The sequence below is a fragment of the Tubulanus polymorphus genome, chromosome 9 (genome assembly GCF_964204645.1).
Source record: "Tubulanus polymorphus chromosome 9, tnTubPoly1.2, whole genome shotgun sequence".
Lineage (NCBI taxonomy): Eukaryota > Metazoa > Nemertea > Palaeonemertea > Tubulaniformes > Tubulanidae > Tubulanus > Tubulanus polymorphus.
The window spans coordinates 5,657,550-5,801,728 of NC_134033.1; the positions used below are offsets into that span (position 1 = coordinate 5,657,550).

Consider the following 144,179-nt stretch of genomic DNA (forward strand, 5'->3'; position numbering starts at 1 on the left):
AAACCAAAATAATGAATTGTCGCGGGCGACAAAATCAAAATCATTGTTTTCTCGCGTTATTTTAGTTTTGTCGTAATGTCGCCCTCATTTGCATATTCGTGTTTTTTTATTTTATCAGCCACCATACTAAAGCCTTAAGGTCGCGTAAAACGCGATAAACACTTCAAGCGACACAGCGAACGATCTTCTTTCCCCCTCAGCGAACACTTACTCCGATTGTCAAGTGTGAGTCCAGCATACGGATAGGAGTGTGTTATATACTTGTATTTAGTAAATACCTTGTGGATTTGACAATGATAGGTATGTACGGTAGGAAATATAGAGTATTGATGGTATTGATACAGAGGTTGAAGCCCGCGGCCGAATAAAGTAATATATTTCTTTATTTTGATACCTCGTCGACATAACAGCTTTTCTCCGCTATATCTCTTCGGCGTGTTTAGTTTAGGCCTACGACTCCCCGGTACACTTATGATTTATCTTAGTAAAAACACGGTAAATTTGGTAAAGAAAAATAGGTATCGCTAAATTAACTGCTTGACGCCCGCAGCCAAATCACTGGTAGTAATAAATTGATTTGTACTCAATTTGATTCTCAGAATGAGGAGAAACTCGCAGCTGATTCCCGGAACGACGATGTAGTGACACACGTCGATTTGTCGATGTTTACGGCTCGACAGTGCTTTTAAAATCTAAAGTATTAAATTTCCTGTGTATCAGTAATATAATTTGATGAGGAAAATGGGTTACTGTTAAAATTAGTTTTTAAAAACCGCGACAGAATGTGCAATCTTTCGGTAATAAATTTGTTAATTTATGCTTGAATTGATAATCGATGTGTCAAGAAACGTGCGGTAGATTTCGGAAAGACGACTTAGAAAAACATGTCGGCTCTTTGAATGGGGCTCAATTTTCGATGTTTACGGCCCGACAGTGCTTTTGTAACGTTGATTCTTCAAAATTCGCACGGAGTATTTGTAGATCGAACTGAGCTGAATGATATCAGACGGATTGTATCGGCAACAGCGGTAATGTAAAAAAGCCTACGTACTTTTGACAAAAAATGTGTGGAAAAAAATAATAATAATAATAATAATAATAAGAAACACGCAAATCTCAATAGGGTTTTCTGTGATGTAACAGAAAACCCTAATAAATATAGCTGCAAGCAGCGATAACGGGTTTCTGCCTTTCTGGATAGAATGTCGTTCAGGGATGCGAGCAAAGATTTCACCCGAAATCAGTTCGTTACATTCCGTTTTTTGAAAGAGTGCCACCTAGGGGTCAACTCACAACATGGATATGTTGACCCACATGTGCTACTACGCGCACGTGCTACTACGCGCAAAGTACTAATGCGCCAGGTTTTGGGGGAAATAACAACGAGAAGAACGAAGGTATGGTGTTTTTACCATTCCCTAGTTTAAGCGCATATTCGGTTATCATTAGTTCCGAAAAAAGTCGACTAGATAAGAAAACCGAATTTGGCCCAAAGCACAAATTTGGTCTATAGGGTAAACTATGCAGGAGGGAAGGCCTTATAGTGTTACTATTAGTAGAGGAGTGGCAAGTCAGTCTGACGAGTCAAGCGATCAGATGGGGACCACAATTCATATATGAAATTGACGTCCAATAAACATTATAAAAACATAATTACTACCAATTACTGACAGTCACTGGTCTCTGGCTAGCAATCATTCTTTATCGGTGCAGTGGGTAGGTATTTTCAACTGACTTTGTCCTTCTATGACATTACCATCGCCGCTGCGTCACGATGTGATGTACATGTACAAGGTTATGTATGTGATGTATAAACTGACTTTAGACCGTTTAATATCGACGATAACAAGGTATGTTTTTGGACCGGACCAATTCAATTCAATTAAGAAAACGCGTACCGTACAATAAATAAATAAATAAACCGCTGTTGATTTTTCGAAGTATTGATATCCACGAACAGAACAATACTATTATAAGATGTTTAAAAGGAACTGCTTTTAATAACAGTATGAATAAACTTACTTCACAAACAAGGAAGTACATTTTTAACTTGTGAATGGTCGAACCCGAGTTATTCACAGTAACCTGTGATTTGGATATTCTCGGAGCCTTCCTTCTTTATTTATCTATGAAATGACGTCACAAACTTTCAGATTCGCGCCAGTATGGCGCCATGATTGATGATTGCTATTTCCATCGGTGCTATCTTTAAGTAACTTCAAGTTTAAAATAGGAAGCACAGTACATCCATAGAAACTACGCGCAGAAAGAGACTGTTTTATTATTATCAGAGTTTAAGATTTCGTTTCAAAGTTGTTAGTAGTCAAATCTAATAGAAGATGAATTTTATGTGACGAAACTCAGTGGAAAATATGTTAAAATAATAATCTGCAAGAATCCAATAGGGTTTCTGCCGAGGCAGCAGAAACCCTAAATATAGCTGCAAAGCAGCGATAAAGGGTTTCCGCTGGATAGAATGGCGTACACGGATGCGTGCAAAAATTTCAACGAAATCAGTTCGTAACCTTTTTTAACGGAGCGCCTCCTAGGGGTCAGCTCATACCTTGGATATTTTGTCCCATATAGTACCAGTTAGTCAAGTTTAGGGGAAAAACATCGAGAATAACAAAGATACGGTGTTTTTGCAGAATGAACAAAAATTGATGCTAGAATCAGTTTTCAAAATTAATGCCCCTAGTGGTTACAATGGGAACTAATGATGTAAGGGGTTCGCTCTATTTGTCATCCTAATATAAGTCACATATTGCATAATCATACATACATCTACAATTTCATAAGCAACGGTTCATAACGCTTCATATCTCTGACTACATGGAAATGCTTAATAATAACAATAATATCAATAATGTAATATAACTTATGAATATAGTTAATCAATATGTGCTTTAATGACGTTATCAACATGTCACATTACTCAATATTTCATTTCACTCAATTAGTTTTCATTGTAATTAGCTCTAGTCAGTGCTCATCAATAATTAATTTGTGTCTCTCAAACATGTCATCAGCCGGTTACATATTTCATATCAAGGTAAATGTGCATCAATTTTCATAGAAATCCCTTCATTCGCTTAGTAGATAACACTCAAAATGCCTTTCCAGCAACTTGTTGGTGGCGCTCCCGGAGAACCATGTGAGTTACCTACTTAAACCCGCACATCAATACAAGTGTAAAGGGCTACTAACCACACATCGCAATTCTATTCGATTCTATCGCCAACGGTCACTAGGAGCAAAATAATTGTTTTTACAGTCCCCGCGTGGCAGTTGTATGAACTAATCATGCAGGTTGGCATAATTACATGCTTCGATTCAACAATGCACTTGTTCGAACAAAAAACTTATAAATGTTCCAACAAGTAAATTTTGCTCTAATGAAAACAATTCTTTTTGATCGAAGAATATAGTTTTTGTTGGAATAAAAAGCTTTTTATTCGCGTCAAAATATTTGTTGTACGTGCGCTGATATGTCATCTGTAAACTACGGGTCCAGGGACACCTTGCCCACTTGGGAAGTGGTTTCAAATGCTCAATAATCAAACAATTTCAATAATCAACGCCCCTGGTGACCATATACAAAAACCAATGGCCTTGAAACTCACCACAATAATAGAACATGTCATGAACTACATATTAGCAACTACCATTTTGTTATTGATTGTGATAACAAAATATTCCTCGTTACCAATTTAATATGGAAATACAAAGTTATTCTACTATTCAGTGCCCCCTGGTGACCATAATCAAAACCCAATGACCTTGAAACTCACAGATAGAACATGTCATAATAGAACATGTCATGAACTACATGTTAGCAATTGATCATCGCCATCATCAAATACGGTTGCATAGGCTGTTGCCTATCATGGTAACAAGATGCCTAGGTACCAATATAACAAGGAAATACTAAGTTATTATACTATTCAGTGCCACCTGGTGACCATATAGAATAACTAATATCCTTAACACTCATAGACGATGTCATGAGCTACAACTCTTCAATTGATTGTGGTAACAAATTATGCATTGGTACAAATATAATATAAAAATACTAAGATATTGCATTATTCAATGCCCCCTGGTGGCCATATACAAAAACTAATGACCTTGAAACTCTTCACAACCATAAACCATGTCATGAGCTACAACTTTCCAATTGTACACGTTATTAGCTACACTTTTCTAATTCATTGTGGTAACAAAATATGCTTAGGTATGAATATAATGTTGAAAACATTTTTCCCACCTACGAATGAGTACTGATGACACCAAGATGACCGCCAATTGCGTCATAATTGGCCGATCAACAATACCTATCTGAGTTATCAAACATCCCTTTCCAAAAGATACGCATCAGCAATTGCAATGAGAAATGGCAAACCAGTAGGAAGCTAAAAAAATTGACATTTTTGGGCACTAATAAGGTCATAGGACGGCCATCTTGAGTCCGATCGACCCAATTTTTGTTATGCTGATGAACTCTGGAGAGATTCAAATAAATACGAAAGATCAAGGTAATTAATTGATCAAAGCGTCTTCAAAATGTCCCTCCAAAAGTTCAAAAACGTGTTTAAAGTGCTGATTTCGGAGAACAACAATGGCTGCCAGTCAACCATCTTCTGACAGGGCCACTTTTTGGGCCGAAGATGTGTCTAGGATGGATACATGTGTAACCATAATATAAAGACATTACATTGAAGCGTCTTCAAAACTTCCCAAAATAACTGGATCCCGTCTACGGACAAACGGGCGAATGGACGGATGACGGACGAAAAATGAACGCAAAAGCCCACTGGGACTAAAGTCCCAAGTGGGCTAAAAATCGGAATTTTAGGCGTACATAAAAAATAAATGGTCCCTCTGACAAAAAAATTGTTGTGCAAAAAACAATTTCGTCAAACTAAAGTAAAACAGAAAACGATTCTGTTCGATCGAACAAAATAACTTCTCCTCATGAAACGAAAAACTGTTTACAATGTACGAGTTCAAACGAAAAACTTAATGGTCCAACAAAAAAATTTTGTTCGAATGAAAACGATTCTGTTCGATTGAAGAATATACGATCGGACTAAAAAATGTTTTCGAACGGAAACAATTGTGTTCAAATGATTTTTTCAAATTGGTTCGATCAAACAAAGTACTTTTGGTTCAAACGAAATCAATGTTTGTTAAGACGAAAAAAATGTTCTTGGTCGATTTAAAAATTCGATCGAAAATCGTGTTCATAAAAAACGCCGATCGTGAAATCGATCGCAAATGCTCGAAAAATACGTTTCTACGGTCGATCGCAAAAATCAGGTGCTCGTAAAAATGCCTCAAAGATCTTTTTATTCGGGCTCCCTAGTTACTAAGTCATCAGGACTTAACAAAATACCAGTTTCATTAATGATGAAAAACTCTGAAAGCCGTCTGCTCAGTCGAAATTTTCAAAAAAGAATCTTCATTTTTGCCAATAGAATATCGTTGGTGATTGTGATTGATCATTGCAAGTCACAGCCAGTGAATCACTAATGCCATTCTTATAAATCTGATTCCTCCTTTACAGGGAACTTAGCTTAACCTAGTAGGCCTATGGATATGCGTAGGCCTAGCGTCCGGACAGAATTTAGGCCTGTTGAATTTCAACCTCCTAAACATCGAATGAAAACAATTGTGTTCGAATGATTTTTTCAAAGTTCAATCAAACAAAGTACTTTTGGTTCGAACAAAAACATTTTTGTTGCGAGAAGATTTTGTTCGAGAGAAGGTGTTCGAACGAGCGAAGGCGTTTTTATGAGCATCCGATTTTGCAATCGATTTCGTGAACGATTTGCTCCAATCGTGCGATCGAATTAACGCTCGTAAATATGACGACGGTTTAGGCTAATCGAGAGACTTAAATAGCGACGATGAGAAAAAGATTGTATCTTTATCAACTAACCAGTGCCGCCATCTTGGAGATAAAATCATCAAATCGATTACCGAGCGAGTTGGTCGATTTCAATAATCGATCGAAAATCGTGTTCGTAAAAACCGCCGATCGTGAAATCGATCGCAAAAATCAACGTTCAAACGTTTTTATGAGCATCCAATTTTTGCGATTGATTTCGTGAACGATTTGCTACGATTGTGCGATGGAATCAAACGTTCGTAAAAATTACGATGGTGACCTAACATGGCGACGATGAGAAAAAGATTTTATCTTCATCAACCACCCGGTGCAGCCATCTTGGAAAGTCACCAAATCGCTTGCCGAGCGAGTAAGTCGATTTAAAAATTCGATCGGAAAATCGTGTTCGTAAAAACGCGCATCGTGAAATCGATCTAAAAAATCGGTGCTCGTAAATGCGTTTCTACGATCGATCGCAAAAATCAAATGCTCATTAAAACGCCTCAAAGATCATTTCATTCGGGGCTCCGTCATCAGGAATTAATAAAATACCAGTTTCATTAATGAAGAAAAACTCAAATGAAAAGTCTGAAAGCCGTCTGCGCAAACGAAATTTAAAAAAAAATCTGCTAATAAAATATCGTTGATAATTGTGATTGATCATTGCAAGTCAGAACCAGTGAATCACTAATACCATTCTTATAAATCTGATTCCTTCTCCACAGGGAACTTAGCTTAACCTAGTAGGCATATGTATATGCGTAGGCCTAGCATCCGGACAGGGGCTTAGGCCTATTGGATTTCAACCTCCTAAACATCAAACGAAAACAACTGTGTTCGAATGATTGTATTTTTTGAAATTGGTTCGATCAAACAAAGTACTTTTGGTTCGAACGAAATCAATTTTTGTTGCGACGAAAAAAGCGAAGGTATTTGAACGAACAAAGGCGTATAGTACGTTTCGTCTGTATAGTTCGGATTTTATACCATCAACAAATGAACATGAACTTTAATTTTATTGATCCATATGATATACAAATGGAAGATCTCATTGGATTCGAGTCCCACTTACCACAGTGTACTCTGGATTGATTTTATAGGTCCGATTTTTAAAGGGCTTTCCCTGGAGGGAAGGGAGGCGACTCACAAATCCCAAAATTCCACACAAGCCTTTGTAAAATTAGATAAAGAAAAAACAAGAGACAACAGAAAAGAAAAACTATATTGGCATATATCTATTTATATATTTATGTTTTGCTTCAGTGAAATAGATTTGCACAACAAACAAACAACAGTCACTGGGTAGGCCCTACCGTAGCAAAAAGTTTAAATAAAAATACTACTTAGAATCATAATTACTACAGTCTGGATGTGAGTTAGAATATACTGTTTACCGGTATCGATAATAAACAGAAATCAATAGTCACATTACTAATACAGAGGGTACATGTACTTTCAAGCATCAATACCAGAGACAATTAGGCCTACATGTTAAGAAACATTCAGTCCTCAAAACATTTTGTTAGAGATAAGCGCGGCGCTAGTATGTACCACCACATATTGCAGGTAACAAATTATTGCAACACCTAATGCTATACTCTTTAATTGCATTCTGGGCGGCCTTAAAATCACTACAGTCAGTAGATGACAGCGCAGACAATGTCGAATTGTCCGCCATACATATGTCATTCAACATGCTAATGTAAAACGCTAATCCGTTATACTATCTGTAGTCGGAACGGTCTGGTTTTGAGTCATCTGAAATAGTCAGTTCCCTGCCGAGGGGCGTCCCCGATGGTGTCCGATTCTCGTACCCGAAGGTATAGATACCGGTAACCAGTCTAACTCTACGCGACTCCAATGACAACTAATCGTTCCGCATAACACCCTTAATTGACTATAGCGTATGAATTATTTTATCTTAAACCGTCAGACACCGTCATGAACTCACGGGTTATACTAAACACCGTCAGGAAATAAAAAACAATGATTGTGAATTCTAAAATTGAATATCAACACTAAATGAGTCCTACTGTGCAAATTGAATTTGGAAATACATTTTTTTATATAACACGAGTTTTCCTCGGCCCGTTTTCCTTGGTAAACTCAACAATACGCTGTGCAAATTGTGCAAATTTTGTGAAATAAATCTTTTCGTAATATATCGTAGTTTTTAGTTTCTTAGTTTGAGTTAAACTTTTTTCCGAAATCTAACAATCACTTTATTTTTGCCAAATTGTTATTACTTCGAAATGACAACAAAGTGATTAATAAATTGCAAACTGGGTCTGTTCCATGTTCCCTAACCCCTTAATTTAAGTTAATTTTTCATTTGTTTATTTTGTTTAAAATCTTATATTTGTATCAATGTATAATTATTCTAAAATAAGATTGATTACTTTGCCTTGATTTCAATGTACATTACAGTTCGAAAAAAGTTGAATAAATTGCGTTTCCTATTCATGTAAATATCAATTTTGTCAGTCATTTACCTTGTATACATTTTTCAAAGTTTCCTTTTTTCATTAGATTATTTTGCCTTTTAAAAGTTGAATAAATGGGCCGGAATAAATTGTTTACCAGGGATTGCGTTTCCTATTCATGTAAATATCAATTTTATCAGTCATTTACCCTGTGTAGTGTATTTGTATATTGTTATTTTCAATTTTGCCTTTATTTTAATTTCGGCGTACTCTTAATGTATAAGCTTGAGTTGATTTCTCAAATTGTGAATAAACAACATTTTAGTATTTTCAAGAGTCGTTTCAAATTTGCTTTCCTTTTCTGCCTTCAAGATTCACTCTTCATGACGGTGTCTGACGGTCTTCCTGACGGTGTCTGACGGCTCCTGACGGTGTTTAGTATGACCGATAAAGTACACAGTTTGAATTTGGTTGTACGGGATTATTACTGCCGGCAACATACTCCTAGGCAACATATTCCACTTTCGAGAATAACATGAAACTCCACTAAAATGGCGAACTATTCAATACGGGGCTAATTTTCGCTGTTTAGAGGCTTGAAGTGAATGAACTGTGAGGATCAGATGAAAAAAGCCCATGCAGTATTTGCGAATACAACGTAGTACTTGTGATAAAATATGGTTGCATTGAGCATGGAAGCGAGTGACAGTAGTAGGCAGCAGAAACCCTAATAAGAAACACGCGAATCTCAATAGGGTTTTCTGTGAAGTATCAGAAAACCCTAAATATCGCCATCTATCACGGTTTGGACATTTCAACGACACTATAACAGCTCTAAAGCATTTTTCAGAGTGGTTTGAACAACAACCTTCGACTAGTTCGCCATCTAGCGGACAATTAGGTCAGTAGGCCAGTCACCTGTTAAGTTACTACGCCGATACCTCAAGGTTTTCAATGTCACTCCCCACCTGAAAGGTTGAAGCAATTGTTAGCTTTTACAAGAAAGCAGTTTTCGAAAACTCTGGAACTTAATGGAACAAAAAAAACCTTAAATTATGACAATCCCTCGCGTCCTTTGGAAATACTGTAAAGATATTTTATTTCTCAATACGTTTAGATAAGATTATGTATTTCTGATTGATACAATTTAATGTACCAAATGTCATGGAACTATTACATTTTCACTGGTAAATGTTTTGTCATGTTACTCGTAGCTATGAATGGGGTATGAATGTGAGTGTGTGGGCGACTGGGCCATTCAGGTGAAAAGTCAATTTTAAACTTCTCCAGTCGTCCAACGTATTATTATGCCTTATTTTGTTCCTATTCCCGCTACTTCATATTGTAATTTAAATCGCGAATGAAGCATTACAACAAAAGAAAAAAAAACATAAAGAGAAGAATTGAAAGGCAAAAAACGACATTTAATGCAGATTATGATACGACTTAAATAACTTGATAATGATATAAATTGATATTTGCCACTAGTGCCATTATCCTTTTAAATTATTAATTATCAGATTTTCGGTAAGAAATAATTCCGTTTGTCTTGATTCTTTTCGTCTCAGACGATTTCGATTCAAAAGTCACCGTAATGCCGTGTATAAATCGGTGATGGACTTTGCTCATACACCGCACAGCAAGATCAGTAGTTATCAATTCGTTTTAACAGGCCCGGCCGAGATACTTTGAGGGCAGTTATGTTTCATGAAAAAGGGCGTTTTTTCACCGCTGTCACTTTCTGATGAGTGTTTCTGATGAGTATTAGCCGTCTCATCATCTATCTGCTTTCAAGAGGCCGTTTTGAACATAATCGAAACATATAGAGAAATATTGCCACAAACGCCAGCTTGTGTCGATCAGGATTAAAATGAGCTGGTAGGCCTAAAATTAGGAATTTGGGACTGTTCAATTGGCTTTCTGGATTGGTTTTCTTTATTTTGCAAAAACAGTAGTAAAAGTAGTAAAATAATTGTTTGAACAGATTCTTCATAAGTTCTTTTTTAAGATTACCAAGTAACGCATATTGCTGCAGGCTGGCCGTATAGTGCCCCTGAGGCTCTGGTTAGATATTCTTGCGAATCGTACGCAATTACGTAGCTGATATATAAACGGTTTTTATACAGCGGCGTGAAATCGCTGATAATTGTAATATTTGTACCGAGAGGTATTTGAAATTGATAAGAAAAATTGCGCAGGTAAATCGCTGGTTTGAAATCGATTCAGCCGCTTCCGATCGATAGAGATCAGACGTCATTAACCGGAGACAGGATAACGATTTCTAGCGAACAGTTTTTAAGTCTAGCATTTTGCGTTGAATAGGAGAAATCTCAATGATATACGCACTCGGCGTCCGTGTTCAATTGATAATACGGTACAATCTCACAATACAGACGAAAATAACTAGTCCAAAGGTTTCGAGTCGATGGTGTTTGCCCCAATGAATTGTTAATACTGCGAGGAAACAAAGACCCCATTTTGAAGTTTTGAAGTGTTCCCAGCGCAACAGGAGCCGTCAGGACTCGAACCCGCTTGTCACTCGGTATATCGATAGTGATAGCAACAGCATGCACGGCTTATGTGGCCGGGAGGTTTGCTGTAAGGTGTTGCCATCTACAGCGCGGTAGTGTATATAGTGATTTTTGGCGGCAACAGACTCAGTTTGAGATTGGTCGTCGATCAGGTGATGTCTCCGGACATGTAATACCGTAATTAAAAGTGATTACTTAATACCGATATTTCCGTGGTCGCAGGTCTTTCTTTGTTTCTGCGTTAATAGGAGGCCGCCGAGCTGTTGGTCGCCACTCGCATCTCCAGGACCCCAATTTAATTGTGACTCAAGGAGTAAAACCTCAAGCGTGAAACAACGACCCGTTGCACTAAGACCGCCGTGGCTATCTTAGTAGCGCCATATGATTGTAAAGCTAATGCCCCGTTACTCCATTGATTAGAAGAAAGCTGATTCGATTTCTAGACGAGATATAGAAACAAATTTAGGTGATTCATATTTCTTTCGATGTATCGTCACTTGCCATGAGTTGAATCCCCGATTGCCACAGTAAACAACACCGGACTCGCATCGATATGCTACTGTTTGCAGACTAACGCTCTGATCGCCGAACGAATGTGTTTACCGGAAATCAGGTAAATGTAGAAATTTGCCGAATAGTTTAAACTCAAAATTCGATGGGTTATCTGATAGGGGATGAACAGAACTCTCTCCCACGACGGGTCCATGATGATAATAGCCAGGACGGCGTTGGGGACGGTAGTAATGAGAAAAAACGCGCAAATCGTTGTCGACATTTTTGTTACCTGGGCGTTCGATTTCTTGAAAGCCATGCGGTTGCGGTATATGGAAAATAACAACAGCCCGTTTAGCGCGATCAAAGACGTGAAAGGAAAGTAACTGACCATTACGGGTACGCTTAGTTGGTAGATCGACTCGCCCAGAGGCGTTAAAACGCAATGCATCAACGTCGGCTCGAACTTGATCGTGAAAAAGATGAACAAGTGGCTAGCCATTACTAGGAACAGGGTCAAGAAACAGAATTTCGTCGCCTTGCGCGGCGTCCAAAATCGCGGCCCGCGAAACGGGAACCAGACGACACAGAATCGCTCGACCGATATCAAAACCAGTATACTCGGGCCGAGAATCGCCGCGCAGACGATGACGTAATCCTGGAACACGCAGGCGACGGTAGATGTCGCTTTGAACGTGTCGCGTAGCGTGATCATGTTGATGATGATGACAACGTCGTTGAAGCAGCAGGCCAGGTCGGACACGGCCAGGAACGTGAAGAACCGGCTGTACGACATGGGCCACAGGCGCGACGAAGTCATCACGGCGACGATGGCCACGTTGCCGAAAATGCCGAATATCTTCACGACGATGAACGTCGTTATGTCGACCAGACGAAACGTCGGGTAGGCGGCGTTCGCGCGCGGGAGGACCGAGATCAATAACTCTAGGTGCGGCATCGAATACTGATAGGTCGCCGCCAGCTGCGTCCCGTTCGTCGTGCTCGCCATCGATGAAATCCGTAAATACTCGAGATTATTGAAATACTGGAATTGCCGATTTGAATCGAATGGGGGTAATAATAGATACTAACTTCAGTTCACGTTTGAATTCGTTATTCGATCGATGGACCAATCAGATGATTTCAAATTACGTATAACTGCGATGTATATCGATTAACGATATTTTTATGTAGTCCGCGTGAAATTTGCAGCGAATCTACCAAGGTAAAATATGTAATATGTATTAGAGATTTATGTTGTATGACATCAGACATCGTGAATGTTTTAGACATTTTTGATTGTTAATGAACGAACTACAAACACCAGACAGACATCTTATCAGCAGACTTTTAAAAACCAATCGTCCACACTTCACGTGTGTTCAGGACTTCATCTGAGGCATCATCAATTGAAATTGAACTACAAACACCAAATATTAGTCATTTTATCAGCAAACTAAAAAACTGATCATCCACACTTCGTGTTCAGAACTTCACCAGAGACATTTTTAATTGCAAAATGATCTACGACATCAGTCGACACTTTCAGACACTCTCAGCACACTTTCAAAAACTGATCGTCCACACTTCACATGTGTTCAGGACTTTAACTGGGGCATCATTAATTGAAAATGAACTACAAACACCAGATATTAGTCATTTTGTCAGCACACTTTAAAAAACTGATCATCCGCACTTCGTGTTCAGAACTTCACCAGAGACATTTTTAATTGAAAATGATCTACGAACACCAGTAGACACTTTCAGCACGCTTTCAGACACTCTCAGCACACTTTCAAAAACTGATCGTCCACACTTCACATGTGTTCAGAACGAAACCTGAGACATTATCGAACAACAAAAACCAGACATTAGACATTTTATCAGCACACTTTCATTACTGATCGTCTACACTTTGCGTGTTTAGAACTTACACATTTTGTTCGAAAATGAACTACAAACACCAGACATTAGAAGTTTTATTAGGACCTTCGGAAACTGATCGTAGACACTTCACCACATGCGTTTGAGGTCGCCATCAATCGAAAATGGCCCACAAACATCATCATTCATCCGTTCAAAAATAGGGGTCATCAAAGCTTCACAATGAAATCCATGAATATCTGAAGACTCGCATTAGGACCAACTGTCTTTCTTGTGTTATTGACGTCGAATCCGAAGTGGACATTTTATAAAGCAAAGGGCAAATCAGTGCTAATCCCAACTTCAGCGCGATACTCAGTGTTAATATGCAGTTGGCCTGCAACGACAACACAATAGAAAACTTACCTAAACATCCAGATACTCAATGCGTACACAAGTACAGAATCGATCAATAATTCAGCGATAAGTGCTTCAACATCGTTCGGAGTTGACGCATTGTTCTTATTGTCTTTGATTCCCAGTACAAATCAATTCGTATTGTCCGGCGTAAGACACCTGTACAATGTGTTTTCCCTCGAGTATGTTTTTCCTCTACTTACGATTTCCTCGGTGACTATTTTTCTGCATTCGATTCGATCGCGCCGTTTCAGATTTGCGCAGTTCTGTTCGTCGGAAAACGTTACATCAACGAAGAAATCCGCAATGTTAAAGGTAAGTCAGACACACAACACTAAAGTTGTTTGGTTTACGTATATCTCAAAATGGGTCTTTTGTTTTTCTGAGCAAACTCAGTAATACGCGTAAAGCCGATGCAAGGAAACCCGGCTGATAAATGCGTGAGAAACATGTTTCCGAGCGTTTCCCTACGGCGTACGCGTTAACTATAAGTTAAAATGAAAAGGTTTTTTCAAGAGAAAATATTAAAACGTACTGTTGGTTTTATGGTAGTGTTGAAGTTTAAAGTTGATATAACCGTGGCTTTTAGGATCCTTTTAATGTAGAATGGTCGTTTCTGTTAGCTCTTGGTGGCACAAATTGTAGGCTGTTCGAATATCACGGATACCGGACACCTAAATACCGGATACCCGATACTCGAGATTGCGGAGTATATAGCGCATCGGGTCTAACGGTCAGCGGTAAACAGCAGTTCGTGGGAGATCAAGTGGAAGAATAAAAGGCCTAGATTATTTTCATAATACATCGGTATATCCTTTTCAAGTACAGTAGCATACAAATGTTACCGGTATAGACAATTCAATACAGATTTATTGCTTCCGAGTAATAACACGATTACATACGACGGACACGGTAACAAACAGTGGACAGAAAATATTTTCTATCATTCTGCCAATTTGAACGGATTACCGAATAGACCGTTACCGTTTTGGGCAGAGCTACTGTACAATACAAAATATCTTTATCATTCAGTTTCACGAAGAAGGCCATTTTAATAAAGTTAAGCGTTATTGACGATCTATATTTTCATGAATCAAATTTAACATCAGGGTAAATAGTCACTTAGAGGTATGGTAGGTACCGGTATTCGACGAACTGGTTTTTGAAGGTTATACCAAAACAATTGGTGTCCAGGGGAGTTGATTTTCGACGATCGCCATGGACTCAATTTCATTTTTAGGGACATCGTGATTGAGAATGAAATGTTGACATATCGTCCAATAAATAGAATATACCGAATATTCTCCTCCATGAAATAAGAAAACGAATTTTAAGGCCACACCAAAAGAAAACCCTGTTTCTCGGGCCCGACCGACCCGATATTTCGTCATTTCAAATAATTATTTTCGAAATAAAATAAAATTGCCTACCGACCCTATTTCAAAATTGTGGATGAAATAACTATTTTCAAAAATATATATGTGGCCGACCGACTACAAAGCTCTCCATTCTCGTAAATATTTTTTCTTTTTCGTGAAATCGTGATGTCGGCACCGAGACGTAAGTATATTATTCTGCCATGCGCTAGTGAGTCATAGGGAAACCCATGAAGTAAACATGTATATCATCAAAGTTTAAAACGTGCTTACTACACAGTACACCATGATTTCATCTGTATCAGCTGTTTATACGTTATAACAAATGTATGCCCAAAAGTAAAATGTACTGAGTTGACGCTACCGCACAAATGGTCGTTTATTTTATCATGTCAAGCAGAACAACGATGGCGATTGAGAAAAATATCTATACTTTTAATTCAGCTCAACTTTTGCCACCATGATTTACCTAAATTTGTTTTTGCACTGTTTTTTTTACTATGTAGTCCTTACACTCAGTCTATCGCTACAGGAACTCATATTCGTTTTGGTGAATGCAGTCGGTGTACATGGTGCTGACTTTAACACTGCTATTCTGAACAGACACAATGAAAAACGAAGTGAAACCTACCTCGTGGTCAACGGAGTTGGGCCTCTGGTACGTATCCCGCCAAAAATAACGATAATATACATTAGATTTCATTTCGTTAACCATACTTTAAGATTAAATAACCCTTGCTAACCATAAAATAACCTCAAGCCTCCCTAACCAGTTCCAGAACCCAGCAGATGGCGCTAGTAGCAAAACGCCGGACGGCTATTCGAATAAAGCCTACAAAGCAAACGACTCTGAGAAACACGGAAGCACAGACACGCGAAAAGAAATGTGTAATTGATCTCGTAACTATATTTTCGTTTCTAGAAAACGCACATGGCACAGAGAAACGCTCGCAAACATGTTTCGATCTCCTGTTGCCGTGTTTCCTTTATCACGCGTGTTTGGCTTTTTAGGTAGCAAAACATGGAAGTTAATGCTTTCAATCGATTTTAAAGCTTTACGGTTAGGCTTAATCCTCGTTTTGACGATTTCTTTCTCATTAAACGACTTTATCCTCGTTTGGACGAGTTCATCTTAGAACACCGTTAAACGGGTTTTTTCTTGTTAAAACGACTTTAATTTTTAATCTTGTTTTGTCGACTTACATTGACGAAAAACTAATGTCATGTCATCTTGAACGCGCTTTCTTATTAAAGCAGCGTCTTTCGTGAATAAATATGTGCTCGTTTTTAATTGTCGAAGGTATGGGACGCTGGTTTGGCCGAGGCGGCGCAATCGCTGGCTGAGGAATGTAACTTTAGACACAGCACCGGCAATTACGGCGAGAACATCTACGCGACGTATTCCACGAATGACATAGCGGATGATGTTGCTGCTGAATCGGCAGTGGACAACTGGTACGCCGAAATAAAGTATTATAATAAGCAAACCGGGGCTTGTTCAGGCGGCGTTTGTGGACATTATACTCAGGTGAGCCTTTGATCGTGTACTACTGATAAACAGTGTATGCGGGTCGTATTTGGGAGGGGGATTCTGGCGGTTTGGACACGAGACTCATCGAAGAGTATTCACCCTGTCAATATGAATATTTCAGCGTCGATATAAAGAATTCGTTCATAGGCGATCCTTACCGTTTGCTCTCGCTCGAAATACTTCTAAGACTTCGAAATACTTCACTATTGACTTTTAAGACTTACTCAGGACCACATTGCAGGGAAATTTATGGAAAACTTCTCCTCTACCTCTTCTACCTCTGCAATTTGGCAACTATTTAAATTATCCTATTTGTTTCTTATTATGAAAAAAGGTTTAGGTTTGAGCATTTATAGAACCAACCACTGAACTACGAGTCTGAAGGCATCTTACCAAAGGTCAACTCGTCAAAATCAAACCCGCCAAACCCAAATGAAACACGTAAACAGGAAACACAAACTATTGATCTGAACATTTCCCTCAGTCGTGGGCGTTAGCGAGAAACGTAATTTCGGGAATCAATGTTTCCGAGATCAAGCCGGTTTGATTAATATATGTTTCTGTTTCCCTGCATCGTGTTAGTTTGGTTTTAATGAAATTTGTATCATTCAAAATTCTTTTTTAATTGCATTTGAATTACATACGTTCAATCCAAATCATAGGGCGGAATTTCAAGAAAATCGACCGTCAGGTACACTTCTCTACTATCAGATTTTTCTATATGTAGGTTTTTAACTGGCAAGATTTTGGGCGTATATGAGCCCCTAGGCTGGGAGGGGCGCCACCCAAATTATTGATAATGATGGGGTCACGTTTCCTGGCCCAGGATTTTACCCGTGAAGCCTGATTAAAAGCCACGTATGCTCGATAATGGACGCGCTTGTAAATTTATCTTCATCAAGGTCGTTTGGAATAGTACTACTAATGTCGGTTGCGGAATAGGAACATTTCCTAAAACAATGAACGGACTAGACTTGAAGGGAGTGATGATATTCTGTCAATATACACCGCGGTAAGTGAACAACTAAGCGCGAGCTGTCTCAAAGCTATGGTCGGAGTAAGAGACTCAAACAGGTATATACTTGCCACCCGAAACTAGTGTTTACGGTGGAAGTCATTTGTTTGACGATTTAAACAGCGAGATAGCGCAAGTTTTAAAAGATGAAAATTATCTCTTCATTAGTGGAGATTTTAATTCATATACAAAAACCTTCCCAGAATTTATAACCCATGATGAATTCATAGCAAATGAATTGGGCCTGGACTTCATTTTTAATGACGCAGTGGTAGGTTTGGCTGAACTTGATGGGCTTGGAATCCGTAATAGATGTAATGAAGATAGCGGGATAAATAACTATGGGTACAGGTTGATTGAACTTTGTAAATTGTGTAATATTTTTATTGTGAATGGCCGAGTTGGAGTTGACAGAAATATCGGGAAGTGCACGTGCTTCAAGGGAAACACAAAACACCTTGTGGACTATTTTATCAGTTCATCGAGCATTTTTAAAAACATTACAGATTTCCAAGTACTCGAATTCGAAAAGCTTTTTTCTGACGTTCACTCAGCGATATCTTGCCAAATTAGAAGGGGAAATTTACCAAAACCAGAACAACGGGACCACCCGACAGTTGTAGATCAAAATGCTAGGATTAAGTGGAATAAACAAAGAGTTGAAACCTATAAAATTGAGCTCAAACGACGTAATGAGGACCAATTAATTGAACTCAATAGAGAACTATTAGATAATAATATCAATGCTGGTGATGCGAGCAATATTTTAACTGACATAATGATCAGTACTGCAGTTTCAATAATGGGGTTACAAAATGTAAAAAGTAAGAAAACGGTCAGTAATAATAAGGGGTTTAGCCCAAGATTAAAAGAGCCGAGGAGAAACTATCGTCAGATGAAACGGAGAATAGGAGGTATAAATCAAACCTAAATAGAACAGAAATGAACAAAGCTTTTAGGCGATATAAAAAAGCTATCCGAACTCAGAGAAATATAAAAGTGAAAAATATGAATAACACCTTGCGGCAAATGAAACGCCTAAACCCAAGGGACTATTGGAAATTCTTCAAAAAGGATAACAATCCACAACGTGAAACCACACTTGAAGACCTCTTTAAATTTTATGTTGACTTAAATAAACCCCCTACAGATGAGGGGAATTACTCCGGTTTTTTTAATGCCCTTGACTTTTCGTTTGACGGCGATGAGGTATTAAATAGGTTTTTCACTACAAATGAAGTTGTTAAATGTATGAAAAGACTTAAGACTAACAAAGCTGCAGGAATAGATCGCATAACTAACGAAATTTTAAAAGCCTCACAAGAGTTCATATTACCAACACTTGTTTTACTTTTTAACACTGTCTTAGATACCGGTGTTATCCCCGACAGTTGGACTATTGGTACTATCAAGCCAATCTATAAGGGAAAAGGCGATGCCAAAGACCCACACAACTATCGAGGGATCACCCTCCTTAGATGTCTGGGGAAACTTTTTACTAGCCTGATAAATGATCGTCTGACGGAATACCTAGAAATCAATGATCTTCTACTGAAAAACCAGGCAGGCTTCAGGAAGGAGCATTCTATATTAGACCATATCTTCACTTTGAATTCACTGATTGAATTATTTATAGCAAACAATAAGAAGTTATTTTGTATCTTCATCGATTATCGAAAGGCATTCGATTCAATATGGCGTAAAGCACTCTGGCATAAAATGATAAATACTGGTATAACTGGAAAAATATTACGAGTAATTTACAATATTTATCAAGATGCAAAGTCATGTATTCAAGTAAACGGCGTCAATTCGGAGTACTTTGAGAGTTTTAAAGGATTGAGGCAAGGTGAGAACCTCTCCCCTATTCTGTTTTCAATATATCTGAATGATATGGAACCGTTTCTGATTGAAAGTCAGTGTGATGGTATTAGGTTCTTTCGTGACCAAGAAAGCTTAGATGTTTATTTCCAACTCCTATTATTGTTATATGCAGATGATGCCGTTATACTAGCAGAATCTGCCCAAAGCCTACAATATACAATCGATAAAGTCTTTGAGTATTGTCAGATGTGGAAACTCGACATCAACTTGGATAAAACGAAGGCAATAATCTTTCAAAAGAGGAAATGTCGAAATCCTCCAGAATTTTTCATATATGGGAGTAAAATAGAATTAGTCTCCAGTTTCAGATACTTAGGTATCATTTTCTATTATAATGGAAACCTATCGACATGTATTAAGTCTATAGCTTCACATGCTAATAAAGCTATGTTTTTTGTTTTGAAAAAGGTAACAGAATACTCCTTGAGTGTTGACATAGCTTTACAACTCTTCGACAGTATGGTAACCCCAGTTTTAACATTCGGTTGCGAAATTTGGGGATTTCTAAATTTGAACTTGCTTGAGAAAGTTCAACTGACCTTTTTCAAATATCTATTAAAACTAAAAAGGTCGACACCGACCTTCTTTGTTTATGGAGAACTAGGACGTTTCCCCTTGGAAGTAACGGTAAAAACCAGAATGCTTAAATTTTGGAGCAAATTGTTGAATAATCATAGTAAGCTTTCTTCTTTTATGTACAAGGTTTTGTACCAACAGTCCTTATTTAATAATAATACCAGTAGATGGTTAAAATGTATCAAGAATACATTGGAATCTAACGGACTTGGTGATTTATGGTACAACCAAAACACACCGGACCTGGAGCTCTTCTCTTTAATAGTGCGGACACGATTAACTGATCAATTCACCCAAACTTGGCACAGCATAGTAAATGAATCAAGCATCGCCACGTACTATAAATTTTTTAAAAACCAATGGGGTATCGAAAATTACCTTGTCAAACTGCCAACGGATCTTAGAATAATTCTTTGCCGATTTCGCTGCTCTAACCATAAACTACCAGTCGAAATAGGAAGATATAACCGTACCCCCAGGGAAGAGCGAATATGTAATCTATGTAATATGAGAGTCATTGGGGATGAGTACCACTTTGTTCTAGAATGCCCTTTCCTTCAGAATCTTCGCACCCGGTTCATTAAACCATATTTTAGAATAAGACCAAGTGCCTTCAAACTGATACAATTATTAAATTCTAAAGGCAAACAGCTCTGTAACCTATCTCGCTTTATACAGCAAGGATCAAAGTTTCTCTAACTCATATTAAATATGTACTGTTCAATGCCCGCCTTAAGCTATTGTTGATTGATAAGTATTCATGTATTTCTTTTCATTTAAACCGTGTTTGTATGAATTCTGTAAACTGCATGGATACGTGTACAATGTATGAACCTGTTTTTTGTGCTCTGTGCAAATGTAAATTTTGTGGAGCAATAAACTAATTGTAATTGTAATTGTAAATTGTAAACAGAAACACGGGTACTTGGTGAACTCCTCTCACAGCTGTGGTGGGAGTGAACGAATAAAACAGACTCATTGAATTTCTTTCAGAGGAAATACGAAAGGCAAAAAGGCGTTCTAGATCGGTCATGCTGCATCGATATTTCGGCCCTAGCAATGAATAGTTCGAAAATGTTTTTATATTCAAGCCATTAAACCAGCTATTGATTCTAAAATTTCGAATTCAAATAAAATCAAATGCATTAATTGAATTTGTCTTAATATTTTCTGTTATCGGTGAAAACGATATCGTTTTTGACGGGAGTCACGAATTACTGTAGCTATGTATGTAGGTTTATAACCACGATCTGTGCGAACTGATTTTGAGCATAAATATACATTAGCTGCAATACTTTAAAGGGTTTTCTGCCTAACAAAGCATCATTTATATGCAAATCTTTTAGTAGGCCTACTACAAATAGAAATGAAAAAGTTGTTGTTTTTGTCGCGATTCGAACCTGATATGAACGGTACAACTACGTCAAATGTATTGTATTACAGCAAGACCTTTACACATTACTTTCGATATGACAGAGTTCGAACAAGCACTGTGACACATAATAAATAAAACTCATCTTGAATTGACGTGTTTCGGATTCAAACCAAAAACGGTTGTTTCGAATTCGTTACATTCCAAAATAAGTTCTATTCCATTGGAAACCACTGATGACGAGCACCGTCCAGCATAAAAGCTAGTTGACATAATCTCATACCGGCAATAAAATCTGTGTTGACGTTCTAAATCTTTTGGCTAAATTCGCTGTGTTTTACGAGTGTGAACTTTCAAGAGTTAATTGATACATTGAATGAATTAAATTAGATCCAATAGATACGGGACTCAGGAACCGGCAATCCGTCACTTCCTGGTCAAATGCAGATCACATTATCGTACCTACATAGTGGCGGCTTTTTGATATGCATTTCCTGTATCTAGAGGGTACAGATGGATAAGGTTGCGGTTGGGAAAGGCAGTGAATAGTGAAAAAATGTCGTCATCAGGGCCCAGTTTCACAAAAAAGTTTAACCCAATTTGTTGGGTAATTGTTATCGGTTACTTCATGTTTTGAATTAGGACAACAACTCAAACTTAACCGTTTTAGGCTTAAACTGTTTCGTGAAACTGGGCCCTGGAGTGGTTAGAGCGATGCACTGGCACTCACGACCTTTTGTGTTCGAATCCAAACTTTCGCAATATTTGTCCGGAATGTCTTAAGTACACGCAAGGGCAAAGAGGAAATCGACGATCTTGAAGTAATCAGACTGAATTTTTTGAGTACACACTTTGAAAGCACATCATTCTTTTTTCAACAATTATAATCGGTGTATTTCAGTGCACGCGTGGGCATATGTGGTTGCCTTCTTGATAATAAACGTGCATTTTGGGAAGTGACAAGTTCTTGAAAACCAGGTCAGTACCTGAGAGGAGAAGATGTACACACACCAGACATTAGATGTTTTATCACCTCACTTTCAAAAACTGAACGTCCACACTTCGCATGTGTTCATAACTTCACCTGATACATTTTCCTTATTGGATATGAACTACAAACACCAGCCAACGAACATTCTATCAGCGCACTTTTAGAAACTGATCGTCAACACTTCACATGTTGTCAGGACTTCACCTGATACATTTTAAATTGAAATAAACGACAAACACCAGATATTAATTTTAATAGCACATTCAAAACCCGATCGTCCGCACTTCACCCTTCATCTCAATTGCAACCATCTATCACTCAACATACGTTTTGTCACCCTACTTCAAGAACACGATCGTCAAGACTTTGCATTCTACAAGAGTATTATGAGGAAAGATGACCAGACCCACGTATCGATACTGGCATCGACAAATGATCGAAATGATCACACACTTTGATTAGAAATTAAAGAATCAAAATCAAGAATAATTACCATAGCAAGAAAAAGGGAGATGTGTGTGAACATCTAAATCTAAAATTGTGTTCATTCCAATAAATTTCTCGTTCGCTGCTGCAATCGGTATCTCAATAGGCAGCCGGTTGGTCTGGAACAAAGCACGCCACAACATCCAGATCATGGGGACTCGACAAAGACAGAATCGAACGATTTCAGCAAGTGCTACAACTTCATTTTGCAGTTTCCGTTAATTATTCTCATTGTGTCTTGTTGGCGCTACAACCAATTCGTATTCGTCCAGAGAAAAGTAGCTGTTTGATACACATTTTTATTTAAGATCGTATCGTTGACTGCTTTTTCCCATTCAAATCGCGACGATTCAGGTAAGCAGAATTTTTTTCGAAGAAATGCACGATGCTGAAGGTCAGTTGATCTTCACCGAACTGGTAGCGTTTTATCATCTCAATTTCAAATGAACACCTATCAATTTGTGACGTCTTTGGAACCCGTAGGTTGAAAAATTGTTATCGAAAGTGGCCACCTGCCAGTTTCATCATATTATTATGATGAAGTTGGCCTATTATTATTTTCCAACTATTTAAGGCCACGCAAAGAAATACCCTAGTTTCGCACGAAAGTCAAATCCCGTTTAACACAAATTAGAACCCGCTCGCCCACATAGCTGTATATAGTGCACGGGCGTTTATATGCTCATCCTCGACAAACTGGTAATCCACATTTTACATTAACAACAACAGCGGCACGGTTCGTTCCCATTTACTTCATTTCGAGGAAGCGTGGAAATGAAAATCGGTCGGTTCAAGTTTCCAGTAAGCATTTTCTCAAAAACTATACACACTCACCCTTTCCAAGATTTCCCAATTTTTTGAGAAAATGCTTACTGGAAACTCGAACTGACCGATTTTCATTGAAATGTAGTTGGCTGACGCGAAAACTGAAACCTACTTCCGGTAACGAACGTTAGGCCTATAACACGTATTCATCCAGGAGCCAATTCTACATTATTTTCGTCTTGTCGCTGTTCGCCGTAATGGCTTTAATGAGAAGATGCTATTTCTTAAAACCGTTAAACTTCTACCGGTATCCAAGAATTCCAGATTAATTTGTTGTTTTTGCGACCTGTCTAAGTCATTATCAACGACGGACAAGCACCATGTTCACAACGCTGTTTCTGGAAGCTCGTATGATGAAAGTATTTGTACATCATAGTACCGTAGAACAATGGTCTACTAGTCCACTGAGCCAGAGGTTACACAGTTTGTCGCATACGCGTATTAAACAGTCGTTTCTTTCGTTTGTGATTTGTCGGCGTTGATCGACGGAATTCGTCTCTACGAGATGCTCGGTTTTTTATTTTAACAAATTCAAGAATTGTCTACACGCACGGGCAACCGACTGTTTGTCATGCCATCTGGCGAGTTGCCGATGCCCTTCTGACAAACGCGGCTTCTAGTGACATGCTAATGAAAAGCTTTGAAGATCTGAAGTTTAGGTTGCTGTAAATAAGCTGTAAATTGCTGTATCGTTGTTTCTCGAATAAATCGGTTCATTTTCAATGAAATTTGAACTTGAATTTTATTCTTCCAAAAACGAAACTCATCATGCAAGTCCGCACATTGGATATATTGAACAATCACTTTCTTCCTCAGTGTATGGTTCTGTTTTCGTCGAAAATGTATTCACTAATGAGAACAATAAGGAAATTGAAGCGCGGTAACCCTGTGTCGCTAGCGATTGTGGCGGATTATCACTGAATCCTCGCTTCCCTCGGTATCATTGCCAGTATCCCATTAGAATCGATCTTAGAATTATTCAAATGCAACAAAGGACGAATACTATCTGATAGAGGATGAACATAACTCTCTCCTACGATGGGTCCATCATGATAATAGCCAGAACGGCGTTAAGCCTGGCGCACACGAGGCAATTTGCAGTCGCCGGTTGCTGCGACTGATTTTTGAGCAACCGTTGAGCAATCGATCGCTAGGTGTCGCCCGTATGCGACCACTGGCGACGGAGAGGCGATTATTTTTCGCGCCAAACATTTTTATCATGTGACTTGTCAAGATGCCCACGCACCTATCCCGGGTGATGCCGTATTTGGAAGTATCACATGATAATTATTCGTTTAGTCATTGGCTAGGTTGATGAGGTGCTCGTTGCTTGGCGTCTCCAGCTACCGCACACGGGCAACTCCCGAGCGATCGCCGAGCAATTTCTCGGCGACAAGCAATTTTCCGTCGCCCAATATCAAACATGTTTGATATTGGGCGACACGGAGCAATTCCTTTCGACAACGAGCAATCGCAGTCGCCCCTTGCCGCAGACGAGCGATTTCTTCGTTCGACGCCGAGCAATTCGGGTGGTTGCTCGAGAATTGCTCGAAACTGTCGGCCGTGTGCGCCAGGCTTTAAGGCTGGCTTATGTCGACAAGCAGCGCGACGCCTACCGACTCCTACCGACGCAACTGAGAGCAACCGCGATCGCAGCCCAGCTTATTTCGACTGCGCTCCGATTCGCAGCAACTGAGGCCGACTAGCGGGATATGAGATCTTCCCAGTTGCTTCCCTGCTTATGTCGGTTGCGACTGCAACGGCTCAAATGGTCACGTGATAAGCATTTTGAGAATAAATTTGAACAACGTGCTAGCGACATCTATAAAGATGGCCGCTCACACCATAATTCTACCAATTTCGTTTCTAGATCTTTGGTCCAGTCCTCTGCCGTGCTGAAGGTTTGGTTTACGTTTTGAACTACTTGAATTTGAAAGTTTATGACTAATTACGATTGACGCTAACTAGCGGTGATAATTTGTACTATGTATATGCGGTCTCTCATTGGCTGGAACCCCTGCGCTCAGTTCCGTCGCGTCGCAAATGAGCTTATGTCGGCTGCGACCGAAAGCAACTGCCCGCCTACCGTAGGCCGGAGTAGAACATGGGCAACTAGCCGGATACGGCTTGCGACGAATCGGTAGGCGTCGGTAGGCGTCGCGTTGCCATCACAAGCCGGCTTATGTCGAACCGATAGAGCAGCAACTGGCGGCCTCTCGTAGGCCGCTAGTTGCCGCTAATCGGCGATAAACCCAGTTGCGTCGGTAGGCGTCACGTTGCTTGTCGACATAAGCCAGCCTTTAGGCACGGTGGTAATGAGAACAAAATGTGTTAATCGTTGACAATGTTTTAGTGACCTCGCATCAGATTTCGATTTCTCGTAAGCCCTTACGGGCGCGCTTAGTTGGTAGATCGTTTCGCCTTAAGGCAATGCGTCAAGAAACGGCTCGAGCCTAATCGCGATGAAAATAAACAAGTGGCTAACGAGTGTGAACATTAAATATTGTGTTTGTACCAGTGTTGTGGATATCATGTCAAAAGGCAGCCGGTTGATGTGGGATATAAACTCGTGCTACAACATTCTGGTTAAGTGGACCGAATAAACACAAAATCGAACGTTTTCAACAGAACTAGAACTTCGTTCGCAATTTCCGCATTGTTCTCATGAATAAATTATAAATATGTTGATACACGGCAAATGCAAACACCAGACTTTTAGACATACAACCGTATGCTTACCGGTTTTGTTGATGTGTTGATGGTAATGTTGTGGAGATAGTTTAGTAGTTTAGATAAATGTACGGAAGCTGGAGTTCATGGCCAGTGTTGTTATTGCCAGACAACCTGCGTTGATGCGTACGTCATACATAAACATAAATAGAAGTTATATAAATAAACAAGTCTGGAACTGACGTATGTATCTACGTAGGTAAACCTAATATGGCGCTGCCATGAGCTCTGATGAGTGCAAAGGGATATTAGATAATTGTGACGTGTGCAGATACGTCATCACCCATACATGGATGGGAGGAATCCATGAATTCCAAGCCATGTGTGGAAGAGGGCCTGTACACGTTACTAAACATAAACTAATATAAAAGGGTTTAAGAAAGCTTTATAGGGAGGCTGGAGAGGTTTTAGGGAGAGCTCCGGGGAATGATCTTGTATACACCTGGTAAGAGGAAATAAACGAAAAGATAACTTAAGATATTGTTAAGTTATATCCGGGAGCCGTGTAAGAAAGTCAAGACCAAGGACTGAGATCTGACCTAAGAGAGTTTTCCTCGCAACATCATTGAGAGAATCATTACCACAACGCTAGTTGGAGAACCCAACCCGGATCCACAACACTGGTAGATATACGCGACTGAAACATTGGTGGCGAATCCATACCCACAACAGTAAAAAACTTACCATCAACACTAGTCTTAAAATGTGTTAAGAGAATCACTCGAAACGTTTTAAATTGGGAATGAACTATACAAACACCGGACATCAGACATTATATCAGCTCACTTTCAAAACGAATCGTCCACACGTCACCTGTGCTCAGAACTTCACCTGGGACATTTTCAATTGAAATTGAACTACAAAAACCAGGCATCAGACATTTATCAGCACGCTTTTAAAAACCAGATCGCCTGCGTTTTCACGCCACATGTGATCAAGAATTCACCTGAGACATTTTGATCTAAAGGGGGTACTAAAAACAAACATCGCTTTTGAATGTTTACCTGTTTGCACGAAATCTATCCTTTGTTTGGTCATGGATCTTGGAATAGTTTCTCATTGTATAGGCACCAGTTTATTGGGTGTCTAAAAACAAAAAAACTAAGGTATGAAAAACAAAGGTGAATAGATAGTGAGTAGACAATTTGAGCAAAACCAAGCCATAACCAAAACAGTGAGGAAATATGACTAATTACTTTACAAACACGACTGACAATACATTTCTACACAAAACAATAAGTTGCTATATATACTGTGGTCTTCTCTCTATGTAAGGCTGTAAAAAAATCCAAAACACATTTCGCAGCTGCATAAGAAAGGCTGCGCTACAATAATTCACTCGTGAATGTGTGTTTGAATGATTGAAGCCTGTGATATATATAATTCCAAGTAACGTTATTTTCAAATCGGGGATTCTGTGAGAATACGCCGTGAGGATCTGCCGTCGGCTTTTGACTAAATCGATTATCGTATATAGACGCAAAGCAGCGATAACTGTTTTTCTACATCTAATCGAATTGAAGGATATTCTAGAAAATGACAAAGAAAAATCGAAGCTGGTGTTGAAATTGGAGGAATGGAGGTCGTTACTGAAATGGGTGTATTCGTGTATTCACGAAGCCACGCTCTGTCTTTGGCGCCTAAATGAAGTCATGAAGAAACGATCCGCGCGATGTCCTACAACAATTGTATACGTATCCAAAACAGGATTTGATTTACGGGGCGTTTTTTAGTAAATCGTGACTTAGGATGGACAGAAAATACATATTAACTACCGATTCAGGGTCTATTGTTATATTTCTGTCAGAATCTAACATTGGGCTTGTTAGCTGTTAGTAGTCAGAACTGATAGGATATATATTTTATGAACGGTTGCTGGCTGGAAAGGGGAAGAAAAACAATAATCACGAGAAAAACATTAGGGTTTTCTGCATAATGGGCATTTTGTCGAATGGATAAAAAAGCCCACACGCGACGTTATAGCTATTTTGGTGCTCTTGGACTGGCAATTGCATTTCAGGGCCTACACGTCATAAGTCGATATTAAGAGCGGTATGTCAGTACCTCATTGGTTAACAAAGTTCTTTAACAATTTCTTCATTTCATAAGTATTTCTTAGGATATTTTTCTCGATAGCCAGAAACTGGTTACCTTTACAAAATAATCTTATATCTCCATTCAAAAAAATTTTCACCTGATACGTTTTTATCACATTTTTTGATAAAAATGAACTACAAACACATTTTAAGCACAATGTCGAAAACTGATCGTCCACACTTTGTGTTCAGGATTTCACCTGACACATTCTTAATTGAAAATGAACTACAAACAACAGATACCGGGTATTAGACATTCTATCAGCACACTTTCAATAACTGATCATCCACACTTCACATGTGTTCAGTATTTCGTCCGAACCTTTTTCGATTTTCGATGTTCTCTCTGATCATAGATAAAATCAAATTAAAACCTTATCATTGTATTGCGAAAGGCTAATGAGTGTGAACAGCTAAAATGTGTTTATTCCAAAATATTTTTTTTTCGGCGAAAATTATGTCGGTTGGTTGGTCTGGGCACGCCACGACATCCAGATCAAGGGGACTCGACAAACACAGAATCGAACGATTGTTGCAACTTCATTCGCAGTTTCCGTATTGTTCTGATTGTGCCTGGCCGGTGCTGCAAACAATTCGTATTGTCCACAGAAAAAGCACCTGTTCGTACAACATTTCTATTTATGATCGCACCGTTGACTGTTTTTCCTCATTCATTCGAGACATTTCGGATTTGCAGAATTCTATTCGAAGATATTCGCTATGATAAAGGTGAGCTGACGACGGGGAACCTGGAGCGTTTTTTTTAATCTCCGATTTCTCAGTGAAACCGGCCTTGATTCCGGATTGACGCTCCTTATATTCAAAACTTACAAGCTGTCTGTACGTAGGCCTTCTGTGATGGTATATCATCATACGATATGATTTGAAAGAAAACTTTTAAAACTTCTCGAATATCTTATGTGCCGCGTGTACCTTTGCTGATCTCATATAATTTGAAAATTGATATTCTTCGCAACATTGATTTAATACTCGACTTATGTAACGCGAAAGGTTTTTGCTAACATTCGGAAATATTGACTTCGCAGCTTTAGACGATATGATTTTTCGTACAAAGAAACGTATTGCCAAATTATCTAGCAATGGTGAAATCTGTAATTTTCTGATGTTAGGCCTCGACGAAGAAACCACAGTGGAAACTATTTCAACATTATGCAAAAAATACTTAATTCTTGAAAGTTTCCAATTTGGCAAACGCAGTGCTTCTCTTTTGGGCGAAATTCCGCCAGGTTTACAGAGACCTACCACGTCGACGCTCGAGTTATTCTTTGACCACGAACTATACATAAATAGAATGATGGTATCTGAGCATTTCTTCCTTTTTTTCACAGGAACTTTTACTGGTTCTGGTGATAGGCCAATACGTGCTAGCTGACTCGATATCTGATTTTGAGACTGAAATGCTGGAAGGACACAACGTTATAAGAAAAGAAATAGGCTTGTCTTATTTGGTAAGTATCCAACCGTCTATCCTGCCTTGATTCAAATTAGTCAGTCTTTCGAGTATGGGGTCTCTCACCAGTCGGTCGGTCGGTCGGTCGGTCGGTCGGTCGGTCGGTCGGTCGGTCGGTCGGTCGGTCGGTCGGTCGGTCGGTCGGTCGGTCGGTCGGTCGGTCGGTCGGTCGGTCGGTCGGTCGGTCGGTCGGTCGGTCGGTCGGTCGGTCGGTCGGTCGGTCGGTCGGTCGGTCGGTCGGTCGGTCGGTCGGTCGGTCGGTCGGTCGGTCGGTCGGTCGGTCGGTCGGTCGGTCGGTCGGTCGGTCGGTCGGTCGGTCGGCTGGTGGAACATAGCAGTCAATCAGTCCGTTTTTCACTGGTCTCTCATTAATCCGGGGTTCGTGTGGTTGTACCACATTATCACGATATTTGGAGCAAAAGAGTGTTTAGCATAATTACAGAGGCAAGAAATAAATACATTCTAAAACGTAACATTCTTCATTCACTAGATTTTGAGTATCGGGTTAACTAAGGTAAGGTTGCGCCCCAAACAAGTCGAAACGAATTTTGCCAATTTTGCTGAAATAGATCATCCATTTTAGAAATGGGATGATAAATTGAAAAAGGCGTCGCTACGTTTAGCCAAGAAGTGCGAATTCAAACATTCCGACACTAAAGGCAAATACGGAGAGAACATCGCCTTGCACTCGGCAATGAAGGATGGCACCGATGCTGCTGCATTCGCAGTGAGCGGTTGGAACGACGAAGAAAAATATTACGACAAAAAAACCGGCGAATGCAAAGGCGGCGTATGTCAGCATTACACACAGGTAGGCTTCCGAATTACGTGTAGGGCCTTACCTCGATTACGTAAATCACGGATTGCTTCAGGTAAGATGAAAGGGCCGCAGGACAAGGTTATACAAGAAAACTAAATTGAAGCTTTATCGATTACTTGAAGAAAAATATAACACATATTTAAATCATATTATTATTGCCAACGAATTGCGTATAAATCATACTAAAGTAGGCCTGAGGATGAATTTGAGTATGTATTTGAGTATATATTCAATATTTTTATTGAATTGACAGGCAACCAGTCCAAATTGACTCGCAACTAGTCCAGCGTCGATATGTGCATGGCGTAGTGCGCATTCTCTTGAAAATTGGTCATCAAATAGAAAATAAGAGTCATGCAAGAGATAAAACGGCAAGATTAAGACTTTTTCCGTTGAAAAAGGGTGTCTCCTGCAAATTATGATTTTATTTTCGATTTCGGGCACCGACCAGTGCTCAAAAGTAGTCATTCAAAAAATTCCGCGGAGAAGTGGATCCGAGTTGATGCATTTTATTTGTTAAAGCAGTGTTAGCAGGAAGACAACTAAAAGCCCTTTCAGTGCGTCTACACTGCAGAGTACTTAAGCGGTGCAACGAGAGAAATCCCACAATAAATTCAGCCAAAAATGAAAAGTCCAATGTTAAAAATGATTATATTTCGAGCAACGTCGAGTACGCCTGATGATGGCTTATATTATTTAGCCGAAACGTTGCTCGAAATATTAACATTCTAATATCAAATTTTTCATTTTCGGCTGAATTCATTGTGGGATTTCTCTCTCGTTATTCATCATACACGGATATTGTGTATCTTCTCATCTCATTTAGCGTTGTGCGTTTCGAGTACTAATCGATCTGTACCGAAAGGGTAAAGCCTATAGAAGCGTGCATTACAGTTTCGGTAATGATACGCAGCACAACCGTTTTACCTTTCACGCTTTGTGAATTCCTTATTAATCTATAAATGCGTTACCAAGCGGTCTCGATAGCTCAGTGAGATAAGGCGTGATGCTGTTCGCATCCGCTATCAGTGCTGAGTGACAAGCGGGTTCGGGTCCCAGTGTGCGGACAACATTTCAAAGGCTGTCCCGTCGTGAAACTAAATGAACGATCCAATAGGGTTAGCCTTGGTCAACCAGATCTAAACGATGTTAACATAATGGACACTGGAAGTTCAGTTTTTTGTATAGATAAACTGAAAAGGTGAATAAGAGGCCTCGATCGAGGTCACGAGCTGGTTTATTCAATAATCTGAACTTATTTCAGGTCGTCTGGAAGAACACAACTAAAGTCGGCTGCGCATACAAAAAATGTACGAAACAAGCGGAAGGAACACTGGTATTCTGCCAATATACACCGGCGTAAGTATATACCATAGATATCATCTTCAGATATGGGTTCTTAGGGAATAGTTGTGGTGGACGTGGGAGACTAGGACAGACACGTGGGTCCTTGGTGAACTCCTATCATAGCTGTGGTGGGAGTGGTGACTAGAACATACACAGGTTCTTTGTGAACTGCCCCCACAGCTGTGGTGGAAATGAATGACTAGAAACACTTAGGTTTTTGGTGAACCCCCTGGCTACTGTGATGGGTGTGAGAGACTAGAACGAATCCATGGGTTCTCCTACATACACATACATTTCTCATTTTATTTTTTTTCCAGTGGAAATTGTTATGGCGAAAAGGCGTACTAGATCGATGCAGGCTTACTAGTAACGATCCATCGGCCATTCGAAATCATCACATTCATAGCAATCGATATTCTATCAATTCAAAAATCTATTTCAATCTGAATAAAATTGTATCCGAAATATCCGTCTGTTAATCTTTTCTATACTACGAGTCGAGTGAAACTTGATATCATCCAGAAGCCAGTTCCACATGTGGGTATGTCGCATTTCGCTGCAGTCCCTCAAAGGGAAGAGGCTAGTTTTCAAAATCGGTTAAGCTCATACGAGAGAAGGGCTTGTACGATTTCTATGCAGTTTTCCGAAAGTCGAAAACATCGAGTTTCGTTCCGCGATGAACTGGTTTAGTAAGTTTAGTTTAGTTTTCAATACAGCAATAACGTCCCTCGGATAACCTCATTGGCTATGGTATGGCGCAAAGCTAGGATTCGAATAGGATTTTGATTAGGATTTAATTTACACTTCATTTCAATGGTACATGGAGGGAGTTTTATATAACGTATACAATATTTATAATCAACAGAAAATATTAACTTGTCTTAATAAAAGATTACAAAGTTATCAACAATATATACATTCACTATTTACAGCATACTAATTATTGGAGGGATCTGTGTACCGGATTTATGTACATCTAAGTTCGCAAGTTTGTTACACCATCTGGCGGGTATCCGTTTTCTATCGACTTAAATGTTAAGCCTTTAGTGAGCTATGTAATATTCCGATATGCTAAAACTATGGAAGAACTAAAATTTAGGTTTCTGTTACTATTTTTATTGCTCTAATATTCAAAATTGATTTCGAATGTATATATTTCAGAGTAGAAACGTATGTTTTTCAGTCGTCGTACGGAGGTCGTACGTATTCACCGGTGTTTACTACTTCTTTGCATAAATGATTCTACTGCTAAACGGGTCGTTTTCGGCCTCGGTGCTGTAACCGTAATAATCCAAAATGTCTCTCGCTGCAACGACGAATAACAAGAAAATTGAATGAATATGTATGGGTCATCCACGTGACGTCATAGTGCGACATATCGACCGTCGTTTTGTCCTGTCAAGCGCAAGCGACAAAAGGAAAAGGACAGCCATTCGACGGTCGAAATGACTTATAATGTATAAACATTACGCATGACGTCGGCATGGCCGCAATAGCAAGCAATTCAATCTACATCAAAATGAAGCTAAATTTACAATTCACAATTCGTATTGTAGATTTCCAAGTTGTTCTGGACTGACACGTTTTTTCAAGTCGGGTTAACAGTTTACCATAGTTACAAATGATGAGTTTGTAGCACTGTGGCAAGTGATCAACCACCAGAAAACACTTGCGACACACGTTCACGAATTCGTTCAAATTACCAACAGAAAACGTAAAATTGGAATTTTGCCAGGTTTTTGATGTGACAGTAAAAAAATTAAATGGTAAATAATCAAAAATTCAACTGAATTTGGATCGAATTGTCATCCCCTATCCCTACACTAGCACAACCTCTACGGCAAGATGTGCCCACGTCATCTGGTGATAGATTCAATCGATTTTCTGGTACTTACGTCTCGTCTGTCGCGGCGTGAAATGGCGACATGTAGGGAAATCGTGCGGTATGTTGTTTAGATTCCAGAATGGTTTCGCTGCTTCGAGCAATACCATCATCCCGGCGCCCAGATGATCTTCGATGTGACAGTGCACTGGCCACACACCCGAATTCTTAGTTTTCATTCGAACCACGACGTATCCACCCTCGGGAACGTTAATCGTGTCCTGAAAAAAAACAGAAACGCTATTTGCAGTTACGGAGAATCCAAAAACGTGCGACCATCAATTGGCCTCTGAATTCAGTTCCAGAAACTGCAAACATCCACAAACTCGCGGAACTGGGTCTGAAAAGTATAATAGATCCCTTAGTATAATGTTACATTAAACCTAGTTCTCCAAGTTTAGGGTTACATTTGACAATGGTTTGTACGTTTTATTTTGGCCCTAAGATTATGTGCCTCCCAAATCAGTTAAACAGTTGTGCGGGTTAAATTTGAACCCAGTTTTATATTTGTGTGGGTTTAATCTACCCCTGGATCCAGTTCCACAGGTTGTGTGGGTTTAATTTGACTCTGGATCCAGTTCCAACAGTTGTGTGGGTTATTTTCTTCAAAGCTACAAAAAGCGATTATCACATTTTCAGCTATTCAATTTTCCGATTAATAATTATTTACCTTAAACGGCGGATCATGCAGGTTCAAACCGGGAATATTGTTACCGCCCCAAGTCGTATTTCTCCATCTCGGTTGGTTACAGAATACGTCTTCGTCGCAGACGATATCGTCGTTGTCGCCGATGATTTCACCTGTTGTGTCGTTCCTTTTTGGTTGCGCCACTTTCAACACGTGAAAATGCATTCCGTGGGTGTGTATCGGATGGTGACCGCGACCCGCGCCGTAACTGACGAAGACCATCTGCACGACCTGGTACAGTTTCAGCTGCATGCTGTACGTGCACAGGCACGCCCTGCCCGACTTGCACGGTTTCGTGCAGCGATGCTCTTGCGGTTCGGTCGACTGTGTCAGAATCGGCGAAACCGGGCGTCGGAATTTGTTACCGTTGACGCGGGCGCCTTTCTGCATGCTCCAATTGAAAAACTCTTCCCTCATTCTTGACTTACGTGTCCCGGGAACGTGACCCGATGTCGGAGATTTCATCGGAATGCAGTTGAAGTGCTGGTCGGGCGCGAAATGGGGCGCGTCGCAGTTGACGATGTTACAAGGGGAAGAGCTGGTGCATTCAATCGCTTGACTCGACGGATCGACGTCAGGTGTCGATCCGTTGTAGCGTAAAATGGCGAGCGCCTGGTAACCGCCGTTGTCGGCTCTGATCCAGTAGTTATCGATTGGCTGGTCAGCGAGCACTAATACGTCAAACCTCTCGCCGGGAGTAACTACCACGTGCGTGACGAGGGTGTGTTTCAAATCTTGGCCGTCTGACGTTACAACCGTCATGTTGTGCCCGTCAATGGATACGATAAAGTACGAATCGGCCTGCGAACCAAACAATCGGAACCGGTAATAATTACCTTGGCGCACGCAGTATTCGGTCAACGGGCCGTTCGTCAGAAAAGTGCCGTTTTCGTCCATGAAACGCCCTCTACCGTTGATAAGGCCGGAATGGAATTCCGTCGACGCGTGGTCGTCGTATCTCTCCTTGATCTGGTCGAAGATTCCCAGGACGACCATCAGGAACCAGCCCGTACTGGCGTGTCTGTGGTTGACGTCGGCTAACATGACGTTGAAGTCGTCTGCTACCAGTGGATCGTTGTGTTTCTTGATGATCAAAGGCCCGTACAAGCCATCCGAAATCTGTACGCCCACGTGAGAATGGTACCACATCGTACCGCCAGGGTACGCCAGTAGACGGTGCGTGTAGATCTGTTCGGGGTGTATCGGACACATGTTCACCCAGGCCACGCCATCGTACCACGGCCAGATTTTAGCGTGAAGCCCGTGCCAATGTATACTCGTGGCCTGGGCGACTAGCTGGTTGTGTACGTTGATGATGATCTCTTGGTTTTCCCAGGCGACGATAGGTGGCCCCGGGATCGTTCCGTTGGCGGTGATGACTAAGTGAGGCTCTCTGTAACCGTCCTGCATTACCACGCAATTGGGATCGATGGCCGTTGCGTTGGCGTCGTCTGGGTTGACGTTGTAGGGTAAGAGCGTGCCGTTGTTGGTGTACACGAGAACGCCGTTACAAACCATCGTCAGAACCGGTTTCACTTCAATGGTGAACACGCAAACTTTATCGGATTTCTTACACGGCCTCGCGTACACAGGCTCTGAAAAAAACGCATTAAGTTCGAGCCTAAGTTTCTTTATGTTCGTTTATCGGATTTCAAAATATGCCGGGATCGGGCCCATAGTCGAGACTTTGAGAAAAATATTGAGTTATTAGATTTAGCTTTATTAAAGAAAATGAGCTTAGACTAGCCTTAATTTATTAGATTGGCAAAACTATAAAACGAACATCGTCTAAGACTGTTGCTAAGTCAGTACTATAGATCCGTTATGCCAAAGTACACTAATTGTAAAGTCTCATGCAAAAAAGATAAATCGATTTTGATCTTAAAGAATTGGCCTACGGCGTAATGTTAGATTGTCAAAAGAATTAAGATGGTCATAGTATGGGCTTAAGTCTAAGCCATCTGCGCACCAACGGATTTTTTGTCTAAGTAATTTGATAGAATATATATAATCATTTTCCCCATAAAACAATGCCAGCCGTAATTCAAAATCTCATCTTACCGTATGGTTCCCGCATATATCGATGATACGGGTTGTAATACCGTCCCGCGTTCGCAGTTGAACCGAGAACGCAAAGTAACATCAACACTTTCATCATTTTCTCCATATTCGTATCTGGAATAAACTAAAAGCTCACAGAATCCGACACAACATCACCTCTCCATCCAGATTTTCCCATCGTTTCCAGATTTCTCCATCAGAAGATTTACCACATAGCTACATAACAATCAAACTTAAGGAAATGATGGAAATTCTATTAACGGGTATCCCATTGGAGTACATAAAGTAATATACTCAGACGGATGCAGCCTTGATTCGGATATTCTCGGAGCCATCCTCTTACTTTGACTAACTTTTCGAAAAAAACCATTTGAGGTCGTCTGGTAACCATAACCGGAATAACGCATCGCGATACACGATACACGATAATACATTCAAGACGATGTTTTTTTTCGCCAAGATTATTTCAATTTCAACATTTTGATAATCTTCTTAGTCAGATTGCCTTATCTCTGTCAACGTTTTCGATGTGGTCACGTTTAGGAGAAGGTTATGAGCGAAAACGGGTGGGAGAAGTATAATTAATAATAATAATCATCATCAAATGAATAACAATAGGGTTTTATGCCGAACGGAGAGTAAACCCCAAACTAAGTCACTAAGTTACTTACCCCTCAAACAGAAGTGGAAACTGAAATATTTCTCGTCTAAGGCTTGTAGAAGTTAAATTGCTATAGACCTACGCGCTAACATCTAGGAATATAGCACAGAATACTTCGATCGACTGATATTTATACAATTAATGAACAATTTACCGCCAGACTCGAGACAATTAGGCGAATAGAATTTGATGAGCTACATAGAAAGATAACTGATGCATTTAGTTTTGTAAGATGATTGATCAACCTGTAAGAACCAAGGTGAAGCAAGGTGACTTAAAACGATATTGCGAAACACTTGACTCGAACATTTTAGATTAAGTTTAGCTGCACTTAAACATCAATTGAACGTAGATTAGTTGAAAGTGAGATATATTTCTCAGGATTCCTTTGTCAGCTCGACAACATCTTCCCAATCGGTGACACAGATTTCAATTTGCTTTTCATGGGCAGCATATGTTTTGTTAATTAATTTTCGCGGGCAGGGTGACACGGATTGTAAGTGCTTTTGTTACACGAAAAGCCAATAAAAGTGATTCACGATCGGTTTCACGTTTGCGCGCCTAATTGAAAACGTGAATATTGACGCTTTTGTTTACGTGATGACTGATTATTATCTTCACATCTACGACGATTGAGTTTTAACAATTACACGGAGACGTGAAACAAATCTGTGAAACGCGACGCGTCTCGGCGCAGTTGTTCACACGATAGCAACAGCTGTAATGTGACTCTATTCGCGGTGCGAAGCTTTCAACCGAATTATGATTTCCTACTCTCCCTACTGTGGCAATCGAGGATTCGGTTAGTGGCTAGTAAGGATCCAACAGGTGACACTATTGTACTTTATGAGATCGACTACTGCGGCAATAGAGGATTTCGGTCGTGGTGAGTGAGGATGGATCCACCAGGTATCACGTGTACAGTTGGAGATCGACTACTCTGGCAATAGAGGATTCTACTTGTGGCAAGCGTGGATCCACCAAGACACTTGTGGAAACTGTGGAGTTCCTTTCTATAAAATGAGGATGGAGTCGCTATATGTCGGGTTGCCAGGTTTTGCGTGTTGCCATTATGAAATTAAGCTCGTTTCTGAAGATGTAGACTTGACATTTATACTCTCAAGACGAAATCAGTTCATCGAAACTTATCGAAGTCATTGGTTATTCAAATCCCTGTTCTAATTAAGCCGTTATCACGCGCGCCTTTTCATAAGATCGTTTTGGACTCTCCGGAGCATTCCACCTCATCACTTTGAGGGTTTAGGTTCACAAAAAAAACCGGGGCCAGTTGCACAGACGTCACTTCCGTTAATAGCTGATCTCAAATCCTTAGACTCTGGTCATGGAACTAAGCTGGTCTTAGACCGGTCATAAATTTTAGCCAAGACTATGCAACTGATCCATTGTGCTTGGTTCCATAGTCGCTAGTGCAAGAGGTATCTTAAATTTCAAGTCCAGTCTCATCTGTGTTTCTATAAGCTATGGAACATCGATTGTTTGAGACTGGTTTTAAATCTTAGCCGTAACTTTATGCAACTGGCCCCGGTGTAGTATGGATGAGTTTAGAAGCTGGCGTCGTGATCTCGTAAACTCATTCAATGAAAAGTCATGATTCATATACATAGACAAAACGAGAATATTTATTTCGATTTTAATTAGGACGTATGTAAAGTTAGATTACACGTGATCTACATACGCCACGGAAGGTTGAAAATCCCGCCGTGAGCGAATGGGACCGTATTCAAATCTATCAACTGAAACGTAAACAAATATTATTTTCAAAACGAGTTCGATGCGTTGATTGTGTACACAGCCCGGAACGCACCAACCCCGCCGATCCCCGATAAACTGCAACCCCTGTTTAAATTGACTCCAGTTCCTCATTTTCGAGGGTTTAATTTGAATGAACCCAGTTCCACAGAGAGGTGTGTAAATTTGATTTGATTCAGGACCCAGATCAACAACAGTTTTGCGAATTTGATTCGACTCTGGGTCATGCTCCGCAATTTTATCGGGATTCTTTTGACTCTCGATCCAGTTCCACAGTTTTGTTGGTTTTTTTTTTTGTCTCGTGGGTGTGGTTTTAAACTAATCCGGGTCAATTTTTACATTCGTGAAAGTTTCATTCCAATCAGATCTGGAATCTTCATTTGGTTGAATTGAGTGAAGTAGATCGAAGAGCACTGTTTATGTATTTAGTTTAGAAATTGAGAAGAGATTTACGTCTCAAATGCAAGCAAAAGTGCGTAGCCCTAGTGGGTCTTAAGAGACGGCCAGGGCCTTTTTACATTGGTTGTTATGGCTCACAGCCTAGCTAGGTTAGCAGAGCTTAGCCCACGTATGTGTCTCGACAGCCAACGCCAGGAGGTGGTTTCGAACTAGGAACCTCTCGGTTCCCAGTCCTCCAACCAACCTTCTGAGCTAACTGGACAATCATTTGTCGATTGAACTTAAGGAATCGACTACTTACCACACTCTGCAAGTTCTCGGACAGTTCCTCTTCATGTATCCCATCCACGTGTACATCGTACAGTATTTCTTCCAAGTGGGACATTTAGTGAAGTAATCTGCACACGAAGCCCGTTTCACTGAAACACCTGCATCGTCTGAAAAGCGAAAAAAATTTTCAAAAGCGTCGATCGTACAAGAAATGTTACACTATAAAAGTTACACTATAACGTGGTAAAACTACGCAATGAATTGCGAAAGACGATTAAGATATATGTATATGTATAATTGTAATGATAATGATTCCTTGATAATAGATTCTATTGAAAAATCGATTTTTGACGTTTTGATATTTTGAAAAGACTTTTCGATTTCGTAATTACAGGACACATATCTCAAATGTTACATGAGAGTAAATTTAAAAAGGAAAACGAATCTGCGAACCGTAAACTTATCGAATTACCTATATTGTTTCTGGCAAGTTCAATCTGAAAATAAGATTAAGAAGTGGCAGTAAATCGACGCGCTCACCGGGGTTCGAGTCCATCTCGTACACAGAAATTAGGAGCTACCAACTCGGGCCCAATTCCACAGTTCCGAGTTAAGATGAATTAACTCAATGTCAGAACGTGGAACTGGGTGCAGGAAATCAATTAACGACCCCGGCTTGGTACTTGCGTAATAATCGAAACAAAAAGCAAATAAAATTTGATATTGGGAATTGTACGTGCAACTTTTTAGGCTTTCGAATCACTGTTCAACGCAATTTAAAAAAAATAACGAACTTATATTCGATGCCGAAGGCTACATTTGGTGTATATGTATAATTATATCTTACATGACGACAGCTTGCTAATGTTACCAACACGACCAAACAAAGGAAAAAAACGATCTTCGAAGCCATCACGAATGTTAGAATTCTGTCAAATGTGTATCTGGCCGGTGTATCGGTCGGTATTTATCTAAAATTCTGTTTACAGTCGGGTCGGAAGAAGAACAGATGCCATTTGATAAATCTATGCGGCTATCTGCTTCGTGATAATCCGATGTCAAACGGCCAGGTGCCAGTCAGGCAATCCTAACGTCGCGTGGCCCTATACGTTATTAAATCGTGATTAAAACCGATAAAATATCTAAATGTATTGTCACAATATTTCGCCTCGTAGATTGTGGAATATTCGAACGTGGACTCATTAACGAAAATACGAGTGATTTGACAAATGCAATTCTCTTTGATAAATTTACTACCAAAGCCCTCAAACTAGAATATATATCTTAATTGCTCACAAAAGTACATTTGCTTAGAGCAATTCCGAGGGCGTGCTCATGGACTTTATTCAGGACACAAAACGTTTGCGTGCTCTGCGATAGAATTATTCAGAGGGTGAAGTTACCATTGTAATTAAAAATAAAGCCTAAATACCAAAAATTATCAACTACTTCGATACGATGGCCGTTTAAGATTTCATTTATGGTCGGCGGCGACCTTTCCTTTTGTCAAAAATCATGACCTTCGTTTTATCATAATTAATGTTTATAAGCCATTTCTGGCAGTATTCAGCCATATTATTTGCTGAGAGCTAAAGGTTGCCTGGGTTCTCGGCCGAGAACTCGGTATCATCAGCATACATTAGCACGAATAGTTTAAGCATATATAATTGTCATTTCTAAGAAAATTGATACTAGGGCAACCTTCGTTTAATAGATATTGTTCCATGCCATAAAAAATATAGAAAATAATATCGGAGAAAGGTTTTCTCCCTGTCTGAAGCCCATAAAGGATTCAAAGAAGTCAGATGTCTCCCCATTAACTTTAACACAATACTATGCATTTTCGTATATTTTAAAGATTACGTTGAGAATTTAACCAGTGGTTCCTGAGGTTATTAGTTTGTGCCAAAGAGCTTTTCGGTTCATAGTGTCAAAACATTTTTGAAAATCTATAAACATAATTTCAACAATAGACCTTCGTTTGCAACACTAGCGTTAAACGTTCCTAAATTGTACCTCCCTTTACCGAGTGGTTTCTTCCCGTAACGCTTAACATAACAACCTGAAGAAAATGCGGAAAGCGTGGACGTGTTTTGAAAGTCACGCACACACGTGTTGATGACAGAAGACGTTTGTTACGCGGTACTGCAAAAAATGACGCAACTTCACATTTCGTACGGTTCAATTTTTACGACTCGAATTCAATTAACGGCGACACATTTTTTGAGTAAACACAAAGCAACTCGATTTGTTAGCGTCAAATGAAGTTGATGATCTCATATCTATAAAAGTGCCAGTCGCCACAAGGAACGTCGCCATCTTTTCCTCGAATGGCACAGGAGGTAAGTGGGGTATTCATAATCTCGATTCACTATCGGTGATCTCCTGCGGAGAGGTAACATCCGAAAAGCTACTAGCCGCTCGGGGTTCAATTTCACGAAAGAAGTTTAACTAAAATTGTCGGTGTAATTACCATTGGTTACCTTATTGAGTACAACAATTCAACTTAACTGCAGATTTAAGCTTACACTTTTCATGAGACCGACCACAGGAGTCATCGGTCGGGCAATGTATCAATTTACTACTCGAGGAGAGGAGATCGGGGTGAGTTTGCAACCCCTTTGAGACTACGGTAATGTACGGCATTCGAACCCACGACATGGATTTGCTGAGTCGAACGGTCTAGCCACTCTCTAGCTCACACAGCTCCTCTTATCAACCAACTCCTTACTGCTGTTGTCAGGGTCATTGGGATCAGTTATTTCAGTTGGACATTATTGAAACGAATGTATCTTTTTTTCAGAAATAAACACCATGTATTTCTACTGTTTAATTCTGCACGCTTTAGTGCTGGCTAGCGCCGCCATGCGCTCGTACGTGAGTGATGTATACGGTAAGATATTTTTTTTGGTGGAAATATTTGAATCTCGAATTTTTGAACGGTCGAGAAGTGAGAATAGTAACGCATAGTGGGTTTTGTATTGAATCGTTTGTAAAGCTGTTAAAAACGAGAAGGAACATGAAATAAAAATCACGTTATTGAATTTTTAGAGTTTTGGTCCTTGATCACATTTGACCATGTTTTAAATATTACAGAGCCTATTTACGCGAGACCATGCAGAAGGTCGGATACGGAATGCGTCTTTACGCTCGAGGTAGTGGAGTCGCTGACGATGGTTTATCGGCGAAGCCTGCTCTTCTCTTACCAAGGCAAACTCTACCCATGGAACGTGAATCCTACTGCCCCGGGTGCTCAGCCAGTCGATCCGGCGAACGTGGTCGTATCGGACGCCTACTACGTCCCGATCCGAATGCTGACGTTCAACGGTACGGTCCCGGGACCCATACTCGAAGCGTGGGGAGACCAGACGATAATCATCAACGTCATTAACAGAGATATATCCGAAGCGATATCCGTCCATTGGCACGGGCTGCATCAAAGGAATTCGGGATGGTACGACGGTATCCCGTGGTTGACTCAGTGTCCCCAACTGCCGGGAGAGATATTCACGCAACGTTTCAAGGCATTCCCGTACGGTACATTTTGGTATCACTCGCACGTCGGCATACAGCTTTCCGATTCTCTTTACGGAGCTTTGATTATCCATCACAAAGATGAGGCACCAAAAGTAGCCGGGGATTTCAACGTGATGTTCGCCGATGTGAATCACCACGTCATAGGCAACGCCTGGTTCTTGTATCTGGCCAACCGAGTATGGGATCACCTGGCTGCGAAGTACAACGAACCGGAAATGGCTCAACGCTACCAATCGCTTATAATCAACGGTAGGGGGCGTTTCTTTTCGAATGCCGGCGTCGCACTGACGCATGGTCCGCTATCGGAGTTCGAGGTCGTTCAAGGAAATCTGTACAGATTCCGCGTACACGGCTCGCAAGCGTCGACGTTCGTGAAATTCTCAATCGACGGCCACCGACTGCAGGTAGTAGCGACAGACGGCCGCGACCTGAAACCTCAGTGGGTAACTCACGTTGTGGTGGCGCCTGGTGAGAGGTACGATGTACTAGTCGTAGCCGACCAGCCAGTCGGTAATTACTGGGTTCGTGGTTTCAACGGAAAACACGGTTTGGCTATCCTACGTTATCACGGAGCTAATCCTCACGTCGAACCGACTACGACAGGTCACCCGTGCAACGCGGCCAGCAAGTGCGTCGTATACAATTGTGAAGTAACGGACCACGGCGTTCCGTTCCAAGAGTGCATCACGTTCGATCGTATGAGGTCTATGAACGTACCGCCGGTTCCCGGACGTCACAACGAACGAATCAAAGAGAGCTTCTTCAATTTCGGCTTCAAGCAGGGACCGCGCGTCAACGGAAATAAATACCAGATACCCGTGTCGCCGATTCTTACGCAACCCGGCGAAGCCCAGGAAAACCCGTGCTACCAACCGTGCGCGTCCGGCAGCGTATGCGAGTGTACCTACAACCACCATTTGAAGTTAGGCGAAATACAGCAATTCGTCTTACTCAGTATGGGTACCGGGCGTAGCAGTCATCCGATTCATTACCACGGACATCATGCCGCCGTCGTGAAAGTTGGCCTTCCTTCAAAAGACGCCCAAGGAAATATAATCGATAATACGGACATCATCTGCGACGAGACGAGGTACTGTAACTGGCCCAAATGGAGAAATCCCGAATGGGGCGGTAACAACATTCCCGGTTTGAATTTGCATGATCCAGCATCAAAGGTATGTGAAAATATTTTTCTGACCGATAAATTCGAGCGGGTTTGAGTTTTGAATAAACGTATTGATTCCAAAACTTCTTCAACCACTTCTAATGTGAGTTTATCTCAAAACGATTTAGGTAATCTAAGTAATCTTTGAGCGGAACGAGTATTAAGTTAAGTTGCTTTGGTATATTTCAGGATACCGTGCTCGTACCGGCCGGTGGTTACGTCATCATCCGTTTCGTGGCTGATAATCCGGGCGCGTGGGGAATGCACTGTCACATCGAACCGCATCTGGTCGCCGGAATGTTCGTCGCTCTGATCGAGGGCTTCGAAACGTTCGATTCGTTCGACCTTCCGCCTCATTTCCCAACTTGTCGACATTACACACCAAGGCACTACAGACGTAAGTACGACGATCATTTTGTTTTGTTTTCTATTTTCTAATTCTAAATCGTTTCCGATAAAGGAAAAATTTAAAACGAAGTGACGGATCCTTATTCGGATAACCCATTCTTTAATTGTTTAGAATATAGTATTTGAACGTCGCTTCAGCATATTTGAATATTTGTTAATCATATTTATATAAACGTTTTTCGAATAAACTGTTTCAGCGCGTGAGGATAGGAACTACTATGGATTCAACACCGAACACGCCAACGACATGTTCGGAAACAGGAATATGTTTCTCGGACCACACATGGGAGGAGGAGGGGGTGGAAGAGGAGGTGGAAATGCAGGAGGCGGAGGCGGAGGCGGAGGCGCAGGTGGCTATTAGAGTTATGTTCGACCGATGTACCACAGCACAGTACAGCGCAGCATAGCTGCAAATACACAACCGTTTCATTTAAACAAATTATATTTATTGAAGTTTAATTTCTAAAGAAATTCTGTAAAGAGTTCCGTCATAACGTACTAAATATTGCATTAAAACATCGTTGTTTATTGATAGTCTCAAAATCTATAACTCATCTGTCGTGACTATTGATGGCGAATTCTGCTTATCGGTAAACTTTAGTTGCTTTATTTCCCTTCTCGTGATCTTGGATCTCGTTTTTTTCTGTTTATTTTTTTAATTTATTCGCGTGCTGTGTGGCTAATAAACGCTTATGAAGCATAAACCAGACAGGTTCCTCTTAATTTCTTTTGTTCTCAGCAAATTCGGAATTCGAATCGTATTCTTGTTTTTCTCCGGAAGCATCGCCTAATCATTTCAGTGGGATTTCTTTCTTATTGATAATGAATTCTACGTGGAAAGTTGATTTTCCTTTAACAATCAAAATCGCTTTCATTGTCTCGTAGGCGGGACTATCATTTTGTTGACGACATACGTACACTTAGAATAACTTAGAATTATTTGGAAATATCTATTGGGACTGAATATAATTATAAGACGACTTCAGCAACATGACGTCTTTTCTGATGATGTCTTGAACAAGTACTCACCGTATAGTCTCGACTGGGAGAACGATCAAGATTTTCGCTTTGTCCCATAAAAAAACTGTTTAAGAATCGTTGCCATTACCAGAGATGCGTGAATTAGCCGAATCATACATTCGAGATTCTGTAGATTAATCATTGGCAACACAATAAATCTCTTCTATAACCTGTTTTTGGTGATCTGGGGTTTTTCCCAGTTCTCAATGATGTACTTTTATCAGCAATTAAATTCTGGATGTCCATAATGACGGGTAATCCTAATAGTTTAGTTTATCAGAGTCTCCTCGATATGTATAGGGGTGCCAGCAATAATAACTGTAATTTTATAACGGGCATTAAGACTTAACTCGCGCATCTGAATTATAATAACCTGTTGGAAAATCTAGGTGCCTGTAGCAATCCTGATTATATTCTAAGTAACATCAAATCCAAATTACAAGACAATTTCTGATTGACGTATCGAAATATTCACTCTACTTGGCGTTTCGTTCACTACTTATTTGTTCATTATCATCCATATATGTCTTACACCAATCTACTCAATTGTCTAAAAAGGCTTTCCGTTTCCTTCCGTATCATTCTCTACTTTCTTCTTTCGACCCGTTTTATTGGGTGCTTGCTTTAGTGACCTTTGAGGCTTTGCCAGGCACACACTCAAGAGAACTTCGGGCATCGCTTGACTGACAGCTTGTGTCATATATCAAAGAAGATCTAACTTACGTTGAATCGACTAATCAATCATTCTACGATAACTAGTTCATTCCCTGAAAAGTTTTTTTGCGGATCTATCTGACTCAACTTGTCGAGTAGACGCCGCCTATACCGGTACGTTTGACATTTATGTACTGAATTAAGCGGTTACTGGTTTTCAGAACTGCTAAATCATAAATGGATGGAAAACATGGATTTACTGAACCTAACGGCAGTCTAAATTCAAATGGTATATAACACTTATAGCTCCTTTCATTTCTTATGATCGTCATATAGCGAATCACTGAGGGTTTCTTGCTACACAAGACTAACTCATTCACTGGGTTACCCACCGCGGTACTGTGGCGATAGAGGATTCCACTTATGGCAGGCAAGGATTCACCAGGTGTCCTTAGTAGATAGTTGGTCTTCCGCCTTATATATCTTCTAGATTTCATTTTAAATAGAACGAATCTTTCTCTAAAATGAATTATGAAAATTTAACCGATATCTGAGTAGAAATCTAAATTCGTCATATATTTGGTGGGTGCTGTGGTGGGTACATGGATCCGGATGTCTAAAAATTCAGTTCAAAGTTCACTGAAAATGAACTAATTTTGACACCTACATCTCGTCACGCCATCTGGTGGGACAGTTAGTGTTTCGGGTTCCCCATTTGAGGGAACAAGAGTGAGTAGGGTATTTCAAATACATGATATGGTGACATAATAATCGATTAGTAAGTGAGTGAGCGGATATGTAATTACAGAAAAACAAAATAAAATCAACTTAATTGGCCTACCAAAGTAACATTAATCAAAGCATAACATATTATGAGTGAGTTGATTATTCATGAGAGCAATTACAGATAATAATATTGAACGACAGATGATAAGAATGACAAATCCGAGGAAACAAGTCCACATATAATTGTGTAGATAGTTAGGTAGTACGTTCTGAAGCGAGACATAAACGTGGCAGAAAACCCGTTATCGCAACTCTGGCATTACACCTTTTATCTCGTTGCAATGGAGGGTATATGTGTCATTACTCGTTTATTTCGGTAAAGGGACGAAGGGAAAGGCTTTCAAATAGCCTGGTAGTGGGATAGCCACACTTAGAAGTTGGGAGCAAATATTAAGTTCAAAACCCGCTGTTTGCAGAATTTGAAAGGTTAGAATCGTATTTAATTTGAGAATTATAAACAAAAAATCTGCTTTTGACCCACGTTTCTGACTACCTCTAGAGACGATTGTCATGTGTGTAACAGCTAACAATCGTGTCTCTAAAGCGAGCGCGAAACGTCGTGTATTTTGTATTTAAGAACTGATAAATAATTTTCGATTTTAACCTTTAAAATTCTCTAATGGGTTATAAACGTAAACAGCATTATATATACCGAATGCAATTCTGGATCGTTCGAAGTAAGTAGCGTAGCTCGCTAGCGTATTTCTCCGGATGATCATTTGTATTCACGCTGAAGTTTCTTTTAGTGATTCTTTCGTCGTAATGACATCGCATGACACGATGAAAAGATCTTAAAAAAATGTGAAAGCGAGTTTTTGAACGCAGGTGCGGCAGACGCGGTATTCGAGATGATACGTCACTTCCCATAGCACCTAAACTCGGTAGTTCTCTTTGTGAGGTACGAATCCAATTAAAAACGACACGTGCTTTTGATGTGTTTTTTATGATAACAAAAGACGCTCAATTAGTACACGTCGATCGGGTCGACGATCTCGGAGTAATAAAAACCGCGGTTTCCACATCGGACATCACCATCTTCACTCGGATGGCATTGAAGGTAAGTGAGAGATATCGATACACAGTAGTGGACTCAGCTTTTGTCTCGGTATAGCTTTAGACCCGAAAGCGGACAATTCCGACTAAAAATTTCTTTGATTCTATGAAAGAATCATTTTGTTCAATTTTCAACTGGATATGTTGACAATGTAAAATTTGAAATAGTTACTGTGGGTTGAAGACTCACCAATACTGAAAGGTCTACTGAAGTTCCTTGGTTCTTTGAAAGCTTCCAATTCGCGTCTACGAAGTGTATGTAAAACTCCTATCCTGGAGATTGAAAGCATTTATCTATCCATTGCATCGGGTTGACAGAATTCCGATGTTAAAAACATCATATTGAGTAACTTTTTCATATAGTTATGACGATCGATCCCAACCTAACAGGCGCTGATTTAGGTTTTTTTGTGGATTTTCTTGAAGATAATCTTCCCTATTGGATGTTCCTGTTCAGAAAATATAAAAATTCTTTTCTTTTAAACGAATGCATCTTTCTTTTCAGAAATGAACGCCATGTATTTCTACTGTTTGGTATTGTACGCTTTTGTGCTCACCAGCGCCGCCTTTCGGCACTCGTACGTGGGTGACGTATACGGTAAGAATTGTTACGACATCTACCAGTCAAATAGATACCAGAGGGTCAATCCCTACTCTAAATTGAAAGAGAGATGTTATGTAGAACCAGCTTTTATATTGAAGTCATCTAGAATAAGAATGTAACTCAATAGTAACTCGTTGTAATTATGACTAAATCGTTCGCACCACAGGACACGACGATTCCAATTTTAGCTTAACAATAATAATGATATTAATGATTTATTTTCTGATATATATATATATATATTGCCGTATTAATTGAATGTATTAATTGAATTAAAACATAAGAATCATTTGGACTCGGTAAAAAATTGAAAAATTAAGTAGATATAAAATGTAACCACACTTCAAATGTTCTTCTAAAAGAGTACGCTTAAGAGCATCAATGGACGGGCTTTTCCGACATTTTAGTTATAGAATTCCATGTAGAATTCCAGGTAAATTTTCGTGAGTTTTAAAAGCTCTATTTCTATCAACCTTAGACTTTATTTTTGTCTATTACAGAACCTATTCATTCTAGACCATGTAGAAAGACGGATAAGCAATGCGTCTTTACCCTCGAGGTAGTGGAAACGCTGACGATGGTTTATCGGCGAACCCTGCTGTTTGCTTATCAAGGTAACCTCTACCCATGGAACGTGAATCCTACTGCCCCGGGAGCTCAACCAGTCGATCCCGCAAGTGTTGTCGTATCGGACGGCTACTTCGCGCCTGTACGAATGTTGACGTTCAACGGCACGGTTCCGGGACCGGTGCTCGAAGCGTGGGAGGACCAAGAACTCATCATCAACGTACACAACAAGGATATCTCCGAAGCGATATCCGTTCATTGGCACGGCTTGCATCAGAGGAATTCGGGATGGTATGACGGTATCCCGTGGTTGACTCAGTGTCCCCAACTGCCGGGAGAGATCTTCACGCAACGGATGAAAGCCTACCCGGGAGGTTCGTTTTGGTATCACTCGCACGTCGGCATACAGCTTTCCGATTCTCTTTACGGAGCTTTGATCATCCATCCGAAGAAAGGCGAACATCCAGTAGCCGGAGATTTCAACGTGATGTTCGGCGACGTAAACCACGACGTCATAGGCAACGCTTGGTATTTGTATCTGACCAACCGAGTCTGGAATCACCTGGCGGCGAAATACAACGACCCGGAAATGGCACAACGCTACCATTCTCTTACGATAAACGGCAGAGGGCGCTACTTTTCACTGTCCGATGTAGCGATAACGCAAAGTCCGCTGTCGGAGTTCGATGTCGTTCGAGGTAAATTGTACAGGTTCCGCGTGCACGGTTCGCAAGCGTCGACGTTCGTGAAATTCTCGATCGACGGCCACCGACTGAAAGTAGTAGCGACGGACGGCCGCGATGTGAAACCTTGTTGGGTATCGCACGTGATAGTGACACCTGGTGAGAGATACGATGTACTAGTCTTAGCCGACCAGCCAGTCGGTAACTACTGGGTTCGCGGTTTCAACGGAAAACACGGTTTGGCCATTTTACGATACCAAGGCGCGAATCCTAACGCCGATCCGATTACGGTACCGCACCAATGTGCACCGGCCAGCAAATGCGTTGTATACAACTGCGACGTACCGGATTACGCCGTGCCGTTCCAAGAGTGCATCACATTCGATCGTATGAGATCCACGAACGTGCCGCCGGTTCCCGGACGTCACCACGGACGAATCAGAGAAAGCTTCTTCAATTTCGGCTTCAAGCAGGGACCGCGCGTCAACGGGGTTCGCTACCAAATGCCGGTATCGCCGATTTTGACGCAACCCGGCGAAGCGCAGGAAAACCCGTGCTACACGCCGTGCAGGTCGTACAACGTTTGCGAGTGTACATACAATCACCATATGAAGCTAGGAGAGATCCAACAGTTCATCTTACTCAGCAAAGGTACCGGATTGAGCAGCCATCCGATACATATGCACGGACATCATTTCTCCGTGGTGAAGGTCGGGTTACCGAAGTTGAACAGCACCGGTCAATTCGCAGGCGAAAATGATGATATCGTCTGCGACGAGGATAACTACTGCAACAGACCGAGGTGGAGAAATCCTAAATGGGGCGGCAACAACATCCCTGGTTTAAATCTGAATGATCCACCATCGAAGGTTCGTATTTAATTAGGCACCTAAGTTAATTTTTGATAAATCTTGACGACTTAGGAAAAGTTACCTAGGTTTTCTAGATATAAAACGTAAACCTGAAGAAAGTTACATCGAGTATAAGATTCTTGCAGCACTTCTCCTTAGCTAGTATTTCACGAGAACTACAGATAAATCCCGTTGCATTACAAGCTATGTAACCACCGACCAAGTGGACTTGTCCTAGTAGTCTACTAGCTTCCCCACCTTTTTTCATGTTCGAAACTCGGGTTCAATTTCCGGTCAGTGCGAATAAGTGACTGTCAATTTGTAATCAATACAGTGGGAACATGGAAAATGTGACGTCATAACGTATTTGTCATCGCAAAAAACTGTATTTCATTCAATTCGAATGAGATTTGGCCTATCAACTCTCAGAGAAATGTTTGCGCTAAGTAAGCATTGAAATAACGAACTCCTCAACTGCACTTCGTATCAAATGTTGAACACACCTTCCATTTCAGGATACGGTTCTAATTCCGAGGGGCGGCTATGTCATCATCCGTTTCAAGTCCGATAATCCGGGCGCGTGGGGAATGCACTGTCACATCGAACCGCACGTGAACGCCGGTATGTTCGTCGCCCTGATCGAGGGCTTCGAACGATTCCATTCATTCGATATTCCTCCGAAATTCCCAACTTGTCGGCATTACACACCAAGGCATTACAGACGTGAGTATGAAAATCCTTCTTGTTTCTTAAATCGTAAGTTGCCAATTGTAGGTAAATGTAAGATCAACAATTCTGGCCATTGTTTCAGTAACTGTTCAACATGTCATTTGTATTGTTAGACATATCATTTAGATATTTGGAACATTCTTGCTCAGAGCTGCATCTATCAAAGGCTTCGTACATGTTTTGAACTAATTTTTCGAATCTTGTTCGCCGGAAGTTTTCACGCGAGCCCTTTAAATGCATCGTCTAACCGATACTCTTCCACTGATTTGCATATCATTTACATATTCAAATGATCGATTAATTTCAGCGTACGAAGATATGGATTATTACGGGTTCAGCAGCGACCATTTCAACGACCGCTACGGAAGCACGGATACGTACGACGGTTCAAACGCAGGAGGAAGAGGAGGTGCTGGTGGTTATTAGGAAAACATACTCAACTGACCTGACCGCAATACCGCAATACCTCATATCAAACCGCTTCATTAAAACGAAAAGAAATTTTCCGATGGCCGATCAAGTACGCAGAGAATTGCGTCATATATATTTCAATAGCAAACATCTATAATCGTAAATAATTTCTAGTTCTATCTCTTATCATTTTGCTGTTAGGGAAGATTTCGCTTTTAACTTGGCTATTAAGAAGTTTTCTTTGATCTTATTTTCTTCGTGTTAATAATGATTTCGATATTGTGTGGCAAATAAACATAAAGTGTGAAGCGTTAATAGACGATTTCTGATTTTGTTTCTGTTTACAGTCTCTGTCTGTTTTTCATTTTCCGTGCGTGATATACGAATTGAAATCATCTAAGGAGATTTCGGGGACACGTTGAAATCTCAGGAAAACAATGACCCATTCGAGTGTAACGGGGCGCAATCCCGTCCGCAATTCGACACCAGATGTCTGATCGTCCATATTTTACATGCGTTCAATATTTTACCGAAGGCATTCTTCATTGAATCGTAACGTGCAAACGCATGAAACACAAATAATTGAAATATCAAGAAACTCGAAACATCAGACATTAGACACTTTATCATCAGCGAACTTTTAAGAATTGATCATTATAATTGAAAATGAATGAACTACAAATACCAGACATTAGACATTTTATCAGCACTTCATATTGTCATTATTATACGTTATTAATGTATATATGTAATGCAATAATTTGACTAATAGGAAAATATCAATATCGACTAAAACATTGTCCCACAATAATCTCCATGTTTGGCAACCATATTTCCCTATGATTTCTAAAGAACACCGGTGATTTTCATGATTTCATGCTACAAATAGATTTGCGAAGTTTTTAAAAAGGAACACTAGTATACAGATCGTATTCTAATACTAGGAGATCAGAATCTTGTACGCGCGAACTCTATTAATCAGAAGCGAAGATCCGGTCCAACGTGGTTTATCAGTTCAAACGTGACCTTCGCTATCGCATCAACCCTGAATCTCAGAGAATAAATACTGACCGTTGGTCATCGGATCTCTAGGATATGGTAAACGAGTAACGTACCATGAAACATCCAGTATTATCAGCGTCGTTGGTGGTTCTGGCGCTAGTCGGTAGTTGCGTCGCAGATAACGAAGGTAAGGCGTGTTTAGTATTTGGAATAAACGAACCCTTACATCGATAATATATCGTTCGCAAACGTTTTAACAAGATTTGAATTAAATCTAAACCCACCGTAGCCCCGGGGCCATTCTACAGTCGAGATTTAAGTCTAAAAGTCGTCTTACATCTTACGACGGGCCTTGAATTTTCAGATTTGCTATAGAACTAAGATTAGTGTATCAAATATAGACTGGCCTAATATCTAAGCCACGTCACAGTGAGGTGGTTATATTGAGGGAGCTATTATGTAAACACTCTTTATGAAGGTTTTAAAGGTTGAATTAGTAACTTTGGTTTTCTCGATTTCAGTTTGTGATGCAACCGGTGGTGAGTGCAAGGCATTTGCTTGTGGATCATCCGCAAATAAATATGACTGCGGTTTTTTTTCGAAATGTTGTCCGTCAGATAGCGACTCACCGGGTAAGTGTTGCTCGGGGCCAGTAAGCGTTGATTGTCATATTAAAGTTATGGGTATATAGGAAACAAACTTACTTTTACTTTCTTGGGTGTCGAAAATCTTAAGACAGGCTGGGGATGACAATACCAACAAAATTAGAAACAATGACAGCATTCCATGCGCGAACTTGGTCCTATTTTCAATTCACTCTAATATCGATGATCAAGATAAGGTGAATTAGAACCTGCAACACCAGATGGCGTAACGTGTACTTGGCTCACGTTTTCATTCTCTAAATTTTAATCACTTCAGTGTTGTTCTAAATTTTAATCACTTCAGTGTTGTTTTGTAAATATTTGCATATACATGTGTAATAGTTTTCCTCCATATACCATGGAAATGGTTGGAGTGTAAATAAATCGTAATCGTAATCGTAATCACGTTGTCAAGATTAGTTCATTTTCAATAAACTTGAAATAAAATTGAAATGAATTTTTAGACTCCCATATATTATCACTGTACCCAACAAATATACTTTAAATCCATTTTCTACTCGGTATAGTTTTCATAGTATTTGATATATTTAAGAGAAATGTTCATTAAATTTTAAATGATATGTAGAAGAAATCGAACGCAGACGACCGAATAGCTACTAGCGACACCTGGTGGATCCTCGCCTGTTATTAGTGAAATACTCGATTGCCACAGGAGGTGGCGCGTTCCTCATTGATGAAGGAATTTTATAATCGTTAAAATTTTTTTATTTGAGCCCTTTATTGTATCCGATTCTAGCACCAAATTATCGCTATCGTCATAATTTTCAAAATAATCATTTATTGGATTATCGTTTTTATGATTATTTCCCTCATAAATATCGTAACCATTATTTTTAAAATTGACAAAATCTACGCTTGACGTGTCCGCTGCTGTTTAACAAAGAATCTTCTATTTCTGTAGACCACGCGACGTGTGGTGTTAGCGCTACCACCAAGAATTTTAAGCCGCTGAAAATTGTCGGCGGTGTTGATGCGCTCAGAGGAGAGTTCCCCTGGCAGGTGAGCAACGTGTACCGATATTAACGGTTTACCCACATCCAAATTTGAAAGTGCATCTCCCGCGACGACCCACTAAATCGGACGTCTAAAAACACGCCTCGAAATCTTTCAACGATCAAAATGTTTTTATGGATTGGCTGCAAAATTTTCAATATTGCTAAAAATCAGAATCAGTCTTAATAGCATCTGAGATATGCATTTTATCTGCCCGCACTGATTGTAGGTTCTTCTATGAAATGAATATCTCATATTATTAACTTCTTTCTCTTATAGTGGCTACTTGCATAGTTGTTGCTTAGATTTTAAGACTCAATAGCATCATATTTCGTCTTAGTTAATCTAGCAACCAAATACAAGCCTTGATATCAAAGACCCTTTATGGACTTGAGTAACGACTCTGCTACTGGGTCCAGAACAAAAGGAATTTTTTTCTCATCCCTGAAACGATGTCTTGCATTTCCGAATGGTCGATACTTTTTTAGATGGACCAATTACAAAAAGCAGCTTGAATAATAGAGTATTGAAAGAAATTTAGTATTTTATCATTTTGGTCAATTATCAAAATTGAATTCCAATCGCCCCAAAGCAAATCGACAAGTGGTTCATCAATATTATGTCGTCATAAATTAATCGAATTTTGAATATAAGTCGAAGTCCTTTATAATGCCACTGTTTTGACCATTGGGAAACATGGCGTTATAACGATGGAATTTTCAATGAAAATTGAACAAAATCGGGCGAAATCTGATCGCTGAAAAATGTTGGCGTTTAGCTAGAAAGTGAGCGTTTTACAAATAATGCCATTTTTATCAAGGACTGACTGTAACTGATGATTACACATTTTTATCTAAACAGGTCGGTATGCGGAATCCCAGCGGTCACAACTTTTGCGGCGGTTCGTTGCTGAACAAAAACTGGGTAGTGACGGCAGCGCATTGCGTTAAAGGGTAAATCTATAAAACCAGTAGATGACTGAGACCCAGTTCCACAGTCGCGGAATCAAAATTCCCGAAAAATTCATTAAGTTGTCAGACCGACTTTTTTCGTGAAATTGGACCCTGAGTTAAACTTTTAACTTGGAGTTAACTCAATGCTAATGGACTGGGCCCAGTTTCAGAAAAAGGTTTAAATCTTAAATCGATTTAATTACTTCATTAATTCAGATTATCATAAAATCGATTTAGGCCCAATTCTTTTTGTGAAACTGGGCCCAGACATTAACTCATCAGAGTTAACTCTTAATCACGACTGTGGAACTGGATCCTGGTTGGGAATTTACATCCCAAGCGGTAACTAGATACTAAGACAACCGACCCTGGTAATCTTTGGTGTGGTTGTTTATCTGGGGCGGTTATATCGGGGTTCCTGTAGCTAACCACTGACTGTTGCAATGGGTCATGATTTAATCTAATAACAAAACCTTGTCGTATTCTAAGTTGATTTAATGCGTGTTTGATTTTCAAATTTACTTACTTATTTACTTATTTATTTCAGAAATAAATTGCAACTATGTGTACAATGTTATTGTTAATACATAATGTTGTAATATAAAACTGGGGTTTCAGAAAAAGCAAGGCTTGTATAAACTGAAACCCTGAAAAGGAATGTTAAATATATAAAATGTAGTAGTTGGCTAATAAACTGCTGTTTTAAATTAACTGCGATAAATACAGAGATTTACGAGAAAATACACTAGTATGCTAAATAAATATAAAGCAGCTTAAGAAGGATCAGCAAAAGAGGACAATCAATTAATAAGTGGATATATAATGGCGTTTCATATTTGATTTGAAAATATTCAAACTATAAAAATATTCAAAATTCAAATTCAATTTCCAGTAAAACGACAAGCGATTTCACCGTGACGTTGGGCGATCACCACAAAACGGAAAACGATCACACGGAGCAGTCGAGATCGGTTTCACGGATCGTGATGCACCCTGATTATGTCAGCGCCGGTCAGGGAAACGATATAGCTTTATTGCTGCTGGAGACACCAGCGCGTTATACGCATTTCGTCCGGCCAGTATGCCGACCCGAAGCCGGGGAGAATTTCCTGAACATGGACTGCGCCGTCACTGGCTGGGGTAAACTAGAATTTCGTAAGTTTTTTTTTTCAATTCATATCATTATCAGTTCCACAGTTGTTCGGCATTAGACTTTATTATTTTGACCCCGGATCCAGTGTGGGTTTAATCTGACTGTGAATCCAGTTCCACAGCTGTGTGGGTTCAATTTGACTCTGAATCCAGTTACACAGTTATGTGGGTTTAATTTGACTGTGAATCCAGTTCCACAGTTGTGTGGGTTCAATTGACTCTGAATCCAGTTACACAGTTATGTGGGTTTAATTTGACTGTGAATCCAGTTCCACGGTTGTGTGGGTTCAATTTGACTCTGAATCCATTTCTACAGTTGTGTGGGTTTAATTTGACTGTGAATCCAGTTCTACAGTTATATGGGTTTTAATTTTACTCTGGATCCAGTTCCACAGTTGTGTGGGTTCAATTTGACTGCGAAACCAGTTCCACAGTTGTGAGGGTTTAATTTGACTAACCCAGTTCCACAGTTGCGTGGATTTAACATGACCGCGCATCCAGTCCAAGCGCTTATAACGTTTGTTTCTTTTTTTTCATCGCCAGAGGGCCGTAGTCCGAACATTTTACAAAAAGTCTTCGTGCCGATTGTACCGCGGCGAACTTGTAACTTGTACATGGGACATGGAAGTATAAAAGAATGCAATATTTGCGCCGGTGATCTGCAACACGGCGGAATAGACTCGTGCCAGGTAAAATCCATCAATAATTGAATTTATAATGAATTATACATCGCATTTCCGATGGGATACCGATAACACCAGCGATGGCGCTTCAAAACCCCGGGGATTATTTGCAGTAAAAATCAGTCATTTTCGATATAATTTGAACTCGGCACGTTTAGGCTTCAAAATCCGAAAATCATGAAACGAGTCATCGAATAGATACCAGAACCCAGTTCCACAGTTCTGAGTTAGACTTGACTCTAGAGTTAAAACATTGATTAGAAAATGAACTAACGTTAATTTAGTCGGAGTAAACTCTAACTCACAACTGTGGAAACGGGCCCAGGTTTTCTTTCTCAGACAGTGTACGGTATCGATTCCACTGAAAAAATTGATTGAATTATCAGAAAAGTTGTCTCAAATTTAATCGAAATGCAAAAGGAAATTGAAGTGCGGTAACCCAGTGCCACTAGGCGTTTGTTTGACGATTCCTTGCTTCCCGCGGAAGCCTTGCCGGTATTGAATTGATGAAAAATTCGCCCCTCCCCCCTCCATGACATCCTCTTCTAAGATAGATTTCACTGATTCTTGATTCGACAGGGCGATAGCGGTGGACCTTTAGTTTGTCGTAAACGCGGTCGGGGTCAGAGCTGGAAGCTAGCTGGTATAGTTAGTTGGGGTCAAGACTGCGCTAAGCCCGGATTACCCGGTATATACACAGACGTCGGCTACTTCGACAGCTGGATCGACCAGACGATGGCCAAATACCGGCGAAAAACGCGAGTTGTGATCGGTCCCAATAATTTAGCCTTTATCGGCTAATAAACGAAATATCGGTTTTGAATTGAATGTTGAATAAAAACGAAATGTGGCAGATGATATCTTGTGTTCGTGTTGATATACTTCGATCGGTTGTAAAAAATATATTTGTGACCGGTCGAATTTGCGGTCCAGATTAATAAACTAGTTATCGGTTTCGTGGTTCAGATTCATGATCTGACTCCGGAACCAATTCCGAGGTCTATGCTGAAACCGGTCTAAGCTCATTTTGGTTCTATCATGTGTCTACAATATAAATCCGGTGAAAGCTCATTCAGGCTAAGTCAATCTAACAACAACCAGTCTAGGCTCATTTTGATTCTATTGCCAATCTTAAAACGACCAATCTAACAACGACCAGTCTATGCTCATTTTGGTTCTAACATGTGGCTAAAACATAAATCCAGGAAGAAAGACACTCTAAATATTTGGATGGATATATGAAAGCTGTGGGTACTGGAGTGTGTAATGGGTAGTGTAGTGTGATCTGTGTGCATTTGTGGCCAGCACACAGATCACATTGTTCAATGGGGTTTGGTCCAGGACTCGCAAGATTTTCAACAACACGGAAGTAACGTGTAATAAATGATGACTTGAATTGCATGACTACCTACCACCCCTCATTATTGTTGGAAAACTAAACGTTCGACGCTGACTAAAAATTAGTAATAACATTTTAGAAATGGCCAGAATTTTAACTTAGGTTCTATCTCATTTTTATTTTACAATTGCGATTGGTATAAATTTTTTTAAACGGCCGTTAAGGCTTCATGTTTCGTCTGCAATTCACTGCAAATAGTTACGCAACCACGCACATTTCAGTATTTTTGGTAGCTGTACACTCAATCGGCACCGTTCGTGACTAGCTTCACTGCGGAATTATCATTAATTAACATCGCCATATCACATCATCAACTTATATTGTGCCTTAAAGCCCTAACAGCCGAAATAATTGAAATGCACACACGATTTCTATCATTGAAAATTGAGAGAGTGGCCATGTTTGTGTTTGCTGCTTCGCGTAAATCCCGCGCGGTGGCGCCACCGCGCGGAGTGGGGCCGATACGTCCAGTCAAAGCTCATTTAGGTTCTATAGTCAACCTAACAACGACCAGTCTAAGCTCATTTGATTCTATAACCAATCAAACAACTTTAGACCAAAGCTCATCATTTTGGTTCTATAACCAACTGAACAGTTTTATTCCAAACAAAAAAAATATACATGTGGATATAGACCTATCTACCGAGAGCAGTTGGTAGGAAGGACGTTGGTGGTATTTTAGAAATGTCAAAGACTTAATCGATATTTTGCGACTTGTCGTGGAACACGGCCTTAATCCGCGCCGTTGCTGCAGTCGAGGGCCTAGGGTCGCCCTCGCTGACTAGTGACTCGTCGGACGACATGCGCATGATTTCGTCGTAGAGCCGTTCTTGTTCTTGTAGATACTTGGCGCGCCAGCGACGGTACTGGCCGAGCGCGATGAAACTGAGATAGACGACGACGACGCAGATCAGCGACACGACCCCCGTGATGGCCAACTCGGGAATGTCCTGTTTCAACGAGGCGCCGTACACCTCCACCGAAAACCGGGTGCGCAGGTCGCAAAAACTGTAAATAGAAAATACCGCGTACAACAACACTATATTGAAACCGCGACATCTGCAATGTCCGTGAGATGGCGTGACAATAACTCAGTCGTAGTCTCACTCCGTATAGCATGGAAATGTTTGGTCGTAAAATGAATTCCTAATTCTAATTCCTTACGTTCTCAAGTTCGTTGTCAATGAACTGGATTTTTAAGCTCCCGAATTACGTACTTTATCACGGGACCAACCAAATACGCATTACATACATGTTCCTACTCATTGATTGGTACGGTTAGGTTCAATCAAAATGTAACTGTAATGGAGAAGAAATCGAACGCAGAAGACCGTGTAACTACAAGCGACACCTGGTGGATCCTCAATTGCCATAAGTGGAGTTGACGATTTCCGCAGTAGCGTTGAATGTTGCTGACTTGTGAAACACTCTTGAAACGATGATATGAAATATAAATACAGCTCCAAAGCCACAACCTTTCAATTGTGGTGACCGGCTGACCAATGGGGATTTAATTTGATAGATTCAGCCGAGGTGCGCTATTAGCTCTATGCTATTATAACTTTATTGCCACTAGATGGCGAAGTAGTCATTCCCGTCTGATTGGATTTGATCAGCACGGTCTTATACTGTCTTACAGTCGTTTAAATGCACTACAACTCGTAGAACTAATGGAAAAAATGATAGAATTTCATAAAATTCGTTTTTCCACGATAAGTGAATTATGGTCTGGTGGGATTTCTGCATTTATGAAAGGATTTCGATGCTCGAACAGTTATCGAGGAAAATAATAAAAGGGGTTTTTTAGAACACTTTAAGTAATAATGTGATATAAGATAGTCAATATTGCTGTATATGGCTATTAGGATAAAGTCAAAACTGGTGGTTCTTGGACCATAAGCAACTATTGATTAGTTAATTAAGCCCAACGTTTTTTAAACGAAGTCAATGAATCTTACCTGTAATCGGGATCGACTACGATAGCCTCGAATATGAAAATACCGTTCAGATCTGTGAATTCGACTCTGTTCGGGCAGTCCGCGCACAACACCTCGAACTGGTCGTCGAAACTCTGATTGCGCTGATTCGGAAAGTTGTTCGCTTTCGTACAATTCACGTAATTCTGTCGATAAACAATCAAAACCGAGAACATCATTCACAAAACGTGGGGCGTATCATTTTGGATGTAGAACGGTGCGAATGATTGAGGCTTTTTCTTCCTAGTTCATGCCCGGTACATGTGTACAAGTAAACGTTGCCCAACTCGGACAATTGAAGATGATTTATGACTAACCATGTAAGACAAAAAAGAAATCATCATCTGATTTCTAACTCGGAACTGACTAACATCGGACTTATTTTGTCGGGAGCATTCACAGTCATTTACGACCTAGACGAGGTTTACTGTGAAATATGCATCGTCCCTCGAAATGGTTCAAACGCTGAGGTTTGCAATTAAAATTGCACATGGAAGATTTCGCCGAGGTCACCTCGGAAAACCTGATCAAGGTAACTTAACTGCGCCTTGTCGTTTGAGTATCGGGAGCTCTTCTGGCGTGAGGGTACTTACGAAGGATCTTTTTGAATCGTCAGGTCTTTCATCGAAACGTATCTCTGCCCAAAACAGGGCGAGGATGGTAAAACCATTTGGGAATTCAGGGTTATAGGCCATAGGATTAGGACGAATGTTATTTTTCTGGTTCAGGCAGTACGAGGTTTAGGGCACTATGCACCTGTCCGGTCCGGGCAATGTAATCGAGTGCTCATGAGAATAAGTAGACTAAATGGTTGAGGGGATATGTACCTGTCTGGTCTCAGGCAGTGTAAGGATTAGGGCACTATTTACCTGTCTAGTCCAGGCGGTGCGGGGATCTGGGTTCGTCTGTTGTTGTAACATGGTTTTCCACGACTGTGTCGTTTGCTTACAGCGAGCCTCGCTGAACGTTTGCCCGTACTTGTACGCGTGGATTCCGTTGATTTCGTACAGCACGAAATCGGCCTTGATTTGCTCGATGAATTTATCGCCATCGTACCTACATATAATGTAATGCATATAAAGCAAAAACTGTGGACTTCGCCACTCATACCCTATGCTCGCTCTGTAGGTGCCTAGCGTCATAAGGCTTTTCCCCGTTCCTCCCTTAGTAGATATTGAAATCTTTAGGTATCATGGGACTCAGTGACGGTACAACCCTAGTAGACACATCCTCAAATCAGCAGGGATCTAATGTCACAGCACAAACCCCTAACCTATTAGACACATCCTCCCTCAGCTGGGATTCAAACTTGATGACATCATGAGACTCTGTCAAGAACTTTTGTCGTTCCAGGACTCAAAACTAAGTTACGAACAAGGACAGATCATTCTGAATCGACGACCAATCAGGGGTCGATCTTAGACTGGGACCATGCTTTATCAATTCCAACTTACAAATCGAAAGTCGGCAGGAACGGCTCGAAAACGTAAGCTTTGATCGGACAGCCGTATTTCAAGTTGTTATAGTGAAGTGACAGCGATTCACTCGGTTTTCCGTTGATGCCTCGAAGAAACGTCAGGTCGTAGTCGGCAGGCGTTACCGTGTAGTCATAGTTCTTCAGTTTAGCGCAGGTTGTCGCGTTACTCCGAATCTTGATGTGCTTACTGGGAGGGCATCCAACCACTACATTACCAATCTATAGACACAAAGTGAATGATGCGTATTGTAAAATGTTTCACGAATTTGAGTGGTTTAGTAAGAAAGAATCTATGAGCTTCTACCAAACTCTCAATCCCTTCAGAGTTTAAAGGAGAGTTCACCAAGAACTTCCACCGAAGCTGCGAGGGGAATTTCCCAAAAACCCATTGTAGCTGTTCTCGGCTGTTCCATCATCCCGCCACTGCTGTAATGGGTTCATCAATGACCCATCATCAATAACCCAGGTGTCTGTTCTAGACTTTCACACCCACCACGGCTGTGAGAGTTCATTAAGAACCCACGTGTTTGGTCTAGTCATTCACACCCACCACACCTTTGCAGGCACCAAGCTTGGAGAGAGGGGGTGACTCACCGCTTGTGAAGCCCCCGAGTCGCATTCTAGACTCGGATGAACGAGTGATGATCTGAGCCCGAGCAGCCCGTCCTCGCGAACACCAGCGTCGTGTTTATTCTCCTGGGTAAGCGACGTCAGCAACACCTGCGTGTGCGTGCCTTCCATAGTGATCTCATTCTTCGCGTACTCGGATCGCACTTTAACCAGGTGCTGATTAGATACGCTCATCTTGAAAAAAAATACTACATTTTTCATTACATTCATAACAAATTTGGATGGGGGGAATAACGGCATGTCCATCAGAAGGGTCGTGGTTATGACTGGAATCAACTGGAATTGGTATAGTATTAAAAGTACCGGTATCTGGGTCTAAACTGTGGATAAGTTCCATGGTTGCGTGTAAGAGTTTGGCACTCAATACTGCAGTCGACAACCAATATATCACCCACATCGGTGATTTAGTATTGTGACGGTATCGCTTTACCATATACTCTTTCTAGTTTTTACTAGAGTTCCGACTATAAAATGTGTTCAGTTCTGGCGTTAAGGTGGCGTTTGGGACCCTGTCACAATTGTGTGTAAAAATGTCCTGGAAATTTTCGAAATTGCTACTTAACGTACGGTTAGAATGTTATCCTCCCAGGTTTTAGCGGTCAACGTCGTCTCCAACAGAAACAGTTCGCCCTTATCTATGTACAGCAACTCGCGCGTGTAATTCGTGTCCAGGCTTTGGTACCGACAACGCTCCAAAGGTGGCGTTACGGCGAGCATTTTGTCGTGGACGAGCATTAGATGTCGCTTGAATCGCGCAGGGCGGTCCGACTCCAGCTGGATCGGCTGCAGGACTTCGATGTTGCCGTTTTCGGTGAACGACAGCAGAGATCTGTTGTTTACCAGGTAGTCAGAATCGATGATCTAAATCAGAGAAATAAAATAACATTGATATGGAATATAATCAATTACAAGATCCCCATAGATGGCTGGTTACGTGAATCCCCCTATGGCATCATCAAAATGCTGCTAGAGGCATCTATGGTGCCAGAGATCTTTGTTAGAAAGTTCGCTTTCAAGAGATCATATTGTCGTAGTTAAGGTGGCTGCCCGCAGGAATCCCCGTATGACATCATCAAAATACCGATGCACGCCAAGCATACATTTCAAGCAAGAACGTTTTTGCGATGATTGAACTCGATTCGTACTGATGGCAATTTGATGACCGTCGAAGAGGTTTATCACCTGCATAGCCTTGATAAATCAAATCAAACGTCTTCGATAGTAAATTCACTCTCACGATCAGGAGGGTTAGAACATTGCAAATGGTAGCTACAAAAAAAGAAAGTAGCGTTGCCTACCTCGGTAGCTAGCGTTCTGAATCCCTCGCGTCCGAACAGAATCCGATCATCCGTCGTCAAGGCGGCAAATTCACCGGATTCAGCTGAAAGAAAAACAATTAATCGGAAATTGTGAAATCATTACGAATCTACCGAACATGCGTCTTGAAATGATGTAGGGCCTACTGGTGTATTTGACGTTTGGCCCCGAGTATAAATATCATCATACCAGACTCCAAAACGATATGAAATCGACTTTACTATCATCGTAAGAGGAGATGATAGACAATTTCTGTATGAGATGAATCGCGTAAGCAATCCAAACTAAGTCAAGAAAGATACGTCAGACGGTTCTTGAAGCATATGAATATTACGTCATTACGATATTCTACAACAAGAGCTTTTTTTATGTTTTCTTTCTCTGAATTTATCGAGTGATTTCTCACGGACTTCTCTCCGTGTTTGGCAAATAGAGTTTTCATTCATCGAATTGCTTTATTCAAAAAGAGTAAAGTTGCATCGACTTTTCTGACGTGTAGCCACTTTTATTTGACGATGTTTTTGCTAACTTGGTCTGCTAAGAATCCAATCAATTAACGCATTATAATGTAGGAGACATATGGTCGGAAACTGTTTGATTTTATGCGCGATCTCACAATCACTTCGAATTTCCCTGATTTCAGCCATTTTACATCATTCCCTGAATATTTCAAAGAAAAGAAAACTCCCAGACTTCTGCCTGATTTCCAGGTATTATATTTAAGTGTTTGAAATTTACTTGGAAGAAAACAGATGCACCGAAGATCACTTGCGCAATATCGGCCAGCTAGATTGAATCAGCTTATAGTGTATGCCGCCAGATTTCCGCTATAAATCATGGTATATTCATTATTAAATCAATGTCAACCACGTGTGGTCGTTATGAACGATGTTCTGACAGCTGGTCGACGTCGCAAATAACGACACAACTTAAAAGCGCCCTCAACCGGCATGAAGCCTCCATAGCTCAGGGGTTAGAGCACTGGTCTTGTAAACCAGGGGTCGAGAGTTCAAATCTCTCTGGGGGCAGAGCATTTTTTATAATTTTGTAAGAAGGGGACTAACTTACACGTTATTACTTGTCGTAGTTTCTCCGAAGGAAGGAATATATTCGCACCGGCGACGCTTCGACTGTCCGCGTGAAACTCAATGGGTAACACCGTCTGACCTGCCATGTAAAATGATATTAATTATGATAATCAAAATGATACAAAATTGCAATTCTAAGATGTTAGCCTCTCCCTTAAAACAGGGACTCGTATTTTCTTAGTGATATTAAATAAACAAGTGTTTTTGTATGTCTTCAGAAAGAATTGTGTGGAATCAAGGCGATCATCAACAAATCCGCAAGATATCATTGGTCGCAAATTCTGCGATCGTCCTCAAATATAAAACAACATCTCAAAATATTCGATATCAAAGCTTTATGTTTTATAATGATATACATGTATATCGCTTCTATGTAGGGAAGGCCCCATCCCCCTTGCCAAGATAACATTAACGCATGGAAACACGTGTGCAAAAAATGTAAAATTCAGTATCCTGCAGATAACTATTAGGATATAGTCGAAATGTTTAATAAAATACTAGCTCAAGGAAACATTTTCGGACTTCATATTAATTTATAATCGTTATTATTTTCTAATCATTGTCAAAGCACGGATAAAATATCTTATTGATAGTGCTAATGCGTAAAAATAATTTGTCCTGATTTTTTTTTTCAGGCCCTCAAATCCGCCCTAAAATGCTTCAGCGCACGCTGTTCATTGTGCCAGTGCCAAACTTCGACTAGGATATTTTGACCCCCGATGTTCCCGGGGCCATTTCCTGAAAGGTTGGGTAAAGATAATCGGCGAAACAATACGAATGTTGTATGAATGAACTTTTAATTGTCACATTTCAACTATCCACTGGTTAACTATAACAAACTTTTTAAGCAACTGCAGCCTCACTGCATCAGCCACTGCTATGTAATCTCGACACAAGAGTCAAGTGCGGCTATAACACAGCCGTGGGTTCTTCTTGAATCGATCCCCGAACCGCTACGCTATGGGTGATTGTTCTAGAGTATCATTATTCAAAACTTACCGGCATTGGGAGAATAGTAGAGTTTGTTATCGTCCCACAGCAGCAGAGATCCGAATTCGCTGACGAATTTCACAAATCTCAAATCGACGGTTGCATTACTGATCGTAAACGGCAGCGTGGTCGGAATGCTGTAATTATCAGCCCTGTAACTCTGCCTCGAAAATATACCCTGTAAATAAACAGTCACACACTGTTAACTCATCTCCAGTTCAGATGCACAGTCTTCCGCCTAAGTCTAGATTCACACGCGATTCGACTAGTTGCGATATTTATCTTTTATCTGACCTTAGATCTAGTTCCGCACCTATGTGGTTTACATTTCACTCTGAATCCAGTTCCACAGTTGTGTGGGTTTGATTTGACTGTGGTCTCTTTTCCACAATTGTGTGGATTTCATTTGCCGGTGGATCAGTTACACAGTTGTGTGGGTTTGATTTGACTCTGGACCCAGTTACACAGTTCTGCGGGTTTGAGTGGACTCTGGACCCAGTTCCACAGTTCTGCGGGTTTAAGTAGACTCTTGATCCAGTGTCCACAGTTGTGTGGTTTGATTGGACTCTTGAACGAATTCCACAGTTGTGTAGGTTTAACTTAACTCTGGTTTCTGTTCCACAATTGTGTAGATTTCATTTGACTTTGGATCCAGTTGCACAGTTTTGCGGGTATAAGTGGACTCTGGACTCAGTTCCACGCCGGGCAATTGTTTGGTTAAATTCGACTCTTGATCCAGTTCCACAGATGTGTGGTTTGATTGGACTCTTGATCGAGTTCCACAGTTGTGTGGGTTTAATTTAACTCTTTGCCTTAATCTACAAATGTTCGACAACTGAGGAATTGGATCCAAAATATTAACTCATCGATGTAGTTATACTAACATACTCATGTTATGACCACATTATACACATACTTGATTTCCGATCTTTTTCAAGCCTATGATACAGTCAAATGACCTAGTTAGTGCCATACCATAAATCGGACCCTGAAATGAATCATTAAACGTAGATTAAGTAAATACAACGTACTGTTAGATCGAATGTGTGTCAATTGGTGATTTGATTGAGAATACAAACCTGGATATTCACATCGAACTGTTTCGCTTGGAAAGATTTGCCGCCATCTTCAGACAAATAGAATCCGCTGCCGTCTGACGCCTGGTCGTAGGCGACGACCAGTGGTTTCACCAGACGACACCAGATGTCGCTGACGCAACAAAACGAAGCGACGACCCTGTTGACGGGTGACCCTAATCCTAAAATTTATTCGACAATGAGAACTTTGTAAATTATGGTCTAAAGTTGTAATGTATAGGGCAGGGGCAGGCCTTGTGGGAGTCTCGGGGTCCGGAGCCTTCGGATCTGCCCTTATAACCTATATCATTAATAGCTGCAAATTTAGCATTCACTCTTCACTTCTGCCAGAGATACCCTACTTTTTTCTGAGAATTGACCTTACTTTTCTTTTATATCCCCACCACCTTCAATTCAGCCTGGATCGACCCCTGTGAAGGTGACGCTCTACATGGCAATTTGAATCGCTATTTAGCAAGGCTTTGGTGCAAAAACCATTGAATGTCCTTCATATACATGTACACTATTCATCATTTGATTTTGGCGCCGGTTGTTTGATTAATTATGACTTTGAACTCCAGACCAGTCTAAAGACCGCCTTAGTTACATATAGCCAGAATCTAACAAACACATGATACTCGTGAGTACCGGTATTAAAGATTTAGGGGAACATTGTGAAGATCTGTTTCGATTCAGCGTTTTGATGAAGTGATATCATTTGACTCACTTACCAGTGCTCGCTACAGCGGTTCTATCGTCTATTGTATATATGACGACCTGCCCTCCGGCCGCCATTATCAAATGACCGTTCTGTACCACTAATGACGTCACTGTTCCCTGAAATAAATCGTGCTTAATTACATCAGGTTCAAAACATGGACTAAAAAAAGAAGTCCACGATCAAATAAAAAGTTTTCGAATATTCATTTTTCTATTTTGGACAAAGAAGCAAGAAAAGAGGGCGGACGTTTTTTTTTTCACGGGTCGTTTAGCCACTAAACTCTTTAAGCCCATCAACAGGGCACAGCAAATAAATGTTCGTTTCATTTCAGAAATTTATGTCGTGGAATAGTCTTTGATGCTTACGTTTATCATAGTTGAAGCGAGGACGAGCGGTCGAGCGCTAGTGCGAAATCCGTCAACGCTTATATATATTCCATGCCTGCGTGTTAGAGAGAAAAAAACAATTCGTGATCTTCCAGAAGTGTGGAACGTCGGTTTTTCGAGAAAATCACTATAATTCGATCACATCTCACAATGTCGGCCTCTACAGACCAGGCACGGTATCTTTAATTGTAGTAGTTATCAAAAAAATTGACTTCAATATTGTCGTTTAATCGAAAAATGGATAGAAATTATTCGAATTTTGAGAGTATTCATGGGAGTCAGTTGGGCTCTAAAAAGAGTAGCAACTACTCTGAATTAAGAAGATTGGTATAGAGGAGCCGTGTTAACCGGGTGTAGAATAAATACACCGCGACGAGTAGTACTTTAAAGGTTGGGCCTTATTAATCTTATTAAGCTCAAGTGCGTCAGCTAAAATAGTTAACCTATAGGGCCTTCCCGTTGTATTCATTCTCAAATAGTAATCGTAGTCAGGTCCGAACCAGAGCGACCGCGGGCTCAATCGCGAGGACCAAGACCAACTGACATTCGGTTTCGCTTAGTTCGCAAATAGCAGACTAATTACGGAACCTAAGTCAGTCTAGGCGATGAGTTAGATTCAGAACTTAGTTCTGAATTTAGTCTGAATTTAGAGCGATCCAGTGGAACTGGGTCCAGACCTTTTGAAATCTGCAACGTCTTTTGGCTGTTATCCTCTTGATTCATAAATTTGCGGGAGGAAGGGTCTGCGTTTATATTTGAACCTGTAGAATTCTTACCAGACATAGACGAGAGTTCGACGGTCGCACCAGTCCTGTTCGAGGGTCGGATAGGGCACATCGGCTTCAACGAATTCCTGCACAGTGGGAAAAAAAACAAGTTCACGAATTAAATTACGTTTAAATGCAGAATAGAAAATAATGAACAGGTTATGGTTAAACGGTAGTAATTTCGTAACGGTAGTTAAGTCTTTTTATATCACTTTTTTACATCTAAGCAAATCGACAAAAATCAAACATCAATGTTTTGGTTTGATTGCTATTTGTTATTTCATGTCTTCAATCCGGTGACGACAGGAAAAAAATCATTTTACCCGATTTAAGCTTAAAGTGTTTCATGAAACTAAGCCCTGATTATTTGAGATCGATTTGAAAGGAAACTGTTTTCTAAGCTTATGCCTTATAATGCGATATTTAGAGGAATTCAATAGTTGAATCATGTTGTTGGACATCGAACTGTTTATAAGCCTACCTGACCAGGATTGAGTGTTATAACACGTGCTTCCAGGTGTTCGAATATAACCGTCGATTCCAGCGAAACGGCGTTATTCTCCAGCTGAAAACTAGAAAATTATAATCCAAGATAGAATATAATCCAATTTAGAATATCTTTTCTTTTGTAACTCTTGATGGTGATACATAACACAAGCACCAAGCTTTCTTTGTTAGTACCGTCCTCGCTGGCTTGTTCTTAGATTTTATATTTACATTATTGTAACGACATGTAAGTACCATACATCCTATTGTATGAACATAAAATGTAAAAGCAATTGCAATGGATAAATCTATCTAATAAATGAATAATTCTAACTCAAATTAAGGTTAAATTTCCTTTACGATATGAATGAGGCAGTAGGTCTAAGCGCATTTCCGCACTAAAATGCCCCAATGACAATATGATAAAGTCCGCTCATTAGTACCCAGTCCCTTGCAGATCTGCGCCCCTGTAAACTAATGACAGGACCCAAAATAATACCCAACGACACTTGAAGGTTTGAAATAATTATCAGACTATGAGTTCGGTTCATTAGATAGTGATAGGCCCGGGCCCACTTGTATCAGTTTCAGTTTCAGTTCAGTTTCAGTTTAGTTTATTCACTCCACAAGTTATTATAACATTGCACAGAGCACAAAAGTAGCGCATAGATTACAGCATATTACAAAAAAATATAATGATATTATTAATAATAATTATATTTATAATCAATGTAAGGTATTTTCATTGGGATGTCGCCAGTAGTAACTAGGTATAAATTTGTTTCTCAGGCTTTGAAAAAAGGGACATACTAAAAGAAAATGGAATTCGTCTCCAGTTGCTGCCAAATGACATTTCTGACAAATTCTATGGTTTTGCTCAATCTGGCGATATCTACCGATTTCAATAGGTAACTTATGGTTCGAGCATCTGAATCGACACAAGGCTAGGCGGAGACTGGGGGGTAATTTGGTCAGGTACTCTTCGAATTTAAAACAGTTTTTAAAACGCTTGTAGGTTAAGCAAATTGGTGTTTCGTTGACCTTGGAGTGCCAGCCTTGTGCGTACTGATCCATGAGTCTCTGTTTCAAAATACTATAAAGATAATTAGTACTGGGTACAGATTGAGTTTCCCAAGCGTGGCCGAGACCATTTTTTACAAGAATATTTTTAACATTAAGAATCCAAGCGTTACTCCGACCGCCGTGGTGCGTTTGATAGATATATTTGTACATAAAAGAAGAGAAATGTTCAGTCTGATTTATCAATTTTGTCCAAAATTTAACGATTCTCAATTTAACATAAATCGCTAAAGGATAGCGCCCAAGCTCACCGTAAATAAATACACTAGACGTAGACCTTTTCAATCTGAGTAAATATTTTAAAAATTGTAGCTGAACAGGCTCGAGTACCTGTGTGTTCTCATATCCCCAAATTTCACAGCCAAACAGCAATATAGGTAATACCATACTATCATAAAGTTTCAAGGTCAGATCTAGGTCTAATGAATGTTCACTTGACTTTTTTAATACAAAAAATACCGCTTTCATAGCTTGTTCCGAAAGAGTTTTACGACATTGTGTGAACGATCCAGTGTATGAAAAGATAATGTTACCTCTACAATATATGGAAATATTTGGGGGAAGGGGACGGGGGGCGTGAGGGCAGCCACATGCTCTTTTCAATCACTTCATGGCCAGTGCCCGTACTCAACACAGTTGAAATCATTCATAAATCATATCCTCTCATGAAGGTTTGATTGAATTCAGTACCGGTTAGGACCTGGTTCACCCAGCCCTTGCAGTGGATGACTTTCTCAACAGTGATCTCCGTCGCTCTAGATCCTAGTGTAACCAACCACCCAGACACAGTGATTTAAAATAAAAGTATTAAGAAAATGTCGATCGTGCCATGTCTTACTAGACTAGTGTACAACAGACCCTAATAAAAGGTTCTTCATTATTATGAAGGACCTGGTACTGGTATGCTGGTACTGGTAGTTCTACGAATGAAAAACGCTGTCATTAGGGTAAATGCCCCTGCCCGCTAGATATTGCCTACGTCAGCGTCATAGCAGGGCCACCACAGAGGGAGCACTGCACAGCAGTGGTCGACGCCAACGACAGTCAGCGCTGACTGTGAGGCCGTAGCGTAGTTATAAAAACGCTCAGGTATCGGCCATTTATTTGTTATTGAATCAGTTTGTTATGTATTGTATTACCTCTCACAGATAGCCCTCGCTCGGGTACAATCACTTGACGAAGCTGTCACTGCACCTGATGCTAGTAGAAACCAGTAAAATAACCAACAGTTGCCCATGTTTTCTGCGTAAACAACGACAACGTGGAGAGTTTAAACTACGCGCGCGTGGATCTCATAGATGGCGCTAGGTGACGGTGCGCATTTGCCGTGACGCGGAACCGGACGCAATGTCGCGGGCTGCCGGCCGGCGTCTCGGCGTCTCGGGTAACGAAACAATCTGAAACACCGTTGAAACAACCGATAAAAAGGGTAATTTCTAAAAGAAAGAAACGTCGATTACCTTTCGGATAATCAAAATTGAAGTTGTATCGTAATCAGGAGACAACGCGCTACTACCCCCTCTGCGGCCACACCTTTGCGCAACAGCTTGTCATGGTGCACCGCTCACATGGTACCCGCGTCCAACACCACGGGTCGACTAGGTTCAATTCCCAGAAATATCTTATGATATGATATGATATGATTTATTTGCATAAAAGATTGTTACAGAGTTTACAAATGAATACACAATATATGGAAAACAATGTACCAATAAATTATGCGAGGAATTAGGAGAAGCCAACGTTGGCTTAATCTAGTCCTAATCCCTCGTCCATACACTCTCACATACACACAGACATATACACCAATTCACATTCATTCCTAGTTTACCAAACAAACCAAATATACATAATATACATAGACAATTGCAGATAAAGTAATGTGGCACGTTATAAAAGATTACACAGATAATTAATAAGTGGAACGAAGATAACGCTGAAGCTGAATTTTGAAGTTGGATATCGAGTCTAGATATTTTAATTTCTCTGGTAAACTATTCCAGAATTTCGCTCCTTGAATTTTCATAGATGTATACTTGTATTTAGATTTAGCAAATTCTATTGATGAGGCCATAGGTCTGCGACTAGAACGAAGATTTTGGGTGTTCCTGAGAATGAAAAAATCTTTGAAAATAGTCGGTAATAAAAGGTTGATACTTAAGAAGGCAAGCGATCCAATTTGAAGTCTGTAAATGTCATCCAGTTTAAGAATTTCTAATTTCCTGAAAATCGGGGATGTATGTTCAAGCCAATCTGAACGAGTGATTATCCGAAGGGCTTTTTTCTGAAGGATGTATAATGGTTGCAAATAAATTTTACAGGCATTTCCCCAAATAAGATTGGCATAATGTAGGTGTGAGTGAACGAAACAATAGTAGAGATTTTTTAGAATCTGAAGGTAAAATGTACTTTAATCTATTGATTATACCAATTCCACGAGATACTTTTTTACACGCAAAAGATATATGCTCCTTCCAGGTTAAATTGTGATCAAATATAACACCTAGAAACTTTGTAGAATCAGGGAAGTGTGATGAGATGGAATACGGACGCTTTTAATTGCCGGATGTAGGCTATTCAATTCAGCCCGTACATCAAAGGTTACCGCAACAGCAGTAAGCTACGCTTATCGAGTGTGTGTTACCAGCTGAACACCAGTCAACATCAACTTTGATTTGGTCGCAGAACAACCCGCAATAGTTTTAGCCCGATAAATGTTCTGCGATCGATACTACGCATGCGCACTGCAGTTCATTGAACAACGTGGAAGTAGCTGTGTATACACATATTTTTCTTTAGAAAATCGGTTGAAATTCAACAATTTCTCGTAAAATTTGTCAAAAAAGGTATGTATTTTTATTCTTCTATATCTCCGAAACCCGGTATCGGAACGTTAAGTATTTATATTGTGATTAAAGTCTGTTTTTATGTGTTAAACATATGTTTTTGCCAGTTCGTTCCGATTCCGGGTTTAGCGTTATTTGGGCCTTGAAGATGTCAAATATTTCGGCCCAGACTCGCGCAGCTTTCGTTTCTGACGTCATGTTGCTATGTTACGACACAAACATATACACGAAGTATGATCTTTAAAATGTGTATTTACTACATAATAATGTTACTTAATAACGCTTACATTAGGCCTACAAATTATTGTCCCCCATATAAACCAAGTTGCCTAAATAGCATCAGCAATCTCATTTAATTAACCTTTTTTTGTTTTTAGTCATGGATCTTTGTCGATTGTGTGGAAAAAATGCGAAACCTCCGGATCGTCGTCCTATCGATAAAAATAATTTCAAAAGCCATGTGAAGGAGTTGTTCAACATTGATTTTGATGATGATACTGAACAGTACCCGATATACATCTGTAATATCTGTCGTGTCAAATTACAAAAATGGCGTAAGAACAAAAACGTTAAAAAAACTGTCCCTGTGACTATCAAATTAAAACAATGGACATGTAAACCACTGGTTAATTCCAAGTCTGGACGGCGACGTATTTGTAGTCAAAATTTTATCGATCGATTTTCCATAATGTACTGCTGCCATTCCATTTGAACTGAATTTAAATACTCGATGGTTAATCACTTCAGTCATAGCCTTTTCCAAATATATAGTGTTCCTGCGAAAATAATAATAATGATTATTATTTTAACATGTACTTATCTGGATTTTTTATATTATGTTTATATATTATTTTCTGTATTCGTTTATTATTTTATAACCTAAAAGGATTGTATTGATTATAAAAATAAATTTTAAAAAATACCTGTATGTGTTTTCTCGTGTTCAGATCGCAGTCTCTGGTCAGCTGAGCCTGAGAAGTACCTATATGAAAAAGAAAAGGAAAGAATAAAGTGCCTGCAATTAGGTGGAAACTATTCCGATATTTCATCGATTCAAAAGGAATAACACTCACTAGAATCGGCCGAATTAGTTGATCCTGATCCAGAGGATTCCCGTAATATTTCCGTATCGATCTGAACCAATTCGTCACTATCAAAGAATAGTTCGTCAAAATCGTCATCATTTATAATTTCGTTGACAACCGTTGCCATTTTAATACAGCGGAAAGAACCGATATCACGATTGATAAAACACTATATCCGTCTGAAGCGATGTAGAGAGAATCGCACAATGATAACGAAAAAGTCCAAAAATGTTAGTAGTTTATTCGACGTTTCGTCTATGTCCTAATAATCATCTTCAGAAATAATGAATACTACAGAAATTATGAGATATATATACAATCCAGAGAGTAAGAGACTAATTCAAGTAATCAGAGATGATACAAACTAAAGGAAAATTAACGTAGAAACAGTTACACGCTAAAACAGATTAAAGAGAAGCAGTTAAGAGACAAACTAGGGGGCACTTAAATTTAAGACAATTGTGAATACAAGTTGATCGACTGAAATTGATGAGGGGAAATCAGGTGTTGAGTTTAACCAGTTTACAGAGGAATTTTTAAATAAGTTTATTATGGGATGAAAAACCGATATTCGGAAACAACTGAATTATTACGGGAGATTCCCGATCTCGTTGGTTATCGCTCATCGGCGCGTTACGTAACAAAGCGCTCGCCGACGAACCGTTATCGGCTTTAGGGCAATTACAACGCACATTCGACAAGAGCTGCACAATAGCGTCCGTATTCCATCTCATCACACTTCCCTGGTAGAATCAACACGTTTGATAATTTGGTCATCCAGACGAATGGTGAGTTTAATATGGTCTTTATTACCAAAAATGATATACTGGGTTTTTCCTACATTTACAGACAATCTATTAGCCCGAAACCATTGCAAGAGATTAGCCAACTCTGAATTCAAGGTGTATTCGACAAATTTTGGATCATGATGGCTGTAAAAAAAGTTGCTATCATCAGCAAAAAGAATTGACTCTAATGCTTTACAAGAGGAAGGGCAGTCGTTGATATAAATCAAAAATAATAGCGGCCCTATGATAGAGCCTTGAGGGACACCAGAATTAATGTCGAGAGTTGAGGATAAACAGTTATTGAACTTCACTGCTTGTTTTCTATTAGTTAGATAATTTTGGAACCAGAGATATGGTATGCCACGTATACCGTAATGTTCTAATTTTGAATTTAGGATTTTGTGATTAATTGTGTCAAATGCTTTTGATAAGACTATGAAAACACCAGCGGTTATTAAACCATTATCTAGAGAGTTTGCTATTTTATCAGTAATGTACGTTAATGCAGAGGGAGTTGAGTACTTTTTTCTAAAACCAAACTGCCGGTCATTTAAGATTTCATATTTGTCAAGAAATTTTATCAACCGATTGTAAACAAGTTTTTCCAACACCTTTGAAATTGAAGGTAGAACAGAAATAGGGCGATAGTTACTAAAAGAAGACTTATCACCCATTTTGTAAATAGGGGTTATGTAAGCGATTTTGAAAATATTGGGAACTATACCTGTGACAAAGCTACAATTAAAGTTATGAGTTAAGGGACTTGAAATAGCGGAAATAATAGATTTGAGTAATTTATTGCTGATATTGTCACATCCACACGATGGTTTACTTTGTAAGTTAGATACAATTTCCTCGACTTCTGAGGGGTATGTAGGTGAGAGAAAAAAGGTTTCGTCGTTTTTATCGCCAAGATATTGTTTAAAATCGTGAGTGGAATTTGGAATTTTAGACTCAAGAGATGAAGCAATATTTACAAAATAATCATTGAACTGGTTTGCAATTTCTAGTTCATCAGTAATAACCCTGTTGTTGTGTAAAAACTCGGAATTACACTTCTTATTTTTGGTCTTATTAAGTAATGAATTGATTATTTTTTACAAGTTTCCTTAGGATCATATTGACACGATAAAAATTTTTCTTTGTAATAACGTTCTTAACTTTTTCTAAGTAAAGAGTTTAAGAAATTCCTATATTTATAATACTTGGCTTTGCTGTCAATACTTCTTTTACCTATATATTTTCTATATAATTTATCCTTAATTTTGATAGACGTTTTGATCCCTGCTGTAATCCATGGTTTATTGTGTTGTTTGGGTGTAATACACTTAACCGGAAAACATGCTTCATAACACGTATTTACAATATTATAGAATTCGTTACAAGACTTTCCTGGACTATTGCTATTATAAACACACTGCCAATCGCTGGCTAACAATGATCGGGAAAATGTTTCGATTGACCTTGGATTAATATCACGGATCTGAATTATAGGGGAATTGGGATTATATTTCTCATTTAAAATATCCATCACAGCAAAAATCGGGTAATGATCTGTGATATCGTTAAGGAAGACTCCACTTAAAATTTTAGACTCTTGGCTAAAATTAATTAATATATTATCTATTACCGTAGCAGATTGCTCAGTAACTCTAGTGGGTAAATTAATAAGCGGTGAAAATGAATTAGAGCTCGCAATATTTATGAAACTCTCATACAAAGAATTTTTTCCAATTTTGCTAAAGTCAATATTATAGTCACCCATTAATATAACATTTAAATTTTCCTTGTTAACCATATGTGTAAATCTATTGAATTCATTAATAAAGTTTGTTAAATCAGATTCAGGCGCACGATACAAAACACCAACGATAATCTTTTTTTTTGAATAAGATAATTCAGCAAATATAGATTCACCAATAACTAAATCCTCCCAAATTTTATATCGAAAAGTATTATTTATTAAGATACCTACACCACCACCCTTTTTATTCGATCTACTCCGAAAAAAAACTAGTATAGTTAGGGATGTGATACAAGGATTCATTTGGGATATTCTCGATGTCCATGTTTCGGATAATCCAATTACAGAGAATTGATGGTTCAGAGTTTGAAGGTAATCACTGAAGTTATCGAAGTTCTTCTTGACACTTCGGACGTTAGCATGAAATACACTCAACGGTTTTCCCTCACAAGGTGTTGAAAATTTTAAAGCGAAATTGTTCGCACAATAATGGTCACAATTAGTACATTCCGGTTCTAATATATATTCCGACATTGTTTAACTGACATCAAAATTGGCTTTCTTTGGATCTTTTTCTGTGCTCGGTGGGGTTTGAGTTATAGATCTCTTCTTACGTTTGTTTGTTGCTGGAGTACTGAAAATCTCAGCCTGGTTGTCAGAGAACAAGATGTCACTGAAGTTCTTAGCGAGGGCCGACTTTCCAAGTTCATTCAAATAAGTCCCACTTGAGTCACTAACATTGTAGTATCTATCTCTGATAGTTCCTGATGGTTTTAAGATGACATCATTGTTGATGAACAGAATGTTCTGTCTCGAACAAAACTTATCCATGTATGTATTTACCATTCAAGCAGTTGTATTGAAATCTTTCGTATTGTTATTTATACCTTTCTTAGGGATTACGCTCGAGAAACACACTTTAGCTTTTGCGAACTTTTCGGTCACCTTGGCTAACCCTAATGTAGTGTTAACCTTGATATCATCGGGATCTGATTTGTGCCTGTTTATATCATTAGTGCCTAAATGTACAACGACCTCGGTTATCGCGGTTAAATCGTTAACTAGGGAGTCAACTTTATCAAGCAACGGATCTATGTTTTCGAATGTTGCACCAGATTGATAAACAACTAAGCCGTTGTCATTTGGGAATTCTCTCATGTTCGAATCGCCCAAAATCAGTACTTTTTTCGTTTGTTTATGCTGTTCCTGTTCAGTGACCTCAGGACTCACGGTACTTTCAACGTGGCGAAAACCTGAGTTGATTTCTTTATTGAGTGGGCAGTCGCATTTTATGTGATCGGGTGACTTGCATACATGACATAGGCGTTCACTCAACCGTTCATTCAACCGTACGGGACAGTTATTTAATCTGTGATCACTGTTCAAACAAATTTGACAGATCGAATCGCAGTATATACGAACATTATATACTCCAATCTTAGTGAAATTTGGTACGACCTCTTTGATAGTACGCATCTGTAAATATCTCGTTCCCGTGAAGATCGAAGTCCCATTTATGAGTCCTCTTTTGATCGATCAACCGCTAATGTAATCGCCAAATTTCGAAATAAACGCAACTATAGTCCTGTCGTCCATCTCGATAGGAGCATCCACGACCTTTACATTGATTACAGATACTCCAACATCAGTAAAACCAACAGTTTGATCTAACACTTGAATGCACGATTCTGACAAGATGTCCTTTGTCTCAGGATCGACAGTAGTTATTATACAATTTGAGTTCGTCAATTGTATCGATAGAATTTTACTCACATCAATCTTATCTCGAACCGCGTTTAAAATGTCCAAATGAGATAGTTTTCTTCTCCCGAATTGTCTCAAATCAAATTTCACCGAATTGTCTCTATTTAATCCGTTCGTATCCATGATTAGTTGAATCAAAAGTCACTCAAGACCACAACAAATAATAATTTAGCACGAGATCTCTTTTTGAACGTGCACACACTAGGCCACCATTTTATTCATACTATTATCTTACTGCTATTACTAACAAGTACTAATATTTATGCCTCTTGTCAATAGTTGCACGCTGCTAAATAATTTTTTTGTAATTTTGTATTGATAAGCCTGTAAATGTATATGGGATGATTTCCGAAGAATCTTAGAATTAAAAAACTGTTTATTCTTAAAAACTCTTGAAAGCAATCTTCATTTTGTTAATACTTATTTACACTACCACCTCCTTTACACTACCATCCTCTTCGGCTGCCTCGATCAACTGCATCCTGATAACTTAAACCTTGCATCCCGGCCGCTGTAATCACCCGATCATTGCCTAGACCAAAGTCGTTAGTATCCGTGATTCCATAGCGGTCGCTTTGCGCTCGCCGCTGCTGAAACCATGATAATCCCCATCCTCACGAGCTGGAATACGTCTTTATTCGAATATGTTAACGATATTTTAATGACGTGCACATGGCGTTGATAATTCCTAGAAAAAGTAACACGCGTCAATGACGCATCTCATGTCGTTTTAGTCAACGGGGAATTACTGACGCTCCTGTGGGAAGCAAGGATTGTCAGGTTCACTAGTAGTAACTGAATCTTTCACGTTCAATTTCTTCTACGTTTCAATGAAAACCGAATGAACTTTTTTCTACAAATACAATGGAAACTAGTATACCTTACCGATATTCGAGTAGAAAAATGAAAGTATTGTAATTTCCTGGCTACTATGATAATATATTGATTCGGGAGCATAAAAATTCAGTCTGAAGAGTTGAAAATGAACTAATTTTGACAACGAAGAACTGAGTATTCGTCACACAACCTGGCGGGATAACCTGGCGTTGCACCTCCTCATAGTTAATCTCGTGATTTGTCTGCAACGTAAAATTCTCTAAGAACAAAAAATCGAGAGAAATTAGTTTCGTTCGTGTTTCATAAGCGTTTATTTTGCGACGGGCGCGTTAACAAACTCGAGAAACAACAGATTGCTGAGAAAAACAAGATCGAAGAACACTCGAACAGCGATAGACCAACTTAGGTTTGGTAAAGCAAAGGTGTTTGATCGATACACACGGCACGGTAGATTAGCGATAGATTTTTTTAGCGATTATTCAAAATATTTAAGCGATATTTCTTATCGAAATATTTACGACGGACGTCTGAACAGAATGGTCTATGGAAGCAAAGATATTTCCGGAGAATTTCTATGAATAAGCGGTTTTATTTGCAGCGATGCTGTGCTATGCTGGGTCTTTGGTAATCAGACGAAATTATTTCTTATAGTAGCCTCTTCCTCGACTTCTTCCACTCCTACCAATATATGAATTCGTGCTACCGTAGCGGTCGTTTTCGTGCTCGCTGCTGTATCCGTAATAATCCATGTCCTCGTACGCTGAAATAGATCGTTCATTCGATTATGTAAATCTAATATGCAAATCAGTTGCCGAATATATGAAACTTCTAACGAACAAGACTCGAAACTAGAACAAAACATGCTTTCGAAGCCTTATTCTCATTAAGGATATAGTAATAATAATAATGATAATAATGATGATAATAATGATATCAATTCTAATAATGATTATTTTTATATAACATCATTCTCATTTTAGACTCGTATCACTTTACATAAATAAGACAAGATATGAAATAAGATTATAATATAAAACGATCAGAGCCAATTACAGCATATCAAATATAATCTTCATTAAAAAAGTGAGTTTTTTAGCCTCTTCCTAAAAATTGAATATGGTTGTAAGTAAGAGTTCTCCAAAAAATCAAATGCTTAACTCAATAGTAGCTGATAATAATGGAATTTTTTAGGTACTAATATATTTTGGACTAATACTAATATATTAAGTATTTTTCATAGTGGAATTATTTTGGATGAAAAATGTTTTTTTTTTGTGACGAAATTATTTTTTTGTTCGTCAAGAAATATTTTCATTTCCTGTATCGGCCACCGTTCTGGACAGAAAAAAAAGGTACTCACGTCTGTAATGTTCGGGCGTGTAATGTCGACAAGTAGGGAATCTAGGTGGAATATCGAACGAGTCGAATTTCTCGAAGCCCTCGATCAGAGCGACGAACATTCCAAACATCAGATGCGGTTCGATGTGACAGTGCAGTCCCCAAGCGCCCGGATTATCAGCCTTGAAACGGATGACGACGTAACCACCGGCCGGTACGAGGACGGTATCCTGAAATATAAAACTACATTAAGAAACAATATTGAGAGGTTATTCGACATATAACAAGGACTCTTTTGAAAAAAAAGGATGCCCAATCGGGTACCCGCAGTGCTACTATGGCAATCGAGTATTCCACGTATGGTAGGCGAGAATTCACCAGATGGCGCTAACAGATTATAGGTCGTCTGCGTTCGCTTTTTCTACGTTTCAATCAATTGTAAATGAACTTTTCTCTTTGAACAGACAATTAATTCATGAAAACTAGACCGATATCCAAATTGAAGAATGGAAGTATTGGTGCTCTAATAATGTATGGATTCTGGAGTTCAAAGTTCATTGAAAATGAGTTAATTTTGACAACGGTCGACCTATTGCTCGCCACGCCATCTAGTGGGATATCCGGTTTTGCGGGTTCCCCATTTTTCTACACAGTTCGAGAAATAAGTTGATAATTCATTCATCAAAACAAAAACAAAACCTGTTTATTACTTCACGATCAATGATTCACCTTTAATGGTGGATCAAACAGATTCAAACCGGGGATGTTGTTGCCACCCCAAGTCGAATTTCTCCATCTCGCTCGATTACACCATATCGGGTCGTCGCAGATGAGATCTTCATTCTGGCCAATAATCGCCCCAGACGAATTCATTTGAGGCAACCCGATCTTCACGACGTAAAAATGATGTCCGTGCATATGTATAGGATGATTGCTACGCCCGATGCCCAGACTCAGTATGACGAACTGTTGGATCTCTCCTAGTTTCATGTGGTGGTTGTAGGTACACTCGCACGTGTTGTTCGTCTGGCACGGCTCATAGCACGGGTTTTCCTGGGCTTCGCCCGGTTGCGTAAGAATCGGCGACACCGGCACCTGATAACGAACACCGTTTACGCGCGGACCCCGCTTGAAGCCGAAATTGAATAAGCTTTCTCTGATTCGATGTCCTCGGTAACGTCGGCTACCCCCGGGACGTCCGGGGACCCGTTGTTTGTATTTCGACCTCATACGATCGAATGTAATGCATTCTTGGTTTGGTCGAGCGAAGTCGAAAGCGTCGCAGTTGTAGACGATGCACGTTGTTTCGTTTTGTGCACATCGATGAGTGGTAGAATTAGGATCGATGCCAGAAGTCGCTCCTCGGTATCGTAGGATAGCCAGTCCGCGACTCGCCCGTATCCAATAGGTATCGACTGGCTGGTCGGCCACGACTAGTACATCGTACCTCTCACCAGGTGTCACTTGCACGTGAGTTACCCACTGAGGTTTCAGGTCGCGGCCGTCTGTCGCTATCACCTGCATTCGGTGGCCGTCGATCGAGAACGTCACGAAAGTCGTCGCTTGCGAGCCGATTATACGGAATCTGTACACTTTACCTGGGACGACCTCGAACTCCGTCAGCGGACTCTCCGTCAGGAAGGTGCCGTCGGGAGCCTGGTAGCGACCCCTACCGTTGACCACGAGAGAATGGTAGCGTTGATCTAACGAGGAATCGTTATATTTGGCAGCTAGGCTACTCCAGATGTTGTTGGTCAGATACAAATACCACGCGTTACCTATGACTTCATGGTTTATGTCACCGAACATCACGTTGAAATCTCCGGATACAAGTGGCTGTTCGGCTTTCTTGGGATGGATGATAAAAGCCCCGTAAAGAGAATCGGAAAGCTGTATGCCGACGTGCGAGTGATACCAGAACGAACCGTACGGGTAGGCCTTGAAACGTTGCGTGAAGATCTCACCAGGCAGTTGGGGACACTGAGTCAACCACGGGATACCGTCGTACCATCCCGAATTCCTCTGATGCAACCCGTGCCAATGAACGGATATCGCTTCGGAGATATCCTTGTTGTGTACGTTGATGATTATTTCTTGGTTCTCCCACGCCACGATATCTGGTCCGGGAACCGTCCCGTTGAACGTCAACATCCGGATGGGTCTCATGAAGCCGTCCGAAACGACCACGTTCGCCGGATCGATTGCTGATACGTTCGGATTAGTAGGATCGTCGTTCCAATTGTAGAGTCTGCCCTGATAAGTAAACAGCAGGGTTCGTCGATAAACCATCGTCAGCGTTTCAACTACTTCGAGCGTAAATACGCATTGCTTATCCGTCCGTCTGCATGGTCTCGCGTGAATAGGCTCTGTAATTGATTAAGACAAACTTACTATTCGTTGAATCGGCCCTAAATCGCTCTTTTTCCCGACAACTTCGACGACCTGGCGAAGAGCTTCAATTTCTCATTCCAGAGTAAGATGAAATTGAATGACTGTTTGTGATTAGGTAGAATACAAAATTGTATATGTTTTACCGTATACGTCATCTGCATACATCGTAGGAGGCCCCCTTGCGGCGACAGCGAGCACTAAAGCGCACACGATTAAACAGTAGACATACATAGTGTTCATACCTAGAAATAAAGGGAAAATTACCCGTAGACCACTTATAAAAACTTGAATTGATAGATTATATATAGCAAAATACGATAGAGTAGGCTCGTTTATTATAATACTCAGTCGAATGATCTGAATCGCTATATTTTTCCTCCATTCCTTTAATCTGTATTCAACTTTTAATCACTAACTTAGTTCCTTTGTAGTTACATTCCTGTATGGATATCTTAACAATTCATTCTGATTCAGTACACCTGATGATGGCTTTTAGTCGAAAGGTCGCTCAAATTTCTGTACATTTCTATTCAAGAACTTTGCATTTTGGCTTAAATATTGTTGGAGTTTCACGCGTTTTCCATCATACACGGATATTGTGCATCTTATCGACTCATCTCAAATTGTGTTACTATTGTCCTTACTATTATCATTTTATTGAATAATCATTGTTAGTATTATCATTATTAATATCATTGTATACATATCTATATTGCTGCACCATGCTCCTGCACTATGCACAAGGTTCCTGCGGCGTCATGCACCCCAAAACCAGTGGTTTTGAGTAAATGAACGTTTAAAATGTTATCGCAAATAAATATCACTTATTGTATGGAATGTATAATTTTGCTTAACACAGTTCCGATTTACCTAGGAATATTCAAACATAAGCTAAACTCCATATTCAATTTTTCAAACGCAATTCTGGTCTATGCATTAACCTCCATAATGCATCACCCGTAAATCCCTAAATCCCCAACGAGACGAGTAGTACTTCAAAGGTTGCCTATTTCATTTGACGCACGAGCTTTCGCTACTAATGTATAATAGCCATATCAGGTGAAGGTGTCAAAAGCTACTGTACACTGGTAGCGATAGTTCGTGCGTAAGATAAAATAGTTAACCTACAAAGAATTGCTAGTCCGGTTGTATTAATTCTATACTCGGTTAACACGGCTCCTTTTAGAAAATAAGATATTACTAACTTAGATTATTTTATTGCTATCATGTTTTGCACGTTTGCAAATATGATCTTGGGAAATACTGCAGATAAATGTAGTGAAAATTAAGACGAATTGAATTAAAATCATCGTAAAAATGAAGAAAAACATTCGATCGAAAATTTAGACGGTGAAAACAAAAACAAAAAAGTTTTGACGAAAACGACGGAAAAAAATTCCTTTTGAACGAAGTTACAACCTGAAATGAGATTGATCGAGCGTATCTTACCTGTAGCGCCGTTCGAGGAACGATGCAATTTTTCGATCGCGACTTCGACTTTTATGGACATCGAGTCGGCAATTCACTAATTACGAAAATAATTACGCGGCTTTGTGTCCACGCGAAACATCTGAGTCGTTTTCAATGGACTCGTACGCGGCTTACAATGGGATCGCGCACACGTGGACAAAGACGAACGAATTTCGTGTTTTGAAATCGAATCTCGAATTTGAATGGAAGTTGTTTTGATCGTGCGACAAATCTGTCTCGTCCATCTGCTGGAAACGATGTGATTCCCGTTTTTCAATTATACAATTTGATTAGAATCATTTATAGAAATTAGGTAACGATCAAAGCGCGCTTTTACGAGTCGGCATTACTTCAATGATTCTCGATTCAACAACATACTTCATTCATGATATCGCGCTCTCACTCGAATCAATTTTTATAATTTCGGATTTGCATTAACCCTCCTAATACCTCCGTGTAACTACCGCGGTGTAATAAGTAAGTACTTATAGGGTCAAATGAGGGTTTCAAGTCGACCCTGTCTTACTTGGGACGAAATGAGGACCCTACGTTCGCCTGTGGCAATCGAGGATTCCATTTGTGGCAAGCGAGCATTCACCGGGTGTCCCAGGTGTGCATTCCGACAACTCCCGGACTTTTTCTCAGATTCAATTGAAATCTATCCATAATTTCTCAAGTTCTTTCAATGGTGATTGATGAAATTCGGCCTCTATATGAACCTAAAGGTAATCTGAGTTTGTCAATAGGAGTGATTTGCCTAACTTCTGATGAGGGAGGCTAACAATCTAGATGAAAGTTCATTGAAAATGAACTAGATTGTGACATGGTTGTCGCACTGATACGCACGCCGTCTAGTGGGATAGCTGGTGGCACGGAGTCCTCATTCTATATTTGTTATATCCAATGAATCGTAGTATCCGAGATCGTTGTTACGAGGTTCCGCTGTATAGGGTAAGACATACAATGTACTAGATAGTTGAGACTATTTTCAGTCTCGATTATGGTTTTTCCACCGAGAATGTTAACTAAAAACATAATTTTTATAATTTGCGTTCCAACGTCCCGAACAAAAATATTAACAATCATCTTTTTTAATTTACATAATGTGTGAAACAACTATGCGGTAAGACATACTCTAGGGATACTGGTCAGTCAGTTTAAAGGGTATGAAATTATCTGGGTTAATAGAATGATTTGTTCCTACTATACAGTTCGTGCACCCGGTGCCATACAGCACGTCATGTCGACCTGAAAAGAAGTCACATTCGACGGCCATTTTACGTCTGATGTGACGTAAGTGAACAACGCGTGCACGTCCACATAGCCTCTATAGATAATTTACAGCTATCTGCTATCATTCTTCGACGTGTTTGTTTGTTTTTGCTTTAATGTCGTTCGGATCCTGGTTTCTCATGAGTATCCCCTATTACACTCAACTAAACCGTTACTTTCGTCTTAATCTCTACTGCAGTTGAGACAGAGTATGCTGTATTTTTTACGAACTATTATTTGTATTTGACACAATCTTGGGGTAGAATTGTACCCGTCTCAAATTTACCGCAGTAAGAGACAGAGTCTACTGTATTTCACAAACTCTTACTCAGTATTTGACACCAACTCTGGATAGAATTTTACCGGTCTCAACTATACCGCAGTAAGAGACAAAGACTACTGTAATTCACAAACTCTTACTCAGTATTTGACATCAACTCGGGGTAGAATTTAATCGGTCTCAACCTAACCACAGTAAGGGACAGAGTCAATTATATGTCACATACCCTTACTCCGACAGTTCACAACCTGTCCCAGTAGACCAACGTTACATCATATATTCTTTGAAAATTCATTGTTTCTTGTATTGAAAAATCAGTGATTTAAACACGTACAACCTGAGTTAAAAATTGAAGGTCGTTTTATTTGACGATCTAAAAAAGAAAAGGCGTGTACGTTTTGTGGAATCTATATAGCTTTCGATATAGTTTCAATAATTAGTGTGCTTTGATTGAGAGTGAAGTCTGATTGGTCGACGCAATGGCTGCAACGTCTACTCCCCGGAACGGCTCGAATATTACAAACATCTTCACGAGCCTCGTACTGGCGGCTACTACGATAAACGGAACCTATCTCTGGTGTTACCTCGTATTCGCTAGTCTCTGCTTGATGCTCGGATTTGTCGGCAATCTCCTGATCGTGATGGTAATGCGCAAGCGCAAGCTGTGGGGACGTTCATTCAGTCGCATGTTCGTTCAGCTAGCCGTCTGCGACACATTGGTTCTAATCAGTTATTCGATGAAATATATCAACGTTATATCTTACGCATTTGGCAGCAGGAAATTACTGGTTAAACCGTCAACACGAATTCAATGTATATGTTTCGAATACTTGCTGACGCTGGGCTTTGCGAGCAGCCCGTGGACGCTGGTCCTCGTAGCCGTCGAGCGAATGTGCGTTGTTTGTTTTCCGTTTAGGGGTCCCCGTTTCTGGAGCCCGAATACAGCGTCGAAACTCTGTTTTTCCGTCATCTGCGTCGTTGCGCTGATTTATAGCTATCTATTCTTAACTATCGACGTCATCGACAACCGGGGTTGCGTTTATAAAAATGTGCCTCAATTCACCAAGCCTTTGCTAACGTCGATTTTCATCTCGATAGGCCCGTTCATTTCGTTAGCGATTACGTCCGCGATAACGTCGATCACTTTGTTGAGAAAAAAAGGCAAATCGGTAACGACCCGAGCGTCGAAATACTCAAACCAGGTAACCGTTTTGGTTCTGTTACTGTGCGCCTTTTTCATGACCACGACGTTCCCCGCCACTTTACTCGGCCCGTTCGTCCGGACGAACCCTGAACTTAAAATCGTTTTCGCGGTCTTAGTCGATATCTTAATGGTAAACTATTCGTTTACCCTGTACTTGTACCTGATGACGGGAAAAGAAATCAGAAACGAATTGCGCAGTCTGATCTCAGAAACCGTAGCCCAAATCTTGAACTTTGTCATTTGTGTAGTATCTAAAATTACTCGATTACCATCGCAGAAATGATATCTACAAGCTGAGACTCCGCCTTAACCGGATAAATCGGGACATTCTCTTTTTACCGAATGAAGCGGTTTTAACTGTTCGAAAAAAAACCCCAGGAAGATCATTGGTTAGAAACATGGATACGGTAAAGCCTAATGGCTGTCTATGGTAGATAACGCAACGATCACTTTTTTATTTCATAAGATACGATCGCCATAGACCGTCCGTATTGGCGTATTATTCGAGTTGATCACCGAAGTCTTCATCCGAAACCTTCGGTTGGCTCCACACAAAATCCGAATCGCACCGCCTCGACGGAAAGCGGGGTTCTGACTCTCCAAAAGGTCTCGTTACCAATAATAGAGTACCAATGGAGGCAAACCGGATCTGCCCGATCTAATAAAAGAGTAGGACACCGAAACTAATCGCCGATGGTTGGTAAATTCAGGTTATAGCGACACATCCCTCACCAACGGAGATGGAAGATCGATAGTGTTGTATTGTCGGCGTACAGCCGTTAAGATTTGACGGGTTAGGCACAGATTGCATGGAAACGAAGTCAAAACTTTGAGGATTACTTTAAATGGATTACCTTTCATATAGAGATACTGGACGAGGCTGATATTTATATCATTGAATAACAGTAGCAAATGGTTTTTTGTGTAGTACTAGTTTCAACGAAACTCGCATAAGGCGGAGTCCGCTGTACCACATTCTGTCGTCGATTTAATTAAATAAATTAATCTAGAAATCGATATCAATCAACTTTCGATCTTTCTTCCCTCGTTTCTAATTTATCCAATTAGTCAAAAGGAATCCATTCTAACTTTTTATTATACGGAGTAATGGATTTTGAATATGCGGACGATTTCCACAATATTTCCACATTTCTGAATTTAATGTGCTTAACATCTAATCAGTAGAGTTTTATAACGGGGGCCGCAGCATTAGTTATCCCACCAGATGGCGTGACGAGCACACGGTCTATTGTTGTCAAAATTAGTTCATTTAATGAACATTGACTTTTAAGCTAATAATTCATTCAAATGTAATCTTTGGATCGAAATTAATATGATTGGATCAGCTAGCGATATACATGTATGTACATACTTTTCTGCGACGGGCTCTCTTAAGAAAATGTACGTATTAAGAGGAATCAAAAACAGTGATACAAAATATAGAATACTAATATCATCGTCGCTATTAAATTCTAGCATTAAAACGTCCAAGATGTCCGTTCAGGAAGGTATATGAGAGCTCATATTTTAATAATTTTTCTGTTGATGATACAATGCCATTGAGGTTATCTTTGGTCTAGGAGCAGATCCAGATGTTTCACCACCCCAGGGCGCATAGGTAAACTGAAAAGTCACCCACATCATGGCCCGATATGGGGGATGTGGGGGCACTCCCCGGAAAATTTTGAATGTTCAAGGCCCTGAGATGCGATCTTTCAGTACATTTCGGTCATTCTCAATTAATGGTTGATGGGGATAGGCTTTCAAAATGAACGTACGGGTCGTGTGGTCAATGTAATAAGTACACCCCAGGATTCGGGATTAATTCGCTGAGAGGGTGTGCTCACGACCGACCAGAAAGCCGTCCACTGGACGGGTATTCAGCTAGTATGTATATAAAAGTGGAAAAGCACCATAGGACCGGTCGAACACCATATTCGAATAAGTCACTCAAAAGAAACTGGTAGACCACGTTCTTCGACTTTTGGACTGAACTTGGCTGTGCATACAGTTTTCTTTTCTATTTCGAATCACAAAAATAATTTATCAATAAAATCTGTTTAGATTTTTTTCTAAAGGCGTCGTTCGTCGCGCAGTAAAGGAAGAAATTTACGGATGAATCTAAAACACTGAGCAGAATTCCTACTTCACGCATGATCATCATTCCATCCATAGATACACCGTGAGGTAATCCAAACTCCTTTCTGAAGTAACCTAGCAGACGCTCCAGTGATGCGGGAATTTCACGGATAAAAAATATAGCTACAATTATGAGAACCAATTTTAATATTCTGAGTTCGGTAGATTTTTCACCGGGCGTCGCTGCGTCAGTGCGAAATTGTTTCTTTTGTAGTTTTAGTTTACTAAACATCATGATTCCAAACAAAGTTACATTGATCACAATTAGAAAAATAAAAGGGTGCAGGGATAGTCATGAACATATGGGAATTAGAAACAAAGGCGGATGCTCGATTACCAGTATAAATAAAAGGTGTTCGAATTGTTTTCGCTCCAAAAGGTCCCATTGTAAAAAAAACCTTCAAAACAGCGTCGCGTGGCCCTGCCGGGTATAACGGCCCAATTTCTGGACAGTGGAACGTATGAAACAGCGGTAGAACCCAAATTATAATTTCGAATCGTTACAATCGTCTCCGTTACGAGCGAGTGGGAAATACCGCCTTACGTCAATATTCGAAATTATACTACTCGTTTGAATTTAAGTGAGTTTGTACCGAAGATACGGATCGATTCGACAAACAAAATAATACCGTGAGGCAGCCACATAACATACCGGAAGCAGATTATCGGATGTCGATGCACGCGCAAATGACCGGAAGATGATGACCGGATATCGCCACAGCTGCGGGGGATGGATTTTTGTATTTAAGTGATAACGGATTGAACCCAGATCATTTCATCAGGACTTGTATTGGTGATAATCAGGTGAGAACGAGCTAATCAAGAAGAGATTCTATTAGAATATTTTTTCATGTTAAGCTATTTACTACTTTTCTTAACAGGAAGAAAAAATAAACTTCTTAATTTAAAATGTTAAGGCCTAATACAGGAAAAAACACACAATTAAAGTGAAACGACAATGATGGTAATCAAAATACCCTCGCAGTAAAGAATCAGTCAGGGCACAAGGCCTGAAACATTTGTAGTGAACGGAATTCAACTTTTTAAGAGTCGAACTTCAACCAATTACTATGTGGAATAGGAGCCTTGCGAGATAACTCAATCATTTATGGTATTTTCGCGGATAATGAAACTAGTCGTTCAATGAAAAAGATATTAGATCATTAGGGTCTTGTGTCTCGTATGGAAATATTATTTTCAGCAGGTTATAACCAAATAAGAGTGTTTAAAACATTCATTTAGATTAATAACTGCTGCATTCGCTACGATTCTCTAAAGACTATAGCGTGTATTGAATTACAGCAACTGATCGTATCCGGTTGCTGTAGTAAGCGAGTATCCCGCTCATCAAAAATCTAGTAGAAACCGGGGGCGAGATTTATAGACTAGACGTATTATCTTTTACCCGGGGGCTAACTCCATTCATTTGCAACCGAGTTACCCCACGGTTTAAAGTTAATACCAGTGTATAAAACCGCGTCCAGGAATCGAGTGTCTCGTGCCAGTCTTTAGGTTCACATCGACAGTAGCTGAGATGTGTTATCTAACTATTCTTAAGGGCATCCCAAGACACGTGTCATTTGCTTTTTTAGTCAGTTGCGCCATGTGTTGTTGATTATGTAGCGCGTCAATCGGGCCTTACGAAAATTTGAATATTTTACGTTTGATTTCGTTTCGTTTTCAGCTATTGACACAATGAAGTTTATCATTGCGAGGTTGCTTGTTTTGGGGGCCACTATCGCCCTGCTTGACATCGTTGATTCAGTCCCTTTAGAAAAAGGTAATTGTCCCCATTTCAAATGCAATATGCACAATTCGACCCAAGTGATAGGCGTTCAATGTTGATTGGATCAAATTATAATTTTCCGATTTCATTTTGTTTCGATTTAGATCCAATCTCGGTTAGAAATCTCTTTAGCTTGAAGTCGATTTTCTTCTTTAGAGCTATGAATATCCATTTTCGATCAAAAGCCGATTTGAATCATAATACAATTTCGACGCTTTTTCTTTAATTTCTAAAATTTTTTCAATGTATTTCATACCAGGTGCTGAAAGCGAAGAGCTGGACAACGTGGACGATCAGATAAACAAGATAAACGAAGGTCAGTTGTAATTTCGAATGTTATGAATTTCATTTCATTCGTTACCTTTGGAAAACATTTGATAACAATCTCCAAATAAAGGCTCTACGTTCGTTCGCCCAGTGCATGCTAGTGATAGTGCAAGCTAGGACCGTAGTGCGCATTTCTCCTCACATTCAAATGAAAGCTATACAAAATACCTAAATTACTATGAATGACAATTTTTTTGATACAAACGATCTTTTTGCACGTGAACCCTAAAGATCGAGGTAAATTTGCCGAGCAATATGATTTGCCTAATTTCGGATGTGAGGCTAAAAAGTCTAATGAAATTGAAAAAGAACTTTTTGAAAATGAATTTGCTGACACGGGGCACTCCTCGCTACGTACCTTTATTTCTACCGAGTTGATAAGAGTTGATTAGATAAGATAAGATAAGATGTATACACTCAAACCACGCTCAGTAGTACATAAGGATTAAGTATTTACAGTAAGAGCTAAGAAAATTATCATTATCACAAAGAATCTTATTATTAACATTTTGCACATCAGTTTTGTAAAATTTGTATCTACCTGCTTACGTTGATAAATTAGGTAGATAGAAAAAAATAGATTTAAAAAGTTTCCCTGTTGATACGCACGCCATCTAGCGGGATAGCTGCTGCTAAATCGGAGTCCTCTTTGCTACGTACCTAAATGTTAGTCTTCGTTTTTCGAATGTTAAGAAATTCGATCGGGGAATCAAATCCTGCTCGTCTCCTATATTTCAAGCCGTCCACGCGGAAGATGATTTGCTCGAAGGCGACATCCTGCAACCGCCGGCTTCCGTGTCGCTTAAACGATCGGCGACAACATCCAAAACCAGTCTATGGACCGGAGGCATCGTCCCGTACGAGATAGACAGCGTCTTCGATAAAGGTAAAACGTTCGTTACAATCGGGTCGATTCTGAAATAAAAAAAATTTTTGACGCCGCAAAAACCTTGTAAAGAAACATTCAATACGGGTTATCTGAAATAAATTCGACACACAATATGAAAACCATGAGTGATGGCAATGTCGCCTCAGGTGCGACTGACCTACTGACTTAAATGTTCGCTAGATGGCAAACTAGTCGAAGCTCTAACTGCACTGGCATGCTTTAGGGCTGTCTTACGGTCGTTGAAATTCCTGAGCACTGATAAGTGGCGGGACTTGTTGAAACTTCAAGGCGTCGACTTACAAAATCAACTTTGCAAAACAAACGCCGGACTTATTAATTACTGTTGCTAGGCGGAAATAGATTTATGTATTTAACTTTTCTAGCCAAACAAAAACTAATCAGAAAAGCTATTGCTGAACTAGAAGAGAAAACCTGTTTACAGTTCCGGCGATTCAGAAAGAGGGACCGGAACTGGTTGAAATTCGTCAGAAAAAAAGGGTACGTTTATTGATATCATTATTTACCTTTTGTTTTATCTTGTTATTCATAACATCGACATGTGCAATATTCAAGCTTATTATACGGTAAATTACCCCAACCTACACCACCTAAAAGGTTGAGTTACAAATCACTCTATGCAGAAAATTTCGATGTAGGATTGCTAGGTTCTTTTCCACAAGAATGCAGAAGTGCAACAATTTACAGCAGTTAATTCAAGTGATTTCCTCCTCGTTGATGCTTACTTGAGGAAATTAGCTAATTGTAATTGAAGATTCGACGATGATAAACGGGTAATCTAATGACAGGTGGTCCGAACTTTCTACTTCCAAAGCCTGAATTTCATCTAAAAGAAGGTCCTGGTAAGTCGGACCATATAGAAGGGCCGATTGGATTCACTTTTGATTTACGACCCATGCCACCAGCTATCCCACTAGAAGGCATGCGTATCGATAGGACAAAGTTCACTTCCAATTTACCTCCATCTACATGTTTAGCCCCCCCCCCCCATATCGGGCAATCCGTGTTTCCCATAATGAACTCAGATTGATCTTTATGGTTCAAATGAAGCGTAAATCTTTATTCATCTGTTCGTGGAATTCGGAAAATGATAGACGGATTCTAATGAGAGCTACCAACGCTACTGAGGCAATCGAGTACACCAATTATGGTAGGCGAGGATCCTTCAGGTTCGCTAGTAATCATCGTTAATCAAAACTATACCAATCGCTGAGTAAAAAAATGTATTTGAAATGTATTTGGTGGTTCGTGTTCTAAAATTACAGTAAAAGTTCATTGAAAATGAACCAATTTTGACAAACAAGACTAGGTACTCATCCCGCCATCTGAATCTGAAAAGAATAATGTATCGTTGTCCGGGTGCGCACTGGCGACACCTGGTGGATCCTTGCTTGCCACGAATCCTCGATAGCCAGAGTCGAAATAATGTTCGAAATCTATTTCAGATGTTATTCGTTTGTCGGAAAGGCTTTCTGGCTAAAAGGAAGTCAGCCGATTTCAATCGGTAGATATTGTGAGAATCACGGCATCATCATACATGAAATCATGCATGCGATAGGTACGTGAATTGATAATGATGATAGATTGATTGCGATTGTGTCCAGTCAAATAAGACCCGTACAATCAAGTATTTAAGACTGTATCCGAAATCGGATTAAACCCACACAACTGTGGAACTGGATTCCGACTCAAATTAAACCACGCAACTGTGGAATTTGGTTCAGACTAACATTAAAACCCCAGCACACTGGAACTGGATTCAGATTAAACCCAAATAACTGTTGAACTCGATTCAGAGTCGAATTAAACCAACGCTACTGTGGAACTGGGTTCAGAGTCAAACCCACATAAATGTTGAACTGGATCCAGAGCCAAATTCAACCCACACAACTGTGAAACTGGATTCACAGTTACCTGAAAACTGGGTCCGAAGCAAAAATGAACCCACAACATACCCGGAATAGAGATGTGTCGTTTAACTAATTTCATATCAATATCTTTTTTTCTCGTGTACAGGTTTTTACCATGAACAAAGCCGAACCGACCGTGACGAATACATTACAGTGAAATGGGACAACATCCCAAAAAGTAAGTTCATTTCGAGGTTTATTCATAACTAAAGAACTGACCCCTGTAACGTGATATTAAAGAAAATAGTTGATATTGAACGACCTTTCAGTAACTTACCCCTTTGCCGCGGTATTTTAACACCGTTTACATTAAACAACCGTCAAGAAAATGGCCCCTGTACCGCGGTATCTAAATATTGTTTGATATTAAACAACTTATCAATAACTGACCCCTATATCACCGCAAACACTTGTTACTATCAAAAACCTTTCAGTTACTGACCAATGTACCGTGATATTCAAACACGGGTTTACATAAACAACCTTTCAGTAACTAACCCACTGCGGCATTTGAACGACATGATTTAGCATTTAGCGTTCAATAACAGACCACCTCTACCCTGTAAACCGGTTGAACATCACCGTCAGTATCTTCGAGTACCTGTGAACACTTTGGAATTTCAGTGTACTAAAATCTAACGCTCACAATTTCAGATAGACACAGTCAGTTTACGATCAAGCGCAAAACGGACACTCAAGGTTTGCCTTACGACTTCAGCAGCTTAATGCACTACGGAAAATCGGCTTTTTCCAGAAACGGTAAACCGACCATCGAAGCTAAAGGAAATCCGAATCGAGACTTTGGACAGCGGAAAGGACCGAGTGACCTCGATATCGCGGGAATCAACAGACTTTACAATTGTCCATGTAAGTTTGAGTGTAAAAAGCCGCCTTGAGAGTTGTATATATAATCATGGACTCTTTAATTCTTCGTTTCAAGTCCATGGTAGAATATAATGTTCGCTTTTTTCTGTTCATTTCAGAGGACTTTTTCCCCGAACAAGAATACCTGATGAAAAAATACCAAATACCATAATTTGAATTCCTCGCGTGAAATAGGCATGTTTTGTTAGGTTGAGGAAATTCGGTTGTGAATAAAATCACGGAATTTGGAATAATTATCGTTTTCGCATTCCTTCTCCTCCGAATTCGCGATATCGTCGTGAAAAAAGCGAAATCATTAGTTTTCGGTTAAAAATAGATTCAACGAACCAATTGTTAGGCTTAAAACAAAAATAATACCTTGTTTCTCCGCTCAGCTGAGCTTAAAACTTGACCCGGCCAGCTGCCTATCTACCCCATACATTACCTCCTTTTAAATCGTGTGATTTATATTACCATAACAAACCCGGCAGCTATAGAAATGAACTGATTACAAATTTGATTATATTTTACAAAAATTACCCAGCCGATAAGGAGAAACAAGGTACCATTTTTGTTTAGCCTTACTACGTTGCTAGTTGACGAATGTTTTTTTTTCGAAGTGTGAATGAAACGTTTGATCTCTTATGAAATAGTTATTTATATGTGACCATGAGAATGAAATTTTCTAGGGTGAATAGATCTTCAGCCTAAATTCAGCATTTTTTGGGCATGCGATTGTTTATTGATCCCCACGACGCTACCATATAATGAGTCTGTCATCCAAGCTTCACACGTGTGTTCCGATCTTCAACCGGGAGGCATTTCTAACCGCAAGTGAACTACAAACGCAAGATTTCATTTTGTCATCAGAGTTCTAAAAACTGATCGTCCACACTTCGCATAGTCATCCCTGCCTCCTGTTCATTTTGTATTTGTCTTGTGTGTCGTGTGTGCGTTCTTTACGCTACGAGTGACCCTTTCATTCATTCACCTTCATTCACCTTCATTCATTTACATTAATTCATTATTCACATTAATTCATTATTCACATTAATTCATTATTCACATTAATCAATTAATTAATTCATTCATTAATCAATAAATCGTTCATTCGTTCACATTCATTCATTCATTCATTCATTCACCTTCTTTCATTCATCTTCATTCCATCACCTCCACTCATTCATTCATCCATTCAACATTTAAAATTTAAAACGAACTACAAACACAAGACATTGTTCATTTTACCAACACCGTTTTTCTACGCGGGTGTTCGAAGTATGTTTACATTGAGAAATCATTCTATCAAAGCGGAGTTGAGTTAATGGGATACCGGCGACGCTACCGTTGCAAGTGAAATTCCACCAAAATCCGCCAGGTTCGCTAGTATATACAACACGACGTCGACGCTGGATTTCTTCTCAAAACTCGATCTTAAATCTAACGATAATTTCTCAAATTCTATGCATGATATACGAAAATCGTGGCACAAATGAACTCTAAAGACTAATCAGAGTTTATTTCAATGCATGATTTGGCCAATTTTGATTGGAAGACCGAAAGTTGAGATCAATTTTACTCGAAAATGAATTAATTTTGGTCGAGTGCATCAGATATATCAGTGGCGCCATCTGACGGAATAGCTGGTCCCCCATTCACTTGCAATGAAGAAGAAATCGAAGTGTTGATATCAGCGGGACAATCAGCCCGAAAACACATGCCGTGAATTCGTGGAAGAAATCAATGTCAATCACGTGTGACCACTCAACAGCTGGTCGACGTCACAAATTACGAGACAAGTTTAGAAGCGCCGTCCCGTTTGCTATGTCGCCTCCATAGCTCAGGGGTTAGAGCACTGGTCTTGTAAACCAGGGGTCGAGAGTTCAAATCTCTCTGGGGGCAAAATAAAAACTTTTTGTTTATCAAAACTAACTAAAAAATACTTTCTCAAATTGATCTTCTTCGCTTCACAAGTGTCTAAAACTTCACCTGAGACATTTCTAATCGAAAATGAACAACAAACACCAGATATTGAACCTTTTATCAGCGTAGTTGAAAATAAACTGACCACGCCGACGCAATGGCAACGGCAAATGTCACGAGTGGGTTCAAGTTCCACGTTGGAGGTTGAAAACTAAAGATATCAACACTTTGTTAATTCTAAGGCTTGAGCTTTTAGGCTATTACTTCGCGTATCGGGTCCCAAATTCGAATTCTAGATACAAACTGTATTGATACGTAATCCCCCATACCGCGAAACTGGACACAGATAATAACTCTGTGAGACGAAAAAAAGAACGGACAAGGATTTACTAAATCAAGATAATTCATAGAACTATCATCGGTCGTGTTATGTCTTCGACGTTTTGACATTGGCGAATCTCAATTTTCGATTTCGTTGAACTAACGCTTTACGCTCGTTCAAAGCGTCGCTGGTCATCGTGGTGGCGTTGAAGAAATAAAATGACGCGTAGCTGGGACGCCCGAGGAATGTTAAAGGGAAGTTCTCGATGAGCATCACCTCTTCCGTGTGCGGGTCGTCGAACGAGTGACTGTTGCGACGAGCTGCAAATAGAAAGAATCGATGTTCTAGTAAGTCTGGTCGAAATGCGCCACGGTTTGCGAAACGACCTAATTTTACAATGTATAATGAACACGCTTGACTCGTATTTAGTTGATTACACTCTTTGACCAGTAACTGTACTTGTTTTCATGCTTCGAAACCAATACAAGTTTTTAAGCTCATTTTGGTTTTAAGAATAATCCAGAACTTCAGACCAGTCTTATATTTAGCACATAGCTGATTTGACGACTTAAGATCTGTGTAAGACTATTTCGGTTTTCAAAGCTAAATCTACCAATTTAATATCAGTCTATGCTCATCTTTGTTCTATAGTTTGACAATCTTACAACTTAAGCCCGGTCTAAGCTCATTTTGGTTCTATAGCCATTTTGACATCTATGACCAGTCTTATAAAGCTAATTTCGGTTTCATAGCCGAACTAACAACTTAGGACCAGTCTTAGCCCATAATGGTTCTAAAGCCGATAAAAAGCTTAAAACCAGTGTAAGCTCATTCTGATTCTTTGACCAAAACAAGACCAGTTTAAGCTCATTTTCGTTCTATAACCAATCTAACAACTTTCAGACCAGTTGAAGTTAAGTTTTGTACTGTAACCAATCTAGCAATTTATGACCAGTCTTAAGCCGGCTCAAAACCTTCGCGGCTGATTACGGTCTAGAATTAAGGATTGTACTCCATGCTTTGACTAATGATCATATTGCAAAAGATGTTTGAAAATTTGAAACGACAGACCTTCAGAGACGAAGAAACTGCCGAGACTTTGACCCAGTTCGATAGCGCTTGTCGTGTGCGGCGTGTTGGCTTTCATGTTCCAATGGAAACTGAATTTTTCCGGATGCCACTGAACCGCGTAGATCGGGTAGTTTCGAGCTGAAAAGACAAATACCAAGTTGTAGGTGACATAATTCATGAAGGACGCAAGGATCGTAGACGAGCAATCAACCAGGTGTCGGTAGTGTGCAGTAGGACACCAACTACAACTGCGACATAGGGGATTCCACTAGTGGCAAGTGATGATCCACCAGATGTCGGTAGTGTGCAGTAGGACACCAACTACAACTGCGACATAGGGGATTCCACTCGTGGCAAGTGAGGATACTCCAGATGTCGGTAGTGTGCAGTAGGACACCAACTACAACTGCGACATAGGGGATTCCACTTGTGGCAAGTGAGGATACTCCAGATGTCGGTAGTGTGCAGTAGGACACCAACTACAACTGCGACATAGGGGATTCCACTTGTGGTAAGTGTGAATCCACCAGATGTCGCTAGTGCGCAATTAACTACGACTGTGACAATATATGGTTTTACTTATGGCATTTCTTTCTTGAGGCTCGAACGTTGACATTTGAATCAAATAACAAATATAGTTCAAAAAGACGACGAATCTAAAAAATTAATTAATTTAGATCACGAAGTCCTTATTACAGCAACAATTCATTTGTAAGATTTATTGTCAACAGCGAATTGAAAATGACTCTCAGAAATCTAACACCACTTTAATGAGATTTTGTGAAAGTTTGCTATTGAGTACAATATAAATGTTACTAAATTGAATGTAAACATTGTAAACAAGAATTAATGGCAAATTTTGAAATATCTTATAATATGTAGTAAAATATCTGAAAGTTTACAAACTGTTTATAATCAAACACACTCCCAATACAGTCTGTTCTCAGATCAGATTTGACTCATTTCACTCCGAATCTAAAAAATGTTTCAGACAGTGATTTCGAAGTTATTGATATCTAATAAAATATATGTCTTATATAGGGCTAAATCCGGCGCAGCTGCTCAGAGCGCTTTACATTTTTTCAGTATTATCACCCTGGCCATTTTAATACGCTACAAGTATCAGTCATCTCTCCCTGGGGAGAAGTAACACCGAGCGCTAACAAGCGCTTAGGAGTCATCTATCAGGCCAGGTACCCATTTACTCCTTGGTGGCGGGAGGCGATGGGGATAACTGTCTTCCCCGATGACACTACGTTCGGGGTTCGAAGTGTTTGAAAAAGAACTAGTTTTGAGTTTCGTTAGATGTTTACTCGATATCTTATCAGATATTTCCCCAGGTGATAATTATACTATTTATTTACTTTTCATCGAAATAAACCGTACGCACCTTGCGCGGTGGATATGTACTCCGTGCCCCCGTCGTCCGTGTTCACTGAAACGACCTTGAAAAATTCTCGCATCGCCGGGGTGTTGTAGTACGTCTGAAAACGGACGAAAAGAATCGACGATTCAAAATTTGAAATAACGGTCGAACCAACGACTTCAAAATTCTACCCAAATACTGAGTAAGAGTTTGTGAAATAAAATAGACTCTGTCTCTTACTGCGGTAAATTTGAGACCGGTAAAATTCTACTCCGAGTTGGTGTCAAATAACTTACGAACCAACTACTTCAAAAAGTCGCCGTCTACATTTGAATTGATGAAAAACCGGCGAAAATTGTGATCCTGAAAATCAAATCTGTTTTGAAAAATGGTTTATAATATTTTAGTCGAATGGTCGAATTGATCCCATAGCTTTCTTGACATCAGTTATGTCAATTGACAGTCAAAAACAAACGACCAAAGATAATTTCCTTCAACGTCAAACTAGATTAATGAAGAAATTAAGAACTAAACCCTTTTATCGTCAAATTATGGGAAGTGGCTAATTAAAATTAGTGACCTAAAAAAATCAAACGATCAATACAACAATTTCATTATTAAATTTCCAAAACGATTAATGTTTCGCTTGTTGACGTTGAACTAAATGGAGTAGTATTACTGGACACTAGATTTCTGTCCGCCTATTACCTTCATTGAGACGCAGAAATGATGCATATGCGGCATGTAGTTTTCGTCGAATAGAGCCGGTAACTGGTCGCTGGGCACGTTCTGGTCTATGAAGCTGTTTTCATAATCTGTCATTTTTCACGAAAACAAAATTCGAATTTAGCCATACATTGGATTTAGTCGTAATGCAATACGAATTATTATTTATCGTTCGTTGTTGGTTCTCGGGCTCTCTGATGTCTTTAACGGTGGCTACAGAACTTTCCAACGAAGAGAAGCCGTTAATTACCTATTCCCCTGTAGAATTTAGTTTGCTTGTACATCTCCTCGCATTTATAGGTGGCGTCCTCGCCGGCCAAATTGCTGAACAAAAACTGCAGCCCTAAACACGTCGCCCACACGGGGAAATAGTGCCCGTTTTCATTTTCCTAAAGAAGAAGAAATGTATGTATTTATCAGAACGTTTTGTTCATCTATTAATGCCGTTTTCCCTAAAAGGTTAGATGCTTTGTTCATTTATGAATGCCGTTTTCGTTTTCTTAAACGGGCGAATATGATTTGTTCATCAATTATCATCAAATCTTAAAACACATCTTTTTAAACGCACATATATCCCATGATCTTAATATTATAGATTGTGCCTTTCTTTAACTGCTCAGTATTTCTGTATTGTCTTAATGTGAACATTGTAAAGTGCAGTGATTATTTTACAGTACTACTCTATAAAATAAAATAAATTATCATTATAATTACTATTATTATTATAATCATTATCATTTTTATTGTTATTATCATTAATGCCGTTTTCCCTATGCCCTTAAAGGTAAAATGCTTTGTTTATCTATAAATGCTTTAAAACGAAGAAAAAGTTTCTCGTTCCCTTAAACGGACGAATATGTTTTTTAATGCCACTTGCCTTTTTCTGAAAAAAATTATAGAGATATTTTGTTCACATATTAATGCCTTATTCGATTTCCGTACTGGCTAAAAATGGTTTGATCATGTATGAATGCCGCTTTTGTTTCCATTTAAGGATAGAGAAATGTCTTGTTTGTTTATGAATGCCTTTTATGAGTCGAGTTTAACAATCGTGTGGGCGGGTTGATACCTTAATTTCCTTGAGGAATACAAAAGAACAGGACATTTTTCGAGGTTTTTCAAACTAATTTTCAGCTTCATTGAGTAGGAAAATCAATAAGTTAACATGCAAAAGATCTTCGTGAAATCCGCATGTTCTTTAGAATTCTCCGACCACACCTTACCTTGATGGCTAATTCTAAAAGGATTTGCGCTCCTCGTCCGTAAGTGGAATCTAGAGGTTTCGAGTGACCCCCAGGTAGGTAAAGTCCGTTTAACTGCTTTACTATGCGTTCGTAGTATTCAAACGTTTGGTTGGCCCTGAAAACGTAGATTATATGATCTGACAATCGAAGACTGAATCGGGATGTTACTTGAAAATTCGTTCCGGTGTCAGTCAAAATTAGCCAAAGAATTTTTCATCGATTTTTCAGACTCAATCTTGAAAAATTCGACAAGATCGGTTTGTGAAATTCCTAACCGAGTTTCGACAAACTGTTGATTAGAAGTCTGTGAAATACAGTAGACACTGTCTCTTACTGCGGTAAAGTAAGAGCGGGAAAATTCTACCCCGAGTTCGTCTCAAATACTTAGTAACAGTTTGTGAAATACAGTAGACTCGGTCTCTTACTGCGGTAAAGTTGAGACCGGTTAAATTTTACCCCGAGTTGATGTCAAATACTGAGTAAGAGTTTGTGAAATACAGTAGACTCTGTCTCTTACTGCGGTATAGTTGCGACAGGTAAAATTCTAACCCGATTTTGTGTCAAATACTGAAAATTACAGTAGATTCTGTATCTTACTGTGGTAAAGTCTAGTATATTTGTAAAATTCTACGGCCCGTTTCACGGTCCGAGTGTGTCGAAATATGACTTTTATTATTATGAATTGCTTAGCTAAAACTGGAAAATTGAACTGAGGATGCGCTGATACTGAGGAACTGAATCGTAAAACCGATTTGATGATAAAATGTCTTGTAAGTAACTTTTTGAGGGTTGGGGGAAATTCGGGATACAACTTACCATATTGGAATGACGTTGGCACCGGACATTTGAAGCCATCGCACGTGAGCCGGAAAGATGATGAAATCGCCGAAATTGAAGTACGGCCCGATGGCTTCCTGCGCCAGAATTCCTATCGAAAAGAGCAATACCAATGATCTTAATATCATCATTTTACTCTTTCCCTGCTAGAAGTGTACTCTGTACACCATGCTGAAACTAGTGTCACTCGCGCATGGTGTACTCGCAGTACACGATATCATTTTAAAAATCTCATATAGACTCGTATAGACTCGTATGCCATCTATCAGACATCATATGCAGTTTATATCACTAGCGCTATAGTGGAGATACCTCATCAACTCATTAGCGCAGTGTCAGTATTGATTGTGAAGTGCTGAGTGTTTGACCCGACGCGCACGACGCAGGGAAACATAGAAACACGAAGACAAGCATGATATTGATCAGGGAAATGTTGTTTCCTTAAAACCACGTTTTTCGTTTCTATCTTAACCAGACGATTCGAGGTAACGCTCGATTACACGTTTCTGCCTCCGGTTTCCCTGCGTCGTGCGTATGGCCTGAGATGGCCTCCCGCAAATGCATTTTTCATATTATCAATCTATCCCTTTATCAATTGAACTGCGTGGTTTGAGGAATGTCAGAAGCCAGAGCTTACCGATTACAGGTCTGAAATTCACCTCTGGTGGTTTGTTATCTGCTAATGCTGAAATATATAGACAAAAATGTATGTAACAAAAAAAATCATTAAAAACATTTAAATGTTTTTCCATCGAAAATTCAAGTTCTTCTTCTGCCACTAAGAGTTTCTTGAGATCGGATATAATGATGATCAAATTTTTTCAGTTAGGGTGGGGGTTGAAAAGAAAATGGAGTTCATTTCTCAGAAAAAGCAACAAGGCCTACGAATGCCGTAAGACGGTCCCTCTCTTCTTTTTCTGAATTTTAAAGCACTGAATTCGAAACCTGGATGCAATTTCAGAGTGGATGAGTATCCACCTTGCAGGTTTTGACAATATATGTCACGTGAAAAATGGCAACCCACAAGGGGAGGTATATGGTTTTGGACCCCGAATCGTTTGTCGAAAGACACGCTGTACGTGTCGAACCCGCAACCTGACATAAACCGCTATCCTCAGAGGCTATAGACATCAAGCGTGCCTATTCGCCTAATACTACTGTTTGCCAGATGACTATATTCTACTAAGTTACACGTATCGTCGGTTCATTTGCGTTCAAAATTAATCCATGAAACCAATCACCAATGGAAACTCAGTGTGTTTGATAGTTGTTTCACACGTTCACAGTTTGTATCGATGTGAATATGCGTCAGACCGAGTTCGGCGTAGATGATTAAAATCAGTTGTGTTTTCAAAAAATAAGGTTCGACAGTATCATCGGTTCAATGGTCATACGAACAGCGGCATTCGAACCCGCTCTGAGACGGTCGGGAAATGCAAATTTCGAATTACGGGTTTAGCAGAAATCAAAAGCGTCTCGATTGACGATCGTCGAAAGATAGTGTTATCTAAAGCCTTATACTGTATACTGTAATATCCGATAGGCAAACGATTCAAAACACTAAAGATAAAGCAGTTTAGTATTATTATTTGATGACGGTTTGATTTGATATGAATGTGACGGGTTAGGCAATGACCCAGACGGGTAAGTTTTCAATCTATTGCTACAATGATTGTTATTAAAGTTTCATACTGTTCCGTGCCATATTGTAACATATCTTTGTATCAACCTGTTATGCAAAATAAACTATACTATACTATACTATAACAGTAAATAGCCAATAAAGGTCGCGTAGACATGCGATGAGTCATATGACGAAATTTATTTACATAATAGATGCCAGAAGTTTCTAAATCCCCAAATTCATATGATTTGCTGATCCGTCGAACGCAAAGATCACGTCATCTGACTACCATACATATTCGGTAATCGTGACGTCACTGAGAGTATCAATGACTCGAGATCATTTTTTAACATCGATATCTTTTTAAATTTTTAAAGAATGAAATGAATGAATACTTTATTCTCTCAAATAACACATGCATGATAGACGTGTACGCACACATATAACTATATTTCGAGAAAAAGACTGCTCCAAGACGGAGATTGTGCCATTAGGGCAGATACCCTAAACTATATCATGAAAAGTATACATCATAGTATAATTATGAAGTGTTAAGAATATGAATTTTGAGAAAACTTGGAGCACGTACCTTTGTTTATCGCCGGCATCTGTTCTACGGTTGGCGAATGTAGCGAGTTCGACGGCGTATAGGTGGCGTGACCGGCTGCCGGAGGACTGCTCGCCGGTTTACTATGACTGTAGATGGGCGGAGTTGGCACAATTTCGTGTCCGCCGGAGGATGCGCAGACGTCGTCACAGCCGCCGCCCGCGGTTGCAGTGCGATGAACCGGTGCCGGTGACGTCATCACCGGAGTGGTCGTCTGACGATTGAAATGATGATGTAATTGCAGCCCGAGTATGATGGATAAAATGACCGCCACCGGCGACGAGATATTCACCTGCAACGTCGTCATATCTGACCCCACTTTCAAAGACACCTTCAGAAAAAAGGAAGAAAAAAACATGTATTATGAAATATATGCGTGAATTAGAATGAGCGTCGATACGAATATGATCGCGAAACATGGGCTACAGTGCGTGGATTCGAATGCCTAAAAATTCAATTTACAATCAGTTGTTTAATTGATTGATTGTTTAGTTGGTTGATTGATTGATTGATTGACTGACTGATTGATTAGCTGATTGATTGATCGATTGATTGAATTGATTTATTGATTGATTGATTTATTGAATTGATTGATTTATTGTGAAGTACTATTGAAAAGTACAACCCTACATCGAATGCTCGTCACGCCATCTGACATGGGTGGATCCGGATTCAAAGGAAAGGGGGTGTACACTTAAGAAATTGAGGGCATTTTTCTCGGATACCCAAAGCTTCAGCGCGATAACGTTGTTCGCGTCATGCACAATGATCGTTTAGACCTTATGAATAGTTAAACTGCGTACTGATGATGGCTATCAGTTCATAGGCGAAACGTCGTTCTAAACATATTCCTTTTTACGCAAGAACTTGAAATCTCTTTCGGCTGAAATACTGTGCGATTTATTTTTTTCGTAAAATGACAAAAAAGAGTGCCCATTTTATATCAAATTCAAACGTAAAATGTAACGATTTTTATAGCGTCAAAAACTCAAATGTCAAGACGCAAAATAACACAATAACACACCCCAAAAAAATTAAATGATATTGTGATACATGAGTACCACCTAAAATGAGCTATTCTATATCATAATAAATGAGTTAAGAGGTAAAAAAACTTCGCAATGAGCCGCGAAAAAAGAATAAAATGTAAGTCCGACAATCGGGAAATCGAAGAAAAATTTGAAATATCGTAATTTTCCGTAAAATGAAATCCGAATTTTTGGTTTTCCATCATCGATTGTTGGACTCATATTATAATAAATTAGTATTCTCAGATTTTTCTGAGTATCAATAGACATCACTCGGATATCTGAGTGCTAGTAGGTCAAATATTTGAAAAAATACATTAAAATCTAAATCTAAACCGCGGCTTATCTATTTCTTACATTTGTGATTGTTTTTTTTAGATTTCCAAATTCCTAAAGGAACATAATTACAAAACCGTCACGTACCTGAAATCCTAGGCGAACGAGTCTCGATTTTAGAAACCAACTGACTCGAAAGAGGAAAATAAATCGCTATTTATATCTAACCCAAAATCGACCGGCTGTCGCCCATTCGAAATTGAAAGCACTCACGGATATAGTACGAAGAACGACTGATCACCGGGTACCCTGCGTTTGTTGTCGCAGGTTTTTAATATTGCATTTTGAATGCCGGTTCAAGAGGGAATGGCCGATGATTACCGCAAGCTTCGCGTGTAGAGCATTTTCGTTCAATAGTTTTGAAATTCATATTTGAAATACGTATCATTTTTGCTGTGGCTCGACGGCGCTGAAGCATGTTAATAAGGTTATGATAAGCCTAGTAAATGGACTAGCAACATTCGATCGATTTTTGAAAACTGTGGTTTAGGTTATATCTACTATTAAAAGAAATTCCCTAATGTTAATTATTTAATGGACCTCCGAAAACTATATATATATATATTAAGATACTTTCATGAAAACCCAAACCTTCATAAACTCGCGCAGCTATTTAGTCCAAAAGACGTGTCTGTGCTGCGTAATGTATACATTTTTCTCAAGAAACTAAACGAGCTTTATCAAATCTAAGTAGATACGTTTCAACTCCGAATTTAAACCGAAATTCTTATTAACTGTAATTTGTATATAATGTATGTTACATGTGACATAATACATTTTCTTTTTCTGTGCTGGAAATTTTGTTAAAAAAAATGGAGCAATAAAGATGATAATTATCATATATAAGATACGATCAGATCTTCTTGTTGAGATACAGAGTGTTGCCAGAAATCTAAAAGAAATTGAACGCAAGCCAACACATTTTTGAAAATACATTAATCTGACAATGTGGAACAAACAACGTTTTACAGATGCTTCTTAGGCATTGTGCAAATATTTCTAAGCTACGTCTTAGCTATTTCTAAGCTATTTCTATATGTCTAAAGTTCATTTTGGTTGTGTAGTCAATCCAACAACTTAAGACTAGTCAAAGCTCATTTTGTTTCTATAACGAATCTAACAACCTAAGACCAGTCTAAGCTCATTTTGGATCTACAGCCAATCTAAAAACTAAAGACCAGTCTAAGCTCATTTTGGTTTTGTAACCAATCTAACAGCTTATGACCAGTCTAAGCTCATTTTGGTTCTGTAACCGATCTAACAGCTTAATACCAATCTAAGCTTATTTTGGTTCTATAACCAATCTAACAACTTAAGACCAGTGTAAACTCATTTTAGTTTCATAGCAAATCTAAAACTAAAGACCTGTCTAAGCTTATTCTGGTTCTACGGAGAATCTAACAACTTGATACCACCTCTGGGGAGTTAAAACCATTTCTTTGACCTTACTTCACGTTTCTGAACCTGACGCAGAAAAATCACCTTGGATATACAGGATTGGTATTCATATTTACTCGTTGAAAAATCGAATACAAAACGCATACGTACCTTAATCGAGTCATTTTAGGTCAAAACGATTAATAAAACATTTTACCGTAACGCTGTAAAGTTCCGCTGTTACTACGATTTTCATATAGTCTAAATTAGTCTAATCTGCAATCGAGTTGAAACTGAATAACGAAAATGAACAAATCTGCCTCAGCTTTTTTTAATCATCGAATTCCGTATGAATTTGAATAGAAAATGTGAAAAGCATATATTATTGTTTGTTTTGAAATATTCTATTTAGATATGAACGCGGCGCATTGTTGAAATAGTGATTATCGAAGGTTTAATAGAAGTCTACGGCGTGATTCGATAGCGGTTATAATACAGCGGAACCGCGTTACAACCAACTCGGACGCAACGATTCATCGGATATAACAAATAAAGAATTTTTGTAATTTGAATTATTTCATACTGGATATAACGAACCATCTGGCCCGTAACGATGATCCGCTGTATAGGCCCGGGTATCCCGGTGCAACGGTGTAACAGACCCCGACAGTCCAAAAGTAAAATCTCTGATCTGGATTCTAGGTTCGAATCCCCGGACACCGATGACATTTGGTGATATGATTACGCCCGATTTAAGCTATTGATAAACCTTCCAGAGCCAAAGCCAGATCCAAAGCCAAATTTTTATCCATTTACCTTCATATTTAATAATTACACTTACTTTAGGGGTACCATTTTGAGCTCGGCCGTAAAATTTTTTTTCGCCCACATTTTTTCCCTAAAAAATTCCGAATTTTTGAATTTCAACTTAAATTTTTAAGTCCTAAACCATGCTTAGTGCCTTACTACGCCTAATAACGACAATGTAGCATGTACTGACTAGACGCAATGGACAAAGAATTTTCTAATCACTTTGAAAAATTGAGAAATTTTGAGTTAATTGGAACTAGATTTTAGGTCACAGTACCGTCAGAAGCTATCCCCGTAGTGTTGCACACAAGTGCGATAGATGGCAGCACAGTATGGTACGGAATACTGTAACTTGGATCTTAGCGTAGTAAAATGTGTTTCCTACGAATGTGACCTCATTTTTGAATCGGTACAGAGGGCTGTACCCGGGGTCCGTAGAGGTTTTAAAAGAATAATTTCAGATGAAAAAAGCAAATTCCTCGATGTTTCTCCCTATGGCGTCATCAAATCGTCAACTGATCAAATCGATCCGCAATACGAAAATAAGATGCAATTCAAAATCGATATTCAGCCATAGTTTAATAATGATAATGTGAAGTCATAGGGTGAGTATATTGAATGGAGCGAATTTTTGGGAGGATTTTTCGAAAGTTTGAATCTTAACTGACGAATCTCAATTTGAAAATCTAAACATCAACCGTCACTTAGCGCCGTTAGGACTGGTTACATGATAAATACAACACGCGCCGGGATTTTGTAACTGTGGGTAAAACAACAGATTGCGCAAACAACAGCGAAGCAAATACTAACAATTTTAATATAGTCGATATAGAAATAACGATATAAACGTCAGCGTAAGAGAGGCTGACACTGGCCGAAAGGTTCAGACCACCGTTCGGCTGGTCTCTTCAATCCTGCCTTAAGATTAGGATCAGGATTAGGATTAGGATTACATTTACACTCTAATCATTTCTATGGTACATGGAGGGAGACTTATATAAAGTATACAATATTTACAATTAACAAAATATAAACTTGTCTTAATAAGAATTAACAAAGTCATTAACAATATGTGATACACTATTTTAGATAGAAAGGTATGTAGCGCCTAAACTATGATAATTAAAGCGCCAATGCACAGGGTGGGTTCAAATCCTGGTGCTAACAGGTTCTTGGTCGAGGTTAGAAAACTGCGAAAATGTCGGTTTCGCTTTCGGCCGATTCTGACAAATCGTAATCATCAAAACCTCAAATCGTTCGTGGACATCACGAAGGTATTTATATTGCTCGAGTCAATCGGCTTCGAAAGTTGGATTTCTTAATTCACTATATGAACGAAGTCATCGGGCAGGTCCTGCGTTATTCGTAAATAATCATAATTTTACAGAATCTTTGAAGTCATTGGGAATAAGAAGGTCGTCAGTGATAGCAAATTCTGATCACAATTTTACGTAACATTTCGAGTAATCGAGAATGAGAAAGTCTTTATCAGTAATTCGTCATAATTGCATTGAATCCTCGAAGTTATTGAGAATGAGAAGGTCGTCGTTAAAAACTAATCATAATTTGACTGAATCGTTGAAAGTTACCTAGATTGAGATGGTCGTAACTAGTCACAATCTAATCGAATCTTTGAGGCCAATGAGAATGAGAAAGTCGTTACTAGTAACTAATCATAATTTTACTGAATAGTTGAAGTTATCGAGAATGAGAAGGTCGGCACAAGCTACTAATCATTGTTTCATTGAATAGTTGAAGTAATCGAGAATGAAACGGTTATTTCGCATTGCATGCGCTTGCTCTGCACATATCCACGTTTTCGCATACCACGCGGTATCTGCTATTCATACATAGGAGCCTCGCAGTTTTATTGTTTTAATACTGTTTACAGTTCTGCTGAAAGTTCGCTGTTTTAATCGAGGGTATAAAATGTTTGGAATTACTCCAAAATGTGCCCGGTAATTGTAATTCATATGTATTTACTCGGCAAGTCTGCACTACGTGTTAGGTAAAAGGGTATAATCAAACTACTTAACAGCATCTTAGAAACAATCGTGTTTAGATGAATTAATTTTATATATAAGATCAAATGCCGGGAAAGAGTCTCGGAAAAAGAATTCGGCAGAATTCGTGCCTTTACTCCGGGTAAGATACCGGTGAAAATTCCAATGGGTAAAAAAAGTGAAAAAAATTGAACCTTCGAAAGGTTGTGAAATACAGCAGATTCTGTTTTTTTTTCGTGGCAAAGTTGAGACTGGTCAAATTCACACAGTACCGAGTATATAAGTTAGATTCCGTCTCTTACTGCGGTCACGTTAAGACTCGTAAAAATCTACCCCGAGTTGATGTCAAATACTGAGTAAGAGTTTGTGAAATATAGCTGGACTCTGTCTGTTAATGCGGTAAAGTTGAGACTGGTTAAATTCTACCCCGAGTTGATGTCAAATAATGAGTTTGTGAGATACAGTAGACTCTTTCTCTTACTGTGGCTAAGTTGAGACTGGTAAAATTCTACCCCGAGTTGGTATCAAATACTGAGTAAGTGTTTGTGGAATACAGTAGACTCTGTCCTTTATTCGCTTGAGTTCGGAGCTTGATACCAAGACTTCGAGTTTAGAATGAGGAATAAAGGACTCGTTACTTTTGGTGTCCATATACAAGTGTTTTTTATATCAATCGAGTCAATACCAACAATAAAACAAAAAAGAAAATAAACCAGAAGAGAACGTAACATTTCGACTGGCGTTTTCAAAATGCCTCATACTCGAAACGGCAGATTCTTCTCCCGTTTATTGTTTGTTCTGATTTTAGTGTTGGTTTTTCACTGTTCTTACTACACCCCTCCAGTTGGGTTTGTTCTTTCGAGTTCGAAAACCGAACGTGAAACAGTTTGAGAAATAGACGGTATATATAGCGTCGAGCATGGCTGGGAAAATTCTTCCCTATAGTTGGCCAAACGCCGAAAATATGTACGCATATGAGTTCAGTAAAAATAAAAACAAATTTTCACCGGATTATGTTTTAGGGCGAAACTTGCTACAAGATATTTACTGGCTTAATTGTATCTCGGTCGGGAGAGAGCAAGGTAAGCAAGGGGAGGGGAGTCTAAGGTTCAGTAATTTATATCTTTTGTTTAGCGAGCCGACTAAATACGCGTAACTGTAAATTAGTTGGCGGATAAAAAAGAAAAACGATAAGAAACAAACGCTTCCTTTTTCGCCAACAGAGCAGACGATTTCTCATCAAATATACGCGGTATAAATATAACTTATTGTTTAGTCGAGGAATAACTCACGTTCGTTAATGGAAGATTTAGAAGGGGTTCGTATTGTATAATATATACGTCTTATCGGTGAACCTGCTAGCGAAACGATACGTTATTAGAGCTATATGGCTTCCGCGCTCTCTCCACCTGGCGAGGCGCATCTTGATATAAGGTTCAAAATATGAATTCCTTTATATACAAAAATGTATACGCAACTGATGTTAGAGGCCTGTACGCATTCAAACACGGCTTTAGGTTCTTTAAGGCCGCGATCGCGCAAGCGTTTCGGCCCTGGTCAAATTTGGCCCGTGCCTAATTTTGCCCAACCGGAAAGGTCGGACCAGGCCCGATCCAAATTTAGCAAGGGACGATTGCGCTTGAATAAAAACTAGATCCGGAAATGAATAACTTTGCTTTGTTTAAGCATTGTTTGGCATCGGGTGAGTGGTTTGCGTGTGGACACGCTCTGATTAGGCACGGGCCAGATTTGAATCGGGTCTGATCTGTGTCAATCTGGCCCGGTTCAAATCGTCACCGTGTGATCGCGGCTGTAGTCTGGACCGATGCCTGCAGCAATCGTGCAACGTAGTTCCACAGTGTTGGTCCTGGAGTGCATAAGGTAAACGGATGTCAAGTTCAACCAAAACCACATGACTATGGAATTGGACCGAGAGTCAAAACCCACACAACTGCGGAACTTGGTCAAGAGTCAAATTAAACCCACACAACTGTGGAGCTTGGTCCAAAGTCAAATTAAACCCACACAACTGTGGAATTGGACCCAGAGTCATATCAAACCCAGTCAACAGTGCAACATGATCCAGGGTCAAATTAAACCCGAACAACTGTGGAACTGGATTGAGAGTCAAACCCACGCAACTGGGGAACTTGATCCAGAGACAAAAACCCACACAACTTTGGAACTGGGTTCAAAGGCAAATCAAACGCACAGATACGGAACGAGATGAGGCATTTGGTGCCTCTGATTATAATTATTTTCCTCTCGTTGCGGAGGGTGTATATTTTCTCTATCAGTACACGACGCACTTTCACTGACCCGACGCGTGTGAAAAATACGTGGATTGTATTTCATGCAGATACTAATAACATCGAATAACAAAAGTCTCTCTAGCAAAACATGAATTGCACAGTCTATAGAAAAAATTCGAATGCTACAAAAGAATTATAATTGTAATAATGCTGCGGGGCGATCTTTCCAAATTGATAGTTTGTCTTGTTTGTTTGGCACATGGACCAAGTTTTACAGTTCGGATAAAAATTTCATTGATTCTGTATGGATAATGCATGGAAGATCAACACATCTTCATCGATTTATCGTGATTGGCGACCCCTCTGGCGCTCAATCTTAAACTTAGGCGGTTGAAGATCAGTGGTCAGGATTGATATTCAAAAAGTCTCAACGCAACCCCAAAATGCAAGTTACGCTCTAACCCATGGAATAATGGGAAATATAACTTTAAGAGATAATTAGGTATTTCAAGAATAATTAAATTCGCGATTTTTTCACGCGAGATTAAAATACGCGGTCATTGGTTACAAATCGTGGCTGTTCTCAGCTATTGTGTTCGAAGAACCTAAGAATTATCGCAAAATATCTCCATTTCTTTCCTTTAGAATTGTGCATAAATCAACTTCATCGAGCAAGGGACTATACAGCTAATGAAAGAGTCATAAGGAATCTTTGAAACTAACTCCTCAAAAATGTCACGTTTTGCGGTCTCAAATCTTAAGACTGGTCTTAACTTGTTAGATTTGCCATATAGACTAGTTTTGAATGTGTTCAACTGGTCTGAAGATTCAAACACATGAACCCCGGATTGACGAGAGACCAATGAAAGCCCGACTGACTGCTGCCACCAGGATTAAAAAGACATGAACCCTGGATTGACGAAAAACCAGGGAAAGATGGACTGACTGAGCTACGTACCAACAGTATCACAGACTTGATCCCTGATAACGAGAGACCAAGTAAAAGATTGACTGACCGCTACCACCAGAATTCAAACACATAAACACTGGATTGATGAGAGACCAGTACGTGAAAGAGTGAGCGAAACAATCGGGACTCGAACCCACGATCGATAGACCAAGCTAAGACAATCGATATAGACCAAGTAAAAGCTTGACTGACTGCTAGAACCAGAATTCAAACACATAAACACTAGATTGTTGAAAGACCAGTACGTGAATGACTGAGCGAAACAATCGGTACTCGAACCCACAATCGATTTACTCGGATCAATGACCCTGGCAATGGATGTTACCAAAAGGTGCATTAAATGTAATCATTTTAATTTCAAATCTCAATATATTCATATCTCGAGTATAGTTAAGGGGATGGTTTTGTATGTATATGTCGAATGCTACGTTTTACGTAGTTTTAAGATCGACCTTAGATGCTCTGTTCAACAACGGGAGCAAGAAGTTTTTAAAGTACAGTTTCATGCACGCGTTCGGTCGCTGGGTATTTCTGCGTCTCGCTAAAACCGTCCACACAAGCGGTTAAAAGGTAAAACCTTCTTTTAGCGCAGCTGTTGCCAATGCCGCGCACCCGCCGTAGCAGCTCCCCAGGGTAACAATTACGAGATACATATATTTATATACTCAGGCGCGTTGAAAGTAAATACCCTATAGGATGAGAGCGCGCCAACTTGTGTATCTACATAAGACATCTTTCCCGTACATACATATTTATAAATGCCAGTATAAAAAGAACGCCGTAATCATATACAACCAGATACACTAGAGCCGAATCAACGTCAGCGAACCGTACGAACTATACCGAGGATTAGTTAACTTACTTCCCCCCTCTGTTCTCGAAGAGCTAGTGCAGCGCCACCGCGGCCGGCAACGCGAGAAAATATATATATAAATATAGATATACCGAACATCTTATACGTATCTTCCGTCCAGAAATATATATTCGCGCAGTATCCCGCATCAGTTTGCATTCAGCGAAACCAGGTTGCTGCTATTCACATCGCTACAGTTCGCGTCCAGGTTAGTAGTAAAATCGTTTATATTTGTTTAAAATGGGTGACTTTCATTATCAATTTTTTCTCTCAACGTATTTATACGTAAATATTGAATTATTTACTATATGTTTATTAAGGAGTATTCATATTCATTTATCGTTTCGAATGATTTCATAACGATTCGATTTTTTAATGCAATGCAGCGACTGTTTCTGGATTTTGTAATTTTGCGAATAGGCCTTGTCGGGATTTTGCCTTTAATACTTAACGAATTTCCATCGATTCAGATTAATTTGTATCGTCGTATTTTAAATCGGTTTTAAAGTGGCACTCAGTCATTTTGCAATGCATTCGCGATCAATTAAATACGAAGTGTCCCAAAAATTGTGGCTTTTTCCGTCTTGAATTCAAATATTTTTTCCAATGCGCATCATCATCTCCAGGGTTTGCAGAATAGGCGTATGTAAAAATATTTTGCTAGAAGGTACCCCCACCTTTCAAAGATTTATTTTTCTTTCGAAGAATTATTATACGGGACGTTACTGCATTTTGATCATCTATGTGGATTTAATTTAACCCTGGATCCAGTTCCACAGTTGTGTGGGTGAATCCAGTTCCGCAGTTGCGTTGGTTTATTTTGACTTTCGATCCAGTTCTACAGTAGTGTGGGTTTAATTTGACTCTGGATCCAGTTCCACAGTTATGTGGGTTTAATTTGACTCTGGACGTATCGGCCCCACTCCGCGCGGTTGCGCCACCGCGCGGGATTTACGCGAAGCAGCAGAACACAATCACGGCCACTCTCTCAATTTTCAATGATAGAAATCGTGTGTGCATTTCAATTATTTCGGCTGTTAGGGTTTTAAGGCACAATATAAGTTGATGATGTGATATGGCGATGTTAATAAATGATAATTCCGCAGTGAAGCTAGTCACGAACGGTGCCGATTGAGTGTACAGCTGACAAAAACACTGAAATGTGCGTAGTTGCGTAACTATTTGCAGTGAATTGCAGACGAAACATGAAGCCTTAACGGCCGTTTAAAAAAAAAACTATACCAATCCCAATTGTAAAATAAAAATGAGATAGAACCTAAGTTAAAATTCTGGCCATTTCTAAAATGTTATTAATCAACAATAATGGGGGGTGGTAGGTAGTCATGCAATTCAAGTCACCATTTATTACACGTTACTTCCGTGTTGTTGAAAATCTCGCGAGTCCTGGACTAAACCCCAATGAACAATGTGATCTGTGTGCTGGCCACAAATGCACACAGATCACACTACACTACCCATTACACACTCCAGTACCCACAGCTTTCATATATTCATCCAAATATTTAGTGGCTTTCTCCCTGGATCCAGTTGTGTGGGTCTATTATTTGACTATGGTACCATTTCCACAGTTATGGATGTCAAATATGACTCTGGATCAAATTCCATAGTTTCGTGGGTTCGATTTGACTGTAGATCCGAATCCACAGTCGCGTTGGTTTAGTTTGTTTCTGATTCCAGTTTCACAGTTGTGTCCGGGATCAATCTTAGAGTAATAACGTAATAACTCCGAGCAATAATGCCACTTAGGATCTGGACTCGCTTGTCGATCACGCCGATCACGTGAACACATTTACATACGTACAGCGTAACCGACCCTGAGTAGAATTGATAGCCGCTAAATAGCTTCCAGAGTCATTTTAAACCACCATAAAACGTACATATAATTGCTTAACTAAACCCACACGGTTATTACAGCGTGTTCGCTATCATAACATACTTGTTTCTAATCATCTATATATCGTTCGTTCTGTAGCGGTTAAAACCAACACGGCACCAGCCCGCTTACACAAGGGGCGGGTCCAGGGTCAAAAGAAAGGGCAGGTCTCCAGTTGATATATTTAGGGCCATTTTTCTTAGAATCGCCGCCATTTCGTGGTTCCACATACACAATCATTATTTAGATCTTCTTTCATGGTAATTAGAATAGTTAATTGCCATGACACGATTTTTATATTATCATTCACGCAACCTTGTTTATCATCTTTTTTTTTTAATATTTAGTCTGAATCATTTTGGTAATGGAATTTTTGAGGGAGCTCAAAACTATTCGGTTGTGTCCAAACCCCATTGACAGCCCCTGGATCCGCGGCGCTGTATAAGATATAAACAAACTGAAAGCTTATTGATCGAGGAAAAAATAAACCAATTTGATACCTGACTCAACCGCGTTTGCAGTGCACGGCGAACAACTGTAAACTCTGTTCTGACATTCGGTTCACATTTGGCCGCGTTTGGTTTATGTCGATAACTGTATTGAATCTAATTGCGCGGCAACCAGTCTAACCAGAAAATTGATGACGTTATCCCCACTCTTTCGCACGCTATAGGCCTATCCGAGGTTTGTTCAAAATTTCGTCGTTGAAAAAGGCACGGAACGTCACGAAATCGAAAATAAGAGTCGTGAAATTTAGTTGATAATAGAAATAAATGGCGATTTTTTCATAATTGAAAATGTTATTTCGAAACTCAAATATTGATGATGTAGGGCAAATTTACGCAAACATTCATTATCAAAAATGCATGAAAATTTATTCGTTTGAAATTTTAAAGTCACGAAATTTAATGAATCACAAAATAAACGCCAATATTCTGAAATTCAAATATCGTTTCGAAACGCCGATATGGAGGACGTAGTGCGCACCGACTGGAATGACGGATAATAATTAGCGATGCATTAGAACGTTTTCTTAAACCTTTTTATGGCGTTAAAAATAGTTAGATCTTCGGCGAGATACCAAAAAAGTCTCGCGCGTTGCGCGGTAAGCGTTCTGTTTACACGGGAGTCATAAAAACATAAATAAATGTAAATTGTAGGGCTACACCGTTCAGCGCCGTGTACAGCGCCGTTCAGCGCAACGCTTGCGATTATATACACATGTTAACATATACATATACACGAATATAGATATCCGTGTATATGAATTTTTAATTGTTAAGCGGTAGCTAAAAAAATGTATATATCATACAGGATTACCTGACAATGGTATACGCGTTTGAAAAACTCGGAAAAGATTTAGAAAAAAACGAATCTGTTTCGTCTAACTTTTTCTGAACAGCCTGCTCGCATGATGAAGCACGGATCATTTTTTGCTCTTAAGAACAAGACTTGACTAGGTATATATTCATGCGGAGTGTTCAGTTTTTTCTCCATCGGAGGAACAGAAAATGTAGCGCTTTTATCCTTGAGAGTTAAGCGGTAATAAAAAAACAACAACAACACAACTCGGGAATTGTTTTCTAAGCGGAACAAAAGAGCTGACTGATCGCTTATCTGAGTGAAGACGAAAACTATCATTAAAAGAAAAAAGAAAAAAAATATAGCTACAAAGCAGCGATAACGGGTTTTCTGATCATCCTCGCCGTGCTCATCACAATATTGAGGGAATTAGAGAAAAAAATAAGACTAGTGACGTTTAGACTCAATTCTATGAGCCATTCTTTTAAACTAAGAGAGTATAGTGACGTTTAGATTCAATTCTATGATCCATTTTCAAAACTAAGAGAGTAGTGACGTTTAGACTCAACTCTACGAGCCATTATTAGAAACTAAGAAAGTAGTGACGTTTAGACTCAATTCTATGAGGCATTTTAAAAACTAAGAAAGTAGTGACGTTTAGACTGAATTCTATGAGCCATTTTCAAAACTAAGAAGAAAGTAATGACGTTTAGACTTAACTCTACGAGCCATTTTAAAAACTAAGAAGAAAGAAGTGACGTTTAGACTCAATTCTATGAGGTATTTTCAAAAACTAAGAGAATAGTGACGTTTAGACTCAACTCTAAGAGCCATTTTAAAAACTAAGAAAGTAGTGACGTTTAGACTGAATTCTATGAGCCATTATCAAAACTAATAAGAGAGTAGTGACGTTTATACTCGATTCTATGAGCCATTAAATTTTCAAAACTAAGAGAGTAGTCATGTGACGTTTAGACTCAATTTTCTGAGGCATTTTCAAAACTAAGAGAATAGTGCCTACAATCGTCTAGCAGAACTCACTTCTGAAAGAACCTGACTAATCGTTGTTTTTCTTCGAATTTTCCAGCTTAAATCGTCAAGATGGATATGACCAAAGAAGAGTTCATTTATTTCTCGCGACGAGCGTCGGACAACCCGAATTCTGACGAGGGCATCTGCCTGTACAACTTCCTGGTTCGCTGTTTCACCGACGCCGATATCGACTTCTCGGGCGCCGTGACCTTCGACGAATTCGACAAGATGATCGAGAACGCCGCCGCGTTGCCGAGAAAATACGGCTTCGCCCCGAAAACCGAGGTCATGTTCAAAAACAACGACGAATGCAAAAAGTCGCGCAAAACCCTGTTCGACTCGATCGACTCGAAGAAGAGCGGACGTATTTCGTTGGAAGCGTGGATCGCGTACGCGCAATCGCACATTTTCAAGAAAGTGCACGAGTTGAAGCCGCACATCTTGCAAGACGGCCCGAAAGACGAGTTCATCGCCTTCACGAAAAAGGCCGTCGTCAAAGGCAGCACCGAATTCAAAGAACTGTATTTCTACTTGTTGAAAGTGTTCCAGGACGCCGACACCAACCACGACGGCGGAGTCAGTCCCGAAGAGTTCGACCAGATGATCGAGTCGGCCGCCGCCATGCCCAGACGCTACGGCCTGGCCCCGAAAACGTCCGACCTCTACAAGACCGACGCCGCGCGCATCGAAGGCCGCAAAAAATTATTCGCAGATATTGACACTAACAACGACGGCAGTATCTCGTTCGACGAGTGGCTGAACTACGCCGTCAAGCACATCACGGGAAAAGTCGCCAGTCTTTAAACAAAAAAATGCGACGAACGAAAAATCTCAAGACCAACGAAAATTTCAATCATTTTTCCCCGCGAGACCGTATACGTACCTTTTGTGACCCGTCCATCCCTGATATGCTCGTTCCGCAATCTCCTTCGAGAATGATAATGACTGCCTGATTTTTTCCATCAAAAAAGGATTGAACGTTCCTTAGTAGAATCAAACTCGCCAAATCAAATACCGACAATATTCGGTGTAATTATCGCATCACCATTAGAAAGATTTGAAAAAACAAAGTTGTCTGCGACGGCCTGCGTAAAGGCATCAATATTTGGCAACTCGCCAATAAACGAAACTTGACCCTACGAACTTACAAAAACGTAAATATGCTACAAAAGTACAAACGGTAGTTCGAGTGAGATACATACTTTTTTGTGTTGAGATATTTCTATCGGAGAAATCGATATGAAACACGAGTATACGTTTGTAAAAAAATTAATTTCAAAGATGATAAATTATTATAACGTCAATGAAAAAAATACCTTTGATAATTTAAAACTATGCTCGTTTCGTTATCTTTGTTGGTTTTTCGTTTTCTCTTCTGGAAAAACGCGTTTGGAACTGGGGGGCCGGTTCGATGGTCAAGGTTTAGACTGTCTATCAAAAACAATCAGTGGCTAATTTAGATATGTTGCTATTGCGATAACCTAAAACACTTAAAGTATATAACCGCAATAAAAATTAACAAATTTAACTAAAGCTAGAAAAGAATCTTGGGGCCGGTCTTATGGATTGGTATTAACTTTAAACCCGGGGGCTAACTCTAATCATCTTTAATTAAGTGAACCCCTAGGTTAAAGAAACGTAAACGTAATGCCTGTCTATAAAACAGGGCCAAGATGTTCCGACTTGATTTCATGAGCCATTTTCAAAATCGAGTCGAACCGTCATACATTCTCTCCTAGTTTATTTCATTGTATTGTGGGTGTTTACTATTGATATCAGACAGTCGCTCGCCTATGGAAACCGATTTGAAACGTGTCCAAGCTCGTTTTGGTTCTTTAGCATATTTAACATCTTAAAGTTAATACCAGTCCATAAGACCGGCCCCAAGATTCTTTTCTAGCTTTAGTTAAATTTGTTAATTTTTATTGCGGTTATTTACTTTAAGTGTTTTAGGTTATCGCAATAGCAACATATCTAAATTGGCCACAGATTGCTAAGCTCATTTGGTTCTTTAAAACCAGTCTAACATCTTATAAAACCGGTCGTAACTCATTTTAGCTCTTAAACCAATGTAATTAGTTTCTAATGTAATTAGTTTCAACGTGTCTAAACTCATTTTGGTTCTTTAGTTATCTAACATCCTGAGACCAGTCTAAACTCATTTTGGTTCTCCAATCCAACAGCTTGAGACCAGTCTACACTCATTTTGGTTCTATAACCAATCTGACAACTAAAAACGTGTCTAAACTCATTTTGGTTCGTTAGTTACTGTTACATCTTGAGAACAGTCTAAACTCATTTTAGTTCTATAACCAATCTGGAGACCGTTCGGTTTTAATCGCTCAACGACCTTTATACTGCTAAAAGTTCAGACCATTTTCAGTCTTGGTACTGTATATTATTGCGAAAAACCCACGATATCGAATTAAACCCAGGTGGATGGAATCCACCCGAATCGTCAGCAAACAAAACAATAACATTTGTTATAATCGATATTGTGAGTTCCACTCAATGATACCTTTAAACTGTATGAGAAAAGCTCATTACAAATTAAGCGGCTTTGAGGAGTCGAACGCATTGGGTATACGAACCAAGATCCGCGAATACGTAGGAATCGGAACAGCGTCGTAGCTGGTGAATGATAAAACCCCGATGCAAACGGCGCAGGGGAACGTGAAAACACTGAAACAAGGAAACAAACAAGTTCGATTTCGGAAACATCGCTTCACGGGACCACATTTTCTGGTAAACCTACTCGACAACGGGGAGCGTGTTTTCGTCGTCTGGTTCCGTGTTCCCTGCGTTGTGCGCGCTGAAAAACAAAAGTTGACGCTGAAACCAGTGCGTTACTTACCCGAACGAGCGCCAACCCGTAATATATAGAACACTCCACGAATCAAAATCGAGATCCGAAACCGATGACGTTTCTCTTTTCGATTTTAGTATTATAGATTCCGTTTTTTTTTTCTTTCAAATAGGCCGAAGATACGCTAATCCAACACGCCCAGTAGACGTTGTCGGTGTAGGTCGACCATTTTACATTTAACCCGAGTTGACGCTAACATTGACTGATTGCAGTCGATGCTACCATGGTCATCCTATTTGTACCAGTAGGCCAACATGGACTACATGCGTAATGACCCCATCGTCAATTGGTAAATAAATTGGCTGTGTAGGACCTCTATTTAATTACTCAGCATTCCTGTCAACAATATATAGGTCTACTAAACATCAGTATAAGATCAAGTACTATTCACACGTACGCCGACACTGATAATGGTGCTTAAATTCCTTAATTACTTAAATTCCATATAAATGCGCCAAATTAAGAAGTTATTATTGTACGAATCTAGAAAGTCATAACGGATGGGACATATTACGCGGGTAACCGAATCGCAGCTCTCCTTTCAGGACGGAGCTCTCCATTCAGGACGGGTCGATACGTATGTCGTCGCAGGGAAATCGGCTTTAAGATGGGTCGATTATGATATGACGTCACTGGGGGATACCACCACGAGCTCTCGTTTCTGGACGGATCGAGAGCGGATAGACGGTCGATTATATGACGTCGTAGGGAGATACCAAGAAGAAGTTAATCCTATCAGGACGCTGGGGTCTATGTGACGAAGAAGGAGGTCCATTTCTTTATGAAGGGCTTATTGAGATCTTAACTAGTGACGTCATAGGGGATTTCATGAAAGCTTCTCATCTTCTATTGAATAGTGACGTCATAAGGAGATTTCAAGGGGAATAGTCGCTGGCAGCTGAAACGTCATTGATGACGTGACAAAGGGGATCTTGAGAAGTATCTAAGCGTGTCCATGGCATAAGAGTTGTCGTCAAAAACGATTTAGAAATTCATTCGATTCATTTCGTATTGTCTTTTATTGCTTAAAAATGTACAAAAGGTCAGTTGAAATATTGAATAGCCTACATATTATCTAAGTTACTACATGATGGCGTATTTTCCAACGCATAAACACAGATAGACAAACATGTATTTGTTAAGAAGCGCGCATCGCCGGTACTGGTTATACGCCCAATTTTGATTGAAAATGACAAATAATGGGAAAACCACAAAACAATAATTAAGAATATGTATATCCGGGTTATGACTATTGCGTAAGAGGTACATTTGAACTAAAGTTCGCGTTCCAAGCGCTAGTTGCAAACAAACGGGCGTTTTATTTGAAACTGCATCTACGGCGGTTCATGCAGTCCAAGCACAAATAGACCGCGTAAATGACCAACTATATTTCATTAACTCTTACTTTGTATTTGACATCAGTTCGGGGTTTACCATACCAAACTTAACCGCAGTAAGAGACAGAGTCCTACTCCGTATTTGACCCAAATGACGAATCCTACCAGCATTAAGAGACAGAGTCTACTGCATTTTACAAATTCTTACTCAGTTTTCGGCACCAACTCGGGGGAAAATTTAACCGGTCTCAACTCGACCGCAGTAAGAGACAGAGTCTGCTGTAATAAAGAAGTTTCCAGTTTCTAGGCGCCATTTTGTGGCGGTCCCGCAAGGTCCCCATTGTTGCGATAATTTGCGCTCATTTTTAAAACATAAGTTTAGATTGAATATCATATAGTTCTGTAGTCCCTTGCTCGACGAAATCAATTTACACACCATTTTAAAGGAAATGAAATGCAGATATTTGCTGGCGATTCTTGGAATTTTTGAACGCAACAATTGAGAACAGTGACGATGTGAAACCAAGGACCGCATATATAGACCGTGCGTAAAAGAAATCGCAATATTTATTAATTTTAAAATATCTAAGTATCTCTTCAAGCTATATTTCCTATTTTCACAGAGGTTAAAGAGGGTTATTTGCAGTTTAAGCCTGCGTTAAAATCTTTTGAATATCTTACCTGACGACTGATCTGTACCCGCTTGAGTTTGAGATTACGCGCAAAAGGGGTCTCCCACTGCGCATTGCAATTTCACTGAACATTGAGATTTGCGACAAGAAATTTTTAAATGCAATTTGATTTCTTCACATTTTCCATGGGGATATTTTGAGATGATAATCCATATCTTCTTTGTACCGTATTTTGGCGGGGCAATTCGTTAATCTGGTTTCGGGATCCGGTTTGTCCCGCTATTGAAGTGTGAACGGCCCAGTTGAAGAATTGTCGTATACAGCCCGTCCAGCCTAGCGCCGATTTTGTGTTCGGTGAAATCAAACGTTTTAGAGTCGATGGTGAAATGTGCCAGTCAATTTAAACGCTTAGGACATATTTAACACATATCTCTCTCTGGTAATCCCTCATTCTTCGATCATACGATGAATTTAATGAATCTCAACCTTCTTGCTGGGAAACATCGACCAGAAAACCTTACTGATATAAAATTGCAATATATTATTTAAAGGGGTTCATATCTGTCCCCCATTTGATATTCTGTTTTAGGGGGTCAACGTCCAGTTTGGCAACTTTCAGCTGCGCCCCATATTCAAAAATATATAAAAACTTAGATTTTTTTTCTAGTGTCCAACCATGAGTGGTACAATCGGTTGAAACGCAAATTAGGTTCTCAACTAGGCCACATTTGCAACCAACACAGAAAGTCCCCACTCTTACAAGAAATCCTTTAATTTCCCAACGCTACAAAACTCGAATTCATCAAAACACTCAAAGTCCATTTTCAACCATACGAAAATAAAGGTAATATATAACCATCAGAAGCAATAGTGATAATTACAAACCAGTTTAAAATCTTATTTTTGTGATTTCTTTTCACAAATCTCAATGTTCAGTGAAATGGCGGTGCGCAGTGGGAGACCCCTTTTGCGCGTAATCTGAAACTCATGCGGGTACAGATCAGTCGTCAGGAAAGATATTTAAAAAAATTCAACGCAGGCTTAAACTGCAAATAACCCTCTTTAACCTCTGTGAAAATAGGAAATATAGCTTTAAGACATACTTAGATATTTTAAAATTAATAAATATTGCGATTTCTTTTACGCACGGTTAAAATATGCGGTCCTTGGTTTCACATCGTCACTGTTCTCAATTGTTGCGTTCAAAAATTCCAAGAATCGCCAGCAAATATCTGCATTTCATTTCCTTTAAAATGGTGTATAAATTGATTTCGTCGAGCAAGGGACTGCAGAACTATATGATATTCAATCTAAACTTATGTTTTAAAATTGAGCGCAAATTATCGCAACAATAGGGACCTCGAGGGACCGCCACAAAATGGCGCCTAGAAACTGGAAACTTCTTTATTTTGTCACCAATTCGGGGAAGAATTTTTACCCGTCACAACTAAGCTGCAGTAAGTTACAGAGTCTACTGTATTTCACAAACCCAAATTGCGTATTGTATCTAACCGTCCAATATGGCGTAGTCACGTGATGAAAGCGCATAGCTTCACGATTTCTATAGCAAGTACAATGTACGTAATGCTACAACTTAGTTCCTTAAGCGAGTTACATGTCATATACATAGCCAACCAAGATAATCGGAGCCTCTCTGAACATTGTACCCCACGCGCAATGGAATAAGGCGTAAGTCACGAGGGCCTTCAGTCGCATGGTTGCGCTGACGGCCCCTCAGAACCGCGTACCCCACGGTATCGAGGACAGACGCAAGTCATAAGAGCCCTCGGCCGCGGCCGCGCACACATCCCGCGGCGTGTTGAAATTCGCCACGCGCACCTGTCTTTGCACGTGTTTGCGACGCGTGACGTAATGCTCGAACGCCAGACGGTTCCACGGTTCGATCAGTTTGTCGTAAGCCCCGGTTGAACCGGTCAACAGTTTCGCGAACACGTAACCGCGCTGAATCGCCTCGTAAATCGGCGTCTGTTCGTTGGTGACGTTGTGGATGTAGACGCCTCTGTCGCGGTCGATAAAGCCGCTGACCAACGCGTCCCGGAACGGTATCCGGCGTCGTAAAAACGGGTCCATTACGCCGATACACAAATACACCTCGACTGCGGTGGATTCCTCCACTTGCGGGTGACTCATATCGAAAACTTCGTCCTCGAATTCGATGTCTATGTAACCGTGTTCGATCGCCTCGTCGACGGTAATTTTTCGGTGGTTGCGTTTGTCGAAATAGACGTCTTCTTTCTCGTCGATCAAACCTTGCATTTTGGCCACGTCGAAACTGCGACTGCGGCCGCCGATCGTATCGAACACGCCCTTGATCGTACACGGCATGTACCGCGTGATCGTATGGAATGTAATCAGCCCGTACGAGCTGCCGATCTTAGTCGACTTCGACTTCGTGTCTTGCAAAATGAACCGCTTCGTAATCGCCTCGGCGATCGACATCGTGAACTCGGTCAGCGGGTTTACGTAGGTACCGTTCACTAAATCGATAATACCCTTGGCGACGGCTTGTTCCAGCGTGATGACCTTACTCCACGGATCGATAACGCCGACGACCTTGTACACTTCGTACAGATCTTTGATCGAATACATGGCCGTTTCCGACGAGCTCGACGACAAACTCGAACCGGACACCGTCAGACTTTTGATCGCTTCCCGACGCGTGCGAAACGTCGAACTGATACTGGTCAAGCGGTCTTTCATATCTTCGCTTCGCGCGGACAGGTCGGTCTGCGTGCGCGAGTTCTGCAGACGTTGAACGACGCTCCATTCCTCGTAAAAACCGGACTCCGACGAAAACATGCTTTCCATGTCGGGTAACGATCTGAACCGGTGACTGTGAACCAACGACGCGTCGATCGTCTGCGGGTTGACGTCGTCGTTCGGCTGCTGCCCGGGAACCGATAATCGAGACGACTTGCCGGTGGTCTTATGCGGCGCCCGCGGAGGCCGCCTCGACGGCTGTTTGTCGCTATCGCCGTCCGTCGCCTCGATATCTATATCGACGATCGTGAATTTCGACACGCTGCGTTGTTTTCTCTTAGTTAGTTTTTTCGCCGCCGTGGCGCTGTCGTCGTCGTAATCCGACTGAGTGTAATCGATGTCTACGTCGGCCCGAGTCGTGTCGATGTAAGACGCCTCGTACTCGCTCTCGTAGCCGCGTTCTGTGACTATCTTCCTCAACATCCCGCTATCTACGTTACCGTCGCTAGGTGGCGCAACAGATATTTTACCATGATTAGGTGGCAACACTGATGCATTATAATCTTTAGGTGGTGTTACAGATTCATTTTCATCACCAGGTGGTGCCACCGATACATTACTATTGCTAGGTGGCAGCACTGATGCACGTCCATCCCAACCTTCTCTCTGCTGTATGGACGTTTTCGTCGTCGTCGTTGTCGTAGTAACTTTTTGGTGAGATTGTTGATTTTCTAATTTGAACAAAAATGGTTGCGGAGCAGGATTCGACACGACGTCCATTTTGCCATACAGATCGATAGTCTCTCTTTTCCTGTTCGTGGTCGAGTCTCGGTGATCAACCTTTTTCGGTCGATTTTCTTTCTTGGTAGTGGTTGGTTTTTTCGGAACCACGGGCGGAGGCTCTTTTGGGTCCGCGGGCGTTGGTTCTGCTAATTTAGGCGGTTCTTGCAGAACTTTCGGCGATGGTGGTTTTGGTTCTACGGGCTTTGGTTTTTGAACGAATCTAGGTGGTTCTTGAATTATCATAGGATGTGGTTCTTTGACTACCAAAGGAGGTGGTTGCACTAATTTGGGAGGTTCTCTGAGAACCTTGGGTGACGGAGGTTTGGGCGCCACGAGTGGTTTTTCAATCAATTTCGGTGGTTCTTGTAGAACCGTGAGTGTCGGCACTTTCGGTGGCGCTACGGGAGGTTTATGAACTAGTTTTGGTGATTCTTGGAGAACCGTGGGCGTTAGTTCTTTCGGTAGTAATGGTTTTGGTTCCTCTGGTGGGTATGAAATACTCGCGTCCGCAATCTTTATGAACTCGGGACCTTTCTGCGGCGTTGAAATAACTGGTTGCATTTTTCTAGGCGGCACGGGAGGTGGCTCCGTCGTCACGGGAGTATTCGGCGGTGTTTTAGGCAGAGGTCTTCTCGGTACTAGCGGCGGTGCGTCTTCCGGCAACGAAATAGACATTACTTTTCCAGTTTCCGGTGGTTTCATTTCTAATTTTGGCAATGGCTCTCGCGGTTTAGTTTGTTCCGGGGATTTCGTTGGTCGCGCTTTCGTTTTACTCGAAGGAGTGAGCAATTTACTATCGCCGAATTTGGAACTTCTCTGCGTAGGCGGGTGTCTGTTTTGCGTCTGTTTCGGGCGCTTCCTCGTCGGACCGCTGACCGACTTTTCCCCCGGTTGCAATTCCGCCTCGTCAACGCCGTCCATATAGGGGATATTGCCTTTTTCTGGCGCGGTCAACCTACTTGGTTCGACCTCAGGGGGCTTTGTTTGCATCGACATCGAAGGAGGTTTTGGGCTTTTGTCGTCGACGAATTCGATACCGCCATAAAATGAAACTTTCTTATCACGCTTCCCACCGACGGTGCCCGTTTCTACGGGTACCTTGAACGTCGAGTCGGGTGGTGGGTTTAAAGGCTCGAATAGGGGTTCTCTGAATATGCACGGCAGCGCCCAAGGATCCTCAGCCGTGGTAGGGGTGATTTGAAGGTCGGGACTCTCGGAATCATCAATAAACGGAATTTTACGCCAATCTACATCTAGCACCGACACTTCGGGCTCGTACGGCGGTGTACACTCGGGGTTGTAAGCGTAGTACAACTCCCAGGTTTCCGGAACTCTCGGTTCCTCGGCGTCGTGGTCTAGGTACAAGTTAACATTCTCCTCTCGCGGTGGACCCTCTTCCAAACCGAACGTGACGCTGACGCCGTCGTTGAACGATTCCACGTGCAAATGAAGCGGGTACTTCGCTGGGTAGAGCACGGTCAGATCGGGGCCTTTAGTTTGGACCGGGCCGATCATGTACACGCCGTGCTTCTTCATCTCTTCCGATAAAGTATTCTCGTCCAGTTTTCTATTCGGCTTGGTGATCTTAACGTCTTCGCCGTTCTCGCCGTAGCCGTTTTCAGTTCGCTGTTCGTTATGCCGGCGTTTACCGGGCGTTCCTTTGCGGGTAAGTCCCGAACCGGAGCCACCCGATTCGCCGTCCCGCTTGCACGTCCTCAAACGGCCTTGTTTTAGGTCTAACCAAACGCCTTCCGGGTTAGCGATGCACTCACTCGACAAGGTATCTTCGTCGATCCAACAAGAAACTTCATCCATGTTGTTTGTCAAGTCTGCCTCTTCATGACGATCGTCATAACCAAAGCATATTTGATGATTATCCCGAAGTTCGTAGCAAATATCCTCGAATTCCAGTAATGGATTTGCGCAGTCCCAGAAGCTTTGGACGCATCTTTGCTCCGATTCTATCCGCAAGTCCTTGAATATATCGTCCTCTGACAACTGCCATATATCGTCGTTAGATTCAACGTTCACGATTGGAGCGACCTCTAACGGTTTGATAGCACTCAATTGTGGTAGCATATCGTCGTCGTCGAGATCGTCGACATCGTTATCAAAACCTTCCGCGTCCGTGTCGCAGTCCGCGAACGGTACGTTATCAAAAGTGAGCGCAGATTTCGATTCGTAAGAGACAGTAAGTTCGCCGATATCTGCGGCAGTCGGAGGTACCCATAAATACAAGTATTTATCGTCAGGCGTGACCTCGTCATCGCAGACGATGGTATTGACTTCGTATGGTGTGACGTAATCATTGCAGACGGTGGCATCGATCACGTCTGGTATGACGTCATCATTGCAGACGATCTTTTTTATATCCCCGTGTTCAGTTCTTGCCACTAGCGTGCAGACTGTTACAGCCGATTCCTCCGATTCGGTATCGCTATAACTCCGCTGTCTATCTAAACACATGCCGATCGTATCATCACGATGTTTGTAAACATCCGCGAAGCGGCACGTGTCGTTTTCGACGTCTAAACTATCATTGTCGACGATTGCGCCATCTTTCGCACCGGAGAGCTCGATATCGTTTGCGTCGAACTCGACGAGTTCTTCGAACATAGAATAGTTGATATTATCCAGAGCATCGCTCGTCGATAGGTCCGAAAACGTATCGGTATGTTTCAGGGGCAGGTAGGACTCATCACCGCGGTCGTCGCACGAATACGCGCTCACTACGTCATCGCTATCCGTGCTCGACTCCTCGACCAACGTCTCGTCGCAGTCGCTCCAAGTTTTGTCCGAATCTTCGCAATCGGAATTCGGATCCGATCCGAGCGTTTCGTCCAGATCTTCGTCCATACTTTTAGTAATGATCATCTCGTTGGTGCGGAAAATATCTTCGAATTCGATATCCGAAACGCGAACGGGACTGTATGCGCCCGCCTCGCTTCCCGCAGTGGCTTTCTCAGGCATTTCGACTATCTGTTCGTCGATGCTGGAATCGGGCTGGAGGCGAGCTGGCCCATTGTACGTAAACAAAGATCCAGTACTGGCCCGACGCTTAGGAGATATGGCACTGTCTGAATACTTTTCAAACATGGCCACTCGGGTTCGAACGATGTTTTGATCAATCGGTGCATCCGTATCTTCATCAAAATCTGTATGGTCGGCATTCGGTTCCGATGACGACTTCGAATCATTCTTCCATTCCGTATCTTCCAAGTGTTCGCGTATCATACCCTTAACAACGGCCAGCAACGCTTCCACGAGAATGCTTTCATCTTCGCCGATTACCGGGTTATTCGCAGCGAAGTCCTCTCTAACTAATTCGCTCATTCTAAGGCCCTGCTCGCCTTTGTAAACCTCAGTTTCAGCCTTTCTCGTCGACAAGTACGTATCCAATCTTTCCGAAAATGCACAGTCTATTCCACCGCTGAAAAAGGCTTTCCGCCCGTTTTCGACGTGTTCGTGCGCGTCGAAAAATTTCTGGAATAAACTAGCGACGTTTTCTTCCACTGAACACTCTTCGAACAGGGCCATGATTTTCGCTTCTGTTTCGACGTCGTAGTTAGTGCAGCGGCAAACCTTCTCGACCGAGCCGGCTAGTGACTCAACGATCTCACGCAAGCGAACGACGTTAGTTTTGACGTCGAAGTTGAGTACGCTTTCATATCTGATATCTTTCGGCAAATCGCTGCTGGTCGATGATGGCTTTCCGGTTAGTCGCGCGACGGACGCGTCTGTTAGCGCGACCTTTTGACAGACGATCGCCTTATCGATACAAACGCCAGAATCGTCCGAAAGCTCGGCCTCTTCTTGCAAATGACCCCTCCAGAAATCGAACACGCGCCTGGTGACGTCACTACTCGATCGCTGCCCGGCGTGGGACGTGTCCTCGTTCTGGTCGCTTACGTCATTTCTGTTTGGCTCCTCGGTTTCGCTGTCAGAATTGTCGGTTTCAGGTTTTCCTTTATTCTCGAATCTGGCGACCAAATCCGACACTCGGCGCCGACTAGTGTAGACGGCTTCCTCGACCGAACTCGTCAAATCGGACCAATTCGATTCTACCCGCCGCACCACGTCGGCGACTCTACTCTTCAGCGTTAACCCTTTTGCCCCGGTTCCCGCTCGCTCTTCGGCGACGTCGTCCCGGTGATGCGTACCCGGATCGCCGTACTCCGGTCCGAGCACGACCCATTCTTCGTCGTGCGTATCTTGGAACAGGACGTCTCCGTTGATAGCGGCGCCGTTTTGGTTATTGTTGTTGTTATCGTCGCTCGAAGTTATCAGGAATATCTCGTCCAACGTGAAGTCGTTGTCGACGTCTTCATCCGAATCGGGCTGTTGAGCGACCGCCGAACCGTCCGCGCAATAAATCTCTTCCGTATCGAAATCTAGCGAGCTCCGTGCGCCATCTACATTCGAAATCGAAATATTTCTATTCGTCGGCGATTGGCAACTAGCGTACGATTTGTCGGTATCGAAACACGGTTCGCTGCAGATCGACGGAGTTCGTTTCGTATTACAATTATCGTAACGGTGCCAATATTGATCTCCGTTGCGCCCTCTATCGATGTCATCCACGTACTTGTATTCTCCGGAAGTAACGTATTGCAGTTGTTTGTGATATTCATCTTCGGACGGAAAACTGTAAATGAAAGAAAAGAAACAATGTTTTCAATATCAGATTTCAGTAATTGATAGAAGACTGGACTTTTGGTACTCTTCCGACCGCGGGAGCTTGTCTCTAAATATCTTGCGTGTGCTATATTTTTCGGATCTTTTAACCTGTACAATCAAGATTAGACGTACACGTTCCCTTTGTTTGAAGCTGAAAGCAGTTCCATCTCATGAATTTAGATTTAGGTCTTACTCGGAATTCATTTTCTTCGAGTTGACTCAGACTAGAGTCGAATTTTAATTCAGAGCCGTCGAACCGATATTCTAGGTTCGACGAGTTAAAAAAAAACCCACTACACTATATGTGCGGATTTTAAAAGATTTGAGACGAATTTCATTTATCAGGAATCGAACCATACACGACGTTTCTAACCCTCAGTAGAGATCATCTGCAGGACATGTGTCTGACGGTGATCTCTAGTGTGAGTGAGTTCGAAACGTAGAATTCTTGAAAATTCTGTATTTGACTGGGATTTTCATTTGTTATATCCGTTCTCCACATCAGCGCGTACAAGATCAATTTCGTAAATGTATGGGCCAAGCAAGGCGTTCGTTTGACCCATAACTTATACATTTGAAGACCCCATCAACCAAAACTGAAATAGCTGGTCCAAGGCGCCTGAAATCCACACATCTTGTCATATATACTATTGTATTCTTATTTCTTGTCGACAATAGTCTCTTACCAGTTTCCAGTTCGTAGTCGGTATATGACGGTGTCGGCCACGTATTTGCCTCTGTCGGAGAAATCTTGTAAGTTCGACGAATTGACGAGCAGACGATAGATAACGAGATTTCGTTCAAACGACTGAAATTATTGAAAACGCTTACTCAACTTCAGTTCGTTAGAAAAACTGATTAGGGCTTTCGAGGCAGGTGTCAATCTGCTAAGAGTCTTCACCCTCAGACATTCTAAATCGCAAATGAAAGACATGTACTAGACACTAGGCATTTGACATTCTATCCGCATACTTTTAAAAAGTGACCGTTCCTGCGTCACCTGTCTTCAGAACTTCACCCGAGACATTTTAATTGAAAATTGGAAATGAACTATAAATACCAAACTTTAGACATTTTTAGGACATTTCCAAAATTGATCATTCACGCGATCATAAGTGTGTTCAGAACTTCACTTGGGACATTTGAATTCAAAATTGAAAATGGACTTATGTACCTGAGGTCTAATAGAAAATGAACTACAAACATCAAACATTAGACATTTTATCAGCGCACTTTCAAAAACTGATCGTCCACGTATTACATGCGTTCAGAATTTCAAGCAAACATTTTAATTCAAAGCGAACCACAAACACCAGAGCTCACGTTACATTATCGAATGCACGTATTAAAGGGTTGCTACACAGATACCTGCATAGAGTTATACTACGAGTAATACTTATCAAACAAATGTACAAACCTGCAAAGCCGTTTTGTCGAGTTGCGCCGAAGAATTAATTTCTTTAACTTCATTGACAAAATACTCCCAGGTACTGAGTAGCGTCGACCTAAGCCTGGAAAAATACAGGAAAATGGCAACGTAATTTCAATGTTGTAAAATTGAGTTTAGCTTCTTTGATGTTCTAGGCAATTGGCATTGATTGTAGACAACCTTGCCGTTGATGATAGCTGTTTATTTTTTACTCGCTTTTTACCGCGCGTTAGAATCCAGTTCGAAATATAATTTTTCCGCAATTTCAAGCTCAATTTCAGCCCGTTAGTCACGTACGTATGACTAAGTTATGGGGTCAAGTTACTCGCATTGTTCTATATTCAATGTTGACATAACTGTTAAAATGTTCATCGAAATTGAAACGTGAATAAAGTGAAGCGCAATGGTAAAATGAGGACTCCACGTGTGGCAAGTGAGGGACCCACAAGGTTTCGCGTGCAACAGACGATTGAATGTGTTGCAAGTCAGGATCCGCCAGGTGTCGCTATTGTGCAAAAAGGGTACCTAATACCGTGCCAATAGAGGATTCAACATGTGGAAGGTACGTATTCACAAGGTGTCGCTAGTGAGCATAAGAATATCTCTTACTATGGTAATAGAGGATTCCAATCGTGAGAAGTGATGGTCAGCCAGGTGTCGCTAGTGTGCAGTATGTCGTTAACTACGATGCCAACCTAGGAGTCCACCATGTGTAGCTAGTAGTTACTTGGATTTCCACACTTCGATTTCAACCGAAATCGAATCGACTTGTGTAAATTAATGACCAAACACCGTAGTTTCTTTTGGAGGCTCGTACTATTTGAATTAGGGAGTTTAGAAATCAGGTAAAGAAAGAACTATGATTTTTACCTCTGTATTTCTTCAATACTGTTCAGATCGGGCGGTGGAATCAGACAGCATGCGGCCGGTATTGTCAACTTTTGACCGAGACGGTTTACAACCTAGAAAAATGATCACAAATTAATCAAAAGGTTTCCGTTCGTGGCAGGCTTCGCTATTGTGCATTTCAACATCAGAGGAAATGGAGGATTCTACTTGTGGTAATTGAGGATCCACCAGGTGTCAATAGTGTACTGTAGGAAATCAACTAATGTGGTAATATAGGGTTCGACTTGTCACAAGTGTGGATGCACCAGGTGTCGCTAGTGTACTGTAGGACATCAACTACTGAGGTAATAGAGGGTACCATTTGTGGCAAGTGAGGATCCACCAGGTGTCCCTGGTGCGCAGTAGACATCGTAACTGCATTAATCACGTTATTTTCTTGCGTTTACTTAGAAATGATTAACCTAACTCTATTTTAGAGGAATTGTATAGCAAACTAGTCAAGTTATATCGTAACGTACCTCCCACATATTCTTATCGGTGTTGCTTATCAGGATGATCGAGTCACCGGCTTTCACCCGAACCTAAATGAAGCATAACACACATAGCCAAGCAGGAGGTCAAGAATGTGGCGCCAATTCATTAATATTCGAATAAGGTATAACTCGAAATTAAAATAGGCAGAAACAAATCCAGTTGTTACACTAGCTTTTAGGGTACTTACCTTTTCCGAAAAATAATCACAGAGCGCGATACAAGGCCGGCTGTGTTCTAAGGTTTGAGTTCGTAGATTCACCGGCACCAGGAATTGACTCCTGTGGTACAAACTTTCCGTTTGATGTCTCCACTTTTCGAAACAGCTGGTCATCTTCTGGTGTAATAGAAAACAAAATAAGAATTTGAAAGTTTATTAATTAACTGGGAAAATAGTTGTACATAGTTATGATATCTCATTTTCATAAATAGCATTTCGATATATTAACATGAAAGCTAGCTTTGACGCCATTAACGCCACTTGACGCCACTTTGACGCATAAGTTCTTTTGAAATTGGGTATAACGACAATTGAATTGAATCGACCGGCAACCAGTCTAGTATTCGCTATTGATGACGTAGTGCACGTCCTTTCAAAAATAATTGTTATAACCAATCTAAACAAGAGTTATGATCTATCTTTGATTACAAAATAAACGCAAAAATTCACAACTGTATTTGTTATCTTGAAACATTGATGACGTAGAGCCCCTTAAATAACCCCTTTAATTATTAATTAGTTGCACAGTCGTGATTTAAGTCCAAAAGTGGTCTTACATCTTAAGACTTGGTCCGTTCCATGGTCAGGGCTTAGACTTAAGACCATTATAATACCAACTTAGTTCTATAGCCAATCTAACAACTTAAGACCAGTCTTAAGATTTAAAACCACTTTTGGTCTTAAGTATTGACTGAACTGACCCAAGGGCAAAATCTAGTATTAGATTTAAGACCAGCCTAAGACCATGTTAGTCCTGTAAACAATCTAACAACTTAAGACCAGTCGTATGACTTCAGACCCCTGGATAAGAAAAACCAGGTACAGAGAACAACGAAATTATGGAAAGGAACATATAGACAGAATGTGTAGCTTCAAATCTCGTCTTTGCATCGCCTATTTTTTTCTGATGCAGAAATCTAAATATTCAAAATTTTTTACCTTCAGTTTGTTGTTGTTGATTTGTAGTCCCGGAGTTTCGGTAATTCGCACCAGTTGTTTCGTTCGCCTGCCGATATCTGCCAACATCGACTCCTTTATTTGATCGAATTCCATGTAGAACTGCAATAATCAATACACGAAATGAGACACTTAAACGAAATTACGATGCACAAAATTACTGTGACATCTGATTGTGTTTTAGTTAATCATCCTTGGGCAGCTAGTCGTTATGGCTTAGACTAGGATACCGTGCCACCACTAACCCCTTGATCGATGAGTATCACAAAAGCTCCCTAATGATGATTTAGCTACAAAATCTGACAATTCGGATGGTTCATTTCTATCCAAGTTCAAGTAGATATTTATTTTAAATGGTTTTGTCAGATTTTCATATTTTGTGACTATTCTAAACTCTTCGTGGCACCCTCCATCTAAACCATCTCAACCCTATCGGCCCTCTCCTCGCTCTCCCTCTTCACCCTACCCCTCTATCCCCGTCTCCCCATCCTCTCCGTCTCCCTCTCCCTCTGCCTTTCCGTCTCCGCCTCCCTCTCCGTCTCCATCTTCCTCTCCGTCCCTGTCTCCACCTCCCTCTCCGTCTTCCTCTCCGTCTCCATCTTCCGCTCCGTCCCGGTCTCCGCCTCCGTCTCCCTCTCCGTCCCCATCTCCGTCCCCGTCTCCACCTCCCTCTCCGTCTCCCTCTTCGTCTCCATCTCCGTCTCCGTTTCCGTCTCCCTCTCCCTCTCCTTCTTACAGATCGGCTTCTAGATATGATTCACCTGCTGGTAGGCGGCGGTATGTTCCTCGTGCAACTTTGTACATCTTTCCAACGTTTCACTCCATCTAGAATTCAGCATAGTTTCGACCTAAACATTCGAGTGAATAGAAAAGTAACAATCATCCATTTGGAATGCATAAATAATCGAGGCCATTTCACACTTCTATTTACGATTTTTTGAAATATGGTGATTTGAACTCGAATTGAAATGAAACTGTAAACTGTGGAACTATAGGTCTAAATTTGATCTTTAATGCCATGAAGATTTTCTCGTCACTCCATATCGCCTTGGGCTGAAAGAGTTGCTTCGAATGCAAACTAACGTCCTAGGGTTCTTCTCATGCGGACATTTCGAATGATTCTATTTTCAAAACTTTCCTTTTTTCCCCGAAATATCTATCTTTAGATTTCCTAAGAGAAAAGCGAGTTTTGAAATCGGTATAGCGTTATACGTATTTATAGAAGGCTTATATATTGTATATAAATATTTCGACCTGGTTGGCGGTTAAATGCGCTAATTCAATACGGTTTTTAGTAACAATCAAGGATCACAATCAGTTGACTGACTTCTAACAGTCGATGTCTCGTTTACGTTAAGGGGTTTTAATTCTCCATTTAATTCTACATTTTGCTAAAGTAACTATTAGAAAGGTTAATATACTCAACGATTGAATGTGGCGTTTTGCTTTTGTTTATGAAAAAGCCAAGCGTAGGATATGCCGCTTATCTTATTAGGTGAAACGGTATTTTTCAAGAAAGTGTCAACGGCGTTAAAGCTTTTATTTCTGAATACTGAATTCTATTGGAGCATAGCTTAATGGGATATTGTTGCATTATCTGCATCCAGTGCTGAGTGACAATTGGGTTCGAGTCCCGCTGGCCCCTTACAGTGCCCGGGCAATACTTCACAGGCAGTCCCGTCGTGAGGTTAAATGAACAATCAAATGGGGTAAACGTTGGCAACCAAGACCAAACGACGCAAAGCAGGAAAACTGAATAGACGAATATATATATATTGCGGGTCCGTACCCACAGGGGATTAGAAGGGTTCGAGCGACCCCTATTTCTGGTACCGTTCAATGCAAAGATTCTTTGCAATATAGAAAGCTCAAAGGGCTTTGACTGTATAATAGCACCCATACTGATGGCAATGCATCACCAGCTTGGCTTATACAGGCCAAGGGTCCAGTTCCACAGTTGCGAGTAAAGATCTAACTCTGAGGTAACTCATTGAAAATAAACTAACTATATAACTCAGAGTTAACTCTAACTCACAACACTGTGTAACTGCATCCAGGGGCCCAGTTCCACAGTTGCGAATTAAGATCTAACAAAGAGTTAACTCATTGAAAATGAATTGTCGAACTGGGGCCTGTATACTAACGCACTCGGTGGCTATTAAGGCCTTCTAATCGATGTCTGTATCGGGATTTTTATCTGAAAGCGTTTAGAGCTTTGGAAATTGAATCACGACGTACCAGTTTGCTGTCGGACGAATGCTGGCGCAGTCGATCAGTGGATGACGCCGATTTCATTTCAATTTCCACCGCTTGCCATAGATAACAGTCCGAATCGACCTGTAATTAGAGAGAAATAAACACGTTCCGAATTAAATCGTTGGTTCGACTATTTTGCGTGCCATTGTAGTCCCTTAGTATTCCTTATTTTTTACGCTTACGACTAAAATTGAAATACCCGTCGTAGGATCGAGTCTTGGCTTTGCGGTACGGTCGCCGATTAGGTTCGATTCCTGCTGACTACGTTGGAGTAATCGGAGAGAGCATTTATTGGTCCCGTGAGTTCCGACCCTGATAAATCGTTACCAACATGTAATTGAAGGTCAAAATCAAATTAAAAGCCGAAATGACTGTAGAACAAAAAGTCCTGGGACAGTTGTGCCAAAGTTGGGCCACGTTCGTGGTCTTAAGACTGGCTTTAGTAGGTCGTTAGATTGACAAACTAAGTTGGATGTAGACTGATAGATGTTAGATGACTCTTGATAGTTCCAAAATAAGTTTTGAGATGTTAAACAGAACAAGAGCTTAGACTGGTCTAAAGTCGTTAGATTGACTTCAGAGTTAAGATGAGCTTTGACTGGTCTGTTGTTATTGGCTATGGAACCAAAATGATCTTTGACCTGTCTTAAGTTTTAAGAACGTTATAGAACCGAACTAGCTAAGACTGGCCTTAAGTTGTTAAATCGGTTGTAACTTTAAGTTGGTCTAGGGAAGACTGGTCTTAAGTCAAAGTCATATGTCTTATGGAATCGGCCCGTGGCTGGCTACATTACCTACCTGTTGCTGCGGGATATTCAGGCCGATGAACGAGCGACGATATTCCCCGACGGTCGGCGGCATTTTGCTAAATCAATTTACTAATCCCAGCAAAAAAAAACAGCCTCCGAACACGCGAAAAACACTAATTATATTTCACCATACACTAAAGCCCACAGTACACTCCCGGGAACATTGAACCACATACTCGCGGTTGACGGGTTTTTTTTAATATTCGAAACCAACCGTCGCTCGCACGCTCGCTCGTCTGATCGGGTGCGGTTTAAACAATAACACGGTAGTCGAATATATGCTTTTCGCTGTTTTGACTGGTAATGTAAACGCACGAGCCCCATTAGCATGTCCCAACGACACTTCAACATGCTTTTTAAAAAGAGAGGCCTTTCAAGGGTAACGTTTTTCAACGAGCGACGACGCGATCGATAAGTTGATTTCGATATTTCATACATATGTTTTAAGTACACGAATGATATGTATTCATACATTGTAATTCTAATTAACGCTTTCCCCTGCGCAGTTACGGATGTGAATTTAATTCTACTGTTGGCATTAAATATGACGGATCTGATTCGAATTAAGTTCCTCAGTTGTATGGCTTTGAATCGACTCTTCATCCAGTTCCACAGTTGTGTAGGTTTAATTTCACTCTGGATGGCTGTGGTGCCGGTTTAATTTGACACTGCGTCCAGTTCCACAGTTGTGTCGGTTGCATTCAAACGCAGTGGTTTTACAGTTGTGTAGGTTTTATTGAGTCTGAATCCAGTTCCACAGTTGCAAGGGCTTAATTTGATTCTGGATCCATTTCCACAGTTGTGTGGGTTTAATTTGATTCTGAACCCACAGTTGTGAGGGTTTAATTGTTTCTGAATCTAGCCACACAGTTGTGTGGGTTAAATTGACTCCAAATCCAGTTCCACAGTAAGTTGTGCGGGTTTGATTTCAAACTCTGTGGACCCAGTTCCACAGTTAAGTGGATATGATTCGATTCTAGATGCGCTTCCACAGTTTCGTGGGTTTAATGCGATTCTGAAGTTTACACTGACATGAGTATACGTACGTTGCCTCAAATCATACCTGGAGGAGCTACTTGATCGTGCGTGATTTCTTTTTTTTTAAAACTATACATTTACGCATCGTGCACAAAAAAAAACTCGACCGACAAAACGAAATATACAAACTCGAATCAAATCAATTGGACACGTATTTTCTTTCGTATGTATACACACATAGTCGGCAGACCGGTTTTTCGAGTTTGAATAAATGGCGAATAGTTTTTAAAACATTGTCGTGATTTTCACTGTGATTTTCGCCTTGTGAATTTCCTTTTGTCGATCGGCGTTATGTTTGACATTCAATATACATTCCAGACTTGATTTTTTTAACGAACGAGATTCACTCTTTATATAGCTATCAATGGTTGTCGACTATTCAAATGTTCACCTAGATTCTCCGGTTACTGCCATTGATATGTCCTCAGTACGAAGATTTGATTTGAGACCAAGTGGCTGTTCGCTCGCTACAACCATACAGCGCTAGTTCATCAACAACCCACGTGTCTGTTCTAGTCCCTCACTCTCCCCACAGCTGTGAGGAGAGTTCAATAGGAACCCAAGAGTCTGTTCTAGTCATATGCAACCGCAGCTGCGAGAGGAGTTCAATAGGAATCCATGAGTGTGTTCTAGACATTTACTGCTACTAGAGCTGCGAGGGGGTTCAATAGGAACCCATTATTCTGGTCCAGTCACTTACACCCACCACAGCTGCGAGGGGAGTCCAATAGGAACCCAAGAGTCTGTTCTAGTCATTTACTGCCACCAGAGCAGCGAGGGGAGTTCAATTAGAACCCATGAGTCTGTTCTAGTCATTAATTGTCACCACAGCAGCCAGGGGAGTGCAACAAGAACGTGTGTGTCTGCTCTAGTCACTCACAACAATCAAAGCTGCGAAGGGACTTCACCGAGGACCGAGGTATATTTTCTAGTTCCTTGCGCCCACCACAGCTGTTAGGGGTTTATTAAGAACCAATAAGTCTGCTCCACGACCACCACCACCACCACCACCACCACCACCACCGACACCACCATCCCCACCACCACCACCACCACCACGAATGTGAGCGGAAATTACGGTCCATGTGTCTGTAATCTAGTCACTCAACCCAGTTTTTCTCTAAACGATTCATTTTTTTCCAGCAGTCAATTTCATTTACAACTCCGCTCGCTTATAGACGCGATGGGTCTCGAATAGTCTCAACACGCGTCGAATTTCACTCAATAGAATCTAAAGCGTCTGAAGTGCTAAAAACAATTCGAATGAATATCTTTACGCAACCTACAACTCGCAACGTACAGCATACGATAACGCAGTAGAGTGGCTATCTAAGTATATGCAAATCAACCACGAAGAACAAAGATGTCGGTTCTTCAAAATTTATGAGTTCCAATGGAGTGTTTTGAAATTTAAAAGATTTTCAAAAAAATCAACTGACAATTAGGTCAAGTCTTAGCGAATGCGTTTCGTAAATTGTCATTTTTTAAACCAAGTAACGAAGAAATCGTTTGGAAACTTTTTAACTTTTTAGCTTTATTGACAAAATCAAGGTCGCTTTGTTGACAAACGTGAGCGGTGTGACAATTTCGGTTGAATTCGCAAGAAAAATGTATCAAATATATAGAAGCGATTTCATAGAGGTTTGAATAGAAAAGTGTAGATTAAAAAGGGATAAGAGGTAGGAATTTTACAGTTTAATTTACTAATAGGAACTGACCAAGGGAGTCCTATAAGACAAAAGTATCAAAACCACTTTCCGACCTAAACCATGGCTGCATCAACTCTGGGCAAGCCTGGCTGGGCGGATTCAGGTTCAAAGGAAAAGAGGCCTACTTCTGAAAGTTAGGGTCTTTCGAAGCTTCGCCACAATTTTGTTGGTCACATACCGCACAATGATATTTTAGATTCTTCTAAAATGGTAAAAACTTCCATATTTTTACAACTTTCCAGCCTAAATTTCGATCTTTCCTCAGAAAATATTCGGTCTGGAATGTTTACGGATGGAATTCCAAGGGACCTCGAATTTTAAGGGTCCGTCAGCGGATATATTGTATAGGGTTAGACTGAGGATCAGCCCAACCGGCCACATGAACTAACCCAATCGACAATGAATCGGGTCAAACCTTTGGCCCGGGGACTAACTCAATTAATAATGAATTTAGTTAGCCTCGGATTAAAGTTAATACCAGTCTCTTAAACCGGGCCCTGGGGTTCAATATATTGTTGAAATGAATTCATAAAACAAGCCATTATATTGCCTCTGAATTTACGATGAAGAATATCTTAGTGCTTTTCAAATTTTAAGTTGATCTAAAAAATCAGTCTCAGGGTTAATGCCATTGACTGTTAACTTATCATCTTATTGAGTGACGAACCAACAATTGAAAAAAACCCTTCAGATTTGATTCTTCGGAAAATATATCAAATTTACCACAATTTTATACTGAAGACCATTATCAAGTATACATGTACAAGGTCAAACCAAAATTTTACAGTTCTGTATAGACTTTCGTCTAATACGTAAAATTAATTTAGTTCTCATTGTTGGTTGACGCATTGCGAATTTCTACTTACTAGTGACTATACGAATTGAATCAACCTAATTCATAAAACTGAGCCCGAGAATGATAATTCGTAACGTTAAAGCCCGAACTGAAGTCTCATTAGGCCGGTTAAACAAAACCTAATTATATTCAAATCACATTCAATTGAAGTCTAATCTAAAATGAGAAGGTTACCATAAGCAACTAATCATAATTTTGCATTGTTTAACCCAGGGACGGATTCAGGAATTTAGAATACGATGGGTTAGCTGTTATCGACAGAACAGAGATTGTTAAAACCCGCAAATTTGACTTTCATCCTCTCCGAAAGGTCATCTTTTTGGGTGTAAATCAGCCTAACCCTAAGCTGAGGGACCCTTCCAGTTGCCCAAGAAATGAGTCCTATAACCGTATATTATTTTCCTCGGATTCCCGCCTTCCAATAAAATTTTCCTAGATCCGCCCTTGTGGACGAAGTTTTCAAAAATGGATCCTTTTCCGAAATGGCAGAGTGATTCTAAAGCGGAATGACCAGCAATTATTTTCCGTTGTTTGACAGGTTGTGAAATGCTATATTGGCATACCTCCCCCCACCCGACTGCCTAAATTCACCCCTGAGACTGTGTCCAGGATCGTAGAATCCATAGTGACTATTTTCTTACCTTTAAATTGATAACTGTCCGCAAATGAGATAAAACCGAACGAACAGATAATGTTTCAGCACCCCCGCGGTTCGTGTTGCGTAAAACGTATTCAAATTACCACTATACGCGGTTCCCTAATATTCAACACTATTTTCATACCAGTTCTGGCGAACACGCAACG

At 40.2% G+C, this 144,179-nt stretch overlaps 9 protein-coding genes and 2 non-coding genes across 11 annotated transcripts; 8 read left to right on the top strand and 3 right to left on the bottom strand.

Annotated features, from left to right (window-relative positions):
* The first annotated feature begins 13,285 nt into the window (after positions 1 to 13,285).
* Positions 13,286 to 21,050, top strand: LOC141910491 (uncharacterized). Its single transcript, XM_074801184.1, has 6 exons — positions 13,286 to 13,360; positions 13,871 to 13,931; positions 15,499 to 15,650; positions 16,293 to 16,520; positions 17,426 to 17,535; positions 20,992 to 21,050. The coding sequence occupies exons 1-6, from the start codon at positions 13,286 to 13,288 to the stop codon at positions 21,020 to 21,022; spliced, it is 657 nt and encodes a 218-aa protein (XP_074657285.1). The 3' UTR covers positions 21,023 to 21,050.
* Positions 21,051 to 29,218: 8,168 nt separating this feature from the next.
* LOC141910492 (uncharacterized) lies at positions 29,219 to 32,484 on the top strand. Its single transcript, XM_074801185.1, has 5 exons — positions 29,219 to 29,227; positions 29,848 to 29,967; positions 30,553 to 30,780; positions 32,054 to 32,148; positions 32,454 to 32,484. Exons 1-5 carry the CDS (start codon positions 29,219 to 29,221, stop codon positions 32,482 to 32,484), a joined length of 483 nt encoding a protein of 160 aa, XP_074657286.1.
* A 781-nt stretch (positions 32,485 to 33,265) lies between these two features.
* On the bottom strand, positions 33,266 to 36,873 carry LOC141910493 (uncharacterized). The gene is made up of 4 exons (XM_074801186.1): positions 36,768 to 36,873; positions 34,689 to 36,301; positions 34,032 to 34,239; positions 33,266 to 33,442 (listed from the first exon to the last, which is right to left on the bottom strand). The coding sequence occupies exons 1-4, from the start codon at positions 36,871 to 36,873 to the stop codon at positions 33,357 to 33,359; spliced, it is 2,013 nt and encodes a 670-aa protein (XP_074657287.1). The 3' UTR covers positions 33,266 to 33,356.
* A 6,240-nt stretch (positions 36,874 to 43,113) lies between these two features.
* Positions 43,114 to 45,668, top strand: LOC141910847 (uncharacterized). Its single transcript, XM_074801695.1, has 3 exons — positions 43,114 to 44,579; positions 44,759 to 44,966; positions 45,175 to 45,668. Exons 1-3 carry the CDS (start codon positions 43,179 to 43,181, stop codon positions 45,336 to 45,338), a joined length of 1,773 nt encoding a protein of 590 aa, XP_074657796.1. The 5' UTR covers positions 43,114 to 43,178; the 3' UTR covers positions 45,339 to 45,668.
* A 4,003-nt stretch (positions 45,669 to 49,671) lies between these two features.
* Positions 49,672 to 52,533, top strand: LOC141910494 (uncharacterized). The gene is made up of 3 exons (XM_074801187.1): positions 49,672 to 51,213; positions 51,711 to 51,918; positions 52,232 to 52,533. Exons 1-3 carry the CDS (start codon positions 49,672 to 49,674, stop codon positions 52,348 to 52,350), a joined length of 1,869 nt encoding a protein of 622 aa, XP_074657288.1. The 3' UTR covers positions 52,351 to 52,533.
* Positions 52,534 to 53,451: 918 nt separating this feature from the next.
* LOC141910495 (chymotrypsinogen B-like) lies at positions 53,452 to 58,631 on the top strand. Its single transcript, XM_074801188.1, has 7 exons — positions 53,452 to 53,524; positions 53,859 to 53,969; positions 54,904 to 55,001; positions 55,857 to 55,948; positions 56,841 to 57,103; positions 57,644 to 57,789; positions 58,363 to 58,631. Exons 1-7 carry the CDS (start codon positions 53,452 to 53,454, stop codon positions 58,582 to 58,584), a joined length of 1,005 nt encoding a protein of 334 aa, XP_074657289.1. The 3' UTR covers positions 58,585 to 58,631.
* A 1,168-nt stretch (positions 58,632 to 59,799) lies between these two features.
* LOC141910496 (cation channel sperm-associated auxiliary subunit delta-like) lies at positions 59,800 to 72,423 on the bottom strand. Its single transcript, XM_074801189.1, has 16 exons — positions 72,316 to 72,423; positions 70,092 to 70,182; positions 69,620 to 69,696; positions 68,823 to 68,898; positions 68,468 to 68,573; positions 67,740 to 67,918; positions 67,577 to 67,648; positions 66,670 to 66,838; positions 65,651 to 65,749; positions 64,564 to 64,646; positions 63,833 to 64,126; positions 63,230 to 63,439; positions 62,613 to 62,854; positions 62,028 to 62,214; positions 61,141 to 61,304; positions 59,800 to 60,190 (listed from the first exon to the last, which is right to left on the bottom strand). The coding sequence occupies exons 1-16, from the start codon at positions 72,411 to 72,413 to the stop codon at positions 59,878 to 59,880; spliced, it is 2,460 nt and encodes an 819-aa protein (XP_074657290.1). The 5' UTR covers positions 72,414 to 72,423; the 3' UTR covers positions 59,800 to 59,877.
* On the top strand, positions 65,538 to 65,610 carry Trnat-ugu (transfer RNA threonine (anticodon UGU)). Its single transcript has one exon. It is a non-coding gene; the product is annotated as a tRNA-Thr (tRNA).
* An 8,204-nt stretch (positions 72,424 to 80,627) lies between the features above and the next one.
* Positions 80,628 to 85,479, bottom strand: LOC141910498 (uncharacterized). Its single transcript, XM_074801190.1, has 5 exons — positions 85,419 to 85,479; positions 84,113 to 84,211; positions 82,308 to 83,944; positions 81,601 to 81,808; positions 80,628 to 81,000 (listed from the first exon to the last, which is right to left on the bottom strand). The coding sequence occupies exons 1-5, from the start codon at positions 85,477 to 85,479 to the stop codon at positions 80,879 to 80,881; spliced, it is 2,127 nt and encodes a 708-aa protein (XP_074657291.1). The 3' UTR covers positions 80,628 to 80,878.
* A 12,478-nt stretch (positions 85,480 to 97,957) lies between these two features.
* Positions 97,958 to 98,030, top strand: Trnat-ugu (transfer RNA threonine (anticodon UGU)). Its single transcript has one exon. It is a non-coding gene; the product is annotated as a tRNA-Thr (tRNA).
* A 17,532-nt stretch (positions 98,031 to 115,562) lies between these two features.
* Positions 115,563 to 121,030, top strand: LOC141911307 (uncharacterized). Its single transcript, XM_074802298.1, has 2 exons — positions 115,563 to 115,685; positions 119,761 to 121,030. The coding sequence occupies exon 2, from the start codon at positions 119,775 to 119,777 to the stop codon at positions 120,507 to 120,509; it is 735 nt and encodes a 244-aa protein (XP_074658399.1). The 5' UTR covers positions 115,563 to 115,685; positions 119,761 to 119,774; the 3' UTR covers positions 120,510 to 121,030.
* Positions 121,031 to 144,179: the final 23,149 nt, after the last annotated feature.

Excerpts from the sequence above, each read along its gene's own strand:
- LOC141910491 (XM_074801184.1), top strand. The coding sequence starts at position 13,286 with ATGAACTACAAACACCAGACATTAGAAGTTTTATTAGGACCTTCGGAA. Across the intron at positions 13,361-13,870 it reads GTAGACACTTCACCACATGC|ATTTGCGCAGTTCTGTTCGT; the intron begins GTTTGAGGTCGC and ends GCGCCGTTTCAG. Across the intron at positions 13,932-15,498 it reads AGAAATCCGCAATGTTAAAG|TCCTTACACTCAGTCTATCG; the intron begins GTAAGTCAGACA and ends TTTACTATGTAG.
- LOC141910492 (XM_074801185.1), top strand. Across the intron at positions 29,968-30,552 it reads AAATAGGCTTGTCTTATTTG|AAATGGGATGATAAATTGAA; the intron begins GTAAGTATCCAA and ends CATCCATTTTAG. Across the intron at positions 32,149-32,453 it reads TTCTGCCAATATACACCGGC|TGGAAATTGTTATGGCGAAA; the intron begins GTAAGTATATAC and ends TTTTTTTTCCAG.
- LOC141910493 (XM_074801186.1), bottom strand. The coding sequence starts at position 36,873 with ATGGAGAAAATGATGAAAGTGTTGATGTTACTTTGCGTTCTCGGTTCA. Across the intron at positions 34,240-34,688 it reads TGCATGATCCGCCGTTTAAG|GACACGATTAACGTTCCCGA; the intron begins GTAAATAATTAT and ends GTTTTTTTTCAG. Across the intron at positions 33,443-34,031 it reads CACGCCGCGACAGACGAGAC|CGAGAGACATTTTGGATTAT; the intron begins GTAAGTACCAGA and ends TCGTCGTTGCAG.
- LOC141910847 (XM_074801695.1), top strand. The coding sequence starts at position 43,179 with ATGCTGACGTTCAACGGTACGGTCCCGGGACCCATACTCGAAGCGTGG. Across the intron at positions 44,580-44,758 it reads TGCATGATCCAGCATCAAAG|GATACCGTGCTCGTACCGGC; the intron begins GTATGTGAAAAT and ends GGTATATTTCAG. Across the intron at positions 44,967-45,174 it reads CACACCAAGGCACTACAGAC|CGCGTGAGGATAGGAACTAC; the intron begins GTAAGTACGACG and ends AAACTGTTTCAG.
- LOC141910494 (XM_074801187.1), top strand. The coding sequence starts at position 49,672 with ATGGTTTATCGGCGAACCCTGCTGTTTGCTTATCAAGGTAACCTCTAC. Across the intron at positions 51,214-51,710 it reads TGAATGATCCACCATCGAAG|GATACGGTTCTAATTCCGAG; the intron begins GTTCGTATTTAA and ends CTTCCATTTCAG. Across the intron at positions 51,919-52,231 it reads CACACCAAGGCATTACAGAC|CGTACGAAGATATGGATTAT; the intron begins GTGAGTATGAAA and ends GATTAATTTCAG.
- LOC141910495 (XM_074801188.1), top strand. The coding sequence starts at position 53,452 with ATGAAACATCCAGTATTATCAGCGTCGTTGGTGGTTCTGGCGCTAGTC. Across the intron at positions 53,525-53,858 it reads TTGCGTCGCAGATAACGAAG|TTTGTGATGCAACCGGTGGT; the intron begins GTAAGGCGTGTT and ends TCTCGATTTCAG. Across the intron at positions 57,104-57,643 it reads CTGGGGTAAACTAGAATTTC|AGGGCCGTAGTCCGAACATT; the intron begins GTAAGTTTTTTT and ends TTTCATCGCCAG.
- LOC141910496 (XM_074801189.1), bottom strand. The coding sequence starts at position 72,413 with ATGGGCAACTGTTGGTTATTTTACTGGTTTCTACTAGCATCAGGTGCA. Across the intron at positions 68,574-68,822 it reads TCGCTTCAACTATGATAAAC|GGAACAGTGACGTCATTAGT; the intron begins GTAAGCATCAAA and ends GATTTATTTCAG. Across the intron at positions 65,750-66,669 it reads CTACTATTCTCCCAATGCCG|GTCAGACGGTGTTACCCATT; the intron begins GTAAGTTTTGAA and ends TTTACATGGCAG.
- LOC141910498 (XM_074801190.1), bottom strand. The coding sequence starts at position 85,479 with ATGTCCATAAAAGTCGAAGTCGCGATCGAAAAATTGCATCGTTCCTCG. Across the intron at positions 81,809-82,307 it reads TGTTTGATCCACCATTAAAG|GATACCGTCCTCGTACCGGC; the intron begins GTGAATCATTGA and ends TTTATATTTCAG. Across the intron at positions 81,001-81,600 it reads CACGCCCGAACATTACAGAC|CGTACGAGGACATGGATTAT; the intron begins GTGAGTACCTTT and ends GATCTATTTCAG.
- LOC141911307 (XM_074802298.1), top strand. The coding sequence starts at position 119,775 with ATGGATATGACCAAAGAAGAGTTCATTTATTTCTCGCGACGAGCGTCG.